Here is a 144,179-nt window from a genome sequence, read left to right as displayed (position 1 = left end):
AACATACAGGTCAATATATCAGAATACTTCTGGCAACATGTCAGCTTGAGCTATTTCAGGTTGCCTCTCCCTTGCTACCATATGCTGCATAAAGCACAAGACAACACTTGAAAACACACAGCTGAGCTCAAAAGAAAAGAAAATCCTCAGATTCCAGAGATAGTACATGAACTGAAAGCCAGAATAAGGAATGGGCGCTTGTCCTATGATTCATGGGGTTTGGACTAGACAAAGGCCCTAAGGCCTGGAGCCTGGAGTTCTAAGGCCCTTTCAAAGACAGGAGGTGGCCCCAGGCTGTCTGGTAGGAGAGCTGTAACTAATTCCTCTGGATTTATCCTTTTAAGGTTGGAGCCTTAAAAAGAGCACTAGTCAGGGAAAAAGGAGGCTGTGAAAACTCTACTAACCTGGCTTGCAGAAGGAGCAACAAAACTTTCTCACCATCCTGGGCTTGCGTGGGAGAAAAGTTCCTGTGAAAGATGGAAGGCCCAGGCCTGACCCATGTGGAAGAGAGAGATGGACTGCTCCCACTGCATCCCTAACCCTTAGTGTGCCACTAGTCCCAGGAAAAAGTTAACATAAAAAATTAGTTCAGAACTTAAGGCCCTGACAGAAGCAAACCCCAAAGTACTCTGTAAAAACGTTTTCACAATGTAAGGCTCACCAACATCCCATAGCAAAAACAACTCCCAATGAAGATGAGTTCCCAATCGAAATTACAAACCACACAGGGAAAGAAAGTATCATAAGAGATAATCAGTAAATACAAAAAACAAAACAAGACAAAACACACAGAAGAATTCACCCTCACAGAAATAGAAGTAATAGAAAAATCTAAAAATAAAACAAACATGTAAAGAGACTATGAAGATTTTTTTAATATTCATAATGCCTGGCTGGCTCAGTAGATAGAGCTTGAGACTCTTGATCTCAGGTTTGTGAGTTGAGTCCCACAATCTTGAAAAAAGAAAAGAAACAATAATATAGAATAGGCTAATACAAAAAAATAATGATGGAAAACAAACCAAATGGAAGTTCTAGAAATGCAAAAAGATAGTTTTAATAAATTATTGATTAAAAATTAAGAGGTTAAACAGCAGAATAAGACATTGAGCAAGCTGGGTTGTATCTCTGGAAAAAATCACTCACACAGTGAGAAAATGACAAGAAGAATATGAGAGCAGCCATGGCTAAGACATATAGAGAAAGAAATGACAAGGTCTAGCACACCTTAGCCAACATATCCAGGAGAATGAAGAGTGGATGGAAAAAGAACAATATTTGAAGACCTAATGGCTGAGAATTGATAAAAATTGAAGAAAACCCTCAATTTTCAGAGAATAAATACCCAGAATCCAGAGAAAATTAACAACACAAACTCACACCTTGGGCACAGGGTGGAAAATCTGAACAGCAAAGCCAAGCAGATAGTATTGTTACTAATACTGTGGTAGTTCTATGAAGAAGGGGTACCCAGTAGTATGGAGTGAGGAGGGATGGGGATACTGATCTTCCCTAGAGGTCAAGGAAAATGTGATGCTTAATTGTACATGTCAACTTGACTAGCCTGTTGTACCCAGTTATCTGGTCAGATGCCAGCCTAGATGTTGCTGTGAAGGTATTTTTTAAGATGTGATTAACATTTACAATCACGGGCAGCCCCGGTGGCTCAGCGGTTTAATGCCACCTGCAGCCTGGGGTGTGATCCTGGAGACCTGGGATAGTGTCCCACATTGGGCTCCCTGCACGGGGCCTGCTTCTGCCTGTGTCTCTGCCCCTCCCCCCCGTCATGAATAAAAAAAAAATCTTTGGAAAAATATTTTTTAAAAAATGGTTTAAAAACAAAACAAAGCATTTACAATCAGACCTGGGTGTCTCAGTGATTGAGCGTCTGCCTTTGGCTCAGGTCATGATCCCGGAGTCCTGCATCGAGCTCCCCATCTCTGCCTGTGTCTCTGCCTCTCTTTATCTCTTATGAATAAATAAATAAAATCTTTAAATACAATCAATGGATTTTTAGGTAAGGCAGGCAATGCTCCATGAGGTGGGTGGGTCTCATCCAGTCAGTTGGAGGCCTAAGAGCAAAAGTTGAGGTCTTAGGGATCCCTGGGTGGCGCAGCGGTTTAACGCCTGCCTTTGGCCCGGGGCGTGATCCTGGAGTCCTGGGATCGAGTCCCACGTCAGGTTCCCTGCATGGAGCCTGCTTCTCCCTCTGCCTGTGTCTCTGCCTCTCTCTCTCTCTCTCTCTCTCTCTCTCTCTCTCTGTGTGTCTCATGAATAAATAAATAAAACCTTTAAAAAAAAAAAAGTTGAGGTCTTAGAAGAAGGGATTCTCCATCAGGACAGCAACACAGTAACCCAACTTGCTGTCCTGTGGATTTGGGACTCAGGATTGTCCATGGACTCTTACCTGAATTTCCACCGTAAAAATCTCTGGTTTGCTAAGTTTGTCGTTTCTCCCCATTTCATATGAACATAAATCCCTAACCATTAATCCCCTAGAGCAATTCTGTGTTCACTAAAGTTTGAGAACCACTAAGTGAGAGTATGGAGGTGCCTATGCAGAAGCCTGGGGCCTTCCAAATAACATTGGCTATGATCATGTTTGCTGCTGGGGGCTCTGAAGGAGACAGTGAAGGACTGAGTTCTAGAGCCAGCCTGCGTCTCCTGGGACACAACACGTCTGTCCTAAAACACATGTGGTGGCACTTGCCACAGTCTCAGGCCCTCAGGGCTCAAGGCCCTTGATTGGTACCAACCTGGCATCTCGACAATTTAGGATTGGGGCTGGCTTTCTGGGAGAATATCTCTTAGGAAAGGGGAACAGGAGCTCCTGGGGTGCAGGCAGAGATCCGAATTCTAATATCTTTAGTTCCTAACAAGGCACCTGTGCTAAAGGGCTGGGTCCATAATGCAAGGGAGTGGGGGGATGGATGGAGGAAGGGAAAGACAGAGGAGTTTCCTCCTCTTCTACCTCTGAGAAGAAGAAATCTTTTTGCACACGGCTGACAAGCAGCCAGAACGTGCCAGAGTTGTTTAAATATTGAAGTGCTTCCATTCTGCTTGGTAATTAGTCACAGTCCTGAGCTTCCCCATCTTAAGTGTCTCCAGTGCTCTGGCTGCCCCTGCCCCTCCCTGGAGATCCTCAGCCTCAAGTAGGGCTTGCCTCAGCCCCTCAAGCTAAAGTTAGTTCTGTTTGGTCACTGCCCTCTGTGCCAGTTGCTGCAGGGGGCTATCATCTAACTCTGGGGTTTCTGTACCCAAAGGGGAATGTGCAAAAGAATCATTTATTTAAAACCACAGGGGCTGACCCATATGATAACAGCCACAGTGAAATCAGGCGACACTTGGCATTCTTGCCTGGATTTTCAGGTCCGGGGAGTGGCTGCACAGGCTTTTGGGGCACCATGCTGCCTGTGTTGTAGTGGAAAACCCTTGACCTTAGAGAGCCTTGGGTCCTGCTCTGGTTCCAAATATCCTAGCTGTGGGACCTTAGATTATTTACCTAACCTCTCTAAACTCCTGAAAAATACCCCTTGCACAAAGTTGCCAGGGGGATGAGGGTATTGAAGACTCGGGAGCTCAGTCCCTTGTCTCAAGGTCCTGTGCTAAATCCAAACCTATAAATATAGCAACAGAGGATCTGCCCCCGCCTGCTGGCTCCTGCTCTTCCCAGAAGTACTCTCAGTCCCTGGTGATGGTTACCAGGATGCTGGCTGTAACCAGGTGCTCCCTTGGCCAAGGAGACACTTCCCTCCTCCTCTGAGGGCCTGTGGATAACAAGCAGGGAAGTGACTGGAGGGGCTGCTGGCCACAGCCTTTTCTCTGCCCTGCGTGGTTCCTGGTGAGTGGGGCTCATTGCTGGGGGGCAGGGGGAGGTGGTCACCCCCCACCAGGATTCACGTGGATTGTCTAGTCTTCCTCCAGCCCATCCCACCTAACACTCACAGACACTACACCTCCGGGCACGCTCAGAAACACAACAGCACATTCAGATATGCACTTGTATATTCATACACACTCACACATACACCTCCACACACCCACACTCACCTACCACACACTCACACACACACACATATTCATACACATGCTCACTCATGCACACATACTCATACATGCTTTCCAATGCACACATACATGCTCATGCACCCTTACAAGAACATGTAAAAAAGGCAGTGCATGAAATAATTTCAGGTGGTTCACACATTTTCAGAAATGTTTAATAGTTAATGATTTATTTTAATAGGTAATAGAGAAAAGTGACAAGCCCATTAAACTAGGGACTTCACAGCAATGATTGTTTGTGACACAGCTAAAGAAGGTAGGGCAAGATTTAAGTGAAAGGGAGTGAGTGGCTTTAATGGAAAATGTTGAGTAAATCATGGCAAAGTTGTGTGAATGATCCCCAAAGGTCCTCGGTTTGGGGAAACACCATAGCAGTGGGAGTGGAGGGCTGGGGGCTATGCACGGGGCTTGTGGGAAGCGTTAACAACTCAAGATACAGAGGAGGCATGCCAGCCATGGAGGGAAATTCGGGGACTCTTCCAGAAAGAAAGGGAAATTTATCAATTTTTTTCTTTTAGGGTTATTATCTTCTGTGCCTCATCTAAAAAGTAATTTGCCTACAAGCTTGTGAAACTGGTCTCTTACATTTTCATCCAGAACTGTTTGAGTTTTGGCTTTTATGTTTGGGTTTGTGCTACATTTTTTTAAAAAAAGATTTTATTTATTTACTCATGAGAGACACACAGAGAGAGAGAGAGGCAGAGACACAGGCAGAGGGAGAAGCAGGCTTCATGCAGGGAGCCTGAAGTGGGACTCGATTCCGGGCCTCTAGGATCATGCCCTGGGCTGAATGCAGCGCTAAACTGCTGAGCCACCTGGGCTGCCCTTGTGCTACATTTTGAACTAACTTTTGTATATGGTATGAGATAGGGGTCAAGGTTCATTTTTTTTCTATATGAGTAACTTGTTCCAACATGCTTTGTTGATACGACTTTCTTTTACCCACGGAATTGCCATGATGCCTTTCTCAAAATCAATGAACTGTATTTTGCTTGGATCTGTTGCCAGGCTCTCCATTCCACTGACGTATTTGTGGAGCTTTGCCAATATCACACTGTCTTGATCATCAGAGTTTTATCATAATTCTTCACATCAGGTAGTGTGGAATTCTATAATTTATTTTTTTTTATTATTTTTATTTTTTTTAACTTTTATTTATTTATGATAGTCACACAGAGAGAGAGAAAGAGAGAGAGAGGCAGAGACATAGGCAGAGGGAGAAGCAGGCTCCATGCACTGGGAGCCCGATGTGGGATTTGATCCCGGGGCTCCAGGATCGCGCCCTGGGCCAAAGGCAGGCGCCAAACCGCTGCGCCACCCAGGGATCCCAATTTTTTTCTTTTTTAAAGGATGATGTTGGCTGTCATTGGTCCTTTGCATTTCTATATAAATTTTAGAATCAGCTTGTCCTGATGGGAATTTGCTTAGGATTGCATTGAATCTATTGCATTGAGTTTGAGGAACACTGACATCTTTACAATACTGACTCTTTCAATCCATGAACAAGGCCTATCTTTCTACTTGTTTTGTTTTTTAGTTTCTCTCAGGAATGTGCTGTCATTTCCAGTATTTGAGTCATATACCATCTTCCATTTAAATTATTCCTGGGTATTGTATGCTATTATATATAATTATATTAATATATGGTACATATAATTATATCTATTTCGATTGTCTGTATTTTTTAAAGTAATCTTTGTGCTCAATATAGGGCTCAAACTCAGGACCCTGAGATCAAAGGTCACATGCTGTACAGATCAAGCCAGGCAGGTGCCCCGGCTTGTACACATTTTTTTATTTATATTTTTATTTATTTATTTATTTGCTTATTTTTTAAGTTTTTATTTATTTATTCATGAGAGACACAGAGAGAGAGGCAGAGACACAGGCAGACAGAGGAGCAGGCTCCCTGCAGGGAGCCCGATGTAGGATTCAATCCAGGGTCTCCAGGATCACGCCCTGGGGCACTAAACCACTGAGCCACACAGGTGCCCCTGTAAGCATTTTTTAAATGACATAAATGGCATTGTGTTGTGGTTCTCCTTCTGTTTCATAGTTTTTACTCTCAGTCCTATATTTCTGATCCACCCATGTTGCTCTGGGCACTTCCAGTTCATTATTTGCAACTAGTGCATTCCACTTCTGATTGATACTCTGCATTTGCTTCTTCAGATGTACTCTCCACCTTCCTCCTTCCTGCTTCATGCCCTGGGTTCCCTTGTCCTCAGAATTCCCAGTGGTTTGGCCAACAAGGGCACAATCAGGAGATGAGAGGGCAGGAAGAGAAATGTCGGGGGTCTTTGTCTCCTGGCTCTCTCCTCACTAGTGTGCTTTGCCTTTAGCTGCATTCTTCTGCCTTCAGGTGGCTCACCCTTAAAGCTATAGTTCTTGTTGATTTAGGTTTTCTCCACTTGTCCCACTTGTCAGATCTGGGGGCTTTATTATACCTGTTGGTTTCCCTGAACCATGCCCACACCTTGTAAACAGTCTTTTCCTGAAACTATCCTCACTCACCCCTTGTGAGCCTGCATCTGGTTCCTACAGGGACCCAATGGATACAATAATCCATGGTGTATGTACATTGACCACATTTTACCTATTCCTTCCATTGAGATGGACTCTCAGATGCCTCTGGTTCGCCACCACCTTTAAAAACTGCTACACTGAATGGTTTCATGTAGCATTCTACAAACTTATGTGCCAGTTTGAGAATCCATTTAGGATACCTGCCCAGGAGCAGGTCCCAGGGAGCCTCGGCCTCATTAGACTAGGCACTGTCTGGTTACACTTCGAATAGCACCTGCTCACCACAAGTCATGGGAGCTCCTGTTTACCTACATTCATACCAAAGCTGGGCATCACTTAGCTCTCCAATATTGCCAGTTTGTTAGGTGTATAAGGAGATCTCATTGTTGTTTTAGTTTGCATTTCTCTGATTACTCATGAGTTTGAACACCTCTTCAGATGGTTTTTAGTTTTTGGATTTCCTCTTTTGAGAACTCCCCATTTAGACTCTTTTATCATTTTCTTTGGGAACTATTTAAAATGTGAAGCACTAGGCAAGCATCAGTGAGCAAGCTTGGCCTTTGGGCAGACTGTTCATAATCTTTATACTAGGCAAATGTTTTCCCCACCTTTCCTCCAACCTTTACTCCCAGTGGACCCCTCCCTCCACTTTGCTGCCTGACCCTGTCCCCTTCTCCTCAGCATTGACCTTATCAGTACATTGCTAGCTGAAAAGTCATTCATCTCAGACACTTGGCATGGGAAACTGGCATATAGACCTCAACTAACAAATTTATTCACTTAAATAAGCTGGATACTAGGCAACCCTCTTGGTTACAGATACATGCCCTTGAAAAGCTCAGAAATAAGTATAACCCAGTGAACTCATACTACGAAGGCAGTCTGGGCTAGATATGGTGGGGACAGAGAGGTCATTGTGAGATAAAATATGTGAAACTACTCTGAATAATAAATAGAATCACTTGCCTTTATTAAGCACTTAGAATGTGCCAGGCACCAAGCCAACTACTTTACATACATTATTTTGTCTAATTCTTATAACAAACCTAGAGTAGTGGTCCTCATAGTGTAGTTTGCTGGCCTCTGGGGATTTCTGAGACCCTTGCAGGGGATCCCTCAAAGTTAGAACTATTTTTTTAAAGATTTATTTTTAAAGAAAGATTTATTCATTCATTCATTCATGAGAGACACACACACAGAGAGACAGAGACACAGGCAGAGGGAGAAGCAGGCTCCATGCAGGGAGCTGATGTGGGATTTGATTCCAGGTCCCCAGGATCACATCCTGGGCTAAAGGCAGGTGTTAAACCACTGAGCCACCCAGGCATCCCTAGAACTATTTTTATAATAATACTAAGATGTTATTTGCTTTCTTCACTGTGTTGACATTTGTACTGATGGTACAAAAGCAATGGTGGGCAGAGATGCTGGTGTGTTAACAGGAATTAAGGCAGTGGCACCAAACTGTACTAATAATGGTCATTGCTTTCTTGGCCACCACACACAGTTGCAGATTCTAGTTTCACTGAAGAATGTCCTTGATAAGGCAACATGAATTATTATCTTACTTAATCTCCCATGAGTACCTGTCTTTTTACTATTCTCCATGACAAAGTGGAAGCACAGAGAAAGCCCTTTGATTGCCTTCCAAAGTACAGTGGCTGTCTCAAGAAAAAGTACTTGTATTTTTGAGTTGTGACCTAAATTAGCCACCTTTTTCATGGAGCATCATTTTTACTTGAAAGAAAGCCTGACAGACCATCATGGTACTCATATTTGGATATTTGGCAGACATTTTCTCAAAAATAAACAAAATGAGCCTGCCACTTCAAAGAAAACAACAGAAGATAGAATTTTGGAAAACTTGTATCTGCCACTGTGAACGTGACAGTTTCCTGATGCTTAACGACTTTTCTGATGAAACTGGTGGTGAGATTAGCCATGTGATTTTTTTTTATGTTGATAACAAATGTGTCAACTTGTAAAGATGTGCATTTTCAATAAAACAATACTTTCCAAATGACAAATGCACAAATTTACAAATGCACAAAGACAGTGCATGGTTGAAAGATCCATATAGGGGGCACCTGAGTGGCTCAGTGGTTGAGTGTCTGCCTTCAGCTCAGGGTGTGATCCTGGAGTCCTGGGATCAAGTCCCGCATCGGGCTCCCCTCAAGGAGCCTGCTTTTCCCTCTGCCTATGTCTCTGCCTCTCTCTCTCTGTGTCTCTCATGAATAAATAAAATCTTAAAAAAAAATCCACATAAAATATAAAATAGACCCACAAATTTCAAAAGGACAGAATATAAAAAGATTTTTGAAAAGTTTCAGGTTTCACATTGCAGTTCATCTTTAAGAAATTTCTATTTGCTGATTTTTGGTATAATGTCAAAGGAGAATATCCACAATAATTTGAAAAGTCCACTAAAATACTCCCGCCTTTTCCAAATGAGTATCTGAGTGAGGTTGAATTGATTATCTTCATGTATACTTCAACTAAAAGTACATATCTCAGCAGATTTGATTTAGAATAAATAATGAGAATTTAGCTATCTTCTTTTAAAAAGATTTGCAGGGACACCTGGGTGGCTCAGCGGTTTAGCACCTGCCTTCGGCCCAGGGCGTGATCCTGGAGTCCTGGGATTGAGTCCCACGTCAGGCTCCCTGCATAGAGCCTGCTTCTCCCTCTGCCTATGTCTCTGCCTCTCTCTCTCGGTGTCTCTCATGAATAAATGAATAAAATCTTTTTAAAAAATTTGCAAAAAAAAAGCTCTGTTGCTGCTGAAAAAAAAAAAAAATTTGCAAAAATGTAAATCCTTCTTTTCATAAATATTTTTTGTTTTAGAAAGTACATATAATTTTTAAAATTAAAAATAACATGCAGTAGGTTGGCTATTGTTACTTTTAAAGGAATACATTAATACATTTTAATTTCTCAGTTTAAATTTTTTTTAAGATTTTATTCATTTGAGAAAGAGAAAGTACAAACAGGGAGAGGGACAGAGGGAAAAACAGGCTCCCCGCTGAGCAGGGAGCCACACATGGTACTTGATCCCAGGACCCTGAGATCATGACCTGAGCCGAAGGCAGGTACTTAACTGATTGAACCACCCAGGTGCCCTTCAGTTTTAATTTTAATATAATATATATATCTATATATACATATATATATATAAACAAAAATATAGCTATAAATAATAGAGTAAATTTTCAGATAAAAATTCGGCTATAATAAATAGATAAAAATTAGATAGATAAAAATTGCATAGATAAAAGTTCTTTGTGGGTCCTGAAGCCAAAACACCTGAGAACTGCTGCCTTAGAGGTAGTTATTAACCAAAATTTATGGATGAAAGGACTGAGGTTTAGAGGTCATGCAGCTCATGGGAAGTGATGCCAGAATCCAAGTTTCCTGACCCACCATACAGGGCTGCCTTGCAATATGTCAGCAAACAAGAGAAACGCCTCCCACAGCAGAGAAAGATACAGAAAGAGACTCTGTGGGTCCCAAAGAGACAGCAAGCACATCTGAGTTGGGCTGAGGGGTCTGCATAAGGAACTAAGGAAAGCCTCTCGGAACAGATGACACTGAGGCTGGGATTTGAAAGACAGGTAGGGTTTGATAATTCAAAAATTATGAGAGTTGGGATACCTGCGTGGTTCAATGGTTGAGTGTTGCTTTTGACTCAGGGCATGATCCCGGAGTCCTGGGATAGTGTTCCGCATCAGGCTCCCTGCATGCAGCCTGCTTCTCCCTCTGCCTATGTCTCTGCCTGTGTCTCTCATGAATAAATAAATAAAATCTTTAAGAAAAAATCATGAGAGACTCCGTGAATCAGTTTGTCTTATCTCAACAAAGTCTAGACTTGGGATCAATGAGGACAATCTGATGGACTCTGGGTATTTAAAGGTGTGACCTGCTCTAGCCAGGCTGAGTTTAAGAGTCATGACAGGGGGATCCCTGGGTGGCTCAGCGGTTTAGCTCCTGCCTTCGGTTCAGGGAGTGATCCTGGAGTCCCTGGATTGAGTCCCACATCGGGCTTCCTGTATGGAGACGTCTTCTCCCTAGGCCTGTGTCTCTGCCTCTCTCTCTTTCTGTGTCTCTCACGAATAAATAAATAAAAATCTTAAAAAAAAAAAAAAAAAAGAGTCATGACCCAGGCTTACATGCACTGGCTCTTTCCACTTGGATAGTCTCCACCACTCCTTGATGAAGCACTTCTGCATATATTATCTCATTTGATCTCTATAAAAGCTTTGGGAGAGGCTGTCATAGTTCTCATTTCATGGAAGAGGAAATTGAGGTTCCAAAAGGTTAAGTAAGAAAGTGATTATTGGAGACTGATGACTTAGGAGACAGGGGTGGGAGGAAAATCATGGTTACTATATATCCTTCTATGCCTTTTGAGTTTTTTGCTCTGCATAGACTAACGATTCACCAAAAATGGCTTTTGTAAATGACATCACATAACTTTTCCAAGGTCACAGAACTAAGAAATGGTGGAACCAGGATTCCAGTTCCAAACATTGGGTTTCAGAATCACATTTTAGCCATAATGCTTTCTGCCCTCTTAGAATATGCTATTTTCCAGCTTTAAAAACTATGAAATGTGGACACAAATGGAAAACATTTTTATCTTTATTAATAATAGCACAGGAGAGCAGACTCTGTGAGAAGCTGAGACTTGGGCCTGGCAGGAGCTGCTTTTGTCTAATCAATAATGGGAAGTCAGGCCAGTTAAAAGGAGGGGACACCATCCTTGCACATCAGGGAAGGACAGCTCCTCATCAGCCTGGTCTTGATCAAGCAAAGAAAGAGAGCAGGTGAGAGACAACTGACCCCTGAAACCTATGGCAGGAGTTGGGGTTCACCAACTCACTAGCTGGTTCCTAAATCCAGATTTCCTTCTGTCTTATTAACCTTCTGGACTTTATTTTTATTTTATATTTATTTATTTATTTATTTATTTATTTATTTATTTATTGAGAGAAAGAGCAAGCTCACATGTGGGGGTGGTGGGAGTGGGGTAGACAGAGAGAACCTTTTTTTTTTTTAAAGATTTATTTATTTGAGAGAAAGAGAGAGTGAGAGGGAGAGAGAGAAAGTCTGAGCACGGGAAGGGGCAGAAGGAGAGGGAAAGGGGAAGCAGACTCTGCTGAATCTGGGGAGCTGGATCCCACGACCCTGAGATCATGACTTGAACTGAAACCAAGAATTAGGTCACCCAGGTGCCCCTATTTTGTTTAAGATTTATTTAAGTAGGGGATCCCTGGGTGGCTCAGTGGTTTAGCCTGCCTTCGGCCCAGGGCATGATCCTGGAGTCCCGGGATCAAGTCCTGCCTACATTGGGCTCCTTGCATGGAGCCTGCTTCTCCCTCTGCTTCTCTTTCTCTCTCTGTTTCTCATGAATGAATAAATAAAATCTTTTAAAAAAAGATTTATTTAAGTAATCTCTACAGCCAGCATGGGGTTCATACACCCCCCAGATCAAGAGTCTCATGCTCCACCGACTGAGCCAGTAAGATGCCCCTGTATCTGACTTTTATTTTATTTTTTAAAAAACATTTTATTTATTTATTCATGAGAGACACAGAGACAGAGGCAGAGACAGAGGCAGAGGGAGAAGCAGGCTCCATGCAAGGAGCCTGATGTGGGACTTGATCCCGGATTCCAGGATCAGGACCTGAGCCAAAGGCAGACACTCAACTCTGAGCCATCCAGGCGTCCCTTATTTTATTTTTTAAAAGATTTTTTATTTTTAAGTAATCTCTACACCCAGCATGGGGTTCAAACTCATAACGCCAAGATCAAGAGTGGCATGCTCCACTGAATGAGCCAACCACATGCTCCTGGACCTGTTTTAACTTGTGACAGAGTGAATGGGTTTCTGCTCCTGGAAATCAACCCAGTCCTGACTGAGTCCCTGTATTAGGCACCTGCTGGGCCATTCACTTTGCTCTCACACTTGATACGCTTCTCTGGCTGGGATTATTGTCACAGTCTTCCAATTTCAGACCTTGCCACTTTGTTTATTCTCTGCGCAGCAGCGCACACAGGGGATTCTGCTAAAATGTCACCAGATCACGTCATTCCTTTGCACAAAATGCTCTAGTGGCTCCATCTCACTCCAAGCAAAAGCCAAAACCCTTCCTACAGACTGAAAGACCCTGAACAATCCAGGTTTGATGCCTGTGACTTCATCTCCCACCACTCCTCCTTCACCCAACAACAGCCACATTGACCTCCTTCCTCCTTGAACACGGGCTATGCTCCTGTCTCAGGGTCTTTACACTTGCTGTTCTCTCCTGTTGGAACCCTCTTACTCCAGAGACCTGTGTAACTCACTCCTTCACCTCCTTAATCTTTACTAAAGTATCATCTTCTGGGCAGCCCGGGTGGCTCAGCGGTTTAGCGCCACCTTCGGTTGAGGTCATGATTCTGGAGACCCGGGATTGAGTCCCATATCGGTCTTCCTGCCTGAAGCCTGCTTCTCCCTCTGCCTCTGTCTCTGCCTCTTTCTGTGTGTCTCGAATAAATGAATAAATAAAATCTTAAAAAAAAAAAAAGTAAAGTATCATCTTCTCAGTGAAGCCTTCTAGAGCTACCCTGTTTGAAAACTGAACCTCTCAACTTTTGAAATCTTCTTACTTGCTTTATGTTTTTAACATAGCACAGAGTATTATGGAACATACCATATATTTTATGTTTATCCTAAGTCTTTCTTTATTATCATATAAGCTCTATGAAGATGGAGATTTTTGTCTATTTTTTTCAATATACCTTAGTTATCTAGAGCAGTGACTGCTAAATGGTGTGTGCTCAATAAATGTACATTGACTTAATGCATTATCTAATTTAATCTTCACAACAAGGAGAGGAGGGGTCCTGTCACCTCTCATAACCCATGATTAAGTGGCTATGTACTTGTTGAATAAGTCCAAAGACATTGGATCAGAAAATTTTCCCTATTGATCTCTTCAGGAAGAGGTGAAACTATGTCTCAAATGAAAATATGTCACCTGGACAGGTCATAACCAACATATCATCAGTGAATCTTGGCAAAGATTCACCAAACTGTAATTCGGGGCACCTGAGTTGCTCAGTGGTTGAGTGTCTGCCTTCAGCTTAAGTCATGATCCTGGGGTCCTGGGATAGTGTACTGCATCAGGCTCCCTGCAGGGAGCCTGCTTCTCCCTCTGTCTATGTCTCTGTCTCTCTCAGAGACTCTATGTCTCTGAGTCTCTTGTGAATAAATAAATACAATCCTAAAAAAAAAAAAAAAACCCTGTAATTCAACTTATTGGATTTTTTTTCTTTTTTGGTACTACCATATGGATAAGCTAAGAGCTATGGGAATTTCCAAAATGAAGCAAAAACATAGCTATTGAAGCAATAGCAGAGATAGTATTGAATCATAAAAATATTCAATCAGAAAGAAGGGGGATCCCTGGGTGGCGCAGTGGTTTGGCGCCTGCCTTTGGCCCAGGGCGCGATCCTGGAGACCCGGGATCGAATCCCACATCGGGCTCCCGGTGTATGGAGCCTGCTTCTCCCTCTGCCTGTGTCTTTGCCTCTCTCTCTCTCTCTCTCTCTCTCTCTGTGTGTGACTATCATAAATAAATAAAAATTAAAAAAAAAAAAAGAAAGAAAGAAGGTAGGAGAGATGTTTGGGTGGCTCAGTGGTTAAGCTCTGCCTTCAGCTCAGGGTGTGATCCTGGAGTCCTGGGATCAAGCCCAATATCAGGCTCCCTGTATGGAGTCTGCTTCTCTCTCTGCCTGTGTGTGTGTGTGTGTGTGTGTGTCCCATGAATAAATAAGTAAAATCTTAAAAAAAAGAAAAAAGAAAAGAAAAGAAAAGAAAAGAAAAGAAAAGAAAAGAAAAGAAAAGAAAAGAAAAGAAAGAAGGCAGGAAAATGAGCACCGAAAAGTAGAAAACAGGGGTGCCTGGCTGGCTTAGTCAATAGAACATGCAAATCTTGATCTCAGGGTTGTGATTTTGAGCCTCACGTTGGGTGTAGAGATTACTTAAAATCTTAAAAAAAGAAAAAATAAAAAGAAAGACAGGGGGCATCTGGGTGGCTCAGCAGGTTAAGCATCCAACTCTTGATCTCATCTCAGGTCTTGATCACAGGGTCTTGAATTCAAGCCCTGTGCTGGGGTCCAAGCTGGGTGTTGAGCCTACTTAAAAAAAAGAAAGAAAGAAAAAAAAAAAGAAAACACATAGCAAGATGATACATTTAACCTCAAATGTATTGATATTTATTTATTTTAAGATTTTATTTATTTATTCATGAGAGACACATAGAGAGAGGCAGAGACATAGAAAGAGGGAGAAGCAGGCTTCCCCTCAATGTGGGACTTGATCCTGGACCCTGGGATCACACCCTGAGCTGAAGGCAGATGCTTAACCACTGAGCCACCCAGGCGTCCCTGTATTGATATTTACATTAAGTATAAGCAGTCTAAATATTCCATTTAAAAGGCAGAGATTGTCATTTTATTGAAAAAGAGGAAGAAATTCATGTTAGTTTTTTTTAGTAATCTCTATCCCAGTGTGGGCTCCAACTTACATCCCTGAGATCAAAAGTTGCATGCTTTTCCAACTGAGCCAGCCAAGCACCCCTAGATGTCCACTTTAAATATAAAGATATAGATACATTAAAAGTGAAACAATGGGAAAAGACACACCATACAAACACTAATCAAAAGAAAGCTAGATTGTGAAGATGGTTTCATGGGTGTATACATATATCAAAATTTATTTTTTTAATTTTAATTTAATTTTTTTAAAGATTTTATTTATTTATTCATGAGAGACACACACAGAGGCAGAGACACATAGGCAGAGGGGGAAGCAGGCTCCACGCAGGGAGCCTGATGCGGGACTCCATCCCAGGGCCCAAGGATCACGCCCTGAGCTGAAGGTGGCGCTAAACCGCTGAGTCACCCGGGCTGCCCTATATCAAAATTTATAACCAAATTGTATATTTTAAATATACAATATATTATATGTCAATTATACCTCAACAAAGCTGCTAAATTAAGATAAAACTTTGGGCACCTGGGTGGTTCAGTTAAGCATCCAACTCTTAAAATAAACTCAGGTCATGATCTCAGCATTGTGAGATTGACCCCACATCTGGCTCTGTGCTGGGCATGGAGCATACTTAAGATTCTTTCTCACTACCTCTGTCTCTCCCCTCTCCCTCTCTAAAACTAATTAATTAATTAATTAATTAATTAAAATGAAACTTTAAAAAGAATGAACACTGAAGCATTTATTCATTATTTATTTACTTTTATTTTTAAAAAATATTATATTTATTTATCCATGAGAGAGAGAGAGGCAGAGACACAGGCAGAGGGAGAAGCAGGCTCCATGCAGGGAGCCTGATGTGGGACTCGATTCTGGCTCTCCAGGATCAAGCCCTGGGCTGAAGGCAGGCGCTAAACCACTGAACCACCCAGGCTGCCCTGAAGCATTTTTTTTTTTTTTTAAAGACAAAGAATAACAAATATTACCAAGATAAAGAGGGACATTTCAAAATGATAAAGAATCAATTCATGAAGAAGATATAAGAATCCTAAATGTGGGATCCCTGGGTGGCGCAGCGGTTTGGCGCCTGCCTTTGGCCCAGGGCGCGATCCTGGAGACCCGGGATCGAATCCCACATCGGGCTCCTGGTGCATGGAGCCTGCTTCTCCCTCTGCCTGTGTCTCTGCCTCTCTCTCTCTCTGTGACTATCATTAAAAAAAAAAAAAAAGAATCCTAAATGTATATATACCTAATAATAGAGCTTTAGAACATATCAAAACATAAAATGGAGAAATTAGAAGATCCATATAGTTAGAGATTTCATTATTTTCTCAGTAACTAATAGAATAAACAAAAAATAAGAATATAGAATAACTTGATCTAATTGATATTTATAATACGTCACTTAAGAACAGCATTATAGAAGTTCCTTTATAGTACCTATGAAACAGTCAACAAAACAGACCATATTCTGGACCATAATACAGTCAAATAAATGTAAAATGATTGAAGTCAGTCAGAGTACATTCTCTAACCACAAGATATTTTTTTTAAGACTTTATTTATTTATTCATGAGAGACACAGAGAGAGAGAGGGGCAGAGACACAGGTAGAAGGAGAAGCAGGTTCCATGCAGGGAGCCTGACGTGAGACTGGATCCCAGGTCTTCAGGATCAGGCCCTGGGCTGAAGGTGGTGCTAAACCGCTGAGCCACCAGGGCTGTCCTCCATAAGGGATTTCAACTAAAGACCAATAAGAAAGATTTCTGGGAAGTTTTTCAAATACATGGAAATTTATTTTATTTTTTATTTTTATTTTTTTAAATACTTGGAAATTTAAAGAACACTTCTAAATAAGCCCACAGGTAAAAAACAAAAAAACAAAAAACAAAACACAAACCATAAAAAATCCAAGGGATATTAGGAAATATTGTGAATTGAATGAAAATATATCAAAATTTGTGGTATATAGCTAATGCAATGCTTAAAATAGAGCTCATAGTGGAAAGCCTGGCTGACTCAGTAAGTAGAACATGTGACTCTTGATCTCAGAGTCATGAGTCCCAGACCCATGTTGGGTGTAGAGTTTACTTTAAAAAAAAAGGGGGGGGGGATCCCTGGGTGGCTCAGCGGTTTAGTGCCTGCCTTTGACCCAGGGAGTGATCCTGGGGTCCCAGGATCGAGCCCCACATCGGGCTCCCTGCATAGAGCCTGCTTCTCCCTCTGCCTGTGTCTCTGCCTCTCTCTCTCAGTCTGTGTCTCTCATGAATAAATAAATAAAATCTTAAAAAAAAAAAAAAGATTTGGATATGTCAACTATATCTCAATAAAACTGGGGGAAAAAGATTACAAAAATTCATAGCATCAAACACTTATATTTAAAAATTAAACGATCTTAAATGAATGAACTAAGTTTGTACCCTAAGAAACTAGAAAAAGAAGGGCAAATTAAATTAGTCCATGTAAAAAGGACACAATAATAATGTGGAAATTAATGAAACAGAAAATGAAACAAAAATTAATGAAACAAATAGAGAAAATTTATGAAATCAAAAGCTGAGTCTTTGAAAAGATGAATAAAATTCATAAACATCTAGATAGCCTAATCAAGAAAAAAGAAAGGAGACATAAATTATTTCTATAGCAAATGAAATTAAAGACATCAATGCAGATCCTGAACATTAAAAAGAGAATAAGCAAATATTACAAACAACTTTATGTCAATAGGTTTGTCAAGTCACATGCATTGTACAAACTCCTTGAAAGACACAAAATACCAAAGCTTATTTAGAAACAATAGAGAGGGCAGCCCAGGTGGTTGGTTTAGCACCAACCTTCAGCCCAGGGTGTGGTCCTAGAGTTCTGGGATTGAGTCCCATGTCAGGCTTCCTGCATGGAGCCTGCTTCTCCCTCTGCCTGTGTCTCTGCCTCTCTCTCTCTCTCTGTGTTGCTCATGAATAAATAAATAAAATCTTAAAAAGAAAAAAAAAAAAGAATCTATGGAACTCAACACCAAAAGTCAAATAATCCAATCTAAAAATAGGCAGAAGACATGAACAGGCATTTATCCAAAGAAGACATACAAATTGCCAACAGACATATGAAAAGATGCTCTATATCAGTCACCATTAGGGAGATGCAAGTAAAAAAACACAATGAGATATTACCTTACATCAATCAGAACGGCTAAAATAAAAAAAGAAACAACAAGTGCTGGCAAGGATGTGAAGAAAAAGAAACCCTAGTACACTGTTGTTGGAAATGCAAACTGGTGCTGCCACTGTGGAAAACAATATGGAGGTTCCTTTAAAAATTAAAAATAGAATTACCATATAATCCAGTAATTCCAGTATTGGGTATTTACCCAAAGAATGTGATAACACTAATTCAAAAAGATATATGCACCCTCAAGTTTATTGCAGCATTATTTACAATAGCCAAATTATGCAAGCAACCCAAATGTTCACTGATAGACAAATGGATACAGAAGATGTGGTATATATATATATATATTATATATATATAGAATTCAGCCTAAAAAAACGAAATCTTATCACTTGCAACAGCATAGATTGAGTTAGAGAGTATAATACTAAGCAAAATAAGTCAGAGAAAGACAAATACCATATGATTTCACTCATGTGTGGGATTTATGAAATGAAACAACCAAACAGAAAAAAAAAAAAAAGAGACAAACAAAAAAAACATATTCTTACCTATATAGAACAAACTGATGGTCACTAATGGGGACACGGGTGGGGGGATAGGCAAAATAGGTGAAGATTAAGAGTACAATTATCTTGATGAGCACCAAGGAATATATAGAATTGTTGAATCACTATATTGTACACCTGAAACTAATATAACACTGTATGTTAACTACACTGGATTTATTTTTTATTTTTTATTTTTTAAAGATTTTATTTATTTATTTATTTATTTATTTATTTATTTATTTATTTATGAGAGACACAGAGAGAGGCAGAGACACAGGCAGAGGGAGAAGCAGGCTCCATGCAGGGAGCCCGATGTGGAACTCGATCCCAGGTCTCCAGGATCACACCCTGGGCTGAAGGCAGCACTAAACTGCTGAGCCACCTGGGCTGCACCCTGGATTTATTTTTTAAAAGATTTTATTTATTTATTTATGAGAGACACAGAAAGAGAGGCAGAGACATAGGCAGAGGGAGATGCAGGCTCCTTGGGGAGCAATGCAAGACTTAATCCCGGGACTCTGGGATCACACCCTGAGCCAAAGGCAGATGCGCAACCACTGAGCTACCCAGGCATCCCATAAAGATTTCATTTATTGTTTGATAGAGAGTGAGCAAGCACAAGGAGGGGGAGATGGAAAGGCAGATGCCCCACTAAGCAGGGAGGCGAATGTGGGGCTCAATCCCAGGACCCTGGGATAATGACCTGATCGGAAGGCAGAGGCTTAGTTGGCTGAGGCAGCCCAGGTGCCCCAGCTACACTGAATTTAAAAGAAAATAATCAGTCAATCAATCAATCAATCAATCAGGGTAGCCTGGGTGGTTCAGTGGTTTACCACAGCCCCCAGCCCAGGGTCTGGTCCCAGAGACCCGGGATCGAGTTCCATGTCAGGCTCCCTACATGGAGCCTGCTTCTCCCTCTGCCTATGTCTCTGCATCTCTCTCTCTCTCTTTCTCTCTCTCTGTGTCTCTCATGAATAAATAAAAATTTAAAAAAATCAATTAATCAATCCTTCCTGCTGAAGTGCAAGACATATTAAAAACCATAAAACACTGCTGAAGAAAATTAAACAAGACTTAAATAAAATGGAAAGATATTTCATGTTCATTGGTTGAAAGAGTTAATATTGTTAAGCCAGCAATACTTCTCAAATTGATCTACAGCTTCAGTACAACCCCAGTCAAAACTCTATTGGCCTTTTTTACAGAAATGAACAAGCTCATTCTAAAATTCATATGGAAATGCAAGGAACCCAGAATAACCAAAATGATTTTGAAATGGAAAAACAGGGGGCTCCTGGGTGGCTCAGTCTGTTGAGTATTGACTCTTGGTTTCAGCTCAGGTCATGATTCCCCAGTAGGGAGACCAAGGCCCACATTAAGTTCTCCACTAATTGGGGTATCTGCTTCCCCTCTGCCCTCCCCTCTGCTTGCCCTCTCTCTTTCTCTTCTCTCAAATAAATAAATAAATCTTAAAAAAAAAGAAAAAAGAAAAAATCAAAGTTGGACGACAAATACTTCATGATTCCAGAACTCACTACAAAACTAACAATTAGGGATCCCTGGGTGGCTCAGAGGTTTAGCATCTGCCTTCAGCCCAAGGCATGGTCCTGGAGTCCGAGGTTCAAGTCCCACATCGGGTTTCCTGCATGGAGCCTGCTTCTCCCTCTGCCTGTGTCTCTGCCTCTCTCTCTCTCTCTCTCTCTGGGTCTCTCATAAATAAATAAATAAATAAATAAATAAATAAATAAATAAATAATTTTTTAAAAAACTAACAATTAAAGCAATGTGGTATTGACAAAGGATAGACAGGTCTATCAATGGAATAGAACTGACAGTCCAGAAATAAACTATATGATCAGTTGATTTTTTAAAAAATTTTATTTATTTATTTATTTATTTATTTATTTATTTATTTATTTATTTATGAGAGAGAGAGAGAGAGAGAATGAGGCAGAGACACAGGCAGAGGGAGAAGCAGGCTCCATGCAGAGAGCCTGACGCGGGACTTGATCCTGGGTTTCCAGGATCATGCCCTGGGCTGAAGGCGACACTAAATCGCTGAGCCACCCGGGCTGCCCAGATTAGCTGATTTTCGATAAGGTTGTCAAAACCATTCAATGAGGTAGAAATAGTCTTTACAACAAATGGTGCTGGGACAACTGGATATCCACATGCAAAATAATAAAGTTGAATTTCTATGTCACACTATATTAAAAAGTTAACTCAAACTAGATCAAAGATTTAAATGTAATAGGTAAAATTATAAAACTCTTGGATATAAATGTGACCTTAGATTACGTAGCAGTTTCTTTTTTTAAAGTTTATTAAGAAAGATTTATTTATTTATTGTGTGAGAGACAGAGCAAGTGGGAGGAGGCACAGAAGGAGAGGGAGAGAGAGACTCCCAAGCAGACTCCTCACTGAGTAGGGAACCCAACATGGATCTTGATCCTATGCCCCTGAAATCATGACCTGAGCTGACAAGAGCCAGAGGCTCAACTGATTGAGCCACCCAAGCACTCCCACGTAGTGGTTTCTTAATTATGATACTAAAAACACAAGCAACCAAGGGGGAAAAAATAAATTAGATTATTATGCATCAAAAGATACTATCAAAATAGTGAAATTAGAACCCACAGAATAGGATAAAGCATTTACAAGTCATGTATCTAGGAAAGGCCTACTATCTAGAATATAGAAAAAACACAACTCAACAATAAAAAGACAAACAGTCCAATTTAAATTTAAAAATGGGCAAAGATTTGAATAGATATTTCTCTTTAAAAAGATATAAACAAAAAAAAAAGATATAAACATGGTTAATGTCAAAATCATTAAAGAAATGATAAGATATCACATCAATGAAAAATCACAATGAGATATCACTTCACACACACTCCTATGACTATAATAAGAAATGGGAAATAACAAGATGCCTCCTATATTTCTATTGGGAGTATAAAAGGGTGCAGCCATTTTGAAAAGCAGTCTGGCAGTTCCTCAAGAAGTTAAACAGAGTTACCATATGAACTGCCAATTCTACTCCTAGGTATATCTAACCCAAGAGAATTGAAAAGACATGTTCACATGAAACTGGTTATGAATGTTCATAGTGGCATTATTTGTAATAACCAAAAAATGGAAACAACCCGAGCATCCATCAACTGATGAATGGATAAACAAAATGTGGTATATCCATACAATAGAATATCATCCACCAATAAAAATGAATGAACTACTAATACATGATACACATGGATAGACCTTGAAAATATTATGCTAAGTGAAAAAAAAACCAGACACAAAAGGCCACAGATCATGTTATTTCATTTCTATAAAATATCAAGAATAAGCTAATACATACAAACTGAAAGTAGAAGTGGTTATACAGAGGATTGGGGGAAGAGGGAATTGGGAAGCATGTGGTTTCTTTTTAGGATAATAAAAATGTTCTGGAATTAGTGGTGATGGTTGCACAATGTTGTGAATGTAGTAAAAACCACTGAATTATAAGCTTTAAAATGGTTAAAATGGTGAATTTTATGTTACATGGAATTTATCTCAATATAAAAATTGTTTTAAAGTAAATTGATTAAAAAAAACCTTCCCACAAAGAAAACTCCAGGTTCAGGTGGCTTTGGAGGTAAATCCTAATATTTGAGGAAGAAAGAAGTTCAATTCTACACAAACTTCTTCAGGCAATGGGAGAAAAATGTCCACTTTCCAGTTCATATTTTAAGGCCAGTACTAACCTGATATCCAAATCAAACAAAAGATTTATTTATTTTTTTTAAATTTTTATTTATTTATGATAGTCACAGAGAGAGAGACAGAGAGAGGCAGAGACATAGGCAGAGGGAGAAGCAGGCTCCATGCACCGGGAGCCCAATATGGGATTCGATCCCGGGTCTCCAGGATCGTGCCCTGGGCCAAAGGCAGGCGCCAAACTGCTGTGCCACCCAGGGATCCCAAACAAAAGATTTAATTAGAAGATTACAAGAAAAGAAATGAATCCCTAATAAACATAGACCCTTAACAAAATTTACCAAATCAAATCTAACAATAGATAGAAAGGGAAATGAGGCATGTCCAAATCACGTTTATCCCAGGAATAAAATGTTTGTTTACCATTAGAAAATTAATCAGTGTAATTCCCCATACTAGCACAATTAAAAAAGAAACTACGTGATCACGTGATCATCTCATTAGAGTCATAAAAAATTTGACAAAATTCAAAAGCCATTCAGTAAAAAAGAAATAGAAGGGAATTCTCTTAACTTGATAAAAACATCCTTTCTTTTCTTTCCCTTTTCTTTTTTCTTTTCAGGTGGGCATGGAGGCCAACACAGCGCTTGAATTTAGCATCCTGAGATGAAGACCTGAGCTTAGATCAAGAGTCAGATGCTCAACAAATTGAGCTACCCAACTGCCCTAATAAAGACATCTTTTAAAACTCTTTAGCTAGGGGTGCCTGGGTGGTTCAGTTGGTTAAGTGTTTGACTCTTGGTTTTGGCTCAAGTCATGAATCTCATGGTCATGATTTCATGGTTATGAGATTGAGACCCACTACCTCCAATATAATGTGAAAAAAAAGTGGTGAAGCAAACATGTTTGCCATTTACCCAATCTTTGGAGAAGAGCATTCAGTCTTTCACCATTAAGTATTATGTTAGCTGAAGATTTTTATTTTTTTTTCTTTTCTTTTTGTTTTTAAAAAGATGTATTTGAGAGAGAGTGCAAGTGTGAGTGAGGGAAGGGGCAGAAGCAGAAAAACCTTCAAGTAGACACCCTGCTGGGGGTGTAGCCTGACACAAGGCTCAACTCAGGGCTAGATCCTAGGACCCATGAGATCACAACCTGAGCTGAAACCAAGAGTTGGATGCTCAATTGACTGAGCCATCCAGGTGCCCCTTACTGTGAAATTTTTAAGAACACCCAATAAAATGGACAGATATACCATGTTTATGGATTGCTAGACACAATATTATTAAGATATCAACTCTCCTCAGGACACCTGGGTGGCTCAGTGGCTAAGCATCTGCCTTTGGCTCAGGTTGTAATCCTGGGGTCCTAGGATCAAGTACCGCATCAAGCTCCCATAGGAAGTGTGCTTCTCCCTCTGCCTATGTCTCTGCCTCTCTCTGTGTCTCTCATGAATAAATAAATAAAGTCTTTAAAATATATATATCAATTCTCCTCAAATTAAGCTATTTGTTCAAAGCAATCCCAATAAAAATTTCAGTTGGTTTTGTTTGTTTGGAGAAATTGACAAGGTGACTCTAAAATGTACATGGAAATAGAAAGTATGTAGAATATTCAAAACAGTTTTATGGAAGAAGAACAAATTTAGAGGAGTTGTCACTTGTTACTTCCCTCGGGTGGCAACAACACCAGAACTCTAGCTGGGGACCCAGGAGCCTCCCTGATGTCTACTGGAACACAGCTTGAGTCACAACATGGTACTTTATATATTCGTTAACTTATTTGTCATCTTTCTGTGTCACGATTTCTAGGGAGACAGGGATCCTCAAAGCAAGCAAGTGACCCCAGTTTTCATATTATGAGCAATCTCGCAAGCCTCCTTTCTTCCCCTTAACCCTGTGAGTACCCTGGGATTCCTGAGGAGGAAGTCAAAGTGGAGGGCCAGATGCTGAGGCACACAGGTGGTTCAGGCTCTGGGAAAATACTTGAGCAGGGAGTGATTCAGAAGTCTCATCCCACACAGTGAAACTGGAGACTAGGTTGCATATTCTTTTTTCATGTAGCTCTCAGGACTGCAGTATAGGGTAGGCTATTGTCATTTCCCAGATGAGGAAGACCCAGCTCAGAGTTTAGGTAACTTCTCCAAGGTCCCATAGCTAATAGATTGCAAAGCTGCTTCTCTCCTGCACCCAGTGTCTTTCCATGTTCATGCACACCTTCCAGGACACTTGGCAGGCTGAGCTTTAGAATGTGGTTTGTGGCAGTCAGGTTTCTTCAGGACATTGGGGTGGGATGGTCAAGGTGAACTCTGATAGGTGTTCCTGTTAGACACCAGGAATCCTTGGATAGGAGAGGGGCCTGGGTTAGAGCCTGCTACACATGTAGGCAGCCACCTTGCCCTAGAAACACTGCTACTCTGAGGATCACATAAGAGCTGGCCAAAGGCAACAGACACAAGAGCAAATCCATGCAAATGGAGGGAGGATCTTGTGACAAAGGGAATCATTGGCCAAAGACCTAGCTTGGAGCACCTCTGAACTCATAGGGGGATGGCACACCTAGTAAGTCATCAAATATAAAGCACTTGGTGTTGCGGCTGACTCATAGTAGGTGCTCAATCTTTGGTTGCTGTTATTATAATAACGACTTAATTTCCTTATGCAAAAATTGAATTGGAAGCTGAATTTCCTTCTGAGCTGAGACCCAGAGAGCTCTTCAGGGCGAGGGCTATGGAAACCAGATAAAATTTGTCCCTAATGGGGGTTCTGTGGAAGCTCAGCAAATAGTTCTATCAAATTAGCAGGCCCAATGGACACAAAGGAACAGATTTCTTCCTGAGCCTGGGCCCTGCTATCCCTCGTCCCTTGGAAATCAGATTATCAGGAGGGCAGGGCCAATGAGGAATTGAACTAACATAATTATGAGCCCTGGCTTGTCCACCTCAGCCTGGGAATAGGGCAGGGAGGAGGGGATGCAGAGGGGAGACAGAGCCTCTCTCAGAAAGCTGCAAATCCAAGAAAGTAGATAGGATCAGCCTGTTCCTGCTGCAGAGCCCCATCTCCACCATCCCATCTTGGGATTAGTTGTCTCATCACCACGCTGTTCCCATGTATGTCAACAACAGAGGCTTCTGTCCTCTCTTGGAGAGCAGTGTGGTCATTCCTTTTACAACTTTGATACCATCTAGTCTTGGCTTGAATCTCTCTACTGATGGGGTTTTTGTTACCCATTAAGGCCTTCTACTCCACTATTGATTCAAAAGCAGCCAACTCTAGGCAAGACCATTGATATCTGGTCTTATATTTGTCACAAACCAGACACACAAATTTTGGTCCCAATTTTCCCATCTACAAATGAAATATGTGGTTTTGTGGTAGGCATTGTGTTCATGTTCTCAATGTCCTTCCAGCCTCTCCCATTGTGAAGCAAGTTGTGATGTTCTAGGTGAACTCTGACTTATCAAAATACATCAGCCCAGCACCATGCCTTAGGAGTTATTATGGCCATTGTGGTCCAAAGAGAGAAACTGAGACTTACAGAAGTGGCATTTTAAAGTCACACAACTGGGGCACCTGGGTGGCTCAGTCAGTTAAGGGTCTGACTTCAGCTCGGGTTGTGATCCTGGAACCTGGTATTGAGCCCTGCATTGGGAGTCTGTTTCTCCCTCTGCCCTTCCCCCACCTAATGCTCTGTCCTTCACTTTTCTCTCTCAAATAAATAAATAAAAATAAATAAAGTCACACAACTGGGGTATCTGGCTGGCTCAGTCAGTGAAGAGTGCAACTCTTGATCTCAGGGTTGTAGGTTCAAGCCCAACATTGGGTGTAAAGATTACTTAAAAAAAAAAAAATTCTGGGCAGCCCTGGTGGCCCAGAGGTTTAGCACTGCCTTCAGCCCGGGGTGTGATCCTGGAGACCCGGGATCGAGTCCCATATCAGGCTCCCTGCATGCAGCCTGCTTCTCCCTCAGCCTGTGTCTCTGCCTCTCTCTCTCTGTGAGTTTGTCATGAATAAATAAATAAAATCTTAAAAAAAAAAAAAAAAAAGTCACACAACTATTGCTGGCAAAGCCAGGAAGGAAAAACCTGTCTTCTTAGAATCACACTGTTGACTAATGACAAACTATGTTGGTTAACTGACGTGAAGGCCCTGAATATGTCCCTTCTAACTTCCTTTAAAAAAAAAAAAAAAGATTTATTTATTTATCTATTCATGAGAGACACACAAAGAGAAGCAGAGACTTAGGCACAGGAAGAAGCAGACCTCCCCCCATAGGGAGCCTGACATGGGACTTGATCCCAGGATCATGCCTGAGCCAAAGGCAGATGCTCAATAGCTGAGCCACCCAGGCATCTCCCTTCTAACTTCCATTGTGAGAAAACCCTCCATTTCAGTCTGGCTGTGAGCCGCTTTAGGCAGAGGAGGAAGGCAGTGAAGCCAGTCAGTCCTGCCCTGGAATCAGCTTCAAATCAGATGTAGGGAGCCCTTGGCCAGTGTTGGGTTTTCAGGCCAGAAGGTCAGAGGCATGTGTGCAGCACTTTAGGGCAGTGGCCCTTGGGCAGGGTTAACATAGGTGAACCTCACCCAATTCCAGTATGAAACCAGAAGCACAAAGGGGAAGGACCTAAGGACAACCATGTGAGCATATTTTCCCTTCTGTTCTTTCTTCTTTCTTTCTTTCTTTCTTTCTTTCTTTCTTTCTTTCTTTCTTTCTTTCTTTCTTCTTTCTTTCTTTCTTCTCTTTCTTTCTTTCTTCTTTCTTTTTCTTTCTTTCCTTCTTTCTTCTTTCTTCTCTTTTTTTAAAGATTTTATTTATTTGAGAGAGAGAGAGAGAGAGAGCTGGGGGAAGGGAAGAAGGAAAGGGACTCCCAAGCAGACTCTGAGCTAAGTGCAGGGTCTAACAGGGAGCTCCATCTCACGACCCTGAGATCATGACCTGTGCTGAAATCAAGAGTCAGGGGCTTCACGGACTGAGCCCTCCAGGTACTCCATTTTTCTTTTTAAATATCTTTATTGAGGGGTGCCTGGCAGGCTCAGTAGGTGGAGTGTGTAGCTCTTGATCTCCAGGTTAGGTTCAAGCCTGATGTTGGGTGTAGAGATTACTTAAAAATAAAATCTTAGGGCAGCCTAGGTGGCTCGGTGGTTTAGCGCCACCTTCAGTCCAAGGCATGATCCTGGAGACCCAGGATCGAGTCCCACGTTGGGCTCCCTGCGTGGAGCCTGTTTCTCTCTCTGCCTCTCTTTCTCTCTGTCTCTCATGAGTAAATAAATAAAATCTTAAAAAAATAAAATAAAATCTTAAAAAAAACCCTTGAGAAAAAACAAAAACCCTTGAGATAAAATTTGCATACCATGAAACTCACCCATTTAAAGTGTACAATGACTTTTAGTATATTTACTGAGTTGTACTGTCACTACAATCTAAGTTTAGAACATTTTGATCACCCCTAGCCCTAGGTAACCTTAACTCACCTTCTTTAGATTTGTCTATCCTAGATATTTCACATTAATGGAATCATACAATATGTGGGGTCTTTGGTGACAGGCTTCTTTCACTTAGCATGATGTTTTAAAAAATCATCCATGTTGTACGTAGCACGCATTTGTACATCATTCCTGTTTATGGCCAAATAGTACTGAATTTTATAGATATACCACAGTTTATTCATCCATTCACCAGTTGGTGGACATTTGGGTTGTTTTCACTTTCTGGGTATTAGGCATAATTCTGCTATGAACACTCATCTACACATTTTTTAAAAATTTTTATTTATTTATGATAGTCACACAGAGAGAAAGAGAGGCAGAGACACAGGCAGAGGGAGAAGCAGGCTCCATGCACCGGGAGCCCGACGTGGGACTCGATCCCGGGTCTCCAGGATCGCGCCCTGGGCCAAAGGCAGGCGCCAAACCGCTGTGCCACCCAGGGATCCCCTTTCCAGTGTATTTAATGTGTATCTTTTGTTTTATGTGTTGATGATAAGTGTGTGTTCCTCTTGTGTGCATGCATTTTTAATTTGCACGGTATACTGTTACAGTTCTTATTCTGTTTCACTTTCTTCCCTCAGAGCTGTGTTTTTAGGATCTATGTTGCCATGAGTAGTACAACCTGATCCATTACTGCCAACTACTGTGTGACCCTCAGGCATGGCTGCTACCACATTTTGCATACCTACTCTCACAGGGACAAGTACTTCCCTGGCACCACACATGAACTCACAATGGACACCCTGATACAGGTGCCCTTCAAGACCTTGGTGAGAATGTCTAGGACATATGTCCAGGAATGGACTGCCAGACATAGAATACACGCATACTTACTTTGAGTAGTGCCAGCAGGGAACAAGATCGGGGACAGAAGGAGGAGACGGAATTACTTTCATCCATTTTTCCAAAGAGAAATAAGAGCCAAGACATACATTTGCCAACCAGCCTTGCAAAACCTCAGGACACCATGTCTACTGAAGGATAGAGATAGACCTTCATTTCTCATATCTTTTTCTTTCATGTCTCAAAGTTTCTAACTCCACTTAAATGTTCTGGTCTCATAAAGCAGGGTTGTTCTTTATCCTCGTGGGTTAAAATTCTGTCAGAAAACTACTGTTCTAAAGACTTTTCTTGTGGTACAAAGATCTTTGACCCTATAAAGACATTTTCTCATTTTGTAACTGGGGAGAAGGTGCTGGCAGGGAATCAGGTCCTGAAACCCTGGCCAGCACTCAAGAGCTCCAAGGAACGGGAAGAAAAGGGAGGATCCAGGTGATCCACTGGGAATTTTCAGCTCTGATTTCAGTGACTTCCTAAAGAAAGAGATTAAAATCCTTATGGGCAAGGATGCCTGGGTGGCTCAGGGGTTGAGTGCCTCCCTTCGGCCCAGGGCGTGATCCTGGAGTCCTGGGATTGAGTCCCATATCGGGCCCCTTGCATGGAGCCTGCTTCTCCTTCTGCCTATGTCTCTGCCTCTCTCTGTGTCTCTCATGAATAAATAAAATCTTAAAAAAAAAAAAAAATCCCCATGGACATGGAACCTGAGAAATTCCTTCCATGGGGGAAATTCCTACATTTTGGGACAAGCAATCATTCCGGCAAAGTTCAGGGTTAACAGATCACTGACAGTCTACTGAAGAGGAGTGGTTTCTTGGCAAAGTACTCACTCTGAGCTTACCTTACATGCCTGCACCCAAGGGTGCCTCTTTTTACACAGCAGATGGGCGTCATCAAAAGCCTTTTGCAACGAATCCATTTGTATGTAATGTGAATCCCTTTGTCCTCATTTTGGTTTCCTAAGTTTGGATTTCTCCTGATTGGCTTTTCTGAAAGTGAAGGCCATACTCCTGCTGGACAGTCCCAGCAAGCCCCTAGGAGGGCCTGGTAGGCAGTTGGGAAGGGATGTAGTGGCTTTGAGTGCCACTGCTTCCTTGGCTTGCTGCTGCTTCTTTCCCCTCGTGAGCTATTGCCTTTCAAACTCTACCTCTGTGGGGCGGCTTTTGTGGCTGGCTCTACTCGGAAGTATTTCAGACAAAAAGAGAACCCAGCATTTCCCAACACTGAGCTTTATCTTCAGTGTTGAGTTCTCATAAATGCCGAGAGGGAATAGATAGAAGGAGGTGACACCTTTGGAGAAGTCACCAGGACTCCCTACTTCTACTTGTCTTCAACGTCGTGCTTAACACCAGCGTCATGGACATGGGGTCAATGGTCAGCAGGTCACTGGACTTGAAAGAAGACATGATTATGATGACAAGTAGCTGCTGCCCTTATCCAAAGCCTCCTGCACGCTGGACAAGAGCTTTACGTGTACTTTCACGAGTCCACACGATAGCATTGCAAGGCAGTCCTTAGCTCAACTTTGTTAAGTGACCTGGTCCATGTCACAAAGCAGAGTTTACTGAAGTCTTTCTGTCTTTACTTTCTACTTCCCTGGGCTACCTTGGACCCCCACTTTCTACCCCACCCGGGCCGTCATCTCTTCCTGACTCACTACTTCTGCTATTCTAAAGTGACTGGGCTCTGACTCAGAGCATGAGAGAAGGAGGTTTCTTGGCACCAGGAAGGGACATAGGGCTCAGGAGACAGTTTACAGATGGAATAAAGCTTGTTAGTTCCCTTTCTGCTGGAACTGAGGGGGAGCAACGGCTAGAGAGAAATACCCAGAAGTGGGCAGGGAGGGGCAAAAAAGGGTCTGGTCACAAAAAAGCAGGACTGATACAGAAGCCCTCTGACCCCGCTGCCCCTGCCAAAGCAGGCTCCACTGTGTGCCCTGGAGGGAGGCGGACTGAACAGCAGAAGCAGCCTAGGAAACTGGGCAGCGGAGCCTTTCCTAGGCTTTGAAATCACACCGGGGACCAATAGGAAGAAAGTCACTGTGACTGTGAGGCTCAGCAGGTGTCACAGATTTGTGCTGGGCTCAAGTTTTCCCTCCCGTTCCCCCTTCCACCCCACCCACTAGGGCAATGACATGGGCTCCCAAGCCTGGCTGGCCATGGGGCTGGCTGCCCTATCAGGAAAGGGGAAAGGAAGAAAGACCGGGTAGAGGAATGTGCAAAGCTTCGAGGAGAGAGCCCACAGTGCACTGGGCATGATGGCAGGGAGAGAATAAAGCAGAAGGGAGGGGCTCAGGTGGCTTCCTTTCTGGACCAGGAGCTCCAGCTGATGGAGCCTGCAGGAATGTGGTGTATAGGTGAGAGGTAGTGCCTCCCACAATTCAGGGAGGTATTATTCATGTAGACCACACTGGAGGGCAGCCCTCAGGGATAGGCACACCACAGGCATAGGCAGAAGCATAGGAGGGGTCTTGCCCTCGAGTGCTTAGTGATCATCTTAAGAGGCTTCCCATCATTCCAGATCCTGGGCACCCTGGAGCTTGAGTACCGTCCAGGAATTGAAGAGGTCATCACTTATTGTGAAGTCAGGTGTCTCCAGCAAAGGCCTGGACTGAGAAAGATCCCCTCCCCCCACTTTATTTTTTTTTTAAAGAATTTACTTTTAAGTAATCTCTACACTCAACATAGGGCTTGAACCCACAACCCTGAGATCAAGAGTCACATGCTCTACCAATTGAGCCAGGCTGGCGTTCCCAGAGATCCCTTTCCTAACTGCCAAGGCCTTGTCCCTGGCCCACAGGCAACTAAGTCTGATGTCACAGAGTCTTTGATCTATCAGTAATCACAAGAGCCAATCTCAATTAAAAACAAAATCTAAATGATCTTGCTGGACACAAGCAAGCTGACCATCTTGAATGAAGACAGAGTTTGGTCTCTTGGGCCTGCTACCCCAACTGCTCCAGTGTATCTCATAAATACGACTTTTTCTGAAGGACACCCCAGAGGCACATTCACCTTGGTCTTCAGCCTTTTGAGGCTCCCATTTGTCCTCCGGGCTCCCCCTTGCCCCTGTCCAGGGTACCAATATCAGTATCAGACCAGCTAACCCTCGTCTTCCCTCCCTTCCCAGAGGAATCCAAGGATTTACCGCCCTCCACCCCCCCTCTGCCCCCCGCCCAAGTTCTTCATTTGAAACATTAACATGAGGAATGAAGAGGCAAAAGCAGTGTAGGTGTTTAGCAGGCAGGAGGTCCAAACCCCATTCCTCAGGGCTATCTCTAGCATACCTGCTGGTCTTAGGGGGAAGGAAGGTTGCTGCCTGGACCCTGAACCAGGGCAGGAGGGAGAAGTGAGTGGGTCTGCTGTAGCTGCCGACTAGACTCAATGGGCCTCACAAGCAATACCCTAGTTCAACAGGAGCCATGCTCCTTGGGACATCTCCATGGGTCTCTCCATAGAAGCACAAACTGGGGGAGCTGTAGGATTTGTACACGGCCTAAGCAGGAGTGCATGCTTGCCTTTATGCCATCCCTTGCCCCGCAGTCAGACAGACTTGGAATGAAGCAGAGTCTCCACCAGCCTTCCCCAGGAAGGCTAAGCTTGGGAGCTCCTGTTCAGGAAGTTCCAATCTGCTGTTGAGGAACTAAATGCAGAAATTTCCTTTGGCCAGGAAAGTTTAAAACAGGAATAAAGATAAAGGGATCTGAGCTGTAAGCTGCTTCTCCCAGTTCATTTCGGAAAAGGATCTCACCAGGATCTGACAGCTAATAAGAGCACGGTGATTTGAACCTGTCTTCCTGGGCCTGAAGCTGGACAGACACTATTTAGAATGTGTTCCATCCTCTTTTGGTCCTGGAGTGCTTAAAACTTGAAGGGGTCTGCTTCTATTCTTAAGTCCCTGCATACCTCAGACCTTACCACCTCAGCTCCCACCCTCTGGTTCCTTTTATATTTCCCTCCAGTTACCCAGCAAGTTATTACTTCTCTGTCAAAGTCTTCCAAGGGATTTACTGACATTTCCAGGGGTTGAAACATGAGGGTGGCCATTCAGCAATCTGTAGCTCAGGTGGGGGTGGGGTGGGGGGTGGGGAGGAGTCAAGGATGCTGAATGGTGCCGGGACAGGTGACGTTACTCTGAATCTAAGGGACCTTGTGTTGATTTTCTGGGGGTGAGGGTGGTCTGGGTTAGGCCGACCTGGTTTTTCCTTTGGACAAGGCTTTCCTCTTCTCACTGTGCCTTCTTGCCAGCCATTTTCAATCCCTGCTGGTGCTGCAGAGTATATTATAATCAGAGTTTGGAGTCACGCTGGGTGAGGGTGAGGAGATCAAGGTAGCTCCTCCACCCAACTAAAAACCACATTAAGAGCAGCAAGATGTCAGGGGAGTCCTAACCTCAGATGCCAGGCCAAGCCATTTTCTCTCTCACATGAGGGGACTGAAATAGATGATGCAGCTAACCACCCTCCTACCTCCTTCAGGACAAGGTCAAAAGTGCTAATTTAGACCTGAACACTTCCAGGCCCTCCCAGTCTCCCCGACCCTTGCTCTGGCTTCTCTTCTGGCAAATGTGTTCATTTTGAAAAGCTTTTTCCCCCAAGTATAATTCCACTGCCTCTTTCCACCAGCAATTCAAAACCCTCCTGTCTCATGTTTCTCTGCTTGTCCTTTCCAAGTGCCACGAGTGTGCTTAGATCCCTATTCCAGATCTGTCCTGGGGCTTTAGTGGGGTGGGGCCCAACTCTGACCCCTTTACCCCTTGGCCTCATCAGACCACTGTGGGCTTTGTTATGGCTTAGCTTCTCCTTGAATCAGATGTTACAGAATATTACACACACACACACACACACACACACCCCAATCCTGCATGGAAAACTCTGGTCAAAACTTTTCCTTGGCACAAACACTGAGCATTTCCATGGCTTGCCACTTTCCTGATTCTCCAGGGCTGATCCAATACCAGATTGGGGAATTTTAGCTCTGAAGGCCTGAGACAAGTTTGCTGTCCCAGCTCCTGAGGTCTGGGTCATTTCCAGCACCACCATACTAAGATTACAGTTTAGTGAAATCTGCCACTCCTTCCTATCTCCTGCAGACTTACTGTCGTAAGCAAGGAGATGAGGCCCCAGTCAGCCAGGCCTGTCCCCCACTTCTGCTTTTTTTTAAAAGCTCCCAGCTTACAGGCATAGCCCTTAGATAGCTGACTTCCCAAATTGGAGGTATGTCCAAGCCCCCTAGACTCCACCTTAGGCAGGTCTATTTTAATGTGGATAATGTATTCTTTTCTTAGTTTCAGATTAATAAACAGTAAATTCTTTCTCTGAGAAACTTACTTTCTATACTCCTTGGCAGACCCCATTTAAGAAAGCCTCTACATGGTGTACACATTGTTAGCAATAAGCAATGAGAGCAAAAAAGAGAAGATGTGTTAATTTTAGCAAACATTTTAGTGCTTTCTATAAATCTGGCACTGTTCTGAGCTATATTTATATATGCTCATTGAATCCTCTATCAATGTGCTCAGACAGCACTCTCCCCATTTTACAGATGAGGAGCTTGTTGAGCAGTTGTACAGCTGCCAAAGATCTTGGTTCACCGACTGTTTCTGGTAGACACTATAGGGATGTCTCAGGAATGAGAACTCCACAGGATGGGACCTAGAGAGCCCATGGAATTGAAGGAATCCAGTTTCAGAGTTGAGAGGGACCTTCATTTCACAGTTCCCAAGAGTTTGAATGACTTGCCCAAGGTTCATGCAGCTACTCTATTGAAGAACTAGTATAGAATCCACTACTTTTGCTAGTTCAATGCCATTTCCAGGCAATGCACAGGTCTCTCTTTGGAGGAAAGGAAAATAAGTTAGCCTTAAGGATTTAAGATAGGGTCCTGGAGAAACTAGAAATGTTAGCAAACATTGACATGAAAAGAAAGTAAGGGATGGCAGTAGGGGTGGGTCCTGAATATCATCACTAACCAGTCTAGGACTAGTCAAGATGTTTGTTATCCTTTGAAAGCCTATGCAATCTCCAAAAGCCACACACTCATCTGTTTTTTGTGCATGCTTAAGTGTGCTGGTGTTCAGATCATTACACTATTTCAAGGAATTTATGCATTCTTGCAGAGAAAATTTCTCTCAAACCAATCCTGCATGTTCTGACCTCCATTTACACTCTTATTTCTTAAGATTTTTAAGTAATCGCTACACCCAACATGGGGCTCAAACTGACAACTCTGAGATCAAGAGCTGCATTCTACCAACTGAGAAAGCCAGGTGCCCCTTGACTTCCATTACAAATTTAGGATTTTACTTGGGGATTTTGGAGAATCTTGGTGACCAAGTGTTTTAGAGGCCAGTCCATGGCATGTTCAGTGCTAGTTCTGTGGATCTGGAAAGCTGCTGAACTCACCTAGAGTTTCATTTCTTCCATCACAGTCTTCTCTCCTAATGTCTTCCCTAGAACCGCTAAAACATCTCTTGAGCCTGAAGATCCTGGGTTGGCATCCAGTTATCTCAGGGGTTTATTGCCTTTCTCCAGCCTTGCTGGGGGGTACTAACAAGACCAGATGAGGGAGACTTGTAAGCTAGCATTCTGTACTTCAACTGGAATATTCCATTAGCTCATGGCTTTGGGTTCCAGAAAGGAGCTCATTTCCCAACTTCAGTAATTTGAAATACTAGCTATCTCATTTCCTTACATGTGACAGTCTTGTCAACAAGCACTGCGGGACCCTTCTGCACAGCTCAAGTAAACTCTGTCGAGTGGAATGGAGTAACTCCTCCTGCTTGTCCCTGGCCATGTTAGTGCTGGCTCCAGGGAAGTCTCCCTTTGCCTCTGAGCCTCTGTTCTGAGATCCATCTTATCACCTTCACCTTAACAATGAAATGCAATTAGTGTGCAAATGGCTCAGATTTCTTTTCATTTTCTTCTGTTGCATGTGAAAAAATTCAAAATTACTTCCAAGCCACTTGAATTCATGTGCTTTCATTCCAGTATGAGCGCTCAAAGCACAAATGAGCACTTCGCCTGAAATATGCCATCTGAGAGAACCGAACACATCATCCAAAGCCTCTGTGGTAGGCAAGTCTGGACTCACCGAACCTTACTTCACCTTAATGCTTCAACTCTGGCCCATTGCCTTGCTTAGGTCATAAGGGGTAGATGGCCTTCCTTTAGAAGTGTCTATTTTCCTCATGAGAGTCTTGGTTGGCAAGAATTTTTCAGTTAATTGAAAGAGGCAGCTTTACAGGCAGGATAGAGAAGGTCTTTTTTCCTTTCCTTTTATTTTTTTTTTAGGAAAGCTTTTGCAAAGCATGCTTGGAACAGGGCAAAAAAAGCAACTGGATATTTGGAACCATCAAAAACTGTCTTTGGGGGCTATTTGTAATGTTGCTTCACTGTATCGCTCCCTCAGTTCCAACTAATAAAAGGGTCAATTCTAGGGTCTCACTGTGCTGAGTTCACATAAGCCTGGTAAAGGAGACCAGGTAGATACCTTCTCCAACCCTCAGTTTTGTTGTCTATGTGTGACCTTTGTTTCAAACCTAGAAGAGCCAGTGACTACTGGCATGGATATGGAATACCAGTTTGTCTTCAGAGTGGTTTTGAATCAAGTTTCAACTAGGCAAGAATTAAAACAGGAAAGAAATTAAAGATAGGGGGGAGGTGTCTAAGCAACCAAGTCTTCCCTGGAAGAGAAGAGGAAGCCATGAGAAGTTAGTAATAGGTTTATTTGCATATACACAAGAGAAGAGCTAGTGTTGCTGGGAGTAACAAGAGGAGGGGCTTGTGAGGAGATAAGGCTTCAGCAGAGGAAGGCACCTTGACAAACAAGGGACTCCTGGCTTAGTAAATCAAGCACAGTTGCAACCTTCTTTTGCCCCAAGCCAACTACTTATTTAACTCATTTACTGCTGTCCTAGAGACACAGGAGTCACTTACAAAACCAGGCAGAAAATAAAGTGGAGAGAAACAGTTGTACCTATCTGGACCAGCCACTTTAAAATTTATGTACAGGATGCAGGAAAAAAAAAAACCACAAACAAACCATAAGAGGCACTTTCAAATAGTTCTTAATGTAATCAGTGCCATCTGTCCTGCTAGTAAAAATACCATCACAGAAGAATTGGGGGATCAAACGTGCCTCCAAAGTTGGGGCCTCAATTCACAAGGATTTTGGCAAAGGGACTCTAGAAGTGGTTCTTGCTGCTAGGTTTGCAGGTCCATGATCACAAGACAGGAGATTTCTGGAAATGAGAAAGGAGTGGCTAACACAGACAAACAGTTCTCAGCCTGCTCCAGTGAGTATTTTATGGGCTTATCTCCTGGGAAGTTGAACATGGGGTGCTGGGGAGAGTCTCTTGTTGCTAAAAAATGATCTTTCTTGAACACTAAAATTGAACCAGAATGAACTTTGACTTCTCTTTGGAGTACCCAAATGGGATTAAGGCTTTTAACATGAAAAGACCGAGTTCTGCATTTGGAAACAGTAATCAAGTGGCCAGCTCCCAAGGGAACTTAACTTCTTTTTCTCTAGGAAAAGTGGATTGTCCTTAGAGAAATCAGAAAAGGGTAGCTACTGATTAGATTAAATAAAGCCAAACAAAGAGATGAGGTAGGCTGACTAGGAGGGGGAAGAGAAACAGACACTGAGTGATTATATCTGTTTTTTTGTATATAAATGATTAAAAAAGTCCAATTTAATAAATTTTGGAAAAGCAAATGTAAAATGACTTGGGCTTATAAAACCAGAATTTACAATTATCTGTGAATAGCCAGAGACAAATCATAGAGCCATTGTGATTACAAATCCAAACTCATTCTAATAGTTACAGAATCACTCTCCCACTCCCCCCTGTGAGATTACAGTTGTTAAATCGTAAGCATCCCCACTGCTACTCACACTCCTTCATCTCTTAAGACAGTGTTTTCACACCCAAGTCACATCAACATACCAGCCACGTCTTTCCTTCCACAAAGCTTAGCCAGATGATGTCTCCTTTTGGCTTAGATCAACAACCTTCCTTTTATAAATAATCCCTCTTCCTCCAGTGCCTAAATTCATCCAAGTCTTCATCCTCCACATGGTCCCAGGCCCAGTAGGACAGGTCCTTCCCTAAAAGGAAGGCTGAATTGGAGAGGCCACACCATTCACAAATTCGGTTCTCTCTATGCCAATGCTAGCTGCACACCAAGTGGTCTAGCACCTTTGCACACAAGAAAGTTAGTGTGTGCTTCTCTTCTCTCTCTCTCTCTCCCTCTCTTCCTTGTTTCTTGTATTTTGCCTTTTCATGACATCTATGATGATGGGATATCTGGTCACCTCTAGGTCTTCCTGTCTTGTGTAACCCTTCATTCATAACCAAGCGACTCTAATGACCACTGTGATGCTGAAAATCTCTTGGTCTTCCCCCGCTCAGGGAAATAGAGTCTCTTCTAGGAGCCAGAAGTCTTAAACCAGAGACTCCTCTCGGCCTCTTGACACCCCAACTCAACAGGAATCTGTTACTTCAAGATGGCCACCACTCTGCAAAATCTAGTCAGGACACCACAGCCTCTGCTAATTGCAAGTCTGAGGAATGATGCCAGTTCCTTCAATTTTGACCCATAATTTTGGGTTGAATTAAATGAATATAGTACCACATTCTGCTCTTCACTACACTTTTTCATTAACATACCTAGAACATCCACTTAAATAGTTTTGAGCACAAAGCTCTTGAGGGCCATCTTTTCCCCCTCCTTTCATCACATGGGGGCAAAGAGGTGCCCACTGGCCTTTAGAGGGCCTCTCAGGAACTAGCACCTAACTGGTGAAAGGGTGCCCCACAACCAGTCATATTTTATGGCCTCCATAGGCCTCCATGCTGCAGCACAGCTCCATTTGCCATGGGCAAAATTTGTCAGGAACCGGTGTTCTCTGGAATCTGATCTTAGGTGCTAACCTCTTATTGGCATTAAAAACACTTCACTTTTAGTATGTCCACGTTAAATGCTCAATTAAGAAGTACTACTGAGAGAAAACATGGAAGATTTCTTTAAGAAAGAAACCATGCTTTCCCTCCCAGCACAGCCGATGGGCTGAAGGCCTGTTTCATTCTCCCCTTCATTCTTTCAGCACAGCACAGCCGGATTCAGCAGGCACTCACCGTTAACACCTACAGCATGTAAACAAGGTGAGATGGCAAAAGATACCGATCCATAGATCCCTTCTCATGGAGAACAGAAAGAAAAGCCTCGGAGACAATGAGCTCACACGTGCCGGTGAACACACACAAGAACAAGTCAAACGTCTCAACAAGGATTTACTTTAACAAAACGCACAGGTACGCGATGCTCAAGTCTTACTAGAAAGGAGTCACTTGGATCTTTTTTTCCCTTTCCTTACACAGCACAAGCCAACGGCCAGCTAAACATTCAGACCCATTACTGAACAGAAGGGAGCAGCATCAGACACAAAATTTCAGGCCCTGGTTTTATGTGCCTTTAATACTTTTTTTTTCCTTTCCTCTGTGTTCACTAAACAGGATTAAAAAATTTTTTTGTAAAGCTACTTTTCATAGCTTTTTGTTTTCCCTTTGTATTTATCATGTTTTTAATTTCTTCTCTGAGGAGGAATTCTCTGAATCTGTATCTTCCAATTCGACTCGGTGCCTTTTGAGGCCACTATGGCCATGAACAGCCCTGCTGCTGTCTGTGTCTGGGGTGTCAGTGGGGTCCTCTCTTGTTCCAGCATTGGGGGTCTCACAGGCCATTTCAGACCCACAACAATCTTTGTGTAGGAGTGTCCCTGTCAGGGACAAGTTATCATGGTCAGTGTCCGAATGTCCTGGAGAAGAGCAGGCTACTGCCTCCAGCTCTCCAAAGTTCTGCCCATTGTTGTGGGGATGAGGGGGGCGGGGGTGTAAGCGTCCATTGTTGTGGTTGGCACAGATGGTTTCGAGGCTCCTCTCCTCACTGTCATCAGACTGGGTCCTGGGACAACTGCCAGACCCACTGCTCAGAGTGGAGCCAGATGCCTTGGGGACAGGAGGAGAGGGCGGCTCCTCGGCCCGGCTGCTTAGGGCCTTGCTCAGGGCCTTCCCATTGAGCTTCTTGGTTTCAAAAGAGTGTTCTACAGAGCCACCATTGTTAGTGTCCTGTGAGGGGTCCTCTGGTGCCTCTGCCCAAGGGTGGCTGCTGTGCTCCTGGCCTGGGCCATTGCTGGGATTTCTAGCAGAAGTCCCTTCTTTAAAAGCATCCTTGTTGCGACCTTCAAGGGGCAGGTCCTGGTTCCTCTGGGCTATAGTCATGCTGAGACAGGCTTCCTTACTAGAAGAAGGGGCTGGGTTGTCCTTGTGGCTGGTTCCCGCTCTCCCTTCATCTGCCTCCCCAGACACGAGGGAGCTCTCTCCATCTTTGTTATTTGAGTAGGAGATATAGGAATAGCGGAGCCACTTGTAAGCCTTATAAATCTTTCGCTCCACTGACTCTATGTCGGAAGTTGGAGATGCCCGGTTGGGCTGAATCTCCAGTGTGGAAGTGCTGCGCTCAGGGGAGGAGGGAGAGGAAGAGGAGAGGTCATCCACTTTGATCTGGGGGTAATCATAATTGTCTTCTCCAATGTAGGTATTGGCGGGCTTGCTTGGGGGGGTGGGCCTCTCTTCTCGGGGGGTCTTCTGCCGCCGCCGCATGGTATTCCGCTGCCGTGTGGCTGCTCGACGCTCATTCAGCTCCTCCTCATCTTCAGAGCTGCTGGAGCTGCTGGAACTGCTGGACTCATCTTCAGGGCTGGGAGATCGTGGTCGGGGGAAAAGATCTGTGTCCAGTTCAACCTCACAGGCGTTCTCTTCGGAATCGGACTCGTTGGAAAGGGCCAGGAGGCGTTTGTCCTGGTAGCGCCGCAGGGCAGATAGGCGCTGCTGGCGAGAGGCTGCATCCTCACACGTGGGCGGTGGTGGTGGTGATGCCACTGTGTTGGCCGTGGTGACCCGTAGGGGCCCCAGGTGGAAGGCGCTGTCGGCATTCTCATCCACTGTGGGTGGAGGGGAGCGGGGCAGCGAGGCCGAAGACTCTGAGTCAGTATAGCCCGAGCGCTCGCTGACCCCCGCGTGCAGCTGGAGGATCGTGCTCTCACTGAGATCGCTGTCTGAGTCAGAGCTCCAGCCCTCGATCTCACGACGTACCAGGGAGTCAAAGAAGGCCATCATCCTGGGGTCTTCCTGCACAGACTGGTTGGCGTAGTCATGTGACAGGCCACTCCCACTGTTCAGCACGAGGCTGATGTACTCTTCGTGGGTATAGAGGCAGCGGGAATCATCCTCAATCCGACCGTCTAGGTCTCCTGTACATCCTGGCTGCTTGTATGGACTCCAGATCTGCACAGAAGGCAAAAACAAAACCAAGGAGGCCTGATTGGAAAGTACTCTAAAGCTAGTGGTGATAAAGAACACTAAGGCAGAGCTTCTCCAGATCCTTCCTGTCATTTAGCCAGGACTTGCTAACCAGCTTTAAAAATACATTCTTTACGAAACTGGATTATGTGGGTCACATAAGCAAACAGAGGCTTCTAGAGTCAGCTGTTGGAAAAAGCATTGTCTAGGACTTAGCATTAGCTTAGTGTCAAGAAATCAAAGTTTTATCTCTTGCCCCAGGATAGTCACATATTATCTCCCCTATGAGCCCTCACCCCTTTAGTGTTCTCTGTTAGTAGCTTGGAAATTACAATAACCCCCTTCATAATTGTGAAGAATAGGGGATGACTTGAAGATTGGCCAATGTGTTCAAAACTCTCAAAAGACTGAAGCTGTGCACAGAGAGGTACCACTTTTCGAAAGTGAAAACAGACCCAGCAGTCAGTCTTCTGTGGTAGTTAATATTTTAGCCTATAACTCCACTTCTCCCCAACTGCAACATTTCTATTTTTAACTAATGGGAATTGCTTACTGGAGCTTGATAAGAATAGCCAACTGCCTACACTGCAGTTCCTCTTGGACATGCAGGCATCAGTTACCCAGGAAACTGGGTTCTCTTAACCAGGTTGCTGCTGGCCTGCTCCCCAACTCTCCTGTTAGCTGCAGAAATAGGCAAGACACACACCCCCAAGACCGTGGCCCCATCCCTTAACATTCCTTCACTCTATCATCAGACACATGGGCCGATAGCCAAAGGAACTTGGCAGAGCTGGGACTCAAACTCAGGTCTACGTGACTGCAAAGGCCCAACTTTGCAAGTGGAATAAGTTATGCAAAATTCAAGTTCAAGGTAATTAAGCTGTCACTGCAGTTGAGAACAATTAGCTTCACCTGACTACCAGACTGGTCCACAGAGCAGCACACAGAAGCTCAGTTACATCAGCCGGTAGCCATGGCAACTCAGATGAAATTCCAGGCGATTTTCTTGCCTGACAGGCTGGTGTCTATCTTTAGATGGCACCCAACCCAGAAAACAGGGCTCCTCATTCTCTATCCTCTATCAAGACAATGGCTTTGCTTCCCCAAAGCTATCCAAGGACACATTCACCTCCCTGTGAGCACCTTCATGAGGCCCCTTCCCTCCTATGCTCTACTTGCAACTTCTGGAAGGTAGCACCTTTTTGGAGGAGCTCTAGTTCAAAAGGGGCTGGAAAAACCTAGGTTAGCTCTCTTAATCAATTCCCAACTCAGATTCCTTTCTCCTGTGACTCTGTTCCCTACCCACAACTCCTCAGGTGTTCTTCTCTCTCCATCCTCACTACATGACTGGGGGGAGCGGGGGGATTTAGGCAGTGGTTCTCCCACTTGGAGGTGCGCAGGAGTCACCTGAAGAGTCCTAACAGTGCTGACTCCTGAGCCCCACACTTTGAGGTTCAGATTCACTAAGTCACCAGCAGGTACCAGGGCTCTGCGGTTTTCACAAGGGGGAAGAACAACTTTTTAAGAATATAGTTAGAAAATAAAGAGAAAAAAAAAAAAAAAAAGAAAATAAAGAGCAGAAAATAAAGGATTTGTCTGAAGAGATTCTCAAGTTCTTTGTGAGACCCTATGTTTGGGAAGCATTTTATTTTATTTACTTTTTATTTTTATTATCTTTTAAAGATTTTATTTATTTATTCATGAGAGACACAGAAAGAGAGAGAGAGAGGCAGAGACACAGGCAGAGGGAGAAGCAGACTCCATGCAGAGAACCCGATGCGGGACTCGATCCCGGGACTCTAGGATCACGCCCTGGGCCAAAGGCAGGCACTAAACCGCTGAGCCACCCAGGGATCCCCTGGGAAGCATTTTAGACATGGCCTTAAACAACAGGATCAAGGTACAAATGACTGTCAATTCAAACAAATGTCCAAGTGGATAAAAGTCTGGTGGCTTAGAAAGGAAATTGAGGGGTCCCTCAGGACTTTTTGGGGTCTTATTCTATATTCTGGGCCAGATCTCTTACTTTCCCAGTTTAAAAATGGTAAAACGTTACCAACCATGTTGTCTAATATAAAGATAAATCTCTACATACTTTACAGAAACACAGATTTTGTTAATAGAAGTAAAGAATATTAATGGTGGGATGCTGGTCCAACTATCCAACAAACCAGTTTCTAGGTTCTAATCTACCATCCAGACCCTTATGTCTTCCCTTCAGGAATGAAAATCATTAACATGGAAAGCCAGCTTTCATTTGGGCTCTGGAATGTATTAAGCGGAGGTAGACTTTCATTCCTGAAGTGTGGAGTAATGGAAAAAATGCTGGATCAGGAGGCAGTGGACTTGAGTATGGGTTCCCACTCAGCTCAGGTTGACCTTGGATAAAGCTCAGCTCCCCAACCTAACAGTGGATTAGATGGGTCTCATCCAATCCTAAGGTTCAGAGCAAAACAAAACCATCATCCCAGACAGCTGGTTTTCAGTCCTCAAGGGATTTGTGGCCCAGAGCTGCTAGGGCAGGCAGAACAGGTAGGAACCCCAGCCCCACTGCCACACGTGGCCCTTGGCAAATGACTTCATTCTCAAATGCGTCTTCTCATCTGTAGAAATGAGATGGATGAAAGGACATAATCTCTACCATAGCACAAAAAAGATGGGGTGCTTTCTCCTTCACTTGGCAACTGAATACCTCTACCAGGAAGTTTTAGACCCATCCTCAGAGACTTCTGAACATCAGAAGTACTGGCCGTCCCTATTATCTTAGTCCTCATCCCTAAAATACCAGTTTTGAAATATTTGTCAAATGTTTATTTCTTTACACTGAAAGCCAACAACTCAGAAATGAAGCAACAAAAACACAACTTCCCATTGCTAACATGTTAAATGCGGCTACACAAGCCTCCTCTTGGCGCAAGGTTCATGAGAAAAGGAGGAGGGACAAACAGATTTCTCTCCAAACCCAGTGAAAAGTTTAGCTCAAGAGGTTGTTGAGGAGAGACGTCTGGGCAGCTTAGTGGTTGGGTGTCACATTTGGCTCAGGGCATGATCCTGGAGTCCCAGGATGGAGTCCCACATGGGGCTCCCTGCAGGGAGCCTGCTTCTCCCTCTGCCTATGTCTCTGCCTCTCTGTGTGTCCCTCATGAATAAATAAATAAAATCTTAAAAAAAAAAAAAAGAGGCTTCTGAGAAAAAAGGTGCAGTTCAATTCTTATTCAAGCACTGTTGAAATGGAAAAAATTAAATATCAAGTGTTCTGATCTATACAGGTAACCATGACATGCTTGAATATAGCAGCTCTAAGCCCTCTCCTTTTTGTGCTATTGTACTAACTTAAGACATGTGACCGTACACTGAGAAAATCTACGCTGATAGGGACCTAACTTGCTATTTAAGGGTTCTCCGCCCTCTCTAATCTGGCTTCCGAGACCTTCTGGGCCAACCTCCTGCCCACGTTCCTGCCTTGTATCTTAGTCCTCCCTTCTTGTGCTCTTCCCTTTGGCCAAACACGATCATTTTCTTAACAGGTCTTATGCCTCACTGCTTCTGAGCATTTATTCATAAGTATGATGCCTGGAACACAGTGGATGATCAATAAATATTTATTGATTGTCTCTACTTAGAATGTTTCTCATATTTTACACCTCCCTTTAGCAGTCTTTATTTTTCAAAATCTAGTTGAAATATTACCTGCCTGAGATTATTCCAGATGGGAAAAATCTTTCCCTCCCCTAGAGCATTCCATTTCTATCTCTTGTGTAGCTATTGCATTTTTTGTTATCTTTATTTCTTGTCTCTCTTACTGGGGATGACCTGCATTACTTTTTTTTGCCTTTATGTTCCCCATAGGGCCTAGCACAAAAGGCACACACAGGTACATCATAAATACCACAAATATCATGAATAAATGAATATTGGTCTTTGAGAAAAAAGGTCTGCATTAGCCCTATCTTGCCTCTATTTATTTGTTTGTTTATTTATTTTTAAATATTTTATTTACTTATCACACACACACACACACACACACACACAGGCAGAGACAGAGGCAGAGGCAGAGGGAGAAGCAGGCTCCATACAGAGAGTCCGATGTGGGAGTCGATTTCAGGACCCTGGGATCACGCCCTGAGCCAAAGGCAGATGCTCAGCCACTGTGCCACCCAGGTGTCCCACCTCTCCGTATTTAACTATAAAACAAATCCCCTCTTTTGCTAAGTATGGACATTCAGGGGGCTAGAGAGCTGTTATGGGTGAGAAGAGGGTGGCCCCAACATCCAGGATTCTTTTCCTCTGGGCTAGAACGGCAGCAATAAAGGACAAGGGAGAAGGTGGAACAAAGTGGAGAGGAAAAAAAGGTCTCAGGCTGAGTGAAAACATTATGCTCTTTGAACCACTGATCCTCAGAAATTGCAAGCAGGAAAGTGACTTATTAAAATAGTCAGAAATTGTCAGGCACAGGTAATTCACAAGGCACTTCTGGATGGCAAGTCACTGTTAACATCCTCACTTGACAGATGGGGAATAGACTTAAAGAACCGTTCAAGGGTACCAGCTATACTGACCTAAGGTTTTTTTTCTTTAAAAAAAACTTTTTTTAAATTGGAGTTCAATTTGCCAACATTTAGCATAACACCCAGTGCTCATCCCGCTGACCTAAGGTTTCAAACGGCTGAATGTGCCTCCTGGTGGGTCCGGGTTCAGACCCCACTGGAACCTGGAAGCAGTGAGCTCCATATTTCAGTCTGGATAATCTCCCAGAGAAAATATTTTCTTCTCTTACTCCTCTGAGAACTTGGTTAGTTTCCAAACTATGACCTTAAGGGTAAGGACTCCAGTTGACTAAACAATAATTGGGGAGACTAAGTACAGAAGCATCCCAGAGTGCACAGCCGAGCAGGAATCTCTCTTCTAAAGGAGATGGCCAAGCAGAGCTCTCTGAGAAAGAGAATGACGTCAAGAGGCCTAGAGGACATCCTACCGTGCCAACCCATTACTCATAGGCCAAAGGAGAAGAGAAGGCAATTCAAGGGACAGGGCCAATTTCTCAATTGCCCACTGACGGATGTTAGAGATGACCACCTTCAGTAGAGGCTTCTGGCTGCCTGCTGCCTTCCCACCAGCATGGGGAGTGTGATAGGCCACTGGGAACAACAAAGAACAAGGCTCTATCCTAACTTTACCACTAATTAGCTGTGTAATTAACCCCAGACGCATAGTTTATAATTGAAATCTCATATCATCTTACAAAAAGAAAAAGTCAGTAAAAATGACCTAGAAGTCCTGCTCCAGCTCTGTGGGAAAATGTGTGCAATCATGAAAGTTAGCCCTGATCCACAGAACCAACAAAACTTATATAAAGGCATCTGGAATGAGAACAAATAAATATTGACCCATCCTCCAACATTACATTTCTGATAGCTTCCCTTGCCTCAGATACAACTTGGTTTAATTCTAGATGGTGAAGAAGGAGGAGGAGATGAAGGAGGAGGAGGAGGGGAAGAGGAAGAAGAGGAAGCAGCAGCAGCAGTAGCAGCAGCAGCAGCAGAAGAAGAAAATAGAAAACCACCAAATCATCACAAACCAATTTTTTACTTTTTTCCTGATACCTCCCCCATCAGGTTTTCAATGTCATTGTTTTTTGGGGGGGGGGGGGGGGGAAGAGGACTTTTAACTTTTAGGGGAGATTATCATCTATCCTTACTTAAAAATCAAGTTATCACAGAGTTCCAAAGGATTCATCATTTACCCCAAACCTACCAAATACCCAAACCTTTTTGCAGATGTGGAAAAGGGTTACTAGCAACTAGAATGTGAGTGGCAGGCAGTGGGCCATCCTCCTGTGGACACAGGCCAGGCTGTGTCTCTTCATTGTAGGCTCTAAATACATTCCTTAGCCAGGTTAAGTTCATTCAGTTGATGTACAATTAATGCAAGCGTTTAGCCTCAATCACAACCACATGCAGTGTTTTTTGATATGTTCTGAGACAATTTAGCTATGATTCTGGCAGTCACTTAGTTATGTCTGTGCCACATTAGCACAGCAATTAATGCAAAGTACACACCAAGTAACTGAATAGATGGTGGCTTTCAGATGAAGTTTGGAAAACAGAACTCAGACTCAATATCAAAGGCTTCTGGAAATGTAGTGGCATACAAGTGGTGTCTAGTTTCAAAGCCTAGTGACTATTTTAAAAAGTGGTCTTGAAAGGAGGATTTTAAACCACGCTTTTTAATATCAATTTTTTAATATTTTGTGTTATGTCAAAATAATTGAGAAATTTTTTAAGTAATCTCAATGCCCAATGTGGGGATCAAACTCAGGACCTCAAGATCAAGAGTCTTGCTCTACTGACTGAACCATCCAGGTGCCCCATAATGATTGAGAATTTTGATAGACCTTTAGTATGTTTAGGTATGAGGTCCTATAAATATTGTTCTAGTTTCTTCCAATTATGAATTGTTAACAATTTGTCTAAAGGACATAAGGGGAAGGTACCTCACCTTGATAATCTTTTCTACACCAGAAGAGCAGATCATGTAGGTGTGAGGGTTAAATCGGACCTGGTTAACAATAGACCGATGCCCTTTCAGCACCATGAAGGCTCCGTTGACCACCCTACCAATGCCACCTGGGAAGACAGAAGGAAACAAAAATCAAATGATGAAATGAATAAAAGTAAATAGGTTCCAATAATGGCAAACAGCTCTGAACTGGAGCCAAGATTTTTTATTAACTATGCCACCAGCAGAATGCTTGCTTAATCTTACAGATAAAGTTGCTATGGAAAGAGGGAAGATGAAATATTCTCTCAGCATATGTGCTCTTACCAGGAGCCTTTATTTAGCCTTTAAGCATTGCCCACGCCCACCCACTGCAATTCCATTGTCAATGAAGCCACAGCCACTTAAAACATTTCTCAAGTTTTTGATCCCCAAGATAGAACCCAAGTGTTACCTTAGAAAAGGCCAGTCATGAGCAAAATGAGACTGAACTACTTGGGAACAGTTAGGCATCTGAGCCAGGGACATGCAGAACCAAAAGCATATAATTACTTAAATGCATAAAAAATCTCTGATCCATTTGCCCTTGATTTCTATGATGAAGGTAGCAAAAAACAAAAAACAAAAAAACAAAAAAACAAAAAACCCAAACATACCAAAGCCACTGGGAAAATAATGAAGAAAAATCCTTTTGTTACCCTGATAGCAGAGAGAGCTAGGGATAAAGAAAGGAGATTTGGACCACTTTCTAATAGGGAGAGCTCAAGAACTGAGAATCTGAATTAGAGTAAGGTGCTTAAAGATACCATGTATGAATAACAAGAGGCCGCTAAAAGAAAGCTGTATTTCTTTTTCTTTAAAGACTATTTATTTGGGGATCCCTGGGTGGCGCAGTGGTTTGGCGCCTGCCTTTGGCCCAGGGCGCGATCCTGGAGACCCGGGATCGAATCCCACATCAGGCTCCCGGTGCATGGAGCCTGCTTCTCCCTCTGCCTGTGTCTCTGCCTCTCTCTCTTTCTCTCTGTATGACTATCATAAATAAAAAAAAAAAAAAAAAAAAAAAAAAGACTATTTATTTATTTATTCATGAGAGACACAGAGAGAGGCAGAGACACAGGCAGAGAGAGAAGCAGGCTCCATGCGGGGAGCCTGATGTGGGACTCGATCCTGGGACTCCAGGATCATGCCCTGGGCTGAAGGCAGGCAGGTGCTCAACTGCTGGGCCACCCAGGTATCCCAGGAAGCTATATTTTAAGGACCATTGTGTAGGCTTTCTTCTTCAGTGACTGAGAAAAGCATCAGATGCCTGGAACCTACGATATGATGAAGAGGTCATCATTTATAAACTTGGAATAACCTCAAAGGTTCAACTTCCCTGGTAAGGGCATCACACAGAATATATGCACCCATGTTCTGAACAAGGTCACTTCTGAGCAACCATCTATAGCTCAGTACACATAGGCCAACCTGTGTGCCCAGCCAACTGGTAAAATATGATGCATTCAGACATAAATAAGCGTTCATTTATCTAAGCAGTGAATATCATCTATCAGGAACATGGCAACACTAGGGCACAAAGTATCAGTAGGCAGTTACTGCTCCCTGCACCCTATTGCCAACTCCACTTTGTTCAAACATTCATTCCAGACATTTCTCATTTCATTTTTTTTTAAAGAAACGGACTCTTTTTAAAAAATATTTTATTTATTCATGAGAGACAGTGAGAGAGAGAGGGAGAGGCAGAGACACAGGCAGAGAGAAGCAGGCACCATGCAGGGAGCCCAACGTGGGACTCAATCCTGGGTCTCCAGGATCACGCCCTGGGCCGAAGGCAGCGTTAAACCGCTGAGCCACCAAATGTCGGGCTGCCGGACATCTCTCATTTCAGTGTCTACAGGACAATGACCAGCACAGTATCCCTTCTCTAGAAATAATCTGGTTCTAGAGAAGGTGTCTTGTGCTTTTGGCCTCCTCACACAACTCCCCTTTTGGACTCAGAATATATCCCTCTTTATTGCCATGTACATGCACATCTCTGCTATGACAGCAAGAGCTTTCAGACTGAATCATATATGGATTTGCCCACTTAGCCAGTACTAAGTACTTACTCTACTTTTGTCACTTGGTCAGTGACAAAAATATTCTTTGCCTAATCTTTCCACCATATTTGACATTTTTCATTTATTTGATAGAGAGAGGGAGAGAGAAAGGAAGAGAAGAGGGAGAGAGACAAGCAGACTCCAGGCTGAGCTCAGAACCTGATGGGGGGGCTCAATCTCACGACCCTGACATCATGATCTGAGCCAAAATCAAGAATCAGCAGGAAGCATAACCAACTGAGCCACTCAGGCACCCCTGACATTATTAGTATTTGAATTATCCAGGATGAATAATACACTTAGAACTATCCATGTCTCAACTCAACATCATCAAGTTTGCTAATAAACCATAAAGGAGAATGACTAGGCCATAGAATTGATGTGTTCTCATGGATCAGGAAATGTTAGAGACTCCTAGGTAGCTCAGTTAAGTGTCTGAATAATGACTTTGCTCGAGTCATGATCTCAGGATCCTGAGATTTAGTCCTGCATTGGTCTCCACACTGGGCATGGAGACTGCTTAAGAGTCTCTCTCTCCCTCTCTCCCTGCACCACCCCCTACCTCCACTTGTGCTCTCTAATAATAAAAAAAAATCTTTAAAAAATCAAAGAAAAAAAAGGAAAGGTTAAGCACCAAAGTAGGCTGCCATGATGGGAAACCCTAGGTAGCCTGAGTACACTGGGTTCCTAGAGTGGAATGGGAGGAGAAAATAAAGCAGAAAATTAAGGAAATGAGATTCATGGGAATCTAAAAAGTAGCATTCCCATTCATGGGTCTCTTCTGAATTCTACATTTCCAACATCCTATTCCTACCTATATCTGTGCTGGAGTAGTCACTAGCAAAGAAACTTTGGGTTAAACCTAGTACCAACCTCTTACTTAATCCTACTGCATCCAAGAAAAGTTAATTTAAGTGACTCAGAGAATTTGAGTGACTTCTTCACAATCATACAGCTAGTAAATGGTAGAGTCAAGATTTGAACCAGTCTGTTTGGCTATCATGCCCAATATCCTTTCCATTGGAACAGTGGCCTTTATGAGATGAAAGGATTTCAATAGGGATGGAGTTTGAAATGCATAAAATATTTTGAAATCTTTCTGGCAGTTAATGAGTTGGTTTTCTTTTTAAGCCCTCAACTCAAAAATGGGAACAGGGGAGACTCTATCCAACGGTGTCCTGAGCACAAGATATAGTATCACCACAGGACATGTCATCACATTGCCAACACTAAATAGTTCATGAGAGTAAAACTGGCTCTCTTGCAACCTAGAACTGGGGGTGCAATGCCTGAACTAAAGTAACTGTTCAGAGTAAGCACTTTTTGACTGGACAGTGTTTCAGGAGAGGCAATTCTAGAATAAGTACTACCAAAGGAGGACAGATAGAGGGGCTCATGTCTTAGAGAATCAACTATTCACAGAACTAAAGTTTATCAATCAAACTGACTTGTCAAAGGTTATCTGGAATACAATTACAGTAACTTTTGGACCTGAAGAAGGATTGAAGGGTATTAACATCTCTAAAATCAGACCACGGGAAAACGTTCTATTCTTCTTCCAGGCAGTATGACCTCATCTGGTTTCTCATCATGGCAGCAATTTACTTTATCTATTCATTCATTCAAATCATTTCAATAACCTAGTAGTGATTCAAAATATGGAAAGGAGATTCAAACTTGTTCCCTTAAGAGGGATGCTACCATGATTGCTTCACATAAGCATCATCAAAGGCAATAATGAAACCAGATTCCAAAGAGTAAGGGTGTTAAGAAGGCTTCAAGGCACACAGGTTGAAGAACTTGGTTTTAGAAAGTCTCTGAGAGGTAGCAGAAGAGACATAGAATTTAAGGGACCCTCAGAGAACAGGGTGAGGTTGCTGGGTCTTGAGCACCAAAGTGTTTTTTGATGGTGATTGGGTGTCAAGAGTACATGTCATCTGGGGAGAACCGGGTAGGATGAGCCAAATAGGTCTGTTGTCCTACAGGGTCAAGCTTCTTCAGCATATAGACCTGGTCTCCCTGTTCACTGAGATAATATAGAGAAACACGACCATACCAAAGCCAGAAGCTCCAATTTTGTCTGCACATGGCAGCAGTTTTAATACAGGTCTTTTCTCCTCCTTCCCACTCAAACTGATACCCAGGAAATCCACAGAGCCAAGAGACTTATGGTGAAAACATGTCCAGGGAGAACTGAGGCTGCCATTTGTTTAAGGCATCCCAGGCTGTGTACACAGAATCACAACAGTGAATGGGCTCAGGGAAGTTCTCTGTAGTTTCTCTCTTGGTTTCCGAGTTTTAAATGACTAAATACAGTTGCTATTGTTAGTTTAGATACAATTTTTAGAGAATAGATTTTTATCAGTCCTGGAGATTTGTGTAAATCGGACTTCTTCAATCTTAAATGGCTAAAGTCAAGATGCCAGTATCAGTAAAAACTTAGGGTCTCCCCTCTCCATTACCTAGCCAAACTGTGCCTGTCAACAGAAGGATCAAGCTGGCAGGAGTCAGGCAAGGAACACTTTTTCTAAAAACTACATAAGCTACAAAATCTCCCTTCAGGATCATCTCTAAGGCTGTGGTTAGGGGCCTGATGAGGATCAACCTCAATTCATGGTTACCAAGCTGAGTCAAGCCTAATCACTACTAATGGATACCAATGACTAAAATAGCACATACCCGGAAAGAACCACCTTACTTGTTTTTGAGCTGTCATTTGTTTATCCACGTCTGTACAAACCAATGCTCATTTCTCTGAGCCATCTGCTCTGGCTGGCCCACCAGACATGTTGGCAACACTTTGTGGAGTTTTTTTTTTTTTTTTTTTTTTTTTTTGTAAGTCAAGTCCAAAATTCCTGTATCCCCATCTTTACTTTGGTGCAGATGGGATGCTAAGGAGGTGAGGAAGGCTATAAATCCCCTCACCTGTTCTATCGCAAGACCTTAAAAAAGGACTGGGCCATCTCATAAGATTCCAGTGTCAGTGACTGATTCACTACCATCGGGGGATTCTCTACAGTAGATAGGGGGCTAAGTGTAGAGTCCTCATTTCCCTCCCCTTTCTTTCCTATGCTCCTCTTTCCACAATATTCATCCACAATATTCAGCCTTAGGATTCAGAATCCCTAAGGGGACCAATGGCTAGGACACCACTCCCACTTCTTGCCAACTTCAGCTACTTCTGTTCCTTGTCAATTTTATTTACTTCAACAAAATCCTCTAAGAATGACTATGCTTTCACCTCAAAAATTAAAAGCAACCTTGTCAAGATTTCTTGATGTTTTAGTCTAAGCACAACTTATCATATTGGGAGGAGGTCCGCAATGGCACTTGGGACTATAGAAGAGGACATTTATGTGTTTCATAAGAAAATAAATCCCAGATCAACCTGGATAAAATGCCAGTATGAATTTTCCAGAGTTTTTGGATTTTTCCCCCCTTTCCATTAATTAATGAGTAGGACAAACACCTTTGTGAGAACGGGACAGGGAAATGGTGGGTGACACTGAGATTAGGGAGGATGAAGTATGAACATGGTAGTGAGGGACCAGCAATAGGTCCCAGATGACTGGAAAAGGCTGATGGAAGACAGATTAAAATGGCAGGAGATAAATTTGCATTTCCAAGCAATAGATATCAGCCTTCACGAAGAGGATAAAGATCCTTAATCTTCCAAGATTTATGCTAACATATCCAAGAAAGTAATAACAAAATTGGGCATATAAGAAGAAGTTAGCAAATGATTGTTAAATTGAAATTAGTGGAGAACATTCCTACACCCATTGTGGGGCTCTTGACCCTAGGATCAAGAGTTGCATGCTCTTCCAACTGAGCCAGCCAGATGCCCCTGGAGAACACTGTTAAGAGTGGTGTGTGTGTGTGTGTGTGTGTGTGTGTATATATAAACCCTCAACACTCAGGTAAAAATGATAGATTATCGTAAAGGAAATGATTTTAGCATTTCCTCTAGCATTCCTTTTTCATTTAGCATTTATCTGGTAGGCTCTAGGTTGGAATATCAAACTCATGCGGAATGTATTAATAGGGCAAGATGATGAACAAATACATAAAGGTGGAGAGAAATTGAAAAAGCAGGTGACAGTGGTTACTCAACTGATACAATGGAAATCAAATCTCTATAATTATGTAGTCCTTCTCTAAGCAGTAAGACTTGGGCTTCTGATACTCACCAAAGAATTAAATGGTTTAATTCAGTCCTCATCCTATTTATCTGACCTATCAGCAAGATCCAACATAGTTGCCGCCTCTTTCTTCACTGCCTTCCTAGGATCACCCTCTCTTGGTTATCCTGCTACCTCACTGGTCACTCATTTTTGCATTCCTTTTTGGCTGCTCTCTCTGACTTAACACTAGAATGCCTGAGGGAACTGAGGAATGCCTTAGTCTTTGCTTTCCTTCTCTTGATTAGCTATACTTACTTGGTGATCTCATCCAGTCTTGTGGCTTTAAATCCTACCTATATGTGACCGAAACTCAAATTTTTATCTCCAATCCAGAACTTTCTCTTGAACTCCAGAATTGCATACCTTTATATCCAAACTGTTTGTTCAACATCTATCTCTACCTGTTATTTCTTTTTTAAAAGATTTTATTTATTCATTCATGAGAGACACAGAGAGAGAGAGGCAGAGACACAGGCAGAGGGAGAAGCAGGCTCCACACAGGGAGCTCAACGTGGGACTTGATCTGAGACTCCAGGATCATGCCCTGAGCCAAAGGCAGGCACTGAACCACTGAGCCACCCAGGCGTCCCTCTACCTGTATGTTTAAGAGACATCTCAAACTCTATCTGCTCCCTCCCTTTCCCCCAGTCAAATCTATTAGGAAGGGCAGCCCGGGTGGCTCCAGAGGTTTAGCACTGCCTTCAGCCCAGGGCCTGATCCTGGAGACCTGAGATCGAGTCCCAGATTGGGCTCCCTGCATGGAGCCTGCTTCTCCCTCTGCCTGTGTCTCTGCCTCTCTCTCTCTCTCTTTCTCTCTCTGTGTGGTGAATAGATAAATAAAATCTTTAAAAAAAATCTATTAGGAGATCATGATCAGGATTTACCTTCAAAATACATCTAGACTGAAAAAAAATACATCTAGACTGAAACCTCTACCTTCGTTTGACCCACCGTCACCACTTGTCTGTACTATGGGAGACTCCTATTAGTTAGTTCTCCTCATTCCTATCTTTGGCACCCTACTTCCACCATCTATCTTCCACTCCGCAGCCAGTGTGATGCTGTTAAAATAAGTTAGATCATGTCACTCCTCTGCTCAGAAGTCCCTAATGGCTCCCTCATTTTACCCACAGTTAACAGCCTACAGGGACAACCCTGTGTTCCACTTACCCCTACTATTCCCCCCTTCCTTACTCTGCTTCAACACATTGATTTCCCTGTTTCTCAAACACACTAGGCACACTTTCACTTAAGAACTTTGTACTGGTTCTACCTAAAATTTTCTTCCCCCAGATTTTTGCATCGTTAACTCCCTTACCACTGAGCTTTTGCTCAAATGTGATCTCAAAGAGATCCATACTGAATGATCTAAAAACTTGCATTTCTCTGACCCCCCAATACCATTTCCTATCCTCCTTATTCCACTCTTATTTTTTTTTCCTATAGTGCTTCTAACCTTTTACATATAATTATTTGTGTCTGTTGTTTATTATATGCTTCTCTTAATAGAATGTAAGCTCAATGATGGCAGGGGTCTTTGTTCCTTTGCTATATGTCCCAAGGCTCTAGAATAGTGCCTAGCATGGAGTAAGTTTTCAATAAATGTTTGATAAATGAAAAGATGTGAGAGTATCTAACTATAAAATATAAGCAGACTGGACAAAACCCAATTTCCTTCAGTGAGCTCCATCATCCAATGTGTGGATCATTCAAGTGTTTCTCCATCTTCCTTCTATCAAAATTGGATGTCTCTTTTATAGCATTTTTACTATAATAAGAGCAGAGAAATAAAGGGGCTAAAATCCTACCTACGCTTCACGGTCCTCTGAAATGCTAATTCCATGAAAACTTCACTGATCCCCAAAATCTGTTTAAGCCTTCCTTAATTATCTTTTTTCTATGGGCTCTGGAATAAACTTTTAAATTTAGCATGTGCGCACACACACACATCCTTTTCTCATCTTTCTTAGACTAGAAGTTCTTAGAGAGCAAGAAAATATTGATTCTTTCAGTCACCCATAGGACTTTGTATGTCTTTTGTTAGGATACTAAGTGAACAAATTGAAGTAAATTCCCCCATCATTTTCTCTGGACAAGGCTTGAAAGTGAAGGCGAAAGCTATTATCTACCAAAATGAGATCTGGCAGGTACCTGTTGAAGCAATTAATCTATTTCATTCCTAAAACCACTGGTAGAATTAAGGGGTTACTGCTCTGAGGGACAAGGGACTACTTATTTTCCTTACTATATCTCAAAGAGTTGTCCAAATAAACTCAGTAATTCACTGGACCAAACATTCCCTGGGTCTCTAAGTTTCAAACCGTAAGAATTAAATTAGAGTACTGATAATACAGAGAGCAGTGGCTGCCTCTTGGGGATCACATAACCACCTAAGAGTTAAAAAAAAAAAAAAAAAAAGTCAGATGGGGATAGCCAATGCTGTCAGTAAAGCTCAAAGAACTCCAAAGACAGCAATGCTTAATTGCACAAAAAAGTCAATTAAATCAGTTCTTCTTTCATCATCTGTACTTCACATGTGTTTGCAACCAACTACTTGTGACCAATTAAAAATAGCTGTCCTTCCAGTTACACAGGAGGACAATGTAGATGCCCAGGCCCAATCCACTGAGAGTGAAGGCATGTCTAGAAAAAGGAGGAGAGATGGAACATGCGTACACATAAGGCCTGTGAAAATGCATTTATAGTTGTTTCCAGCCTACTCCATTGGCCTGCTGGCAGTAGGGGTGGCTACAGTGACTAGGCAGTGAAACTGCATGTTTTTCCCCTCTATTCAGGGAAAAATCTGTCACAAAACTTTCCCCCTTCTAACTACTGATGAGTCAAGAGCAGCCTTCATGCAAGAACAATTCAACCAGCCATTCATGAGGACACCAGAGGAAGACAATGTCTTGGATTCTAAGGAGTTTTTCAGAGAAAAGTTAAAAGGAAGAAAGCTTTCTTCACAAAGAATAACAATTATTGTAGAGAAGCTACTGAATACCCTCAACAACATCCCTAAGAAGGTAGATATTATTAGTATGGTTCTATTGTTTATATTGCTAATGTTCTTGTTTTACAGATGAAGAAATAAGTTTGGCAAGATTAAACAATTTTTCCAAAGCCAAAACTAGAAGACAAATGGATCAGGAGTTTAATGCAGGCCTACCAACTCTATTACATTATGCTTCTTTCCATAAATAGTAAGGTCTTAGCATAGAGGCATATCTCAAGGGAAGCAACTTTATCTGTGAAAACCCTAAGCCCTTTCCAACAAGAATAGAGGAAGGGAAGAGAAGGCAATATGAAGATTTTCCAGAGACATCCATCTCTACCAAACGCTGCCAAATACATTACTACCATACCTAAGTTCTTAGGGAACAAATGATTGGGAAATTATGGATCTGTGGATGCTGATCTTACTATACATAGCACTAATGTCTTACATTTGAAAACACGGTTTTCAGAAAGCTCCCACAACTGTTAAATCATTTCGTGATATGGGGCGTTGGGAGGGGAAGGATTTTTACAGAAGAAACTAAAGCTCAGACAATTGCTGTTATGTAACCTGCCTAGAATCACTCAATCAGCTAGTTAGTGGCAGAACTGGACTTGAATCCAGGTATGACTTTATGCCTAATGCTCTTTCGAATATACCACTGGCTCTATACATAACTGCTGGTATGTTTATTTTATCTTCAGAAGCACTACATTAAGACAGATGCTCTTCCTACATACTTCAGAGGTATAAAACGTTCTGATGGGCTTTTTCTTTGCCACAGCAAAATTCTCAGTTCAGTTTCTTTAATTTTGAGAGGTTTTCAGAAAATGATTATTTGGCATCAATTACAAAACTGAGCCTAATCTTGCTAGGTAGCAAATTTTATGGTAGGTAGTAGGTTTCACCTCTCAAAATGATTTCCTCAGCCTACTATGAAGCACTATGCAAATTACTTAGCCGATTTGTTAAGTCCATACTGTTTACAAAATAAATACATTTCATCTCTTTGGAGTTTGGAACTGGAGTTCCCCAGTGATTTTTGGGTCTTTCTGAAAAGGAGTGGAGACAAAAATGATGCCCTTGCTTTTGGCTCACACTTAGGACTGGTCTCCATCTAGTTCTCTCAGCATTTGATATGCACTGTAAAGCACACAGCAGGCATGCAATAAATGCTGATGGCTTGTCATATCATTAAGGCATATAACAGCAAGGCAGCTTCCCCATATTAGCCTGCCTTAGTGGGATCCCTGGGTGGCGCAGCGGTTTGGTGCCTGCCTTTGGCCCAGGGCGCGATCCTGGAGACCGGGGATCGAATCCCACGTCGGGCTCCCGGTGCATGGAGCCTGCTTCTCCCTCTGCCTATGTCTCTGCCTCTCTCTCTCTCTGTGTGTGACTATCATAAATAAATTTAAAAAAATTAAAAAAAATTAGCCTGCCTTAGTATCTTCTGTTCAACTGGCATGCATCGAAAGAGTGAACTCAAACCTTACTCCATATTTTGTTTAAATAAGAGAGGAATATGTTAGAGTTGGAATTTCCCCTAAAACTTTTCATCATCTAAGCATTCAGAGCTAGAACCCAAGGGTCACCTCTAGTCCTCACGTTTGGCTTGCTAAATATTGCTGAATATTTTTAAAATTATGAATTATTTGCCAATATTTAAATATATAAAGGTAGGGATCTCTGGGTGGCTCAGTGGTTTAGCGTCTGCCTTCGGCCTGAGGCGTGATTCTGGAGTCCCACATTGGACTCCCTGCATGGAGCCTGCTTCTCCCTCTCCCTGTGCCTCTCTCTACCTCTCTTTCTGTGTCTCTCATGAATAAATAAATAAAATCTTATATATAGAGAGGGAGAGAGAGAGAGAGAGAGAGAGAGAGGTGTTACATATAAAAATGAGAAGTGCTAAGTATCCTCGAAGACAGGTTTAAGGGTAGGGCCCTAACCAGGAGGAATTGAAAGCCTGTATAAAGAGTAGTAATGCCATTATACTTCTCTGAACACATATGGCCCATTCCCCATATAGGCAGAAACCTAGGGGTTGCCAGCTGAAGTTGACCTAAAGAGGTTTTGGACTGGAGACACCAGGTGCAGTGGAGAATGGGACTAAACAAAAACTTGTGTACAAATCTGTGAGATTCACAGCTCTATTCCCCTATTTGGCTTTTAGAATCATGGCTCAACTGCCAGGCAAATAGCCTACAGACACTATATCAAAGAGTCCCATTCTGGAAAGGTAGCTGATCTCAAGAGGAGAAAGTCAATAGAGAATGTCCAAAATTGAAAATTCAAAAATATCATGAGTTTCAGGAAGAGAAAGGAATTGTTATATTTTTAAAAACTAAATTTTGCAATATGAATTTGATTTAAAAATTATGTACCTGTTTTATTTTGATAACAAGGAATACTTAATTATTTATTTTTTTTTAAGATTTTATTCATTTATTCATGGACACAGAGAGAAAGAGGCAGAGACACAGGCAGAGGGAGAAGCAGGCTCCATGCAGGGAGCCCGATGTGGGACTCGATCCTGGGACCCCAGGATCACACCCCAGGCTGTAGGCGGCGCCAAACCGCTGCGCCACCGGGGCTGCCCAGGAATACTTAATTATAAAAATAGTGAAGGTTATGAAAAAAGAATAAAAGGAACAAAGAAAAAGGAAACATATATGAACAAGGGAAAAGAAAAGAATGTGAGTGGGTTTTCAGAAAAGTGGCAGGAAAAAAAAAAAGAAAAGTGGCAGGAAGGTTGAATTCCCCAAACAAGCCAAGGTTTATGAAAAATAATCCAAAAAGGTGCTTAGTTACCTGCAGAACAAGATGATGATCAAGGGGACAGACTTACTGTGATAGAGTGATGATGCAATGTTGAAGGGTAATACAGAGAAAACAAACCCTTCAATTACCAGTTAGTGAATCCAACAAGAAAGATAATCACAAGGTCCTGTTCTTGTCTTGTGTACAAAGAAACCCAAGCATCAAGTAAAGAATGGGGATCCAGGACCAACCACAGCCCATGTGAAAACCATGGGGCTCCTAGCCAACTTTTAAGTATGAGCAGATCATGGGTTCTGTAGCCTCCAGAAACAGGTTATATGATCCCGAGTGTATTTCCTGAAACACTTTGTAGCATACTTAATATCAGGGAGCCAAGATTTTCTCTGGTCTAGCCAGACTGTACTATATGTTGAGCTTATTCAGTTAATCCTTAAACAAGGGTAGAACAAACCTGGAGGAGAGAAATCAGTACAGAAAAGAAACTAACATCATTTTGTTTAGGAACTGCTAAATTGACGTGGGGGTGGTGCTATCTCTAGAGAAAAAATCTAAAAGGAGACATGAGAACTACCTTCAAATGAGCAAAAGGCTATGAAGAGGAAGAGGGGCCATTCTCAGTAAGCCAGCACTTAACTACTGGGAAACACAGTAAGACTTATGGAAGAACTTTCTAATCACTGGAGTTACCCTGGAGCAACAAGCACTTTATCGTGGTGGACATCCTGGCAGAGGTTTAAGTTATTCCTTAATAAAAGTGTACTTTAGTATATGTAAGTTATAACTCAAGAAAAAAATTATTGTGGGGGTGGGTATGTGAACAGAGAATTCTACAGAACAGTGATCTGGCCAACTACCCATGTAGTATCCCTGGGATGAATGCCAGGATGTCATGTTTTCCTCTTTATTGAGTTGAGAAAATTGTATTCCTATTGTGACGTATTCTTTGACCCATAGTTAGTTATTAGTTTTTCTTCTTCATTGAGAAATTTTATTTTATTTTATTTTTGAGAAATTTTAAAAAGATACAGAACTCAGCACAAAAAGTGGAGCTTAAAAATGTTTTATAAGGTGAACACCCTTGTAACTGACATCCAGGTCAAAAAATGGAATTTTTTTCTGGCCATTTTCATGCCCCCTGTGCCTCATTCCAATTTTCCTCCCTCTAAATCAACTATTATATTGATCTCTATATTAATCACCTCTCTGTGTTTTTAATAATCTTATTCATCCAAGTATGCATTCCTAAATAGTTTTGCCTGGTTTTTGTTTTAATAGGTCTTTTGCATCCTAAACAATAGGTTTCCTCTTGTCCATCCTTTCCTTTTCTCATTAGAATATATTTACTGGAGAAAATGGGCTATCTGACAGTCTGGATTTTGTGGACTATATGCTCACATGTAGTACAATATGCTCCTCTGTCCTCAGTGCTTCCTGAAAACTGAAAGCTAGAGCCTGAGGTTTTATTCAGAGTTGTTTTATTTGGCAAGCTTATTAGTAGTATTGTGTTCTTTTCATCAGGAGGTACATAATGTCTAATTGCCTTTTTAAGATGTTGGCACCTGTCACTGCTCAGTATTTAGATGCATTAATTCATTGAGGGCTGCTGAATGATTGCATTAAAATTCTATTAATTTCTTTTTAAAAAGTGTCTTTGTTAAATCTAGGTTTTTGGTAGATATCTCCCCCCGATATAGAATTCTAGGTTGGCAGGTTTTAATTCTCTAAGCACTTTAGAGATATCATTCTATTATATTCTGGTTTCCATAATTTGGCCATCACTCTTATTGTTGCTCATTTATAGGTAATTTGTATGTTTTCTCAGGCTGCTTTTGGGCTTTTTCTTATTATCTTTTGTTTCTAATCATTTGGCTTATGATGTGTCTAAGTGTATTGTATTTATCCTGTTTGTGGTTACTGAGTTTCTTGAATCTGAGAATTAGTCTAGTTCATTTGTTTTAGAAAATTCTTTAGCTGTTATCTCTTCATATATTGCTTTTGCTTCATTTTCTCATCCTTCTGGGACTTCAATTTCATATACACTAGATCATGTGTTAAACTTGACTCACACCATTCTGCTCTTTCCATTCTTTGTTTTTATTGTTCTTTGATATCTTTTATTGACCTGCCTTCTACACACCAAGCTGTTGGCTGTAGGTTAAACCCATCCAGTAAATTCTTAGTTTTAGATACAGTTTTCAGGTTTACTTATTTATTAAAAGATTTTATTTAATTTTTCATGAGAGACATAGAGAGAGGCAGAGATATAGGCAGAGGGAGAAGCAGGCTCCCCAAGGGGAGCCCGATGTGGGACTCGATCCCAGGACCCTAGGATCACTCCCTGAGCCAAAGGCAGAGGTTCAATTGCTGATCCACCCAGGCGTCCCTAGTTTTCAGTTTTAGAATGTCTACATGATTGTTTTCTTTTTTTTTTTTCAATATTTAATTTATTTATTCATGAGAGACACAGAGAGAGAGAGACAGAGGGAAAAGCAGGCTCCATTTTAGGGAGCCTGACGTGGGACTCGATCCCAGGTCTCCAGGATCAGGCCCTGGGCTGAAGGCAGCGCTAAACTGCTGAGCCACCAGGGCTGCCCCATGATTGTTTTCTAAATAGATTCCAATTCCCCACTGAAATTCTCTACATTTTTTTTCTATTTTCTTTATTATATTTATAATATTTAAAGTCCTTATCTGTTAACTTCAATATATGGATAATATTGTGGGTTGGCTTCTATTGATTATCTTTTTCCCTCTTGATTACTGGCCACAGTTTCATGCTTCATTATATTTTACCATATGCTAGACATGGAGTATAAAAGAACCATAGAGAGACTGCTATGGACTGAATTGTCTCCCTCAAGTACATATATTGAAGCCCTAATTCCCAATGTGACTATATTTGGAGATAGGGCCTTTAAAGAAGTAATTAAGTTTAAATGAAGTTATAAGGGTAGAACTCTAATCCACTAAGACTGGTATTGTCCTCAGAAGGGACACCAATGATGTGTGTGCACAGAGAAAAGGCCATGTGAGAACACAGTGAGAAGGTGGTCATTTGCAGGCCAAGGATAAAGGCCTTAGGAGAAATCAAACTTGCCAGCACTTTGCTCTTGTCTGTTTAGCCTCCAGAATGTGAGAAAATACATTTCTGTTGTTTAAGTGACCCATTTTGTGGGATTTTGCTATCGCAGCCCTAGCAGACTAACTAACACAGAGACTAATGCTGATTTCCTCCATATGGCATTTACCCATTGTACTCTTGAGAAAATAAGGTAAGGGGTTGATCATCCGCAATCTAATCATGAGGAACTAGGTCAGCACTGGGTTGCTTCGCTAGTAGGAATACATCTACCTCTGGTTTTAGATGTCTCAAAGGTAAGACCTGAGGGTGGCTTGTGGCATGTGCCTTTCTCTAACTGGGGTTTGGGTCCTAAGCACAAGGAAATGACAGGATAGTTCACTTGGTCTTTCTGGTTCAGCACCACCCTTAAGTGTAAGCCTCCTGAGTTTTTTTTTTTTTTTTTTAATTATTCTCTATGTCCAATGTGGGGCTCGAACTCACAACCCCAAGATCAAGAGTTGCGTACTTTACAGACTGAGCCGGCCAGGTGCCCTGTCTCTTAGGCTTTTAATGAAGAGTCTGGCAAGTCTCTGTTGTCCTCTGCTTTGAATGTTCCATCTTTTGGAGATTTTAAGCTCCACTCTATCCTCCTTTCCCTGGGCACGTTCAAAATTTGGCAAAAGATCTGTGGAGCAGGCCTCTCTCATTAAGGGGATTTTGTCTCCAAAACACTGTTTTTAGGTGGGCCTTGCATTCTGCCCCTCCAGCCCAGCACCATAGCTCCCAGGACAACGCCAGCACTCAGCAAATGTCGTACCAGGAAGATGGACCATGTCATTGGGGGTATATCTATATTCTTTTTTTTTTCTTTAAGATTTTATTTATTTATTCATGAGAGAGACAGAGAGAGAAAGAGGCAGAGACATAGGCAGAGGGAGGAGCAGGCTCCATGCTGACATGGGACTTGATCCTGGGTCTCTAGGATCATGCCCTAGGCTGAAGGTGGCACTAAACCACTGAGCCACCCGGGCTGCCCGGCTGCCCGTATATCTAGATTCTAATGTCATATCAACTCACACGGCCACTGCAAATTCTGATTTCTTCTGACCCCAGCAGCCTGCCTGTGGCAGCCCTATCTACAGCCTGTGCAGACGCCCCTAGGAAAAACGACAGTCAGCACCTTCCACTGGGCTAGGAAGGCTCTCCCTCAGAACTTGAGCTCTTTTAGCACACTTTGTTGTCGCAGCTCTCTGACACCTTTATGGCTTTTGTGATGTCATTTTTGTAGTTATTGTGGCAGGAGCCACCCACCGCATCCTCTGTGGGATCTGAATTCCTTTTCTAACAGAAATTTTACATTGTTATTTTTTCCTCCTTGAAATAATATTTCCATATTACCTACCCCCTCCCTGGTTTCAGCTTAATATATTTTTGCACCTTGGAGGTTTTTACATCTCACAGCAATGCACCATGTGCTAGGGTTCAAATGGTTAGAAATCTATGGAGTACTTTTGGTTTTCTGGGTTTTTTATTTTTTTTAAAGTGAAAGAAGGGTAAAGGGGAACTGGGAAAGGAGAATGGGTACTTCCTTAGGAATACTGATTTTATAAAAGAATATATACAGAATTTGAGAATCTAGAACTTGATTCCTTTAAAGCAGCTTGCCTAAAAAACCTTTGGAAAGTCAAGGTATCCATTTCCCACTTTTAATATTGGAATCCTAAATCAGCTACCAGGTTCCTGCCAACCCAAAGACTGTACAGATAATCATCTATACTTGAAAAGTCAGCCCAATGTGGCCCAAACCTTAAATCAGTACAAAAATGAGCTAGGAAAAAAAGAAAAATGAGCTAGGAGAGGTAAAAAGTCTATAATACTATTGCTAATTTTTCCTTATTCTCTCTTTTTACAAACATGAAAAAGATTCCAGAGAATAGCCCCAGGGAAAGAGGGCTATCCACTTACTTTTTTTTTTTCTTTCTTTTAAAAGTTTTATTTATTTATTCATGAGAGACACACAGAGAGAGGCAGAGACACAGGTAGACAGAGAAGCAGGTGCCCTGCAGGGAGCCTGATGCAGGACTCAATCCCAGGACCCTGGGACCATGACCTGAGCCAAAGGCAGAGGCTCAATCACTGAGCCACCCAGGCACCCTGGGGTTATCCATTTTCTATTTTAAAAGTCACATTGACTTAATAATTAAAGCTTTTTAAGATCAGGTAAAAGAGATCATTAAGCCCAAAGATTATTTCTCAGATAATAAATCTAGAAGATTGGGGGAGTGGGAAAGCTAATACATAACTACCTCTCAGGGATGCCTGGGTGGCTCAGTGGTTGAGCATCTGCCTTTGGCTTAAGGCATAAACCTGGAGTCCAGGGATCAAATCCCACGTCGGCTTCCTGCATGGAGCCTGCTTTTCCCTCTGCCTGTGTCTCTGCCTCTCTCTCTCTTTCTGTGTCCCTCATGAATAAATAAATATAATCTTAAAAAAAAAAAAAAAGAACTACCTCTCATGCTAGAATACCACTTTTGTTCAGATAGACTGCTGCTGTCCCATCTGGTTGTGCTTCAGAGGTAAGCTGATTCACTTAATGCTTTCCAAATTCCAGAAGAGAAAAAAAGGCCTTTTGCAAACTGCTTAGTAACCAGACCACAGTAATAGGATAGTTATGTCAAAAGTGGGCTTCAACAGTTTTGAATATTGTTTGGGAACAATATTGTTAATTCAGTAACAAGCGAGCGAACAATTTCCCTAAACTCTGAGCACTGGGCAAATTTTATGTAATACACTTGGCATAGTCCTCTATTACTTTCCTAATGGACATTTTCCAGTTTGATGCCATGTATCACCTGGAGCAGATGGCTATATTGAGCTGTCCTGAGAATAAAAAATAGACATTTTTCTACCAGTAGGAAGCAACCAGTGTAAGATTCAACTGAGCACGTGAGGACACTATTATCAAGAATGAAGAATGAGGGCAGCCCGGATGGCTCAGCGGTTTAGCGCTGCCTTCGGCCCAGGGCATGATCCTGGAGACCCTGGACCAAGTCCCAGGTCAGACTCCCTGCATGGAGTCTGCTCTCCCTCTGCCTCTCTCTCTCTCTCTCTCTGTCTCTTCATGAATAAATAAAATCTTAAAAAAAAAAAAAAAGAATGATCCATGCTGTTTGAAAGCTCAGATGGCCTAGATCCAAATTTATGTAAAATTGCAGACAGTTTTCAGAATATATCTAGAAAAAATGCAGAAATATTTCTTCTAAATTTCTCTGATATCTGGGGTCAGCTAAAACCCAGGGAGTGAACCTGTCCATCAACAAAGTTTCCTTTTAGTTAACATCATCAGGGAGGCCAAAGGAAAGGAAGAGACCTAACAACTCTTTGTAGAGTAATAAACAAGAATGTGCAAATGGATAAGAAAGGAAAACCAAGATAAAAATATTCTAGGTATGAAATTGGAGAGAGGAAATGGACATAATAAAGATCTATGAAGTCTAAGAAAAGTTCTTAGGAGAAAAAATCTGAGCATCACAATGTCAATAAGGGTCTGTATGAAGGTTAATAGTGAAATCTGGCTTCTAATTTTTGTTTAAATTTCCCTTGGCCACTTTTCTGATAAACTTACTGTATTAAAAGAAATATCCTCTATTGCTACAGATCAGTCCTTTCAGGGCACAGCATGCCAAAGGTCAATAGAGCCAACATTAGCTGTAAGTTCATAGTAGGGATATACTCACCTGCTTCTGGATCTGCAGGAATTCTCCACATGTACAGGTTAAAGTCATCAGAGCCTGAAAGGATATACTGTTGGGATAAAAAAAAAACACACACACACACATTATTTATGTCTTGATTTATATATAAAGTATCTACATCTATCTACCTATCCATCTAGAGAAAGATTTTTTTTTTAAAAGATTTTGTTTCTTTATTCATGAGAGACACAGAGAGGCAGAGACATAGGCAGAGGGAGAAGCAGGCTCCCTGCAGTGAGCCTGATACAGGACTTGATCCCAGGATCCCAGGATCCAACCTGAGCCAAATGCAGATGCTCAACCAACTGAATCACCCAGGCGTCCCAGATTTTTTAAAAATAAATGAGACAAATGGGCATATATATATATTCATAAGGTACCACAAAGCAAATACCTTTTTAAAAGTATTTGCCAATTAAAAGGCTCATTGGTGGGCAGCCCTGGTGGCTCAGCGGTTTAGCACCGCCTTCAGTCCAGGGTGTGATCCTGGAGACCTGGGATGGAGTCCCACATCAGGCTCCCTGCATGGAGCCTGCTTCTCCCTCTGCCTGTGTCTCTGCCTCTTTCTCTCTCTGTGTCTCTCATGAATAAATAAATAAAATCTTAAAAATATTTTTTTAATAAAAAGCTTGTTGGCTAAACTTCAGCAACAAAAACCCAAAGAACCTAATTAAAAAATGTTAGGTAAAGGACTTGAACAGATATTTCTCCAAAGAAAATATATAAATGCTTAATAAGCACATGTAGAGATGCCCAGCATCACTAATTATTAGGTAAATGAAAATCAAAATCACAATGAAATACCACTTCACAGTCACTGGGATGGCTAATACCAAAAAACCCCCAACCATCCAACCAAACAAAAAAAAACCCCAGATAATAAGTATTGGCAAGGATGTGGTGAAATTGAATCCCTGTGCATTGCTGGTGGGAATTTATAATGGTGCAACCACTAGGAACACATTATGGAGGCTCCTCAAAAAGTTAAACACAGAAATACCATATGATCCAGCAATTCCACCCCTAGGTATATGACAAAGAACTGAAAGCAGGAACTTGAGCTATCTATAAACTGATGTTCATAGAAGAATACTTAGAATAGCCAAAACGTGGAAATAACCCAAATGTCCATCAGTGGATGAACAGATAAATAAAAATGTAGTATGTACATACAATGGACTATTATTCAGCCTCAAAAAGGAAATTTGATACATACTACAATATGGATGAATCTTGAATACATTATGCTAAGTGAAATAAGCTAGATACAAAAAGACAAATATCATATGGTACAATTTATATGAGATGCCTAGTCAAATTCATAGAGACAGAAAGTAGAATGGTGGTTGCCAAGAATTAGGGAGAGGAAGGATTGGGAGCTGCTATTTAATGGGTATGGAGTTTCGGTTTGGGAGGATGAAAAAGTTCTGAAATTGGATGGTGGTGTTGGCCATACAACAATTTAAATGTAGTTAATGCCACAGAACAACACACTTAAAAATTATTATAATGTGAAGTTTTGTTATGTGTGTGTATATATGTGTATATATATTTAAGATTTTTATTACTGAAGCATAGTTGACATACAATGCTATATTAGTTTCAGGTGTACAACATAATGATTTAACAATTCTACAGATTACTCAGTGCTCACCGTAAGTGTAGTTACCATCTGTCACCATATACCATGACATTATTTTTGACTATATTCCCTATGCTATACTTTGCATCTCTCTGTGACTTATTTATAACCAGAAGTTTGTGCCTTTTAATCCCCCTCACCAGGCAGCCCTGGTGGCTCAGCAGTTTAGCGCCTGCCTTTGGCCCAGGAAGTAATCCTGGAGTCCTGGGATGGAGTCCCACATCAGGCTCCCTGCATGGCGTCTGCTCCTCCCTCTGCCTGTGTCTCTGCCTCTACTTTCCCAGTCTCTCAAGAAAAAGTAAATAAAATCTTTAAAAAAAAAAATCCCCCTCACTTATTTCACCCATCTCCTCAGTCCCCTTCCCTCTGGCAACCACCAGTTTGTTCTCTGTATTTATGAGTTCGTATCTGATTTTGGTTTTGGTTTTTAGATTACACATATAAGTGAAACCTTATGATATTTGTCTTTCTCTATCTGACTTATTTCACTTAACCTAATACCCTGTAGGTTCACGCACATTGCTGCAAATGGCAAGATCTCATTCACTTGTATGGCTGAGCAATATTCCATCTTATATATATATTACATACACCACATATATGCCACATCTTCTTAACCCATTCACCTATTGATGCACACCTGGGTTACTTCTATAGCTTGGCTACTGTAAATAATGCTGCAAAAAACACAGGGGTGCATATATCTTTTCAAATTAGTATTTTCATTTTCTTTGGGCAAATACCCAGTAGTGGAATTACTGGATCATATGGCAATTCTATTTTTAATTTTTTGAGGAGCCTCCATACAGTCTCCACAGTGATTGCTATGTTATGTATATTTTATTACAATTTTTCAAAAAAACATCTAATGCAGAACAAAAAATTAGGAGCTTCCCAGAGGTCTTTTTTTAGCAAGTATAAGCATCCTTGCTGTCAACTGACATCTTTGCACAAGAAACCATCACCTACCTAGCCATGAGTTAGTGCCAAGAGCATAAGCAATCCCCTTTTATGTGGCAGCTTCGAACTACTTGATCTCAGATTTGACACTGAGCCAAACTGATTCTAATTAGGACTTATAAAAGCATCGTCTAACATTGTCAAACAGCAACAAGTCAGTAACCCTGACAGCTCATTTATTTGCAAAGATTAACAAAAGTGTACTTTAAGTTGAAGTCAGCACTACTTCCTGCCTTTTGGTGTCATCTTATTTCCCTAGAAAAAGAAAGGCCTACAGTTTTCTTTTCCCTTTTAAAAATTTTTATTTAAGAGAGGCGAGGGGACGAGGGAAAGAGAGAGAATCTTAAGTAGACTGCACACACATGTGGCTGGATCTCACAACCCTGAGATCATGGCCTAAGCCAAAATCAAGAGTCAGATGCTTAACTGACTGAGCCACCCAGGCACATCAGGGCCTACAATTTTCTAGAGAAAATAAGTAATTTTCTCTAGAAATTTTTTTTCTTTTCTTTTCTTTTTTTTTTTTAAAGGACTATCCTTTCCTTTTTTTTTTTTAATTTTTATTTATTTATGATAGTCACACACAGAGAGAGAGAGAGAGAGAGGCAGAGACACAGGCAGAGGGAGAAGCAGGCTCCATGCACCGAGAGCCCAACGTGGGATTCGATCCCGGGTCTCCAGGATCGCGCCCTGGGCCAAAGGCAGGTGCCAAACCGCTGCGCCACCCAGGGATCCCAATTTTTTTTCTTAAAAATGAATTTTCTCTAGAAATTTTTTTTCTTAAAAATGACACTGTGAACAATTCCAAAAACTGTTAAGTTCAACATACACACAACTTCATACCTAATGTAAATACTTTACAATAATTAGAAATCAATTCACCAGTCTTCAAAATACTTGTAGGAACATGAGAAAGGAGCAAAGAAAGGTATGTTTAAAAGATAAAGAAAATGCTATCCACAGAGTTAGGTGATTTAGCCCAGGGCACAGTGAGAAAAGAAATGGGTCCAATTTCCTCATCTGGTTGCTCTGCTCACTGTTATTGTCTGAATGCTTGTGTTCCCCACCAAATATACATGTTGAAATTCTAATGTTCAGTAATGGTATCAGGAGGTGGGGCCTTTGGAGGGTGATTAGGTCCATGAACAGAATTAGTGCTTTTTTTTTTTTAAAGATTTAATTTATTTATTCATGAGAGAGAGAGAGAGGCAGGCAGAGACACAGGCAGAGGGAGAGGCAGGCTCCATGCAGGGAGCCCGACGTGGGACTCAATCCCGGGTCTCCAGGATCACACCCTGGGCTAAAGGCAGGCGCTAAACCCCTGAGCCACCCGAGTGTCCCAGAATTAGTGCTCTTAAAGAAAGACCCAGCAGAGGTCCCAGATGCCTTCCACTATGTGAGGACACAGAGAGAAGTCTGCAGTCTGCAACCTGGAAGAGGGTCTTCACCAGAACCCAACCATGCTGGTACCCTCAATTTGGACTTCCAGCTTCCAGAACTGTGAGAAAGAAATTATTATATTTATAAGACACCAATCCATGCTATTTTGTTCTAGCAGCCATAATAGACTAAGACATTCTCTGAAGCTCACTTAATTCTAAGATACCATGCTTACTCTCTGAAGGAAGGGTGGAAATCAGATCAGAGCTAAAAGTATTTAAGCTGCTGGCTCATGGTTACCTGACAAATCACTACATAAATACCCTCAAGATAAGGAAACCCAAAGACAAATCCTACAGGACTTCAATTTAAAAATTTCCTTAACAACATCAAAAAAACAACTTGATTTTAGGGACGCCTGGGTGGCTCAGTGGTTGAGTGTCTGCCTTTGGCTCAGGGCATAATCCTGGGGTCCTGGGAAAATCCCACATCAGGATCTCCACAGGGACGCTGCTTCTCCCTCTGCCTATGTCTCTGCCTCTCGGCCTCTCATGAATAAATAAATTTTTAAAAACAAAAAAACCCATTTGATTTTAAAAATGGGCAAAGGACTTGAATAGACATTTCTCCAACGAAAAAAATATACAATGGTCATATACAAATGGCCAATAAACATATGAAAAGATGCTCAACATCACTAATCATTAGGGAAATGCGTATCAGAACCGCAATAAGATACTATCTCATGCTCATTAGGGTGGCTCATCCCTAAAACACCAGTAAGTAGTTCCTCAAAAAATTAATAAAGGTACCACATTATTCAGCAATTCCACTTCTAGGTAAATATTCAAAAGAACTGAAAAGAGGATCTGTATGAGATATGTGTACATCTATGTTCATAGCAGCATTATCACACTAGCCAAGAGGTGGAAGCAACACCAGTATACATAAACAGATGAATGGATTTTAAAAATGTGGTGTATACATGTAATGGAACATCATTCAGCCTTAGAAGGAAGGAAAATTCTGACCTGTGCTACAACATGGATGAATCTTGAACATTAAGTGAAATAAGCCAAGCACAAAAAGACAAATACTCTATGATTCCACTTATATGGTACCTAGAGTAGCCACATTCACAAAGACATAAAGTCGAATAGTAGTTGCCAAGGACTGAGGGGAAGAAGGAATGGGGAGCTGCTGTTTAATGGGTGTGGAGTTTCAGTCTGGGAAAATGAAAAACTTCTGGTGAAGGATGGTGGAGATGGTTTACACTATGTTGTGAATATACTTACTACAACTAAAGTATACACTTTTAAAGCTTCCTTGCTGCCCTGACTTTAGGATTCAGCTAGTAACTCCCTGTAGTTTATGACACTTTCCTCATTTTATGTTAGGAAGCTGGAATTTAGGAGCCCAAGGGCTTTCCTCTCAAACCTGTTTACAAAACCACCTACTAGTTAGGGGGCAAAATTCATTGATTGCATACTAACTGGGCACTATGTGCCACATACTCTGGGACTTATGAAGACATGTAAGGTAATACCTGGGTTTCCAAGGAACTTAAGGTAGAAAATATACATGTAGGTACACAACTACCATGCCAGGAAGTAGAAATCACTAGGTGCCATTATGACAAATAAGATGCCTGGTGATTTAAAAAAAGGCAAAGCAGAATAGATTTGCACATTGAGCTGACCTTGGGTAAAGACATGAAAAAGTGGGCACCTGGGTGGCTCAGTGGTTGAGCATCTGCCTTTGGCTCAGGGCATAGTCCCAGGGTCCTGGGATCAAGTCCCACATCAGGTTTCCCATGGAAAGCCTGCTTCTCCCTCTATGTCTCTGCCTCTCTGTGTCTCTCATGAATAAATAAATACAATCTTAAAAAGAAAAAAAAAAGATGAAGATGATGTGAAAAAGGTGAAAGGAAGGGGCAGAGAGAAAGCAATGGGTGTCGTTTCAGCAGAAAACAGGAAGCATGGCATAGCTCAGTCCTTGAGACCCCGCTCATATCCCTGGAGTATGTAAGAAGCCTTACTGCTTCATATATGCTACCTGATTTCCAACTGCCAGTATCTAAATCAAGGCCTAGGAGACCGCAGGCTGCTCTGATGAACAAACACTTCTTGGAAGCACCACCAACCAATGACTGATGGAAGTGAGTGTGTCGATATTCTAGCTTCCTTGTTCCCAGGTGGATAACTCTTGATGTGTGTGTTGAATATTCTCTCCTCTCAGGATCAAACTCCAGTTGCCCACAGTTGTTGCTGGCTCACTAGATCACCCTTCCTTTCCCTATCTTATTTCCTCACTCTTCTAGTATTTCTTGCACTTCTAAATTAACTGTGTGCATCTGAAACTTGAACCCAAAATAAGACACATGGGGAGACAAAACATAGGAGAACTATCCACTGATTATTTGTATATATGATACGTACCTTATTTATTATACTCAGCATCTCATTTCATGCTCTATGTTTAAATGAGGCTTAAGACTTTGTACAGAAGTCCTGCTACCCTGGCCCCCACCCAATACCTTTCTCAAACTAAAACAAAAAATAAGTATTAAAAAAAAAGTGGGGGAAAAAAAGTGAAACAAGGCTAGGTTTATCAGAGGTTTACTATTTTATAGTAAGGATCAGTGCTTTCCATTTGCTCAGCTATTCAGCAGAGAAAGTCATGAAAAGGTAAAAGGGGACTCCCAGACAGAATGCTGACTCAGAAGACTGCCTTAGAAGGAAGTAAACTCCCACAGAGTTAAGGCCTCTGGGATTTAATAGGACAGCTCCTAAAATATGTAGAAAATGCATACAATGTACAGGCTTCCCCTCAGGGATAAGGGCAATTCCTGACCCTCTCTTCCTCTTGGAACCATCACAAGGGAACAGCTTGGGATGCTTTCCAAGGCAGGGGTCTTGACCCACTGCCGTCTAGTCAGACCGTTTAAGTGTTCACACACACTGGAATCACAAAACTGCCCTGGAATTCATTTATGGCATGTCATGGTTGTCTGCTGGGTCCTTTCCAGCATTAAAAGTTGGCTGCCTGGGATACTGCTGACTGTGGGAGACTGAAATAAAAATGAGTTCATCCTTTATTCATTAAACAAATATTTATCCAATGTCTACTATGTGTTGGGCACTGCTCCAAGGAAAGAAATATAGAATTGTTCAAAAAAAGATGCTGTCCCTGCCCTCATGAAGCTTCTTACATTTTACTGGGTGAGGAGAGAAAGAAATTACGCGCACATGTAATGTGAGAAGAGAGTGGGGAGAGGGGAAAAAAAGTTAAGAATACGCACCCCGATGTGGACAGCAGCAATGTCCACAATAGCCAAACTGTGGAAGGAGCCTCGGTGTCCATCAAAAGATGAATGGATAAAGAAGATGTGGTCTATGTATACAATGGAATATTACTTAGCCATTAGAAACGACAAATACCCACCATTTGCTTTGACGGGGATGGAACTGGAGGGTATTATGCTGAATGAAGTAAGTCAGTTGAGAAGGAAAAACATTACATGGTCTCATTCATTTGGGGAATATAAAAAATAGTGAAAGGGAATAAAGGAGAAAGGAGAAAAAATGAATGGGATATATCAGAAAGGGAGACAGAACATGAAAGACTCCTAACCCTGGGAAAACGAACTAGGGGTGGTGGAAGGGGAGGTGGGCGGGGTGTGGGGGTGACTGGGTGACGGGCACTGAGGTGGGCACTTGACGGGATGAGCACTGGGTGTTATTCTATATGTTGGCAAATTGAACAACAATAAAAAATAAATTTATAAAAATTAAAAAAAAAGAATACGTATTTGTGTCTGATGGTAATAAGAGTTATAAAGGAAAATTAAACTTAAGAGGTCAGGACGTACAGAAAGTGCTGGGGGTTGGTTATTTCTGTTTTATATAGACTGGTCACAGAAGGTCTCTCTGATAACATGGCATTTTTGAGAAGAACTTAAATGAGAGAACAAGTTGTATGAGTATCTGGAAGAAGAGTCCTCCAGGAGAGGGGACAGAGTTCTGGGCTAATTTAAAATACACAGTAGCCAAAAGAGCTCTTTTGCCTTTTTTTTTTTTTTTTATAAGCTTTGCAAAAATACAGATTATTTCAGGCAGGCTGAATGCACAGTATGTTTAACATCATTAGAGCTGTTGAAAATGCTCCCTTCTTCTAAGGCTGTGTTGGAAGGGCCAATCTTCTCCCAGGCCCTGCTAATAGATAGTGTTCAAGAGGGCAATTTGGGGCACTGCTAGTCTTGATTGGCCTTCTCACAGATATTTAAATATTTGCTGTGGGATACAAGGAAAAATGAGCAAGAAAACAAAGAACAAGTAGTGTCAACACCAATCACTACCAAAAGAAACCCAAAGTGCATAATTATATTCAAATTTAGAAACACTATAATTATTTGAATTAACCAGAAAATTGAACTTCACCTCAAGTGGTGAATTGAAGGTACAGGGTTTTCTCCCTCTTTTCCTTTTCATCTTGATAGCTAATTTCAAATAGTCTCTGCATATTCTTATCCAGAGAATCTGGTGTTGAATCTGAGCTGACCTGGAGTAAAGGCTTCTGGCCTAGATAACAGAATGGTTCAGCAACAGATAACCCTTTAAAAATAGGTAAACCATAGAAACATAATAGAAAAAATGATTGCACCAAATTCTCACACTTAATATTTATGCTCCCTTTTGTGATAGAAGACTTCACAAGCAAAGTTCACATTTTTTTTTAAGATTTTATCTGAGAGAGAGGGAGAGAGAGAGTACAAGGAGGGGGAGGGGCAGGTTCCCTGCTGAGCTGGGAGTCTGATGTGGGGTTTGATCCCAGGACCCTGGGATCTTGGGATCATGATCTGAGTCGAAGGCAGATGCTTAACCAACTGAGCCACACAGGCTCCATTTAAAACACTACCATGAAAAAACTTTAAGATTGTTCAATTTTTAAAAAGCAAAAACTAAAGAGGTGATATTAAGTTTATGGCCAAGTGAGGACATGAATATAAAGAATTACTTTCTCTCTTAGTTCTTTTCTTTGACTTTATTCTAAACAGTGAGGGGGTAAATGACAAATTAAAAACTCACTTCATATGAATCTTTTACTTTATATCCTAACTGAGATGAATAGGGCAGGGCTCCAAAGAAGGAGAAAAAATATTTTAGATAGTCTATTACCTAGGCAATTAAAGGTCCATTTCCCAAAATACTCTAGATTGCAGGGGGGAGGTGGGAGATCCACATGCTATTTCAGCTCAGAGAGGGGGAGATAAAGTTAATTTTAATTTGGTTTCGTAAGACGGGTGACACCAATATAAAAATGAGCGTTAAGTTGTACGGGTTCATATCATCCATAATCCTTCCCAGCTGCCCACAAAGGTTAAAGGTTGCCTACATTCTGACCTATCTCACTGTTCATTCATTCTGTAGTCCAAAAGGACAGCCTGTTTACTGATCTTGAGGCAGCCTAGTTCTAAACAGAGCTAACCTGAGGCCAGTGCATTTTACCTAATCCTTTTATCTAATCCACTATCTCTATGGAATATTAACTTGGTCAAACAGAGGGACACAATAACTGTTCTTCTCAACAGATTTCAAGAAGAAACCACCATCAACATGAAAGAAAGATTACTGCATTAGCACTCTGTCACTGTCTCATTTGCCCACATATCCTTGTCAATCCATTAACCATTATAGAAAACAGCCATTTACCTAACACTTCCACTCTCTAGTAGGCTGCTGCAATGTCCAGTGTCCCCTCCAGAAACTCCTGATGCTTTCATCTCTTAGCATTCTCAAATTACACAAGCTTCGAGAAAGATCTTTTTCTATTTGCAAAGGCATTTTGTTAACTGAATACCCAAAGAAGCCCATGCGCCTAAATACAGAGACCGCCTTTAGAGAGTCACCAAGTCACAGGAAATTTTAAATAACCTAAAGGTTCAGAGAGGGATCTAAGCATGGCCTGACCTGTCACAGCAAACTTCTTACTAAATAGAAGCTTCTTCAAAAAAAAAAAAAAAAAAAAAAAAAAAATCGAGGAGGGGGATCCCTGGTAGTCAACAGTTTAGCATCTCCCTTTGGCCCAGGGCGTGATCCTGGAGACCAGGGATCAAGTCCCATATCAGGCTTCCTGCATGGAGCCTGCTTCTCCCTCTGCCCCCACCCCCTGTCTCTCATGAATAAATAAATAAAATCTTTTAAAAAATCGAAGAAAAACAAAAGAAAACCCAAATCTATTAGTTATCTTCTAGCAAAGCAACTATTTTTTTTCACCCTAATGCTTTTATTTAAACATGTTACAGATAACCCTATTAACAGTATTCTAAGGCCTCACTGGGTTTAGAAACATAAACAAAAACTGTTCCCTCCCTCCCAGCGAAAATCCACATAAAAACAAGAAAAGGTTCTACATGGCAGGACGGATAGGCCATAACCTGATGTGCTCCAAGAATAACCCATTAATGTCTTAACAGGTCTTTTGGTAACAGAAATCTCTTTCAGCTTCGTATCTCTCTAAGTGTATGTATATGTATGTGTAAGTGTGTGCTTGTGTGTTTGCACAGCATGTAATATTCCCAAACATCTGTTGATAAAGAAAGGAACATATCAATCAGTTACCTCTCACTGAATAGTGATCAACTCACAGTTCTCTCCAAAGCTCCTCCCATAGTAATTGATTAATTATTCTCCAGTAAATGGCATGCCTGTCTAATTAACTGTATTGGATAGAAAAACCAGATGGTTCTCTCTAGCCTAGATTAGTAACAGTAGAGAAACTGCTATTTAAATCAAACACAACTCTTACTTCTCCTTGACCTTTTGCCAGAAAGGGAAAAAAAAGTGAACAAATTTTGTGATGTGCTGCTTTCTAGAAGACTATTTCCAGAAACAGGTTTGCAATTAGTATATAATATTTGTATCATTTATACCCAGTACCTGCCACAAATGCCATCCAAAGCAATCCAGGCAATTTTGCTTTGGAAATGGCCAAAGCCACAGGCTTATTTTATTTGTGGTAGGAGAAGTAGAATTCCATTGGCTCCCCAAAAAATAATACAAATATGCATACCCATAAGACTACCACTATTTTTTGCATGTAAAGTTACATGACTCTTGCTTCTTTGGACCACTTGCCATTTCAGCTCCATTAGGCTCCTGGAATTCTTTGGTTTATTAAAATAACTAACTCTTATGGGTTCTAAGTAGGATAAATTCTATTAATAAAGAAATGTTCCATAAAGAGAGCCAATAATAGTCAAATAATCAGTAGGGAAGAAATGTAAAAATGCTCTAAATCTCCAACAGCTGCTTGTAACAAAGTAGTTTGCCTTACTTAAAGATGGATTTTTATTTGGCAAAACTCTTTTGGAAAACTAAGCAAGATGACAGGCAATCAACTCAATAGCCTTCAGCACTGATCTCTCCTCTGTGGCCCTCAGCTGTTATATTTGGGGCCTGAGCAGTGTAGAGATAGCATCACTTATTTCAGTCCACATTTATCACTCATTTCAGCCTGCATATGAGTATTTATACTCTTCATTCAAGCAGGGGTCTCCAAATATTCACAGGAAGAAACATTACTTTCCTTTTTCTCCAAAGTTTGAAAATACTTGAAAAAGAGGCAAAGGTACTGAAAGTAAAATCTCTAAGGAGGATAGGGCAGGTAGAGCAGGCAATATTATACTATGTTCTCTTCATGAATATCTACCAGCAATTTCCAAGTACAGCCCAGCCTCCAAGGCAGGAACTATACATTAAAGGAGAACTGTCATATGTTGTGTCACCAGATCACATCAATTCCTTTTGTTCCTAAGAAGAAATCAGCTCACCTGTGTTCCTTCTCAGCTAAACATTTATAAACTAGATCATATGTAGCAGACCTGCTATACTCCAAAACCTTTTTAGGCTTTGCAAGCTCTAAAACTGCATCAGTAAATGGACTAAAAGATCTAATCCATGGGTTAAAATCTTAGTCCAGGATTGCTAACACCCAAAACCTCTAGGTTTCAGGAATTCCCTAAACTCTTTAATTTCATATACAAAATGAGGTGCGTATGTACATTTTCCTGAAATAAGTGTTCATAGCTTTTAGATTTTCAAAGAGGCTCGGGATTTAAAAAGGGTTATACACATGGCTGATTTAATAAGTTATTTTCTTTTTTCCCCAAGATTAAATGATAATTTTAAAAAAGCGCACCACACAGTATAGAAATCAACATTCTCTCCCATAATTCTGTGCATCTGGGACTATAGAAATGTCACTGTCCCTGCCCCACATCTTCAAATTAACATTCTCAGGTCACAACAATAAGTCTTCCCAAAAGGGACCTTCCAGAAAAACAAGCTATTTCCTCAGCTCATATTTCCCTCTTTTTGTAGCATGCACCAGCAATCTATCCAAGAAGTATACATTGGGGAGTAAGGAGGGGATCCACCAGCACGCCCACAGTTGTTGACAGCCATAATATTAGAGACAAGCACAAAGGGATAATAGGTCAATATACTGGCAAAAAATCCTGTGACAGCTTGGGAATAACTCATTTCATTCATGGTAGAAACCCCACTGTCCAGTGCATACGTATTGACGAGGTAGGCCAGTGAGTTACAGAGCCACAAAGAAATGATCTCACCTAGGGGACAAGGAATAAGACCTGCAAAAAATCCTAGGATGCCCTCTTCACGATAGATGGTTACTATGGAGTCATAAAGTCCACAATACTTGGATTCTCTGCCAATGAATTGTACCATAGATCTCAGTGTGATCACTGCAGAAGAGAGAAAAGATTTTTAAAACTACGTTGAGATATATTTTGATAGTCCGTAGAAGGAATGTGTGATGAGGGTAGCAGCAGAACTGGCCATCATTTTTCAAGTTGTCTCCTTGATAACTTGGTCGAAGGAAGCTGTGACTTCTTTCTGTACATTTCCAGAGCCTAAATCCTCAAACTTGTCACATTCCTGGTAATGCTATAAAACTTTACCATGGACCACAGTTCCAAGGACACCTGAACACAGTCTTGGGAGTTAAGCCTGTGAAAAACCCATGCTTCCCATCGATGCTTGCAATGTGCTGAGCATAACAAAACGACCAGGAAGCTGACATACTTGCCACCCAAAAATATATATATATTTTTTTAAGATTTTAGAGAGACACACACAGAGAGAAAGGTAGAGACACAGGCAGAGGGAGAAGCAGGCTCCATCCAGGAAGCCCGACGTGGGACTTGATCCCAGGTCTCCAGGATCATGCCCTGAGCCAAAGGCAGACGCTCAACCACTGAGCCACCCAGGTGTCCCACACCCAAAAAATATTTCGTCCTATTGCTGGAGGAAGAGGCTCATATCCCACCTGGATGAGCACCTTCACAAACATGAGCGGCTGGGATAGGATGCTGAGGCCGGAGCCCAGGAGCACCTGACTGGCTGCGTCCGCCATGATGGCGGATGGACAGACAGACCGAGCCACCAAGCGACCACGGACGGACAGACAGACCGAGCCACCAAGTGACCGAGCCGCTCCCAGATCACGTGCCAGGGCCGTCGGCTTCACTGGCCCTACCGCAGCACCTGCACTCGCACGCAGCGGTGGGCACCTCCCCGCCCAGGCCCTGCCCACCACCCCTAATAAGTTATTTTCATACTAACTTCTCTCTATAAAGTAAGTCTTCTAAATAATTCACCTAAGTAACATATACAACAAGGAATTTCTTTTCCTCCTTAACCCATGGAAGATGCTACTAAAACTTGCTCTGTAGAACCCAGGTGGCAGCATGTCTATGAGGAAGAGAAGAGAGTGTGATCACAGGCAAGAGACTGAGTCTCATTCTCCTTCTGTGACTGATGATATCTGCTGTTTCAAACACTCTAGGCCTCAGCTTCTCATGGGAGTGAAGTCTGTCACTGGGAGGATTCAACATGAAATGAAAGTGCTTCAGAAGCTAAAAGGCTAAAAATATACAAGATACAAAAGAAAGATGAAGAGAAGAAAATATTGCCTCAAGTCACAAAGCAAGTCAAAGGATAGACCCCAAGTGTGTACCTTTATTTCAGATAAAGAAGAACATATGGCATGCCACACCCCCAGTGAGCTTAATCAAGGCTGCACGGAGTTATAAAAAGAGCAAAGTTAGAACTTTATAGGGTGCTTCACTGGCCCAGAGCACACTTTACTGGTGAATGCCTGCACCTCTGCTATACCCATATAATGTCAACACAGAAAGTTGAGTGATGATGTAATGTCTGAGGCCAGGCCACATATTCAAGGCCATTTTGTTGGACTCACAGGTTACAAGTCAGCTCTTCTCTCCAGGGGATGAGTTAGGATGATTTCGTTCTCATGATTTTGGGGACCTTGCCATCTATCAAGTTTAAAAGAAAGACCTGTGTAAGTGATCCCAGTGCTCAGACCCTCCAATGCTCAGCTCTTTTGAGAAAACTTTTTCATACTTTCCCTTTCCTTCCGCATCCCATTTTCAGCAAAAGACAGGAATTATAAGGCCAAGCCTTAGGTAAGACCAAAGCAAAAGGAGATTTAAAAATTACCACACTGTCCATTTCCAGGCCACATATACCTGTTAGCCTGAAAGACTTACTTCCTAGAAGCCTGAGCTCTGCTGGACTTTCACAATCTAGGGCAAGAACCATATAAGGAATTGTGAAAGAAAGGGAACAAAAGCTGAGTGCTGCCTTACAAGTGTGTGCCAGAAGAGCTAGCAGGTGGAAAATTGGCCTTCTTTTTTAACCCTGTTAAGAGATTGGCTCACTGAGTATGCAGAGGGGAGTCGGAAACTGGAGAGACAGAATGTACCCAGTCAGCCTTCAGGGAGACAAGGAAAAACAAAAAATCCAAGTATGATGGTGATAGCAATGAGGAGACCCCTTGGGTTCAGGCGGCCTCCAGAGGAAAGAGGGCTATTTTATTTATTTATTTTTTTAAAGATTTTATTTATTTATTCACGAGAGACACAGAGAAAGAGAGAGGCAGAGACACAGACACAGGGAAAAGCAGGCTCCATGCAGGGAGCCCAATGTGGGACTTGATCCCAGTACTCCAGGATCACACCCGGGCCGAAGACAGATGCTCAACCACTGAGCCACCCGGGCGTCCCAAGAGTGCTATCTTACTGCAAGATTCCTCAGCATACTTTAAGACTATAAGGTGGGCTGGTTTAAAAAAAAAAAATTAGCTATATTTGGGCTAATTGTTTCTGTTGATGCTCAGCCAATCTGATGTCACTTAAGCCACTTTATCTGATGACAGAAATTATTAAACTTGAATAATAAAAAGATTATACTAGAAATAAACAAACTGTATTTTTGGCCAAAAGTAGGGAAGAGAGATTGTATATAGGGCTTTATTTATTTTTAAGATTTTGTTTACTTATTAGAGAGAGAACACAAGCTGGGGGGGAGACAGAGGGAGAGAGAGAAGCAGACTCCCCACTGGACATAGAGCCAGACTGGATGTGGGGCTGGATCCCAGGACCCTGAAATCATGACCTGAGTCAAAGGCAGATGCTTAACCGACTGAGCCACCCAGGGACCCCATATATAGGACTTTAAATGAAAATCCTGGGGCCTCTGGCTGGCTCATTCAGAAGGATGTGTGACTCTTGATCTCAGAGTTAGGAGTTTGAACCCCACGTTGGGTATAGGGATAAATAAATTTTAAAAAATTAAATTTATTATTATTAAATTTATTTTTAAAAATAAAATTTAAAATAATTTATTATTAAATTTATTTTAAATAAATTTTAAAAATTTTTAAATAAATTCTTAAAAAAGAACTTAAAAAAAACTCAAAGAGGTTATTATCTGGCGGTCATATGTCTACCATAGCATCTGACATACAGCAGATGCTCAGTAAATATCTATTTTCTTAATTTAAAAGATAGGGGGAGGAGGAGGCATGACATAAGGGTTCAGTAGGAGACAGGAAAAAGGAACTTGTCTCCACTCACCTATGAATTAGTGACAGGCCAAGAAACTAAACATGAGAGAAAAATATTATGCGGAAGCCAGTCTCTACTGCTTCTCAGTTGTCTCTACTGACAACTCAAAAATCTGGGTTCTAGTCTTGGCTCAGCTACAAACATGTATATGTCTTATGACCCCAGTGTCTCTGAGCCTCAGTTTTCTTTCTTGTCTATAAAAGGAGGGTTATACAAAATGATCTCCAATAGCTCCATGATTAGAATTCATCTACAATGAAAAAAAAAAAAAAAAGAATTCATCTTTTTTCATCAATGACAGCGGTGAGCACAGGGGAGACACAAAGTAGGCTCAGCCTATTTCACACACTATATTCCCAGAGTCCAATTTTCTGAAATGTCAATTTCATTTTGAGGCTGAAGAAGTACCTGGTGAACCTAGGCTAGTCTAAAAGGAAGTATATGCTCTCTGGCACAGTTTCTGGGTCCATTTGTGTAGAAAGACTAATCTCACTGTAATTAAAAGCCAGAAGACTGTCTTAGTGTCTTTCTTGACCATGTTCATTCCTATTATGGAAATTCTCACATTCCTCTCTGGGATGGTTACCCAGCCTATGACTAAATGAAGAGTTCCAGAGCACAGAGCCTCCAGCTGCGGCCGTACTCTAAGTATACAAGAACAAGTGCAAATATAAAGACCAATATAAGGAAAGAGTAGGCTTTGGAATTTGAAAGCTGCAAAAAAGATCCTGTCTGGACTAGTCAAAGAATATACACATCAGTCCTGCAGATCATACTGTAACAGTGGCAGCTGCTGCTTTAGCTCTGAGTGTGGAAAGTCAGAGCCTATAAATCATTCTGAGAGACATGTTCCAGCAATGAGACTGTAAGTTTGGCCTCCTGTGCAGCACTTAGACAGTATAAACTCAGTAGATTAGTCTCATTGAAAATCTATTACTTAATTCATCCTTATAAAGCCCCTAGAAGTTGAGCAGGAAAAAATGGCACTTATCGATTCTGATTTATAGTTAGAGAAGCCTTAGGCCCAAAAAGCTAAAAACCACACATTGACCAAAGTATTCAAGATCTGCTTCAACAAATATTTATCGTACTCTCACTGTATGCCAGGTATTGGAGACAAGACAATGATGAATTAGCCATATTTCATTTCTTAGTCCTCAAGGAATGAACAAATAGCCTAACGTAAATCTCTGCACTTCCTGTTCCCTAGGTTATATACTTTTGATAATCTATATGGGGACTATGAACAGACTTGAAAGATTCCACCTTTGAAATGGATCCAAAGTTAGATTCAATAACTTTGCATTCTCTGTCACAGGAAACTACATAAAAAAACAAAAACAAAAAAACTATCTAGTTTATAAGAGAAGTTATAGTATCCATGGACTTCTCCCATAGGATAAAAATCACACATAAGAGGCGTCTGAATGGTTCAGTTGGAAGAGTATACCACTCTTGACGTTGGAGTCATAAGTTTGAGCCCCGTGTAGAGATTAGTTAGGATGTAGAGATTACTTACATAATTTTTTTGTAAAAACACACAATAAATTAGTCAAGTCTGAATAGAAAAATTCAAAAGCCAGCCAATGTTTTTACCATTATATATAACCTTAAAGGCAAAAATAACTACCTGATTGTACAACAGGACAACCTTCTCTGGTTCTGCCTATGGCAATACCTGTCCTAGTGTATCCGGGCAAAATGGGTTATTGTAATCTAGGACAGAGGTTCTCAATCAGGGGAAATTTCCCCCCAGAGGACACTTGACAATGTCTGGAGACATTTGTGGTGGTCTAGGGGATGACTGGGGGAAGACATTATTGGCATCTAGGGGGACAGGCCAGGGATGCTACTAACTATCCTATAATGCACGAGAAAGCCCCACAAAACATATAATTATTCAACCAAAATGTCGATAGTGCAGACGTTAAGAAACCATGGTCTGGGTGTTCTATACATTGGCTAGAGGCCTATACTCTGGGTCTTTTAAGGGCTCCATGCAGACAGGTTTTGGCTGCTAATACAGCAACTGAAAGAAAATTAACATCTATTTTCCTTTACATCTTTCACATTTCTCTCAGCCCCCATAATTCTGGTAATAAAGCCTAATAAACCATTACATTTAGAGCCTGCTTTTTATTGGTTATTGAAATAAGAATCACATGCATTAAGAGACTGACAGAAGATAGAAAATCCATGTAAAAGCAAGGAAGAAAGGCAAGAAGGAAGAAAGGAAGGGAGAAAGGGAGGGAGAGGCTTGGTTGTCATTTCCACAGCTAAATGAAACTAAATCAACCAATCTAAAGAGTAGACAATGATCTGTTCTGTTGTGAATCTGATCATATCTAGAAACTGCTTCTTCCCACCCAAGAAAACAAACAGCCTATAAAAATTAAGTCATTCAAGCATTATGGCTTCTTTAAGGAGACATCACTTATATAACTGAGGCCACCTAGTGGTTTCCATTGTGGATCACAACTAAGTGGGCCTTAGGATTCTGCCTTCAACGTAAATTCTGATTTAGATATATATTCTCTATTTACAAAAGGGACATCCCTAGTCTAGACAACTTAAAAGATATTTTCAGTTTCTTTAACATTTAACTCAGTGCAACAAGTGTTTATTATGCTCCTATTGCATATATTAGTCTAAGCTCTGATATTGGGGAGCATATAACAATTCCAGTTGAGGAAGAAAAATCTTAGCTTCTGCCTTCAAAGAGCAGGGTCTTCACAAGTTGTCCAAGAACTGTTTTTTTAACGTCCCTCACCCACAAAAAAACTCTAAAGAGGTGAGTACAGCATGTGAGAATTACATCACAGATGATGATGAGCCCAAAGAGGACACTAAGCATCAGCAAGAGACTAAGTTCTCTCTTTCCAATCTAGATGTGAAATAGCATAAGATTTGTTCTGTTTGAAGAGAAAAAAAATCTATTTTTTTATTTGTTCAATGCTTTCTATGTTTGTCTTTACTCAGTTTGATTATTGAGACCAGTCTAACTCACTCACACCTCACTCATTGAGGTCCACTCACTGACACCCACTTCAGAACTTCTATGGCCAAGACAGACAGGTGCAAGAATGCCAAGCATGTTTTTATACTGCCAGCTCTAAGTCAACATCAATATCTCAATTCCCAGTGAGACTGTGAAGACTGGAAACATAGCTGGGTTCTCCCTCCCAGTTGTGATGCTGGCAATAAAAAGAAAAAGAGTCCGCATCTGGCTTCCTCTCAAACAAAGCTGCTCAACCCATCTAATCCAAGAGAAAGATGCCATCCCAAGGGGCCATTCAGGATATATATCTCTTGGATGATACTTAGGGTGTTTCATTCATCATTGTGTTTTACTGATACACACAAAAAGTCTCTATTCTTTTGGCAGGCTGATTTTCCATAGACTCCCTCCTTTCTTTTGAAATGACACATTCTTAGAACCTTAAAGTCTATTCACAAACCTGGAAAAGTGAGGTTACTCAGAACTATACTGTGGCCAACCTTGGTTCATGGTATGTGCCTCATATTAACCAATGGCCAATAAAGTGCTAATAAAGAAACTCACTATTATGCTAGAGTGTCTAGAGACACTGTGTGCCTCAATTGTTTCTACCTGACACAATGCTAAAGAGAAATACAGAACCACATAGAAAGAGCAATCTGAAGAAAGCATGAATGTGGGATGCAGGAGACAGAGGGCACCTACCTGGTCACGATCCCCTGCAAAGCAGCAACTTTTCATGGTGCAAGAGTTGAAGTAACCCTGATTGTCAAACTGGAACACGGGCAGGCGGGAGTGGATGTCATAGAGCACAGGGGGCAGGCGACGCCTCAGGGCCAGGAGCTGGGTGCCGTTGCTGTTGAATCGCACGCTCATAGCACTCTGGAGGGATAGATTGCCACCATAGCGCAGAAGAGAACTGGAAGGCAGGAAGCATAGGGATTGGGCATGAGGCAGGCAGGACAAGTCTACAAAATGACATTTACTTCTTCCCAAAATGTGTCCAGAATCTCCTGTCAGGCTTGTACATCTGAATTTCAGCAGAGAGGTCCTAATACTATACTGTTTATTCTGGATATTTTTAAAAACAATAATCATTTTATTACTGGGGCACCTGGATGGCTCATTCGGTTAAGTGTCTGACTCCAGCTCAGGTCATGAACTTGGGGTCCTGGGATCGAGCCCTGCATCAGGGTTCCTGCTCAGTGGGGAGTCTACCTGTCTCTCTGCCCCCCCCCCCACCCCTTCCTCATGCTTTCTCTTTCTCTCAAAATATTTTTAAAAAATCATTTTAGGGGATCCCTGGGTGGCTCAGCAGTTTGGTGCCTGCCCTCAGCCCAGGGAGGGATCCTGGGGTCGAGGATCGAGTCCCATGTCGGGCTCCCTGTGTGGGGCCTGCTTCTCCTTTGTCTGTGTCTCTGCCTCTCTCTCTGTGTGTGTGTGTGTCTCTCATGAGTAAATAAATAAAATCTTTTAAAAATAAAAAATAAAAAAATAAAAAAATCATTTTATTACTTAAGCATTTATTTTTGAATTTTTAATCTGTTCACAGGAACTTTTTATATTCTATATAACTAGATGGTAAATATTTAAAAATTCCAATTTAAATGCAGAGCAAGTAGTATAACAATTAGAAAAGCAAGATGAAAAAAAATAAAAAATAAATAAATAAATAAAGAAAAGAAAAGCAAGATGACTTGTTTTCTTATATAATTCCCAACAAACATATGTATTTGGTTAATATATTTGGTTACTATATTTATCTAGCTTCACTAGGGAGAGTGATATGCCCTGGTTCACCTACCATTCTTCTGTAGTCTCATAATATTCCTAACCCCCCCCCCCACACACACACACACACACACAAAACTCACACGGTATGGTTCCAAATAATTTCTTTTGAGGACTCAGAAGATACTTTCAAGTTTATAGTGAACCAGGATGGCCATGAACATTAACAATTATACAGTACTAAGTAAAAAAGGCCATGTATCTGTGTGTGTATTTTATCTTTCAGTATCCTTGATTGGCTAGACTTTATTTTATTATTATGAAGGAATGAACAACTTACTGACCATATCATAACCAACTTCTTTTGTATTCTGGGTTCAATTCTTGCGAGTACTGAATTGCTGACAGTGAAGTGAGGTTAAGTATATATTGAGGGTGGTATAGAAATTCGTGTGACATGAAGACTACGAACTCATTTTGCCTCACACAGACATTGTTGTCCTGGAAAGAAAATAATCCTAGAAGTTTTAGGTAAAAACAATTTAGAAATTCTAGGGAATCACAGAGCTGGAAAGGGCCTTGAGAGACCTAAATTAGAGCCTGGCAGATTTAACTGAACATTTTTAAGGAAGAAGTTTTAATAGCATTTTACCAAGTGAAAACTTAAAGAGCTGTATGCTACCAGAAGAGATTTAATATTGAATGAAGACAACACATTTTCTTTTTCTTTTTTTGGCATGACAGTGATGGGCAAGATGAAGGAGACAGGAAAGGAGATATCCCATGGGAAAAGGAGCCCCTGGAACCACGTGCAAAGGCAGCTGCCAACCTGGCCTAGTCATAAACACTAGCGCGGGTCAGTCCTATGTCTCCCAGAGCAGTCTTCTCACCAGAGGGAGGCATGCTCTGATACTGCAGCTCTGTGCAGAAACAGGGTTTGGGGCAAAACAGGCTTTAATCCTTTTGGATTAGAATGAACAAAAATAGAAGACTTAGGAAACAGACCCTAGTACTCCAAACATCAAGGAGAAGGCTGGTACCTCTATATGCCCCAAGTAATAATCTCCACAGAGGAATGTTCTTATAATGGTCCTAAACAGAGGCTAGCTACACTCACTCACATACAGAGAATGAATGACAGGGCTGTTACAGTCCAGGCATTTCCTTTACAGGGTGCCCTAGCTGCTGCAGGCATGTGGTGTTATCTAAACAATGAGTTCAAAAACAATGAGAGGCTTTCAATCCAAGATCAGCATGGAGTGTACAAATAAACCACCATCTGCAGGACTGAAGAGGAGTTGGGGGTGGAAACAAGACTCAACAAAAAGAAACTTGGCCAGCCCCACCCACAATAGCAGCACGGGTTTGCATCAGTTCAGGCCTCCCTGACAGGAAAGCTGGGGCCTCTGGAAAACGCCCTTTCCATGGGTTATACCCAGAATTTCCTCTGCTGATTCTAGTCAGACCTGTAGAAGTCTGCCCAAGACAGGCATCACGCCCATCCCACCCCCATCCAAGCTTCTTGACCTATCTTTGCAATCCAGCTACTCTACAGAGGCCTGTTTGTGGGCCCCAGGAGAATCACTAACTTCTCTTGCCTGTGCTTCTGGGTAGGGAACTCCTCTCTCACACATAGGGTAGGTATGTAGGACTTGCTCCTAGAGCTAAAGAGCAGCAACTGCTAAAACTGAATACTTCATGTTTGGGCACAAAATTAAATTCCCTCCAAAGGGCAGGATGATACCTGAAATCTAGAAAGTGAGTTGTGTTAGCTATAATTTCTCAGCAGGGGTTCTATAGCTGGCTCCTTCTGATGAGAATGGTAAGAACGATAAGAAGAAAAAGCTTAGAAACAGTTTGCCCTCAGAGTCAAGATATAAAGATAATGTCAAAGATGCTGTAGTTTATGGTTCCAAGTATAATGTACATGAGAAATCATCTAAACTTTTACAAATGTGGATTCTCTGGACCCACCCCCAAACATTCTAATTCAATCTGGGAAGTGGGCCTGGGAATCTGAATCTAACAACTCACAATTCTGATGCATGTGACTTTCAAACCACCTTGAGAAACATGGTTCCGTTTTGGAATTCTGGGGGAGATGAAGCAGGAAGAGAAGAGGGAGTGGGGGCCAGGGGGAAAAGAAGGTGGAGAAAAGGCAGATTCCCAGAGGTTTAACAAAAAGCCAATCACACAATATGGCACTTTTTACAGCCCCATGTCTTTCTGCACGAAAGACTCTAATTCCTTTTAAAAATCAGAGTTCTTCTCTACCAACAATCAATGCCTGAAATGCCTTTTTCCTGTCATCAACACATTCTCCAAAGGAGAAGTTTCTCACTTCCTCTTGGAGAACTAAGGATAGACCGCCTCAATCTTGATTTGCTTTCTGAACTCTGATCTTGATAATGGAGATGCCACTATCCCCACTCTTCAGAGAAATGGCCACCACTACGTACCTAAACAAGATGAGCAGTATCTTGAAAAGACAAGCAGTAAGTTAAAATGAGTTCAACTCAAAATATCCCCATTTAGAAAAATAAAAGCAATAAATCTATTCCCAACCTATCTCTAGCCAATGATTTGTCATAAAATGCAACAAGACTGGGGTAGGAGGTAATCCAAGGGTCAGCATGCAAAAGATCCAGGACAAAAAGCAAGAGAACCACAGAACAACAAGAAAATATTTCTCATTAGTGTGGTCTCCTGGATTTTTCTTTTTTTGCTCCCTCTCATTCCCAGTATTCAAATGGACTTCTTTATTGTTCTGGCAGAGTAAAAAGAACATTTTTTAAGGTACTTGGCCAAGGGCCTTGGAATAGAAGAGAAATAGGCTAAGGTTGTTTCCAAGGAAAGTAACTGGGAGTATCATGTTCAATATAAAACAGGGCATTGATAAAGTTTCCAAGATTAGACACCATGAACCTGGACTTCCATTAATTCAGGACTAAGTAATTCACCTGATGGTACCAACAACATGATTTACCAAGGCCCACCAGCATGAATTTCCTTATGGTTTCTAAGTGAAAGCTTCAATAACACCTGTGAAATGCACTGTTATTCCAAATCACAGACATCAGATGGTATTGCACAACCAGAGTGGCAAAAATCAAGGTCCTTGATGGGGGGGGGGGGGGGGATAGATACCTCCCCCTCCCTTCTGGTTTCTGCTTTAGGAAGGGATGACCTATAAGGAATAAAGCACATTTTGTACTAGCACAACCCATAAAATATGACAAATCCAAGAGGACACTGGAATTAGATAGAAAGCAAACAAGTTCAGGGAGTCGTCACAGCCCACACCAATCCTATTAAAGTCTGTTCAGGGTCCCAATAACCCTTAACCATTTCTTTTATGTGATTTGGCAGGAGAACCTGGGCTTTCTCGTTTGTTTTTTTCTAACACAATCCTCAATTCCAAGACTGAGACTTCTCTAGAGGAAGCCAGAACTGTTAGACAACTAATATGAGAAGATACATTGTGATCTCTGTCTAAAACAAACTCACTTTCCTCAGAACATGATTCACTGCCAAACGTCTCTGGCTTGAAATATATAGATTCAATGTACCTGCTAAAATTTCCTTCCCTTCTTGAACCTCCAGAAATTTAAGTTTGACTGAAGTTGGCAGAAGGGTTTGATACATTTCTGATAGGGAGATTTTTAGATAGGGGCATCTGGCTGGCTCAGTCAGTAGAGCATGCAACCCTTGATCTCATGGTTGTGGATTCTAGTCTCAAGCTGGGTGTAGAGATTACTTTAAAAAAATCTTTTTAGGGGTACCTGCATGGCTCAGTGGTTCAGAGTCTGCCTTTGGCTTAGGTCGTGATCCTGGGGTCCTGGGACTGAGTCCCGCATCAGGCTCTCCCCATAGGGAGCCTGCTTCTCCCTCTGCCTATGTCTCTGCCTCTCTCTGTGTGTGTCTCTCATGAATAAATAAATAAAATCCTACTAAAACAAATCTTTTTAAAAAGAAGAGAGATCTTTAGATGATCAAATGGCATATCCAATCCCTACATGAAGCAAATGTGGATGGCAGGCATTGCTGTGTTTTTAATCATCATCTTCCAGAATAGGATCCACAAAGATAAAGTGATCTGGAACCTAAATTTTTGTGTTTGACCCAGAGATCTCAAAAGCCTTGCAGAACTGAACAAGATCTCAAAATAAATTAAGAGGTACTGCCATAACAGATTTGTTCTAGGACACACATGAATTTCCCATAGAACTAAGGACTCAACATTTAGTCATCTCAGTTTGTCAGATGGCCTGGCTTACCAGGTACCCCTTCACCCCAAACTGCAGAAAATAGAGAGGAGTTTTCTGAGCAGCAATTTAATATTCACCTTACAACTAACTACTCCTGGTCCTACCTTCTGACAGATATTACATTAGCATCAGCCCTGACCTTACAGTATATAAAACTGGAAAGGGAGAGTTTAATGAACGGTGCTTGGTAAGAGGGAGAAAAAAAAAACGAGAGAAGAGGGAGGTTGGGATGACAGTTGCTAAAACAACAGTAACTGCTGCAAGAGGGGTTGGGAATATATCCAGGTAAACAGGCAGTCCCTGATGGCAGGAGAGGAAACTGGGGTGGGTGCACTGGCTATTAGGGTGGAAGGCCACGAAGCTGAAGGAATGTGAAAGAGGAAAGAGGTAAAGTTTGGAAAAAATCCTAAGCAGAAAAGGGTCTGAAAACAAAAATCAGAATTTGTCACTGTCTATGAAGAACTCCTATGCAAACAGTTGAAAACAAGAGACAGAGGAATGCAAAGGAAAAGGAGAGAAGGCCAAACTGCTGACTGATGAGACACAACTACAGGAAGCCAGTCTGTTTCTCTAGGAGCAGCTCACTGAGAATTTATCCAAACACCAAAGTCCCCTCTAGTCGGCAGTAACAGAAGTGTCTTAGAATAATGGCTTTGAAACTTTGATAGCAACCCTTGGTAAAGTACATTTTATACTGCATCCTCGTACACCCACGTTTTTTTTTTTTTTTCAGCATAAATTCATTAAACAGTACTTACCACCTACCATAATGCTACGCCCTGATTTTGTATTCTATATTTTTTTATTTAATAAACACTTGTGACCATCTAAGTTGATTTCATGGCCCACAGAATTATTGAAAGAGCTTTCTACCTTGGCTTCCTTGCTTCTACTCTTAGCCTATGCTTCATTTATCCTGAATAACACAGTCAGAGGGATGCTGAACCAAGAGTCAGAAACATCATTCCTTTGCTAAAGATCTTTCAGTGGCTCCCCATTTACACCAGAGTAAAAACCAAATTCTTTATGAGACCAATGAAACCCTAGACAACCACCTCCCGATCCCTGTATCTTTGACTACCTCCTAGCACTCTTCTTACCTTACTCTACTTTAACCATATGATGCCTCCTTACTGATCCTAGAACAAGTCAAGCATGGTTCTGCTTAAGGGTCTTTACATTTGCAGATCCTGCTGTCCAGAATGTTCTCCAGATAGGTCCATAGTTCATTCACTTACCTCTTTATTCAAATACCCTCCTCAATCAGGCCCTTTCTGATATCCTGTATAAAAGTTCAATTCCCCAATACTCTGTCTCCCTTGCATGCTTTATTTTTCCAGGTACATGAATTGCCATCCTACATACCATATATTTTTATGTATTTATTTTGTTTCTTATTTGTCCTTTCCCACTAGACTACTAACTTTTATATCCTTTCCCTATATATCCCAGCCAGGCATGTAATAGTCACTCAATAAATAGCCATTGAATGAATGATCTAATGGATCATGAAGCAGCAGTTTCAAAAACCCTGACTTTAAACATTAAAAAGAAAAATGGGCTCTGCCAAAGTTCACATGGGTCCTGACGTTTGTCTACACGTGAAACCCAATCTGAGAGACAAGAAGCAAAGCAGCATAAAACTGGAGAAATATTAAGAGGCTTGGAGATCATCTGAGTCCAAGTCCTCTTGAACAGGCAAAGAACCAGCCCCATTTGCCAATGACCACTCAGGCAATCCCCCATCTTTGTGTGACACTACCACACATCCTTAAAATAAGTTAAATACGTCTACCTGCTAATAAGTGGCCAACAAGAAGGAAGAGATTAGCAGGTAGGCAGGTGTCTTAATTATATCTTGTATTTTTTATTTTTATTTATTTATTTTTTAAAATTTATTTATGATAGTCACACACAGAGAGAGAGACAGAGAGAGGCAGAGACATAGGCAGAGGGAGAAGCAGGCTCCATGCACCGGGAGCCCGACGTGGGATTCGATCCCGGGTCTCCAGGATCGCGCCCTGGGCCAAAGGCAGGTGCCAAACAGCTGTGCCACCCAGGGATCCCTATATCTTGTATTTTTTAAAGTGAGTTTTTAATACATGCAAAACAAAAATTCAAAAGGAAAATTAATAATTACATTTGGAGAAATGAAGTTAAAAAAAAAAGAAAATTCATCTGTTAGATACCAGAAAGGGGTAAATTCTACAGATTTTGAACCTATGTCCTATCCAGTGATATTTATGAATGGATAAACACTCAGATTGATGGATGTATAAAGACCAACAAGAAGATATATAAATGAGACTATAGGATTTAGGTAATTTTTACTTTTTGTGCCTTTCTGTTTTATTTTTCCAAGTTTTTCTACAATGAACATGATTTTTTTTCCTGTAATCAGAAGAAAAATATGTTATTTTAAAAATACCATCTCATATACAGATACTTTTTAACTAGGGGACACAGAAAATAGCTTTGAAAAAAATATGAGAGTAGGGAATTTAAAGACCCTCTTAATGAAAACTTCAAATAATATGCTGCCCCATAGGATTCTGGTATAGATGTTAAATCTGAAATTAAATCATTACTTTAAATTCATATAATGATAGTCAAACAACTATCTGAAAACAGTGTCTCTTACCATCTTTCTCAATGAGAGCAAATAATATCCCTCCTTTGGTAGGTTTTCAAGTACTAAACAGGCCTATGTTGGTTAGTATTGAACACAGTCATCAAGTTAGGTCTAAAACTAACTCAGTTTGATTTCTTTCTGCAGATCCACCACCCTACTTCCAAAGCACCCATAAATAAATGGCAAGGTCATATTAATGGAATAAAAAATAGATTTAAGGGATCCCTGGGTGGCGCAGCGGTTTGGCGCCTGCCTTTGGCCCAGGGCACAATCCTGGAGACCCCGGATCGAATCCCACGTCGGGCTCCCTGTGCATGGAGCCTGCTTCTCCCTCTGCCTGTGTCTCTGCCTCTCTCTCTCTCTCTCTCTCTGTATGACTATCATAAATAAATAAAAATTTAAAAAAAAAAGATTTAAAATATAAAGTATTTTATGCAGAACCCAGAAACATTGGCAATGTTTTTGGAAAGTCTTCCATACATAGGTAAATTCATGAGTAAAAGAAGCCAAAATGATTAGAGTATACCGAGAAATCCCTATCTAAAATATGTGACTCACAACAGATAAAATAGAAGTGGTCATCTGTTATCACAACGTAAAAAGTTTAAACTATGAGGAATTCACTGAAGGAATAACATCACAATAGATACTCTTGAAGGAGCAAGAAGTTCATTAAATTTAGTTTACAAAATGTTTGTGCGTACACTGTATCATCTAATCTTTTTTTTTTTATTTTTTTATTTATTTAATTTATTCATGAGAAACACACACAGAGAGAGAGAGAGAGAGAGAGAGGCAGAGACACAGGCAGAGAGAGAAGCAGACTCCATGCAAGGAGCCTGATGTGGGCCTCGATCCCAGGTCTCCAGGATCAGGCCCAGGGCTGCAGGCGGCGCTAAACCGCTGCACCACCGGGGCTGCCCTGTATCATCTAATCTTTACAATAATTCCCCTATAAGGTAGACAGTGGGGATGATATTATTCTCATTTCATACTAGAGGGAACCAAAGTCCTGAGCAGTTACATGATTTGGTCCTGAGCACACAATAGATAAGCACCAGATATAGGACCAGCAAGTTTTTTCTGCTTCTTGGCTCAACAAGGTTTCACAGAAGGGTCCCTGGGTGGTGGAAATGGTTAAGCATCCGGCTCTTGGTTTCGGCTCAGATCATGATCTCAGGGCAGTGAGATTAAGCCCTGTGTGGGGCTCCGTGCTCAGTGCAGTCTGCTTGAATATGTCTCTCCCTCTCCCTCTGCCTTCCCCCAACCCGATAAAAAAATAAATCTTAAAAATTAAAAATAAATAAAACAAATTACAAAAAAAAAAACAAAAAAAACAAAAAGAAAACAAGATTTCACAGGACACATGGTGGAAATGGGTTATTCCACTCAGCAAAGAGAGTAGTATCAGATGACAATGCATCAGGGCCAGAAGGATTCATCTAAGTTGTTCACTTCACACCCTTCTTGTAGTTTAATTAACTCATTTACTCATGCATGCATTTACTGAATAAACATTTATTGAATACCTGCTAACTATTATAGATACTGCACTAGGCCCATGGATTTAAAAATGAAATAAGATGAAGGAGACACCCTCGAGAACCAATTAGTGACAAGGAAACCAAGAGTTTCCTTCTATAGCATGAATAGTGTTGGAATAAGGGGAACATGTGTACTGAGAGACATAGGAAGAACATCTACCCTCTACCTGGGAGACAGGGGTGGGAGTGGTCACAAAAGATTTCCTAGAAGAAAAACTCAAGCTGACTCAACAGAAAGAGAGTTGACTCAAATTTTCAAGTGGCAAAAGACATGAGATAAATTCAGGTATGTTAATATATGGGTAAATTCCCAACACATACTGATGAGTAAAAGGTCAAGTTGTAAAATAATTGTACAGTGGTACATCATTTTGTGTGGAAAACATACATATGTACAGAGACAACACCGTATGTTTCCTGTGGGTACATATATAAGCACATAAAAGCAAAAAAACAAAAAGTTCTGGAAGCATATGCTATGAACTCCTATTCATTACCCCCCAAGAGAGGGGGGGCAGGGGACCTGGACTGGAAGAGGTAGTCAGAAGGGACTTCAGCTTTAATTAAAGTTTTAAAAGGAGAATGTTATTAACACAGAATTCATGTTTTTTTAACTTTTAATTGTGAAGTAATTACACATTCAGAGGAAGTTGCAAATAAATATACAAGAAGGTCCTTTATACCCTTTATCCAGCCTCTCCCAGTGTTACCATCTCACATAACTATAATATACTATTTGAAACCAGGAAATTTACAGTGGTACAATCTACAGAGCTTATTTTGATTTTTGTCAGTTATACATGCTCTCATATGTGTGGTATGTGTGTTTGTAGCTCTATGTAATTATATCACATCTACAGCTTCATGTAACCACCACAATTAAGATACTTATGTGTACCATCATCACAAGACTCCCTCATGCTACCCTGGTATAGCCACATTCATCCCTACTCTATCCCCATTGCTAACACCTGGCAACCACTAATCTGTTCTCCATCTCTTCACATATATTAGTTTGTGAATATCATATATATGGAAGTATGCAGTATACACCCTTTGAGATTGACTTCACACAACATATGGTAAGTTCGTTGTTAATTTTTAAAGGAACTACCAAACTATGTTCCAGAGTGGCTGTACTATTATACATTCCCACTGGTAATGTAGGAGTGATCCAGTTTCTCCACATCTTCATCAGCACTACTTGTATTTCAAAAAGCTAAACTAAGAAGTTGGTCATTATATTTTAAAACAAAAGGAAAGATAAAACTATATAATTTTAGCTTCCTTATGGATATACCTAACACCATCTATGAAATATTTTTGTAACAACAACAAAAAACCCAAAAACCAAAACTACCCACCCACAAAACTGTTCCAAGTCCCTAAATCTAAAACCAATGTATAGGAAAAACTGGGGTCAGAAGGAATATGCTAAATGACAGTATAAAAATGCAATCACTATATTAAAAATGTGAGAAATTCCACAAGATAATCTATTTATTAAAGAAATAATTATTATTATTTCTTTAATAAATAGATTATTATTGTTATTATTATTATTATTTCTTTAATAAATAGATGGCAAGGAAAAAAGGGGAGAGGCAGGAATACTTGTAGATTAAAAGAGACTCAGCAGCCCTATTAACTAACTGCTTTGTATGAACCCTATATAAATCCTGATTCATTAAAAACCAATTGTAGCATTCATAAGACAATTAAGGAAATTTTCTTTTTTAAGATTTTAAGTAATATCCACACTCAATGTGGGGCTCAAACCCATAACCCCGAGATCGAGAGTTACACTCTCTACCAACTAAGCCAGCCAGGTGCCTCGACAATTAAGGAAATTTAAACACTAATCAAATATATGCAATGATATTAAGAAGTTATTAAGTATGATAATGTTGGGGTTATACTTTTTTTAAAGATTTCATTTATCCATTCATGAGGGACACAGAGAGAAAGAGAGAGGCAGAGACAGAGGCAGAGGGAGAAGCAGGCTCCACGCAGGGAGCCCGATGTGGGACTCGATCCCGGGACTCCAGGAACACGCCCTGGGCCAAAGGCAGACGCCAAACCACTGAGCCACCCAGGGATTCCCTGGGGTTATACTTTTTAAAAGAATTATCTTTTTATGGAAAGTACTCTGGCAGTTCCTCAAAAAGTTTAACATAGGATTACCATATGATCCAGCAATTCTACTCCTAGGTATATACTTGAAAAAACGGAAAACAGGTACTCAAACGCATATTCACGAATGTTAATAGTAGTGGTATTCATAATACCAAAGAGTGTAAACAATTCAAATGCACATCAATGGATGAATAAACAAAATGTTGCATATCCATACAATAGAGTATTATCCAGCCATAAAAAGGAATGAAGTAATGATACATGCTACAATGTAGATGAATCTCAAAAACATAAGTAAAAGAAGCCAGACCAAAGGTCACATAATGTATGAAATATCTGGAACAGATAAATCCATAGAGAGAAAAAGCAGATCAATTGTTAACCAGAAGCTAGCAAGAAAAAAGTACTTTGGGGAGTCATGGCATAAAGTGTGTGAGTTTTATTTTAGGATGATGAAAATGTTTTGGAACAGATAGAGGTGGTAGTTGTAAATCATTATGAATGTGGGGTGGCCCCGGTGGCTCAGCGGTTTAGCGCCACCTTCGGTCCAGGGCATGATCCTGGAGACCGAGGATCAAGTCCCACGTCAGGCTCCCCGCATGGAGTCTGCTTCTCCCTCTGCCTGTGTCTCTGCCTCTCTCTCTCTCTGTGTCTCTCATGAATAAATAAATAAAATCTTTTAAAAAAAAATCATTATGAATGTGCTAGATGATAAATTTTTCACTTTAAAATAGTTAATTTATGTTATGTGAATTTTACCTCAATTTAAAAAAATTATCTTTCAGTGATATATATTAAAATATTTAAAGAGAAATGATATGTTACATGGAAATCGATTCAAAATAATTAGGGAGGGAAGTCACAGATGAGGAATAAATGAAACAAGATTGTCCATGGATTAATTACTGAAGCTGGGTGATAGGTATGTTAGAATTTATTTTACTATTGTACTTTTATTTACACCTAAAATTTTTTTTACCATAAAAAGTTTTTAAAAAGAGAAAAATCAAGATTTGATTTTAAAATAAAAAATCCACTTGATTTATTAGGGATTTGACAGTAACTCTGAATAACAATACTTGAGGAGTATTAAAGGAAGGATATGGATTGGTACATGCTTCTAGAACTTTCATCCATTCATGAGACATTCCCCAGATATTCTGGTCTCAAGTCTCTTGTTATAAAAGCCACATTTGTTGTGCTTTGTGCAAAGGAATGGACATGGGGAAGCTCTGACCTAAAGTCCAAAGACCCTAGTCAGAATGAATACAGTACTCAACACAGACCTTTTAATAACCATAGCTCCCATCTTGCAGGTTACGCAAAGTTGCTGAATTACCTGGAATATCTGTTTCAAATGGCAGATTCACAGGTCCTGCCTCAGGTCTCAACAATTCAATCTCTGGATCTGTCCTTCAGGAAGGAGTATTTTAACAAGATTTCCAGGTGATTCTGATGCCCTCTAATGCTTGAGAACCACTAGGTTAGGACAGCGGGGGCCTTAATGTCTTCCAATGGACAAACCTGATTCTAGAGCTCCACCACGTGGCCTAAAAACTAGACAGCAGCTTCAGGAGAATCCCTGGCTTCCCCAGGTAACCCTAACTGACAGGCAGTCAAAACCCAGCAAGAACTCTTACAACCTTCCCTAAGGATTTATCCCATAAAGACATGTTTTGATCCATGCCATTACACTCAAGCAATTAACAGGCCCAGAAAACATTACAGAAAGCTTGCTTTGAAAATACAGACTATTTGGAGGTAAGTATAAAACTGCATTCATTCAATATTTACTGAAGGTACATAATATTCTAAGTACTATGCTAGGCTCAAGAGATCAGGGATAAAACAAGGTCCTGTCCTTAAAAATCCATAGGAAAACATGACAAGTAATAGCACAGATTCAGACAAACACTTCTTTTCTGAGAAGCAAATCCTGGGCACTGGGAAGGAAATAAAATAATCTAATACTGATCTAGTTGGAGATAAACACTCATATTAAAAGATCATTAATGATGGCAAAAGCAGCAAATGAACCAAGCAATATGCATGCCACAGACCATAAGTACTTTACAGAGACTCTGACTAGAGAGATCTCTTCCTGTAGAAGAGAAGGCTTCATTCATTCAGCATATATTCTGTGTCCAAACTGTGCTAGGTGTTGGGGACACACTGAGTAAGGAAGTTTTAAGACTATGGGAGCAAGGATGCTTTTCCTGATGGGCTATCAATTTGACTGTGGACCCTGAAAGGTAACTAAAACTTGAATTGACAAAGAAAAGCAAAAAAAAAAAAAAAAAAGAGAGAGAGAGAGAGAGAAATTCTCCTCTTTGTGTGCTGGTATACAGAAGAGAGTACAAGGGGAGAGAGAAGGAGCAGACTGTTTGCTGAAGGAGTTTTTATTTTATCCAGTAAAGTAGGTCATACATTCATTCCAAAAAACATTTTCTTAGAGCATCCCACATATAGGTTCTAGGGATAGGGCCATGCACAAAGATGATAAGAATCCACTAAAGCTCCCACGTAGGGGAAGAGCAAGAGTGATATTTAAGGATATGCGCTATATGGCAGAAGCCAGAGGCCAAGTTAAGAAGCCGGTGTAGTCCCTTTCAGAAATAGTCTTGTGGGCCTGATAAGGAGCCGGAGCTTTGAGAACTGAAAATAATGGCCAGGCACTAACACAGAGCAAGGCTGGTTATGGCAGAGGGTCAGAGAGAAAGAAGAGAAAAATGGGACTCTGGGATTTTGGCCAGGATGATTGTGGGAGTGATGGTGACATTGATAAAAACAAACAAAAAAGCAATACAATTCTAGGAAGAAAGCAAGTGTTCATTACAGATTTCAGCATATGGAATGCTTGCTTGTATGTGTGTGTAAAGATGACTGAGTGGGGGAAGAAAGAAAGGAGAGCCTAACCAGAAGCCATGTCCCCCAATTATAGCTAATCATTCTGACAACTAAACTCCAATGATCTCCAGCTTTTCTCTTGCAGTTTTTTCTACAACACCATCCAAACTGCTGGGTCTTCCTGACTCTCCTCTCTTCCTTTTTTGTCTGTTCAAATCATTCCCTAAAGCGCTGGTGATATTACTACAACCACTGGAATCACAGGGAAGGCAAATACCTATGTGAATATAATAGGGACCTTAGCCTTTTAGAATGTACTTTAAATACATTAAATATACTTTAAATACAGTAAAATGCATTAATTCTAAGTAATCTAAGTATATAGCTCAATAATTCCTTTACTAAAGTATATACCCATGAAACTACTACCCAGATATGAAACCCTGGAAGCTTCCCTCATGCCTCCCTAAGTCATCAATAAATACCCTTCCCAGAGGTCACTACTACTCTGACTTCTATGGCCTGCCTGTTCTTGAACACCATACACTTTTATATCTGTCTGGCTGCTTTCATTAAACATTATGGCTGTGAGATCCACCCATGTCAAAATGTGTATCAATAGTTCTTTCTTTTTAGTCTATGTGATATTCCATTATATGGCTATTCTGCAGTTTATTTATCCATTCTCCTTCAATGGATATTTGGGTTGTTTCTAGCCTTTGGCTATTATGAATAAAGCATCTGTGAATATTACTGTACACATCTTTGATGGAAGTCTGCACTAATTTCTCTTAGATATACCTAAGGGTGAGATTACTGGGTCATGGAGTCACATGCTGAGTTTTAACAGATGTTGACAGAGTTTTCACAAGTGGTTGTACCAATTTACTCTAACCTAAAATGTATGAGAGTTTCAGTTGCTCCATACCCTTGTCAACACTTGGTACTATTAGTCTCTTTAATTTTAACCATTCAGGATATACAGTGATACCTTATTGTGGTTTTAATTTGCACCGCCCTCAGGAGTAATGAAGCTGAATATTTTTCAAATGTTTATTGGCTATTTGGTATATCTTCTTTTGTGAAGCACCTATCCAACATGTCTGCTCATTTCAAAAATTGAGTTTTCTCTTACTTACTGATTTATAGTTCTATTACATTCTAGATAGGAATTCTTGTTCAATACATGTATTATGAGTAATTTTTTCCCAGATCACGGCTTATCTTTTGGCTCATCTTTTCACTTAAACAGTGTCTCTGATAAACAAAAGTTCTTAATTTATCATCATTTTTCTTTCATGTAGAGTGCTTTTTGGGTTGTGTTTAAGAAATCTTTGTCTAGGGAGGATGCCTGGGTGGCTCAGTGGTTGAGTGTTTGTCTTTGGCTCAGGTAGTGATCCCAGGGTCCTGGGACTGAGTTCTGCATCAGGCTTTCCCCACAGGGAGCCTGCTTCTCCCTCTACCTATGTCTCTGCCTCTCTCTCTGTGGCTCTCATGAATAAATAAATAAAAATTTTTTTTTTTAAAGAAATTTTTGTCTACCCTAATGGCCTTGCATTCTGGTCTAGACAGCCCCATTCTTTAAAGTTTCAACAAACATTAGAGCATAAGTACCTTTTCCAGCCTCTGAAATTGTACCCTGAGCTCTACTTTCCCATGATAGTATAAGCAACCCTCAAAATGCAACGTGGCAGTGTCTGGTTTGCTCAGAAGGCAAAGAGTTATGCTTAATTTGGCCTCTACAGAAGCAGGATTGATAGAGGCCCCACAAAACAGACATTTAACTTTGAGGCCCTCAAAGCCAGGTCAGGTCTTAAGAGCAATTTCTTTTCAATAGTAGGAATTTGCACTCATTGCCCATTTTCAGATGTGTCATTTACACACCACGTGAAAGCACCATGTTATAAGGTTAAGTCTTTACAGGAATTCCTGGCTTGCCCTAGTTTTATTATTGAGTGGGAAAGAATCACTCTCTTTATTATCCTTGTCAAAGCAAGACATTATTACCTGTCACAGAGCTAAGAGTTTCTGACAGGAAGTGACAGAAATTAAAGATATGAGAAGGGAGAGAGGTGGTGAGTGAGCAGTCAGGTGAAACGGAATGAAAAGGATGAGACAAGCAGAGTAGTATCAGGGGAATCTTTAGTTCTCCTGAACTCTCTTGAAGTTAGAGGATCACAGATCTGAAACTTGTTCAGAGGCCACTGCACCAGTCCAAGTAAGACATAACTGGGATGTTGGCAGTGACCAAGGACAGGGTAGTTGTAAAAAGACATCTCCAGAAGTAATCCAAATGAAAGGAATAACACCTAGTCCAAACATGCAATGTATATTTGTGTATGTGAAGTTTTCTCCCCTACCCATTCACCCTATGGCCCACTCATTATTACTACACTCCCTAAAGCAGACCTTTCCAACTCCAATGTCTATAGGGCCAGGCAAGTAATGTAAATGAAGGAAGCACCCCTGGATAAGACATCAAGGAGTGGTAGAACACATCTACAAGGTTTGAAGAGGAACTCATGACAGCTTTGGCGGACTGTTGCCACAGGAGAATAAATACCCAATGATACCGGATCTTTTCGCTTTTTCAAGAGGCATTAGAAATTATGATTTTTCTGTGTAACGTCCCAAACACCATTAATGATGTAGGCCAAACAAAATATCTCTGTGGGTGGAATTTGACCTATGGGCAGCTAATTTACAACCTCTGTTCTAAAGCTTTGCAGCAAACTAAATAGCATGTGCAGGTCTTCAGGATTAAAAGAGCAAGGAACTTGGAAAACCAGCACGTAGACAGGGGCTGAGACAGTGCAAAGGGTTTAACTTTCAGAGGCAGAAATGTCTAAAGGCCTCGGACTTTAGAATAGGACATATCTGTATTGGAAAAACTGGGGAGGAATTCTGAGAGTTCTACTGTAAGGAAGCATAGATGAAAGAAGACTAGAATGTATAGGGGCCTTGTTTGCTTTAAAAGAGGGGGTGGATATGATACCCTCATATACACAAGCTATTTCAACTCTCTGTGCCTTGATTTTCTTATCATTAAAATAGCAATAAGAGAACCTACTTCATAGGGCTGTCATAAGGACTAAATTAGGAATTATTTATGTAATTGTCATAATCCCTTGCAAGTAATGCTTGATAAATATTAGCTATTATTTATTATGAGCCACTGAGAGATGAAGTAACTTACTCAAGATCACATGGTTATTAAGGTATACTATCTGGATGTGAAACCAGTATAATGGCTTTAGATTCTACACTCTAAACCGCCAAGCTCTTCTGCCTCCCCTTAGCTTGCTGGGATAGTTTCTTCATCTGTGTAATGAGGAAGTCAGATCAGATGTAACTAAAGTTCCCTTTAGAGATGACATTTTATTCAACCAGCCAGCCCTCTAATTAACTTATTTCAGGACAAGAGGGGGACACACATGACCTTGCTCACATTCCTACAGACTACCAACCTAAAGGAGAGAGATACAGCTTAGGCTTGGGGTAGACCTGAGAAACCATTTCAACGTGGAACAATCTATAGGTTAAGCCAGGAAGAAAAAAAGTGTTCACTGTGAGGCCCCTTTATTACTCTATGAAGATTATATTTGTTTCTAGGAGGCCAGTAGGCTTCCTGAGTAGGCCCAGAATTCACTCACATGCCCAAGCTATTATAGGCTGAAAACTGCTTATAAGCCCGCTAAGTTCCACAGTAGGGTCTAAATCTGGAATCGTTAGAATGCTGAGCAACTTCAACCTTTTCTTCTTGGGAGTCAAAGGTCTGTATGAGAACCTAGTAAAACTGTCCCAATCCCTAGAAAAAAATTGACATGTGTGCTCAGTTGAATATACAAGTACATATAATTTTGCCTGCAATTTTAAGGGGTTCACGAATTCCCTAAAATCTTTCTGTAGACATTAAATATCCCTTGGAATAGATCTACCTTGCTTCAGGGCTGTCCTCCCAGGGGATTCAGAACTGCCTCAAGATCTAGGCTGAGGTTTCTAGACAGCTGTGTTCAGGAAACAAATCATCTACTACAACTCAGCATAATCAATCCTTCATAGAAAAGACAAAGGGCCCTCTCTTCCTCTCCCACAGCAATTTGTACTGAGAGAAATCAAACAGATAAGATCTGTAATTTAATCCCAAAATACCAGCAGATGAAGACTGGGACCCCAAGATTATTTCATGCACCTTGTCTGCCTCACTCCCACAGAACCACACAGAACCTTAGAAGAGTTCAAAGAAATGGGTAAAAACATCCTAGACCATCCTTTTATTCTAAGAAAGGAATCAGTCAAGATTACCAATTAGCCTTATTAGAGGACTTTTCTCCCAGATGGGCTTTGAAAACTACAAGTTACCAAAGAAACCATATAACCTCACCCATAATGAAAGAAGTAATCAAAACAAGAAGATAATATTCCCCCCCATAAGGGAGTGTAAGTGTTGGCAAGGGTCTGGACAAATGTGTAGCCTCATGCACAATTGGTAGGCTTGTACATTAGTGCAGCCTTTGGCGGTAACAGGACAATGTGACAATTTTTATCAAGTTGATAAAAGTATACGCCTTTTGATGCAGCAATTTCCTACAGATATGTTTGCAAAGATAGGCCAAAATAGATGTGCAACTGGGCTCAGTGTAGCACTGTTTATAATGGCCCAAACAGGAAATAAGAAGTCCTGGCTGTTGGACACATCATATAAATGGAATACCATATAGCCATTAAAGAATGTGCTAGGGGAGGCGCCAGGCTGGCTCAGTCAGTAGGGCACATGACTCTTGATCTCGGTGTTGTGAGTTCGAGGCCCATGGTGGGTGGCTGGATTACTTAAAAATGAGATCTTGGGATCCCTGGGTGGCGCAGCGGTTTGGCGCCTGCCTTTGGCCCGGGGCGCGATCCTGGAGACCCGGGATCGAATCCCACGTCGGGCTCCCGGTGCATGGAGCCTGCTTCTCCCTCCGCCTGTGTCTCTGCCTCTCTCTCTCTCTCTCTGTGACTATCATAAATAAATAAAAAATTAAAAAAAAAATAAAAATAAAAATGAGATCTTAAAAAAAAGAAAAAAGAATGTGCTGTCTCTGTAAGTGCTGATAGGAATAAAGTTCCAATGCATATTATTAATTGAAAAAAGAAGTTGAAAATAGTGGGTTATTAATACATGGTTCCTTTAGCCCAAAGTTTGTTTGTTTATGAGAGACATAGAGAGAGAGGCAGAGACACAGGCAAAGGGAGAAGCAGGCTCCATGCAGGGAGAGGGAGAAACAGGCTCCATTCAGGAAGCCTGACAAGGGACTCGATTGCAGATCTCCAGGATCACACCCCGGGCTGAAGATGGCGCTAAACCGCTAAGCCACCAGGGCTGCCCTAGCCCAAAGTTTTTAAAGTATAGATATACAGGCTAGTATGTGCATTAAATTATGTTCTGGAAAGATACATAAGTATTCATTATAGTCACTTTTGGAGAGAATGACTAGAAACCAAAAAGGAGAACCATACTGATGTACAAATATGTAGAAAATGTACCTAACAGAGATAATCTGGAGATGAAATTTTTTTTCCTTTTTTTTTTTTGGGGGGTTTGCTTTATTATATTTCTCTGGATATAAACCTTAAATCTAAAAAAATGTTACCTTAAAAATGAAACAATCTCACTTAGATTTAAAAAAAAAAGAAAGAAAGAAAAAAAAAAAAAAGAAAGAAAAGAAGTCATGTTTAGTGATGAGACAAGTAGAAAAGGGAGGAAAGCCCAAATACAACACAGAGTAGGCAACTGCTAGGGGGAAATTAGGAGAATTAAAACATTCAACCTCTCCTCTACTCTCAAGACAGTGCTCATGCCATGCACTACTGAAGCTTTCCACTGGGGATGAATAGTTTAGGGCCCCACTCCAGTCGCTAGCTATTCATTACAATAGTAGGTATGGGAGGTAGAAGGTTCGGAGAAGGCTGGCATAGTTAGTCCAATTCCTGTCCTTTGTAATATGGATGAGGCCAAGCAGTTGTTCTTAAAAGACTCTCAAGCAGCAGAGAATGTTAGAGCTGAACACAGGGAGATACAGGCAGTGAATGAACCTCTCTAAGTGCACAGTGTGAAGGCACAATAAGGGTCTTGCCACTGTATGCATTTCAGTAGGGAGGAAAGGCAAGAGCTGGGGAAATCTCTGCTGCCCTGCGGAGCCTCAGGGAGCCCTGCTCAACACCAGGAGCACCCCTCTGGCCTATACCGATCTGCTGCAATAGTTCTAGATCCCTCTGACTGCCCCATGGAGAAAATTTGCTAGAACTAAAAATCACCAAGGGAGATGATCCTCTGTATTTAATTGTCCCTTTCATCTGAGGCCCGTGAAATAAATCATAACCTCACTACCTTTCCATGATATTCTTCTGCAATATTGCTTTACAAAGTAGGAAGTTACCCCCATGCAGAATTTTCAGAAGATGCATGTAAGTCTTTTATAAAGCAAGGCTAGCTTCAAGTACAGGTGCCATAAAAAGTCGTTCCTCCACCACAGAATACAAAGAACATAAAAGAGTCTCCTACTCGCCCCTATGCACACATTTCCCTTAACAATGCCTGAAATTCTCCCATTAGTCATGTGTAGCATCAGTTGAAGATTGTCCTAAGTGTACTCTTTTAATCACGTAAACAGAAGGGAAAATAAATTAGGTGCTTAACACTATATGTGATGGCTCTTATCCTTTATTGTCTTAGCCACTGTTCCCTTTGAAAAACTGAAAAAAGCAAATAAACTCCCTTTGCAGAAAAATATACTTAGATGGATACATAATATAATTTCCACACAATTTGGGGATTCACAGTTCTCCTGAAGCCTGTGTAGTAAAACCCCTTGTGCCTGGAGTTAAGAATCCCTGGTTCAATTGCCACAAGTTTGATAAATTCTCCACATCTATCACCCCTGCAAGAGCTCCCAGGCATCTGGAGAACCCTGGGCCTAAAGAGAGAAGGCACTACTGAAGGGAAGCTATCCTCTATTTGCCTAGAATTGATGTATGGCTCCCTCGGCAAGGAGTATGCATTTCTCACACTGTCTATCCCTTGGGGCCAGGGCTCCCTGGCTTCACAGGCACCAGTGTATGTTAGGAGATGGCCAACTGAGATCAATGACCAAAGAGGCTCTCAAAACCCTTGCCGGCTGATCACATTACCTGAGAGTTGAGGCAGGGGAAAGTTTTAACACCATATGAATAAAGGGGGCTCACCTCTGAGGTTTTCGAATATCCCAGAGTCCCACTCCTTCCTTTGAATTGGCTGTGGCCAATAACCTGGGCTCCACAGGGTTAAACATGACACTGTGAAAGGCTGACGGATAGTTTGCCAGGCAGAAGGGCTCTGTGAATAGAGAAATGACAATCAGCCCCATAGCTCTTGTTGGGTGCCTCTGGGCCAGAGGCAGGCAAAGCAGGAATGTGACCCTGTAGTAACTGTTGTAGTTGCTGGAGCCCCAAAGCACTCCGTCACCCCAGGGGTCACCCCTGCCCACAAGGACTAGCACACACATCTCTGCAAACATGAACTCTAACACATATAAGCAAACTCGAAGCTATGATATTCAGCAACGCGGAGCATTCTACTCTAGATCCTGTGACAAACGGAAACGGTCACGGTAACTGGGAAGGTAGGCTGTTTTACAATAAGATTGAATTCCACGTGAGCTGAAAAAATTTATGACCAATTACTGGTAGAATTATTGTACCTTAATCCAAATGTATTAGTTTTAGAAATTAAAAGTTTTAAAACTACACAAAGATTTAATGAAGACAAAGCAAAACAATGAGAAAACTGAAGGCAAGGAAAAACAATAGCACAGTCTTCGCTTCTCTCTAAATTGTTCCCTAAACTGAAGAGAAAATAGTCTCAGTCTAGAATTTTATGATTTCATTCCCAGTATTGGAATATTACAAAAAAAAAAAAAAAAAAAAAGGCACCTAACAAACTCTTGCATCCAGCCAGCTCCCAATCAACTTCACTTAGAAACCCTGCAGCCCTCTGCCTATATTCATGGGCCCCAGGTGAGGAAGGAATCTCTCTGCCACCCAGAAGAACATATTCCTCTGGAGACTGTTTAGAAGCAATAGACAGAAAGCACTCCCCACTCTAGGATTTCCACATGGGACACTGCACAGGCCTCTGGGCAGTCCAGACAGAGGAGAATCTCCCTGACCCAACACATGGTTACTCAACCACAGCTGCTCCTTGCAGCTACCTTATCTGGTTGCCTCTAAGAACAAGCTTCTCGTATAGCCTGAATCTCCATAATGAGACACAGCCCAGCATGTTAAAATGCTCTGAATATAGAATAATACAGAGGATCTAGATCCTGTTAGACAAGACAAGCAGGAAAGTAACTCTGTGTACACAGGTATGATCATGACAAAGATGTACTAAAGGTGGGGGCAGCGGTGACACTGAGGGTAATGCTGGAAGAAAGAGTCTTTGAAGACAGGCAGATGTATAGAGTGAACTCTCTATTCAGGAAACGAGCTGAAAAGATGCATTTCCTCAAAAACTTCAGAGAAATTCAACGAAACAATTCTTCATTTTCTACTTCAGAAGCTCCAAAAGCACATCTAGAGAAGGAACTCACCTGGACAATTGCCCTAAACAGAGGGCATTTGCCATCATTTTCAGTTTCTATATACATGTCTGAAAAGAGGACGCAAGTGCAGAATAGCCCCATTCTCTATAAATAACCAAGAATCTGTGCATGTCAGAATCACACAGAGCTAGCCTCTGGTAGCTACCTCTACAATGAAATGCTCATCTTCTATTCTTTGGGGCCACTAAACACCAAAGTATTGTGGTGTTTATGACAGGTACAGGGTTTGTGGAGGCTCACAAGTGGCTAGAGAAGGCCTAAGAAAGGCACCTCCCTTCTGGTTTAGGCATAGGATGGGACATCTAGTGACACATATCTGTGTCCCACCATGAGAGTTGCTTCTCCCTTTCTCTCTCTCCCACTCAGGTTACTCAGGACATAAACTCCCTCTGAAATGAACTTGGCATCAAACTCTTCAATACAATCCAACAGCCTTTAGACCCTACCTCCATGGGGAGACTCCCGGATATCCCAGATGAGAACCCGGCCATCATCCGAGGAGCTGGCAAAAATGTTGTCATTCACTGGGCTCACTGACAAGCCATATACCGCATCTTCATGAGCAAACACATCCAAGGTCTCGCTGCTAAGAGATAGAGAGCAGAGAGAGGCAAACAGGCACACACATGCACACAAAGTCCCAGCCCTAGAGTTCCTCATGTAGGATTCTCCCTCATTTCCAGTAGAAAGTCAATCCAGCGAAACCCAAAGAATACTGTATTTCCTTAAAAAGTAGATATTCAACTTTCAGGTAAAAAATAAAAGTTCTATTAGAAAAACTTTTTATAGATTTCATGGTGAGTTTGTTTTTTGCACTAAAATAAACATAGTTGAAAGTGACTCAATAGGTGAGCTTAGTTTTTCACTTCCTGCAGAATGCATCTGCTTCTATACAGATATGGGGGTGGTGCTTGATTTCCAAAAACAAGGGAGCACTTTAAAGCAGCCAGCTATTAGCAGGAGTAGCAGAGAGTCGATCTGGCAGTCTGGCATGTGAGCAACAGTGTGGCCCTAAGGCCAGGCAGCCTAAGTTCAGATCCTAGCACCACCTGACCTTAAATTACCTAACATCCCTACACCTTAGCTTCTTCATCCACAATGAGACCAGAATAGTATCACTTCATGAAATCATTGTGAGGGTGAAACTAATGAATACATGCAGAGCACTTAGAATAGTACCTGGCACGTAAAGATTAGCTATTACTATGTTGTTTCCTTCTCTTCCAACCTCTCCCTTTAAATTTTCACTAAAAAGTATAAGCTCATTCCAACTTTACAAATCCTTTTTTTTAATCAAAATTTTATTTCAAAATTATTACAGAAATCTGTTTCAGAAAAGGACAGCTGGCTTCATGTTATTTCCTTCAAAAAACAACAACTATTTTGGTCTAAAGAGATATTTGCCTCTCTTCATATGAAAACCAGAGTCAATCACCTTTACATACCAATAATCTATTTACCTTTCAACATCGTGGAGGATAACTTGTTCATCATTTCCTGTAAAGGAGAAAAGCAGACATTTGGTAATTCCTACAAAATGCTCCCTGTCTATATTATAATATGAAATTTTAAAGTTTTCAGGAAGCATATGAACAAAGTCAATGTTAATATAAATTAGGAATATTAGTTAGAAAATAAGTTTTATAAAAATAATTTCAGAAGGGTATAAAGAATTTTTGAAAGCCCAGTAGCAACTAGGTATAAGTTTCCCAAATGAATTATTCAATGGATTATATACACATATATATGTAAAAACTACAACGAAAAACCTGTGGCCATTAAGAAAAAGAATAAAAAGGATAAATGACCATGGGCAAATTAAATTCATCCAACTTAGCTTTTTTTCCGTAAGCAAAACCCTCAACTGTGAGACTCAGAATACAGATAATCTATGCCCCAGTGTTTAATCTATAAATAGGAATAAGAATTGTACCTACTTCATAGGGTTATTGTGAGGATAAGAGTACATTTGTAAAACCATTCAGAATGGGGCTGAGTGCTTAGTAAGCCCCCAATAAATGTCTGTTCATATTCATATTGTTATCATCTCATAGCATTAAAATCCTATGACTGTGTGATTATAAATGATGGGAAAGATTTTATCCACAATTTTTTTCTCTTGCATTTTTCTTTATTCCTTCAAGGAATCTAAAAATACTATATTCACAATATGTGTAGTCCTGCCTTCAAAGTGTTTATATAACCAAACATAAAAACCTGAATATGGAAAGACAGAAGTAAAAAAATTCCCACTCTACACTGAAAAGTACACCAAGAGTCACTTAAATAGAAAGTAATAGTAGCAGTAGAGATGTGGCCCAGGTCATCTTAAGTCCCTGGCTATAAACTCTATTGTGGTGCATACCAAGTAAATTAAACCCATACTAACGCTTTCTACGTAACAGGCAAAGCCAAGGTGCTAGGATACAAGAAAAGTAGGATTCTGTCCAGTCCTTGAGAAACTCCCAGTCCAGCTACACAAACAACTAATAATGATGAAATGGGTTATCTTGTTGTAGTGATGTTCTCTATAATGGGGACACAGATAAAGAAGTAATTTGTTTCCTTCAGGAGCAGGCTGAAAGTACATGGCAGAAGAGAAGAATGTTTTTATGGGGAAGGAGGCATTTGAACAGAAACTCCAACAACTCAAAGCTCTTATCAACAGAAGACTTAGGAGAATTGTTGGGGACTGGACAATTAATCATGACTCATGAAGGAATAATAAGAGCAAACGATACAAGAGCACCTAAGACGGAAAGTGGTTTAGTGGGCCAGATAGAGAACAAGATGCAGGGGAGGGAGATGAGGCTAGAGAGGTAGACTGAAGTTTAGACTTTGTCCTGTGGACACTGTAGGGTCAAAGGTTCACAGGGTTAAACTTTCTTTTTAAAAGAAAACTTGTGATGAATTAGGAGGGTTAGAGACTGGTTGCAGAAATCACAAAAGCCACTGTAAAAGTCCAGATCAAAGGTAAGTACCTTAACCAAGGCAGTACGTATAGAAAGAGAGCAGAAACTAAAGGATGAATATGAGAGGCTTTCAAGTCTGTTGGTGAGTGGCAAGATATGTAACTTAAAGAAAAGAAGGTTTGAAGATGACTTTAAGATTTCTATTAGGCTGTACCATACGGAACTGTCATTTTTATAGATTTAAAAATGCTTTTGTATTAGCAGTTTCTTAAAGTTAAGGCTTATAGCTAAAATTATTATATGAATGTTGATAATAACTGAGAAAAGGAATCCAGGGAACAAGAGGAAATATTTGTGCAGGATAGGAGGACTAATAATTTTGGTTTTAGATCTGCTGCACTTATATTGCTTTTAGAACACACAGGTAGATATTCCATGGGAAAATCTGCAGTGTAGCAGATAGGTCAGGGCTAGAAATGTGGTCAGAAAGGAGTATAGTTGATGGAACACATCACTAAGAGGCCGGCTTGAGCACAAACCATCCCAATTATACCCTAATACAATGTTTTTCAAACAGGAGCCATCCACAGATTATGACATCAACATGAATCACAACCTTTAAGATCTTTAAAAATGAAATAGAATTTTTAAAAAATCAGAATGTCCCACACAGTACAGTTAAGTACTATTTTAAATATGTATGTGTGTTTCTGTATGCCAGATTGCAATGTAAAAAGTTTTCTAGGGCAGCCCAGGTGGCTCAATGGTTTAGCGCTGTCTTCAGTCCAGGGTGTGATCCTGGAGACCTGGGATTGAGTCCCACGTCAGGCTCCCTGCATGGAGCCTGCTTCTCCCTCTGCCTGTGTCTCTGCCTCTCTCTCTCTCTGTAACTGTCTAAACTGCTATAATGCAGAGAAGACAAGCTATGGGAAACCGGTAATTCTACAGCTTGGTGAAATAAAGGAAGAAAAACAAGGAGTTACTTTATCACTCCTTTATCTAAAATCTCAGCTACAGTGAACCAACCAAGGTGGAAATCGCCCTTCTTCTCACCTCCAGAGAATACTTTGGTGTTCCCACTGTTGAAAGCCAGGCAAAAAATGTTGGAATGGTGCTCTCCTTTCAGCTGTATGGGCTTGACTCTAGAGTGGATAGCTTGCTCCATGTGCCATAGCAGAACCCGACGGTCATCTCCTCCTTGAGAGGGGAATAAGAATAGAGGGTTAATATGGCTGACACTTCAAGACTGACTCTCAGTTTTGCCAGCTTTGAATCCCATCCTTCCCAAAACTGCATTTCCTTAACTCTGTAAGATGCTGATGAAGCACATAAACCCAGGACTCCACCCCACTTCATCAGCAGAGATATGGTCTCTAGGCCACACACTTTTCCTCAGGAAAATGAACAGACATATAGAAATGGAATGGGATAAACACTGATATTGAAACCCTCAAAGCCACCCTATTCCTGACTTTCCAGAGACTTGGTTGTTTAAACATTTCACTTGCTACCTAAAATCCTTCTATAATGCCCCCTCCTCACCATTTTTTGTCTAACAGAAGCTGAGTTGGTTTCTAATGCTTGCAACCAAAGAACTTAGTTGTGATACTTCTAGCATACCAGTTTTCAAAGCACTCTCCTTGATGTGATCTCACTAACAGGATGGCATACAAATAACAACTAAGAAGCTGCCTGTCATAGCACAATCTAGAAGAGCCTAGCTCTCAATGAAGCCCAGTCCAGCTCTTTCCTCTGCATAACTCACAAGAGTCTTAATTAAATGATCAGTAGTGTACTGCATGAGCCAGCTCCTAAAGAATGAGACTATGTATGTTCTAAGTATCTTTTTGTATTTGCAGATGCATTAAAAATGTCTGGAAGGATAAATAACTTCTAAGTGCTAACAGTGATTTAACAGTGGTTACTATTTTCAGGGAATAGGATTAAAAGAGAGGGAAGAACAGATAGGAGGTTTTTTACCTTCATTTGATATATTTGGCACTGACTTTTTATAACAAGCCTATATTATTCTCCTAAGAAAATTTTAAGTTACAAGGGGGCAAACTCAAGCAGCAAACCACAGCAATCTCTATACCTCTTCCCCCCTCCTCCATTTTGTACAACAGCCACAAATTATATCCATAAAAGGACATAGCATGCAGCTATGAAATCAGTAAATCTATAAGAACTAATTTGGAAAGATGTCCAAAGGTCTTTGTTAAGGGAAAATGTAGGGTGTAAAACAGTTTGTGTACCAAAATACATTTTGTATAAAACAAATTTAAAAAAAGCTCCATGACTGAGGGAACCTTGTCAATTTTGTACACTGTGGAGTACCCAGCACCTAAATGAGTGCCCCTAAAGAGTAGATTTTGAACTCATATGCTCATACTTGCATATCTATGCTTATATTTGCCTGTCTATATGGCTATAAAAGAAATGGTTTATAGTGGTTTATAGTTTATAGCCTCCAGGCTAGAGTTGGGAAACTTTAGTGTGGCAAAATACATATAACATGAAAATTTACCAATTCTAACCATTTTTAAGTATTTTGAACTCATATGCTCATACTTGCATATCTATGCTTATATTTGCCTGTCTATATGGCTATAAAAGAAATGGTTTATAGTGGTTTATAGTTTATAGCCTCCAGGCTAGAGTTGGGAAACTTTAGTGTGGCAAAATACATATAACATGAAAATTTACCAATTCTAACCATTTTTAAGTATACAATTCTGTGGCATTCACTATATTTGCACTGTTGTGCACCGATTGCCACTGCCATCCCCAGAATCTTTACATCATTCCAAACTGAAACTCTGTACCCAAAAAACAATAACTTCGCCCATCCCCAGTAACCACCACTCTACTTTCTGCCTCTATGAATATAACTGTTCTAGGTAATTCATGTAAGTAGAACCATACAATCAACAGTTGTCTTTTTTCTTCTGCCTTATTCATTTTGCATAGTATCTTAAGTTCATCCATATTGTAGCAAGTATCAGAATTCCATTCTCTTTTAAGGCTAAACAATATTCCTTTATACATTCACACCATATTTTGTTTATCCATTCATCCACTGACGGACATCTGGGTTGTTTCCACTTTTTAGCTATTGTGAATAATGTTGCTAACAATATTGGGTGTACAGATATCTGCTCTCAAGTCCCTGCTTTTAATTTGTTTGAGTTTATACTATTGGGAAACTTTTATATTTTAACATTTACTTTATACCTTCATGTAGTACTTGACTTTTTGCCATAAACATATTACCTTTTATAATAATTTAAAAAAAAAATCAATAGAAGATACAGTGGCCAAGTCAAATTTATTTTCCCTCCCCTAGAAAGAAGTTACCTTTGCTCCTTCAGTTTCTTCTTTCTTTCATTGTTGGTCAAAATCAAATTCTGCGTCCTCCTCCAAAGTGTTTCATTGTCTACCAAACTGATCCCTTACGTGTGGCCCAGTCTCCTTTGTTTGTGATTTCCCTATTTCAATTGCATTCTCTGGCCTGGGATGGTTATCTAAATTCTACATTTTGGGGCACCTGACTGGTTCAGTCAGTGGAACATGTGACTCTTGATTTCAGGGTTGTAAGTTTGAGCCCACGTTGAGTGTAGAAATTATTTAAAAATAAAATCTTAAAAAAAAAAAAATTTATGTCTCTTTTAAGTTAGAGTCATAAAAATAAAGGCTTGGGTTTTTATTGTTTTATTTTAATGAATAGTGACACATAGGAATTTTTTTACCCTGTGTATCTATTACTACAGAATTATTTCTTTGACCCATGTCTCATCAAAAGTGTAAAATTAAAAAATAAAGAGGCCCAACATTTCTTCTACTTATCCATGTTTCTAATCTAATCTAATCTTCCTGAGCTTGAGTTTCATTAAATATAAAATGGGGATCATAACAGCTCTACCCTCAGGGTTTTACAGATTATAAAACCAAGCACAAGATGATTAAGTAATTTACCATGGTCACAGAGTAAGTAAAGTGGTTGAGCTAAGATTTAAAAACAAAAAGTTAAGACTCTATAGCCCCCATTCTTAACCACTACTCTAGGTTGCCTGCCTTAAAAAACCAAAAATAAACCATAAATGACAATGTAGTTCATCTAATGGACAATTGAAAGGATTCACCACCTCGGTAACATACCTCAAAAATGTGTCGGTTAGAATAAAACAAGGGAGCATAGGAATAAAAATAGAAGCTGACTGAACTGGAATAAACTGACAGACCAGGAACAGGGAGGGAGCAGGAAAAGATGGCCTGATTCAAGCAATATACAAAACTGACAATGGTTTAGTATCCAAAATATACAAAGAATTCCTACAAATCGGGCAGCCCAGGTGGCTCAACAGTTTAGCGCCACCTTCTGCCCAGGGCCTGATTCTGGAGTCCCGGGATCGAGTAACTGCTTCTCCCTCTGCCTGTGTCTGGCCTCTCTGTGTGTGTCTCTCATGAATAAATAAATAAAATCTTAAAAAAAAAAAAAAAAGAATTACTACAAATCAATTTTAAAACCATTAAGAAAATAAATAAATAAATAAATAAATAAAACCATTCAGAAAAGAGGCAAATATGATAATTCACAGAAGAGGAAATCCAAATAGCCAAAAAATATTACAGGCTCTCAATCTCTATAGTAATCAGGGGCATTTAAATACATTCTTTAAAAGTGGCACAAGGAAATGTACAAGAATGAATGTTCTTGTAGAATGAAGAAGTGAAGAATGTTCACTGCATCGCTGTTTATCATAGCAAAAAGCAAACCTGTAGACAACATAAATATTCATAAATATAGTACTTAATAAGTTCTACTGGAATACAAATACAAATTAAATCTAAACCAAATAGAATACCATACAGTATTAAAGTGAACGAGAGATATGTGTACCAACATGAATAAATCTTAACCCAATGGTAAGTAATAGTTTCAGAAGGATGTGTAAAAGATAACATTATGTATATATTTTTAAATATACAAAATAATACCATATATTGTTTGTAGATAAACACATCTAGTAATACAGGACTTCACTTATATCTGAAAAGTTTTGTTTCTTAAAAAAAAAATACAAGCAAATTTAACAAATTGTCAACATTTTGTCAAATCCAAATTACTTTTTTTTCTTTTTTAATTTCAAAATAATTAACATACAGTATTATATTAGTTTTAGGTGTGTAATATAGTGATTCAACAATTCCATACATACTCAGTGCTCATCTCTCTACTTTTATGTTTATGATATTAAGGAAGTATTGTTATGTCCCTCTTATTTTAAATAAGCCCCACGCCCAACTTGGGGCCTGAATTCATGACCCTGAAATCAAGAGTCACAGGCTTTACTGGCTGAGTCAGCCAGGCGCCCCAGTATTGTTACATCTCTTAAGTATAATAATGGCATTGTGGTGCTATTAAAAGAGAAAAAAAGGCTTATCAATTAATTAGAGATGCAGACTGAAATAGGTGAAATAGTATGTCTGGAATTTCCTTTAAAATATTCTAGAAAAAAAAAGGTAGGCAGTTATAGGTGATTACTAAAATGTTGGTAATTATTATAGATGAGTATACTATACATTTGTGAATGCTTGAACATTTCCATAAAACAAAACATTTTGGATTTTTAAAAGGTTCATGATAGAGGGGCGCTTGGCTGGCTCAGACAGAAAAGCATGTGACTCTTGATCTGGGGGGTTGTGAGTTTAAGCCCCACATTAGGTACACTGGATGTAGAGATTAATTAAGCAAAAAAAAAATTTTTTTTAAAGTTCATGATAAAAAAAAAAATGAAAATAAGACTCCCCAGGATGGGCTGGAATACTCATGGCAAAGAAAGAGAACAGATGCCTCTTTATTGATTCACTCAGATCTATGGCAGGCAGCACAACCTCTCTTGAATTGGACCAGCTTTAAAAAAAAAAAGTTTAATAAAAAGGAAAATAATATCTACACCTATACACTTAAAAACACAACCATTCTTACCTAAGGGTCTTCCCCCATCATCTAGACAGCATTATCTTTTAGTGTTCATTCTAGATATTCATAGGATGATTTAGTTTTGCCAAATAAAAGCTTAGTAATATAAAATGCATGGTTATTTGTAGAACGCCTTGGGATCATTTAAAATGATGTGTCCTCAGCATCTAACACAATGATGACAGCCCATGTCCATAGGAGATTGGAATTACTGAGGTAGAAATTATGGCCATGGCAGGGCCTCCTTCTTCTACTTTGCCTTAGAGGTTAGTGTCAGAAGATGCACCGTGCACCCCCTCCTACACACACGTTTCCTTAGGCAAGGTATTGAGTTCTGTGCAAAGATAACACCTTTCAACCATGTGTTGGCAAAAACCACAGTGGGTGCAAACTAGGGCATCACCCGAAATTGCTGGGCTGCTTTTAAGCCAGTAGAGAGAGCATAACAGCTATGGCCAAATCTCTGACCCCACAAAGCAAAGGTGGGCTGGTGAAACCAGGATAAATCAGTTCAGAACCCGAAAAAAACTTGATAGTTCTCTCTCTGTGAATCATCTAGTCAAATTCAAAAAAGCAGAGATGCATTATATGCTTCCATGCAGAGAGGCTGTCAGACCTGCAAATAATACAAGTGAAGAGTTTGATCCTTTAAGCTAACTCTGTGAGCCTGGCAGTTGGGTGCTTCCAGGGGGCTGGCCCCAGTCTCTCTAGGGCTTCTCCGGAGGAGCACAGGGACCTCGAAGGAAGGCAAGGCCTTTGTGCGTGGCACCATGATGAGGCAAGTGACAATCAGAGAACAGGGCTTCTAAGTCTGGTTTCCTCATGATTAACTGCTTAGCTCCAACTCATCTGAGAATCCCAAAGGAACATAGCTACTCTGATGCTGATCATTTTGGGTTGATTTAATTCTGCACTAAACTCACCGACTCATCCCAAAATGTACTATAATCACACTGTGGCAGCAGTTTTGTAGTTACAAAAAAATCTTGATATTTAAAGAGTACTCTTTCAGGGTGCCTAGGTAGCTTAGTCGTTTAAGCATCTGACTCTATCTTGGGTCAGGTCTTGATCTCAGGGTCATGAGTTCAAGCCCTGTGTTGGGCTCCACACCGGGTGTGGGGCCTACTTATAAATAAGTAAATAAGTAAGTAAAGAGTACTCTTTCTCAAAGGGTACTGAGCTATAAGCAGAAACTATAAAAGTCCTCATACCATACTATAACAAAAGTAATTTAAAATCCCTCTTATTTTATACCCCCAGAAAAGCTGAGGTTCAGAAGACAAAGAATTTGTTTTGGGCCCTCTGCCTGTATCTCTGCCTCTCTCTCTCTGTGTGTGTGTGACTATCATAAATAAATAAAATTAAAAAAAAAAAATAATAAAAAAAAAGGGATCCCTGGGTGGCGCAGCGGTTTGGCGCCTGCCTTTGGCCCAGGGCGCGATCCTGGAGACCCGGGATCGAATCCCACGTCAGGCTCCCGGTGCATGGAGCCTGCTTCTCCCTCTGCCTGTATCTCTGCCTCTCTCTCTCTGTGTGTGTGTGACTATCATAAATAAATAAAATTAAAAAAAAAAATAAAAAAAAAAAAAAAAAAAGAATTTGTTTTGGGCTTCCTCAGAAAGTCAGCCAAGCAGAGGATGAGACTGAGAGAGCATTCCGAAACTCAGGATCAAATACTCCTGTAGCACATTATTTGAAGAGCAAGAGACTAAACCATTTAAAAGTCCATCAGTGGAAGTCTGGTTAAAATGACTGTTCAGTGAAATAAACCAAACACAAAAGGACAAATACTGTATGAATCTATTTATATGAGACAACTAGAGTAGTCAAATTCATAGTGACATAAAAGTAGATGGTGGTTGCCAGGGGTTTGTGGGGGAAGAGGGCAATGGGAAGTTGCTGTTTCATGAGAACAGTTCTTGCAAGATGAAAAAGTCAGGGGGAATGAAGAATAATCCTCACCTCTCTGAAAAAGTCCTGGAAATGGATGGTGATGATGGTTACATAACAATGTGAATGTACTTTATGCAACTGAACTATACAACTAAAAATGGTAAATTTTGTGTTATGTATATTTTACCACAATAAAAATGCAAAAAAAAGTTTATTGTTCATGTATGTACTATGTGTTATGATACCAAAAAAAAGGGAGGGGCATGAGGCAGTTCTGTCTCACTGACATAGAATAATCACTAAGACAAAAAAGTGGGGGGGAAAAAAGGTTTTAGTTGCTGCATTAACTATTCAAAACTCTATTTTCTTTTTAAAAATGGCAGAATGATTTAGATCCAGGATTTTGGGTCTCAGCAAAAGTGGTACAATAGAAGGGCACAGGAAACACAAGCACAAGAATAAAAGTGCCTGGATGCACCATTCATGTGTCCTTGGACAAGTTATTCTACTTCTCTAACTTCAGATTTATGACTGTAAAATGAAGAAAATGCCAACTATCTCACAGGATTGTTGTGTGTATTGATATAATATATATACGTAAAAACACTTACCCAGTGTGTCATGTATTAGTTATACAAATCCCTTAAAAAGCCCTAGTTTCTTGTACTATCATTCATAAATTTGTCCTAATCTTTCCAAGTCTTGTTTTAGGTAGCATAAGAATTTAAATAGCATGACACATTTTTTTTTAAGATTTATTTTAAGGGGCGCCTGGGTGGCTCAGTTGGTTAAACATCTGCCTTTGGCTCAGGTCATGATCCCAGGGTCCTAGAATCGAGCCCCACACTGGGTTCCCTGCTCTGCAGAGTGACTGCTTCTCCCCTCTCCCTCTTCCTCTCTCTCTATCCCTTCCCCTACTCTGCCCCCACCCTCTGTGTGCGTGCCACATACCACACACACACACACACACACTCTCTCTCTCTCTCAAATAAAATCTTTAAAAATAAAAAAAAGATTTTATTTTTAAGTAATCTCTATACCCAATGTGGGTCTCAAAATCACAACCCCAAGATCAAGAGTCACATGTTCTCCTGACTAAGCCAGCTGGCACCCTGATACATTTTAATTAAAAAAAAAAAAAATGCAAATTCACAAATTTGTACATGAAAAGGCAGATACAAACTTGGCTAATAGAGGTCACCCCTTGGGAATAACAATTTTAGTTAATACTTTTATATTGCTGCAGGTTTTTTTTTTTTTTAACTTACAAAGACTAAAGAAAAATTATTCAGCCTGGCTTTCTTTTCAGCCTATTTACTCCTTTCCAGTATATATACTTGCTACTTCGTAAAGCCAAACTTATTGTGTGGACCATACCTCTCATGAGTTCTAACAGGCAGCATCAAGATACAGAGGCAGAGGGATCCCTGGGTGGCGCAGCGGTTTGGCGCCTGCCTTTGGCCCAGGGCGCGATCCTGGAGACCCAGGATCGAATCCCACATCGGGCTCCCGGTGCATGTAGCCTGCTTCTCCCTCCGCCTGTGTCTCTGCCTCTCTCTCTCTCTCTCTGTGACTATCATAAATAAATAAAAAATTAAAAAAAAAAAAAAAAGATACAGAGGCAGAGGGGCAGCCCAGTGGCTCAGCGGTTTAGTGCCCCCTTCAGCACAGGGCCTAATCCTGGAGACACCCAAGATCGAGTCCCACATCTGGCTCCCTGCATGGAGCCTGCTTCACCCTCTGCCTTTGTCTCTCTCTCTCTCTCTCTCTCTCTCTCTCTCTCTCTCTGTCTCTTGTGAATAAATAAATAAGATCTTTAAAAAAATAAAAATAAAAAAAGATACAGAGGCAGAGATGTGTGCCACACAGCCCAGCCACTTCAATGAATGGGAAATAAAGCCTGTTTTGCTATTTTTCCGAAGATGAAAATAATTAGCATTTGTACAGATATTTATTCACATACATCTTTGCTTGTAAGGTAAGGATTATATAACTTTTTCCAGATGAGGATCAGAAAGACATAATAACTTGCTAATAATCCAAGGAGTTAGGTATAGAGCCTAAAACCAAGCTGTATCCCTCCTACCAAAGCACAGAGGCCAGAACACTACTTAGAATTTTAAGTGAGTCTGTCCTACCACATGCACAGGAAAGAAAAGCATTTTTTTAATTTTTTAATTTATTTATGATAGGCACACAGTGAGAGAGAGAGAGGCAGAGACACAGGCAGAGAGAGAAGCACGCTCCATGCACCGGGAGCCCGACGTGGGATTCGATCCCAGATCTCCAGGATCGCGCCCTGGGCCAAAGGCAGGCGCTAAACTGCTGTGCCACCCAGGGATCCCGAGAAAAGCATTTTTCATTTTGTTTCCATTTCTTTTCCTAGAGATGCCTACCTAGCATTTTGCTGGCTTTTTTTTTTCTTAAGCCATTTCTAAGTGTAAAGTTTTATGGAATGAAATACATTCATTATTTTCACATTGTTCTGCAACCATTACCACCACCCATTTCCAGAACTTTTTCATCTTCCCAAACTGAAATTTGTTACCCACTAAATAATAATTCTCCATACCTGCCTCCTCCCTGCCCTTGGCACCACAATTCTAACTCTAGAGACCCTATTTCTGTCTCTAGGAGTTCAACTACTCTATGTATCTTATATAAATGGACTCATACAAAATTTGTCCTTTTGGGGAATCCCTGGGTGGCTCAGTGGTTTGGCGCCTGCCTTTGGCCCAGGGTGCCATCCTGGAGTCCCGGGATCGAGTCCCACGTCGGGCTCCCAGCATGGAGCCTGCTTCTCCCTCTTCCTGTGTCTCTGCCTCTCTCTCTCTCTCTCTCTCTCTATCTATCTATGTCTATCATAAATAAATAAATCTTTAAAAAGATTTAAAAAAAACAAAATTTGTCCTTTTATGATTAGCTTATTTCATCATAATGTCTTCAAGTTTCATCCATATTGTGGCATGTGTTAGGAATTCTTTTTTAAGGCTGAATAATACTCTATTTTATGTATATGTCACCTTTTGTTTATCCATTCATCTGTTGATGGCACTTAGCTTGCTCCTACCCTTTGGCTATAGTGAGTAATGCTATTAAGAATATGAGTGTACAAATATCTGCTCAATTCCCTGCTTTCAGTTCTTTGGGGGTTTATACCCAGAAATAAGATTCCTGGATCATATGGTAATTCTGTGCTTATTCTTCTGAGGAACTGCCAAATTGTTTTCCACAGAGGCTGTGCCATTTTACATTCCCACTAACCCTGCACAAGATGTCCAATTTCTCCACATCCTCACTAACATCTGTTATTTTCTATTTTGTCTTATCTTGTTTTGTTTTTAAGTAATACCTATTCTAATGGTTTGAAATGTTTGCTGGCCTTTTTGACCTTCAAATAACAGACTAAAATGACTCTCAAGTCCTTACTGAATATCTAGAAACATATCATACAGTCTGTTATTTTTCATTTATTTTTTTATTTTATATTTATCTACTCTGAAAGTCAGTAGTCAGGGGCACCTGGGTGGGCTCAGGCAGTTAAGCATTCAGCTCTTGATTTCAGTTCAGGTCCTGATCTCGGCTCAGGTCCTGATCTCAGGGGTTGTGAGCCTGAGCCTTAGTTGGGCTCTGCTGGGTGTGGAGCCTGCTTGAGAGTCTCTCTCTTTCTCTCTCTCCCTCAGCCCCTCCCTTCCCATGGTCTTACACTAAAACAAAACAAAGCAAAACAAACAAAAAAAACAATGAAAGTTCTGGTCACTCACTCCACCCAAAGAGAGTTGCCAACAGTTTATCCTTATTGGTTTGGTGTTTTACTACCAGAAGGAAATGATGTCATATATAAATTTAAGACATTTATATGCATACTCTCCTGAAATACTTACAAAAACATTAAGGGCACTAATCACCATTTATCCAAGCCTGCCATTTCTGTAATTAGGCCTATTTTAGAGGTAGATGTAGTGTGAGGTAGCACAGCATTCAAAACCACAGGCTTAGAATACAAGTGCATAGGTTCAACTCTCAATGTTGCTACCACTTACTAGCTGGGTGTCTTCGGGCAGGTTACTTAACCTCTCCCAACTGTATCTTCTCATTTGCAAAATTGAGAAAATAACTCTACCTGTTTTATAGTGTTATGTTAGGATTAATGAAAGATCTGTGTGGAGGGCTTGGCCCATTGCCTGATACATACAGTATGAGCTACAAAAATGTTAGCCAATGATCTATTGTTTGAGCTCCAACAATAGCTAATTTAGCTAAATTTACTCTGGGCCAGGGGCTATCCTAAAGGTTTTACATTTAGTGACTCCTCTAATCCTTTTAATAATTGTATGAAGTAGGTATTGTTGCTATCCTTATTATCTAGATAAAACTACAGAAAAGCTCAATATCCTGAAGGTAGACAGCAATCAAGAGTGGGCGCTGGGATCTGATTCAGGTAATCTGGCTCCAGACTGTGTTCCTTACCATGATACAATTCAGCCTCTCAAATAAAACAGAGGCCAGGAGGCAAAGCAAATGAGTGAAACCTCCCAGAGTAAAGGGCAGACTGGAAAATATACAACCTTTTTTAAAGAACAGGCCACTACTCAGCTCTAGCCAGGTATTGCCATAGAGGAATGCAGGCTCAAGGTTGCATCATCTTTGAATTTTTCAAGAAAAGCCAGCAACCTAAGGGAAAGGCTTTAAAAAAAAAAAAAAAGATTTTCTTTATTTTAGAAAGAGTGTGCCTGTGTGTACACAGGGGCGGGGAGGAGCAGAGGGTGAAGGAGAATCTCAAGCAAACTCCCCTTACTTGGGCCTTGATCTCATGACCCAAGCCTCAACCAGGAGCCTTAACCAACAGCCCATCCAGGCATGCTACAGACTAATGGATTTTAACGTAACAGATTATTAAAAGTTCTCTGATATGGTTTCAGATTCTACATTGCAACTAATCTTTAAGAAACTTCCACTTGTTGAATTTTAATACAATCTCAAAGAATATGCAGTTATCTGATAAGGCATTAAAATACCCTCCCCTTTTCTTTTTTTAAAGATCTTATTTATTTATTCACAAGAGACAGAGAGAGAGAAAGAAAGAGAGAGAGAGAGAGAGAGGCAGAGGGAGAAGCAGGCTCCATGCAGGGAGCCCGACATGGGATTCGATCCCAGGCTTCCAGGATCACACCCTGGGCTGAAGGCGCGGATAAACCGCTGAGCCACCGGGGCTGCCCTACTCTCCCCTTTTCTAATTAAATACCTGTATAAGGCTGAATTTTCTTCATATATGTCACCTAAACCATTATTTCACAACAGATTAAATGTAAATGCCTTCAGTATGTCTTTTGTGACATTACAGAGTTGGAAAGAGGTAATAATGTTACTCCACTATTTTTTTATTTTGGAAAATAATTATTTCTCATTAAAATACTATTATGTTAATATAAGGCTTATTATTCTATTTTTTAAAGCTATGTCTTTTTTTTTTTAAGATTTTATTTATTTATTCATGAGAGACACACACAGAGAGAGGCAGAGACACAGGCAAAGAGAGAACCAAGCTCCATGCAGGGAGCCTGATGTGGGACTGGATCCTGAGACTCCAGGATCACGCCCTGAGCCAAAGGCAGGTGCTCAACTGCCAAGTCACCCAGGTGTCCCTTATTATTCTATTCTTAAATGTTTTTTTTAAATTTATCAGTTTTAAATTCTAATACAATAAAAACTGATAAAAATGACCTACATAAACTGGAGTTCTTTGAGGTTTTTTTTTTTTTTAAGATTTTTATTTATTTAGTCATGAGAGACACAGAAAGAGAGGCAGAGACATAGTTGGAGGGAGAAGTAGACTCCATGCAGGGAGCCCAATGCAGGACTCTATCCCAAGACCCCAGGATCACGACCTGAGCCAAAGGCAGATGCCCAACCACTGAGCCACCCAGGTTCCCCAAGTTCTTTGAGGTCTTAAATGACTTTTAAGAATATAAAGAGGTCCTGAGACCAAAGAGTCTAAGAATTTTTTATTTAGACAGTGGTTCTCAACCAGGGTGATCTCCTGCCTGGACCATTTAGCAATGTCTGGAGACATTTCTGGTCATCACAATGGGGAAGGTGCTAGGCATATACTGGATAGAGGCCATGGATGCTACTAAACATGCTACAATGCACAGGACAGCCCCCATAACAAAGAATGACCCAGGCCCAAATATCAATACTGTTGAGGCTGAGAAATTCTGCTTTTGAGGAATATTCAATGACATACCAAAATAATGTTAACATTAAGTAAGAAAAAAGTTAAAAAGCAGCAGAGATGATGTAATTCCAATTAAAAAAAATTTTTTTTAAAGATTTATTTGAGAGAGAGAATGCAAGAGCACAAGCAGGAGGAGGGGTCAAGGGACAGAGAGATTGGAGGTGGGTGGGGATCTCAAGCAGACTCCCTGATGAGCAGGCCCAAGACTCCATCCCAAAACCCTGAGATTATGACCTGAGCTGAAATCAAGAGTTAGACACTTAACCAATGAGCCACCCAGGCTCCCCCACCCCCCAATTTTATTTTTAAAATATGTACATATGCATACAAAAAAGTCTAAAATATGTCCCATGTGTCAAACATGGGTCATCCTGAGTAGGTGGTATATTTCCTTTCTTTAAATATCCTTTTATTTTCTGAATTAATACATGATATTAAAAAAATTATGAATAAGTGAGAAGCCTGTCTTCTAAGTGCCCTATTCTATTGACTTGCATGATTCAACAGGAAATTCTCAATAGTAAAGTATGGAATTAGTGAAATGTCAAAGAACAAAAGCTCCTCAAATAGAGCTAGGAGAACACTAAAAAAGATTCTTGGATCTCAACATAGTAAGGATTTACAAGGAAGCTATTAAGATAGTACAATGCGTTATATAAGGTATATATACCTTATATACCAGATTATGTCCACAGATTATGTCCAGTCTCAATTCTTCTACTATACAGAACTAACCTGGACACTATGCTCTCCTGATTCTATCACAGACACCCTCTTCATTTATTTATTCTGAGTGCTTTCTGATATTTTGTTTTTTTAAAATGGAACACTGCCTGCCTGACTTTTGCAAAATTCCTTGCATAAACAACATTAACAACATAATAAAGCTCTCTTTTCTCTTCTTGAGCAATTCTAAAAGGTTGAACCAATGCAGGCCAGATGCTTTTTAGTCCTTTTAGGAAGGCACACGATACCCACCCACAAGCAGGTATAAACAGAAACGTCAACCCTGAGACTCAAGGGCTGCTTAAAGCAAGTTGCCAAACATGTAAATTTCAGTTGTTTCTTGCCAATATATGGAAGGCAAAAACACATGCCTCGGACATCTATGGCAGCTAATATCTGCACTAAACCATCAAGCATAGTTAAAACACCTAAAAAAAGAAAAAAGAAAAGAAACAACAATCCTCAGAGGCTCCAATTAGTCACTTGGCCTTAAGTAGTAACACAAAAGATAAAATTGAAATTTAGATACAAGACTTAAATGGAAATTCAGAATGAGAGAAGTTGTATAACAAGATTTTGACAGGCATCTAGATTTGCAGAAACTTCTTCCTCCTGAATAATGTTCTTGGAAAGAAACAGACTTTCCAAAGCAAGGGAAGTATAGGCAGGCTAAGAATTAAAACTGGAGACTCAGCCAGAGAGACAGTCTGCATCTAACCTGGAAAATCTCTACTGACTCATCTCTAAAATATTGGGCACTGTCAACTTAATCAAAACAACCATGTCTAGGGACAATAAAACTACAGATAGAATGTAGTGGCAGAGGGGCATCTGGTAACTTAGTAGGTTAAGTGTCCGACTCTTGATTTCCGCTCAGGTCATGATCTCAGGATCCTGGGATCAAGCCCTGTGTTGGGCTCTACACTGAGCAGGGAGTCTGCTTGAGGATTCTCTCTCCCTCACCCTCGGTCCTTCCCCCTGCTTGCCCACACTCTCTCCTTCTAAAATAATAATAACAATAATAAAGAATTAGTGGCAGAGGAAGCCAACAAAAGAGTTGAACACTTTACCTGAGTAAAGTCCTTCAGAAACACTGAAGCTCGTGACTTCCCCTACTGAGAGACCAGATCAGAAGACCCTGATTCAGATTTTAATCCTGACTATACTACTTACTAATCGTAAACTACTGGGCAAATCACTACTTCTTTGCTTGTCTGTGTTCTTATATGTAAAATTAAAGGCTTCAATTAGATGACCATTAGTCTTTTCCAGCAATAAAATTCTATGATTCCACAGAGACAGAATGTTAGCAGTATAAGATCACAGTGACAATGGTGAAATCAGGACTCTAACCCAGATCTCTTAAATTTCTTTACTGATGTCATTTCACAACATCAAAGACGTTCTAGAGCCAACTGGCCATATACCTGAAAAACTGCAACTCCTGAAAACCCTTCCCAGGGCCAATCTATATATTTGAAGGGCCAACTTTTCCTTCAAATATATTCTGGTACTGGACAGATAGATACTCCATAAAACTAAGCCTGTAATATGGTTTTAATATCAATATCACACCCACTTTTGGGGAAAAAAAAAAAAAACATGCCTCAGGAAAAAAATCCCAACTCAGTAGGGAATCATTTGTCAAAACAGATTTCCTTAAAATCAACTGCAAATAATAACCCACAGGAAGACTTTTTAAAAGGGAGGGAGGAAGAATATACAAGTGAACAGTAGATGGGTAACTATAAGAGGAGGTATATACAAAGAAAGAGGTAACTTACTGGGCTCTGGACATAGCATTTTCTTAATGATTATAGCTTCCTCTCCTCTTTTCTAATAAGAAGAGTGAGGGGGACAAATGACTAACCAATCATTCTGCCTCTCAGGCTCAATCCAGTACCTTAAAAGTGGCAGCTGAAAGACCTGACAGGAGAACGGAGGCTTAATGGCTTTCTCAGAGTAGGGGGCCAAATAACTTATCAAACTAGGACTTTTAAGAATGAAAGGAGTCGGGATCCCTGGGTGGCGCAGCGGTTTGGCGCCTGCCTTTGGCCCAGGGCGCGATCCTGGAGACCCGGGATCGAATCCCACATCGGGCTCCCGGTGCATGGAGCCTGCTTCTCCCTCTGCCTGTGTCTCTGCCTCTCTCTCTCTCTGTGACTATCATAAATAAATAAAAAATTAAAAAATAAATTAAAAATAAATAAATAAATAAAAAATAAAAAAATAAAAAAAAAAAGAATGAAAGGAGTAAAAAAAAAAAAAGAATGAAAGGAGTGCTAATAATTGTACTAGGACAATGGGGGAATTGGGATGGCCCCCAAAAAAACAGGATATATGGTCACCTTGTTATAAAGGACCCCAGCAGGCAGCAAGGTAGGCAGGGAACCTACAGAGTTACCTTGTCAACCATGTAAGATAATTTTACCTTGCTTTATCAAGGGGTATAAGCCCAGCAGAGGCAAAAACGGAAGATGGGAATCAGTCTTTCTACCAACATCTCTACCAAAATCTGTTATAAGCCTGTCAATTTCCTCAGATCCCATTTTCTCATTGATTCCTACTTGCCCCAGCCTTGCAGAATATAACTTCCATTTTCAAATTGGCCCTAATAAGAAAATAATACTCAGAGCACATGGACTTGATCTCCAATGCATATCAACTCTGCATCCTGAGAGGTATGTGATAGAATCTTGGGTATTAACACTGCAAAGTGCAATGACTGAGTAAGGTAGCAAGGAAAAGTGTGACCGTGAAGGCATGGAAGAGCAGATAACAAAAGTGACAAACTGCTGTTGTCAAGTCTTTCCCTGATTCCCTGTCTTAGGATAACTGATGTGAAGAGCAAGTGGAATCTAACCCTCCTTGTTAACCCAATCTGTGAATAATCTTGGAAATGGAATACCTTCTTTTTCACACAGAAGCAGAATAAAGTTGCTGGTGAAAGAAGTAAATTTTATTTGCAAGAATGCTATAGTTCAAGCTCATTAAGGATTAAACAGGCTTATCACCTGTCTAGGAGTCATACCTTCCTTTATGATATTTTATCTGTGGAAAAGTACTTCCAAATGACTTACCAGTGCTCTCTGGGCAAATAATCCCATGTTATATTGTTTAAACCTTCTTCCAAAAAACACTATCATTATCCATCTATGTCCTTATGAGGAGGCATCTATTTCTTTTGGCTGAAATCAGCAAATGTACTCAATCAGCATACTTTCAGCAGGTATCAAACTCAAATTACAGGCTCAATAAATACATGTATGTTGTTTGCACTTTTGGTTGGGCTAATAGAGAAGAGGAACCAAATTGGCAACCAGAATACACCCTATACCCACTCCTAATTATATCTTACTAAAGCAGGTGAGTTTAACCCAGTGTGAAGTTATATGGTTTATGTAAGCAAGTGTGGAACACGCAAAATTTAAGGAAGAAGGAGACTTTAAATGACTGCCAAGACCAAAATCCAGGTGAAGTGATTTCTAGCACCAAAAAAAATCTGCTGGAGAAGTGAGTATGGTAGCTGTGACCAGAACTGTGTTTATTGGCTCAAAGCCTACTGATCCATCCCCACAGCTATAACCTCCTCCCTTCATTTACAAAGGGGGAAAAAAGCAGTTAGTAAAGTATCAAGAGTGATAGCACCAAGAGAAGAAAATGTAGGGGAAGATCCTACAGAACAGTCTAAAAATTTCAGAGCAGTTAGCAGCGTATCTCTCTGCTGTTCCAGCAGACTGAGGCTGCAAATCCAGCTCCACCGCAAACTACAAAAGCCTTCACCGTCACTTAACTTCTCTAAGTTTTATGTAAAATAAGGATAATAACACTAACCCTACCTTAGAAAAGGTTCTTTTAAGTATTAAATGTGGTCACATATATAAATGGGCCTAACATATGAAATACCCCAAATAATACTTGATAAATGAATGACATGCTAAAAAATTAGCTATTTTTATTGTTAAACATTTATCTTTGTGAACAGCAATGTCTCAGTTGAATGTCGGGTGAGGCATTCTTAATATGGTGGGCACTGGGGAGCACTGTGGATTTTTGAGGGATCAGCAGATGTGAGACCATGAGAGTTAATAAGTTTTAGGAAGCTTATGTTGGGGGATCCCTGGGTGGCTCAGCGGTTTAGTGCCTGCCTTCAGCCCAGGGTGTGATCCTGGAGTCCAGGGATCAAGTCCCTCATCGGGCATGGAGCCTGCTTCTCCCTCTGCCTGTGTTTCTGCCTCTCTCTCTCTCTCTGTCTCTCATAAATAAATAAATAAAATCTTAAAAAAAAAAAAAAAAAGGAAGTTTATATAGGCAGTAGTAGCTAATAAGTATTAAAGCTGAACAGAACTAAAATTTGGGAAGCAGCTAACAAAGTCCAAGATAAAAGACCAATGTAATAAAAATCTTTTTTCATCCCTCAAATTATATTTCACTTCATTTTAACCAGAAACAATGAATTCCAAAATCTACTCTTCCACTAATGCCCTACCAGTTCTCTGCATTACAGAACCCTCAGCAGTCATTGATCAATGTCCTTTCTTGATTCTTTAGCACTTAGTTATGACGATTAATACAAAACCTTCAAACACCGGTCTTTCTAGACTATAGGTAACACTGGCTATTTTCCAAGTGGCAAATAAGACATATGAAGTGCTTATTAGCAGAGAGCCTGGCACACATTATAAGCTAAATGCATGTTAAAAAAAAAATCCTGTAATTATTAAGATTCAAGAGGCACACATAGTATGTTACCATTAAATATTTTTAGTGAATAAATAAACATAAGATACCTGTGTGGAACAAGTTAACTTCATTTACAGCAAAACTTATCATCTAAGAGGAGCAACCAGAGTTGCATATGTGCTCAGAAACTGCTAATTTTTCAGCTTTCAATTTTTAGAAGAGATCCAGAAAAAGTGAATTAGCCTATAAGAAAAAAAAAAAGAAAGAGGGGATCCCTGGGTGGCTCAGCTGTTTAGCGCCTGCCTTTGGCCCAGGGCGCGATCCTGGAATCCCCGGATGGAGTCACGCGTCGGGCTCAGGGCATGGAGCCTGCCTCTTCCCTCTGCCTGTGACTCTGCCCCTCTCTCTCTCTCTCTCTCTCTCTCTCTCTCTCTCTCTCTGTCTATCATAAATAAATTAAAAAATCTTGAAAGAAAAGAAAGAAAGAAAGAAAGAAAGAAAGAAGACAGAAAGAAGAGAAAAGAAAGAAAGAAAGAAAGAAAGAAAGAAAGAAAGAAAGAAAGAAAGAAAGAAGGAAGAAAGAAAGAAAGAAAGAAAGAAAGAAAGAAAGAAAGAAAGAAAGAAAGAAAGAAAGAAAGAGAGGGAGGGAGGGAGGGAGGGAGGGATCCCTGGGTGGCACAGCGGTTCAGCGCCTGCCTTTGGCCCGGAGCGCGATCCTGGAGACCCGGGATCGAATCCCACGTCGGGCTCCCGGTGCATGGAGCCTGCTTCTCCCTCTGCCTGTGTCTCTGCCTCTCTCTCTCTCTCTCATTAAAAAAAAAAAAAAAAAGAAAGAAAGAAAAAATATAAAAAGGCAACTTAGAAACAGCATGTGCCTGGGAGCAACTGACCCTACTTGGCCAGCTGACTGCCAAAGACTAACAAGGCAGCTCTGGGCAAGTCATCTTTTGGCTTGCTCCACTCCCTTTTCCATAAAATGAAGATCTTTCCTTCTCTCTAAATCAATGAGGAAGAAAGAAAGATACAAAAAAGACTACCTAGTGCAATATTTCCCAAGCTTTAGTCAATCTTGATCAACTTTTCATTTTTATCATATCCATGTAACACATTCACCATTATTTTTCTTTAAATGGACTTTTAAAAATTTTAATCTCACCTTAAGCAATAAATTCATTAAAAATACTTTACACGTGCTAGTTAACTTTTCCATATATAAAAATAAATGTACTATTAAAATTTAAATAGTTATTTACATATCCACAGGCAAATAGTAACCTAACACTTATAACTTAAAATCAAAATTTTATGCCACCTGTGTGGCTCAGAGGTTGAGCATCTGCCTTCGGCTCAGGTCATGATCCTGGCTCAGGTTGTGATCCCGGGATCCCACATAGGGCTCCCTGCAGGGAGCCTGCTTCTCCCTCTGCCTATGTCTCTGCCTCTCCCATGAATAAATAAATAAAATCTTTAAAAATAAATAAATAAAATCAAAATTTTAAAGAAAACAGAGAATCAAGTAAAAAAGAAATTCAATTTCACATTCACAAAGTCATCTAAGGTTAATCCTAACTGATAAATATTCAGTTCTTTTTTTTTTTTTTTTTTTTTAGATTTTCTTTATTTACTCATGAGAGACAGAGAAAGACAGAGACATAGGTAGAGGGAGAAGCAGGCTCCCTATGGGGAGCCCAATGAGGAACTCGATCCCAGGACCCCAGGATCACAACCTGAGCCAAAAAAGCAGATGCTCAACCATTGAACCACCCAGGTGCCCCAATATTCAGTTCTTTAATTTTAAGAGACAATACTTATAATGTAGGGGACCAAAAATTGAAAACAGAATAAATTCTTTCTTAACCTACGTAATCTTCATTTGAATTAGGACCTAGTTCCTTTAAATTTAAAAGGCTTTAATTCTACCCTTGAGTATCTAAATTCAGACTAAAACAATAAAAAGCAATTGCTTCTTTCTTGAAACCATAAAAAAGAAAAAAATTAAAATTAAGTGCTGTTTATTAACAATGGAAGTGCTCTTCGCCTGGCTCAGTGCATGAGAAGATAAATGCATCTACTTCTTAACTCATAATTCAGAAGGCAGCATCCATCTGTGTTTCAAGTCTTACTGGTCAATGAAGTTTCCCTGATCTAAATGATTCTAACTGTATTTTACAACCAAATCTATCAATAATCAGTGAATGAGTACACACTTGTGGTCCCCAGGATACATGAATGAGGGCTACTGCTCCTCTTAGGAACTCTCTGTAATTAAAAATACATTGGCATAAGTTAAGTCAGTGATGATCCTTTGAACAATACAGAACACCAATACAACTTTTTGCTGTGCTAATAATGTTTAATAAGACTGGTGGTCATCAGTTCAACCTCACTAGTTTATTTTAAAGTAAAAGCAACAAGCCTGGACATAATTCTAAATTTGCCGATCTTTGATAGGTATCAATTAGCTGACTGAAGAACAAGTGGGAAAAATAATATGCATCTATAAATATCCATGTTACCTTATCCTTTTATGACACGATCTCTGTAATTTATCACAGCAATGTCCTCCAAGGGCATCCCTATGAGCCTTCTTTCTTTCCCACTAAAACTCATAAGCAAGAAGATTATTTGCTAAAGTAGAACTGCAAACCAGAAAAAAATCAAGTATCTGCAAGCCAGAGAAAAATCAAGTATCTATTAAAGTATCATTAAGCAGAGGGGGAAAATTTTTAAAAGGACCATGCACTGTTACAAATGATAAGTAAATGTTCCTAAAATACAAGCTTGAGAGCATGGTTTATACCAGATTCATCATTTCTGTTCTAATCGCTTCTGCTTTATAAACTATGCACTCAGAAACTATTTGTTGAACCAATTAAAAATTCAATACCTTCACAGCAATGGATTATCAGTAAATAGAAAAGCCCAGAAGAAAATCCAACAATTGACTCCCTAATCATCTTATTGAAATGTATGTACTATGAAAGCTTTTTCAAGTCAGAAATCTGCCCTACCACTGGCCATATTTTTCCTGATAAACTAACCACTGGACCAACAAATCCATTCTACATAAACACATGGGAAGTTCTAGTAAGTTAGACTTTATTCCACTGGCTAAAGCCAAACACTCTACTGTAGATAGATTAATTTATTTACAAATCAATTGATTCCATAAAATTGATAGAACTGGTGAATGGGAAACAGGAAATGATCACTAATTAATAGGTTCAAATTGAGCATATGGTTACTATCACAGCCAGAATTTGATGCTTAAAAATATACTTTGATGACAATACTGGGGTTAAGCTTATTTACAAAGCCAACTTTAACAGTCATCTCATTAAGATCTTTCTCAATTTTTCACATTGCACTGTGCTATGTGCAAATAAGTGTTAGATACTGAACATGTCAATCTCCTAAAACCTTTGGTGAAGTTCAAGCTAAATAACAATACTAAGGGTTGCAGCAGTGGCATGGCAAACAGAGCAAAATCACAAGGTAGGCCCTGATGCTATGAACTTTACAAGTGTTATTTCATGCAGTCCTCATCACAACCCTGTGGGGTATTACTGCCCTTATATAGCTGAGAGTGAGTGACTTAGCAGAGGTAACCCAGTTAGCAAGTAGTTGAGTTGATACTCATCCCCAGGCAGCCTGACTCAAGAATTCATGCTATTAATTTCTATCTAACTTATGATAATAAAGTCAGAGACCCATATGAAATAGAAATCAGACTACATGGTTATCTCAGTTATAAATAGTATGACCAAGTAAGTATAGTTAAATGCTTCTCCCCATTCACAACTCCTATTAGCTAACACTCCAAAACAGTAGTTACTGATGCTACTTGAAAAGCTTCTAAAGGTGCTTTTCCTACATTTAGTCATAAGCATCAAGAAAGAGATCATAATCTCTCACTGAAACTCAAAACTTCATACTAATGGGCTATTAATCTGCTAGCTCTACAAGTTCTAATATCAATTAGTCTTAAATATCAATTCAGGGAAAATAATATTATTAGATGCATTAGATGCAACTAGAATATCCCTCAAATAACATGTTCTAGCATAAATTCCTTGATGTTGGTAGGATCTCTTATGAGTAGCACTTTAACATATATTGTGCCTTCTCATTCCACATGAAAAAGTCACAAAACTATCCTGTCTGCCCTATTTGCATAGGTCTGTTACCAAAACTGTAAGAACAAGTGTCAGCTAATAATATCACAAGTTAAAAGCACAAAAGGGAAAGAAAACAAGCTCAGCACTTTCTCTGGGAGATTTGGCACTCAGTTCAGCATACAACCTAAACTACCTAATGTAGTTCTCATAAGAGCCCTTCAGGTAAGTGCTGGTACATCTGGAAACAGACTCAGAGGCTTAGCAACTTGACTAAAAGGTCACACATTAAACACAGCAGTGATTTCAACCATTTGTATTCCATACCACACAGCCTTATAGGATATCACAGTAATGCCCTTTTCTGATCAACAATAAAGAAAAATGCTTTTTAAGTTAAAATATTTTTATGTTCTAAATATGAGAAAACCATCCTCCCACTTGTTGCTATCTCAGTCTCACTGCCCATTAGAACACCTTTTCTCCTTCCTGATTTTCTCTGGTTTACTCTTAATATCTGCTGGCCTCATTGAGCCCTGGGAAAGGGGCTAGCTGTTAGAACAAAACAGCAATGATGTATTCTTAGCAAATCGCATTTTATAAGGCCACAGGAACCACCCAAATATCTCTGCCCTAGGTCTAATTTAATTTTATCAAATAGTTATGTGTCAGTTACAAGAAATGTGAGCCTGCCCAAACAATTAGGAAATGAAAACAGTGAACAAACCATGAATACACTATCATTTTAATCACCACTTTTTTTTTCCTTTTTTTTTTTTTAAAGAATTTATTCATTTATTCATGAGAGACACAGAGAGAGAAGGAGAGGGGCAGAGACACAGGCAGAGGAAGAAGCAGGCTCCATGCAGGGAGCCTAATGTGGGACTCAATCCCAGGACTCCAGGATCACACTCTAGGCAGAAAGGCAGATGCCAAACCGCTGAGCCACCCAGGGATCTCCCAAACACCACTTCTAAAGTCTTTAACCAATCTAGACAAGATATAAGAACAACAACAAAATGATAAAAGTAATCTTGTTACCATCCCAGAGTCTGGCCTCCCACCACATTATTGTGAAATATTAGGGATGGATAGCATTAGGCTCAAAACATTAAGAGCCTCTCCCCTCAGGTGTTAACTGCTAAAGAAAATGATAGATAAGAAAAAATGTAAACCTGACACTTTAAATAGTTTTAAATTGGGTAAGATTATTGAAGGACTTCTCAGAACAATATTTAATTAACTTTAACAAGTTAAGGTGTATTTGACTCCCAGAGGGGGCATCCTTATCTGAAGCAAACAGGAGGAACTTTCTGTTAGCATAAGTTGTACTGATAATGGAAGGTGAATAGCTAAAAAGGCTTTTAACCAAAAGTCTATGATCAGGAAATAAATAAGAAAAGCTAAGTGTATCTGAGCTAAACTTGGGGGGGGGGGGGGTTGGTAGCAGGAGCCTGCTACATGGACTAGGAGGAGTAGATAGGAAACAGGAAGGACCGAGGTAGAGGAAGTGGGAGGGGAAGAAGGGGGAGTAAGGAGCAAAGAAGACTGAAACCCAGAAAGTAATGATGGAGATGGGCAACTCAGGCTTAGAAAAATAAGGGAATAGATGCCTAAAATGGGGTTTGCCGGAGCCTGCCCTGTGGAAAGGACTCTCCTTTTCTACAGACTACAATTAAGATAAAGGAAATTAACTGGCCAAGACTAGACAAAATGGGGTTCATTTGAGAGACAGGGGAAGATCCTGCACAAGGATAACTTATTGAGAAGGGAGGACACATTATGGTGTCTTTTAGAAAGTGTTAACTTAAAATGGGTGAATTGTACGGCAGGTGAATGATTATCTTAAATAAATCTTGTTATTTTTTTTTAAAAAAAACTGTTAAGCTGGGCAACGCACCACTGTACTTAACGATTTAATTCCCATGATTAGTTCAGCCTATTAAATGAGTAACCCCCCCAATCCCCTCACCCAGGAGGGAGAGTTTACTTGTGTCTGGGGACATCTCTGTTGGAAACAGATCCGTCGGAAAGGAGACTAGAATATAAAGAATACAGAAAGGGGGGGGGACCGTGAGCTCTTTAAAGAGATCTTCCCCCATTTTTCCCTTTGGAATTTTCGGCAGTGTCGGGGAAAGAGGCTTTTGTTTGGGGGTGGTATGCCTTGAAGTAGAATATCAGGTTTCTTCAGGGGGGATGATCTCCGGCCAAAATCTACCTAAGTCAAAGAGAAAATGATCTAGGGTAGAAAAGGGCAAGCCGGGTCTGGAGAAACCCCAGGAGGCTGATTCGTGAAACGATCACACGCGTCTCCTCTCCGCTACCCCTCAACCGGACTGCTCGCCCGTGCCACTTCGACTGCTAACTCGCGAGGAACACCGAGGCTGTGCCGTGATCCCAGAAGTTTCTGGCCAGCCGCCCACTGACGTAAATTAGGAAACCATTCGGGGGCTGGCCGGGGTGAAGCGGAGCGCCACGTTCAGCGCGGGGCTCCCGCTTCCCTCCCTCTCAATGCAGGAAAAGGGACCCGCGCAGGGTGGGAGGCGAGCGGGAACGCCAGATCGGCCGGCGGCGCCCTCCTCCCCTCCGCCCGCCTTCGCCGAGCCGCCCCCAGCGGACCGCATCCCTGCCGGGGGCCCCGAGACCCCCGGGGGGGGAGGAAGAGGGCGGCGGCAGCGAGCGCCCCCACCCGCGGCAGGCGCACCTCCCCCGGGGCAGCTGTCGCCGCCGCCCGCCCGCCCGGCCCGGGCCTCCCCGGGAGCAATAGGCTATCGATTCAGCGGCCTGTCGCTAGGAGCCCCGGGAGAGCGAGGCCTACACCGCCCGGCCGGAGCCCCGGCCTCGATTTCGCCACTTTCCCCACACCAGAGGGGGAGCCCGGGGGCAGCCGAGCCCAGCTGGGCGGGAGGAAGGAGGCGCGGAGCCCACCTGCCACGGCAGCGGCCGGCCAAGGGGGCGCAGCCAACAAGTCCCCCGAGGGTCGCCCACCCCCCGCCTCCCAAGTTGCGCATTCAAGTTCAGGCCGGTGCCCCTTTGCCTCCTGAGCCCTCGGCGCTGCCCACAGCGTGAGGAAAACACGACGCGGAAGAGGCCACCACAGCGAAGGGAGATGGAGCAGGGCCCCTCAGGGCGCCGAGGGGGCGGCCCGCAGCGGCTCCGCTCCTCGCCCACCTCAGCCAGGCCGCCGACCCCGCGGCGACCCGCCCTGTCACCGCCCGGCCCCGGCCCCAAGGCCCCCTCCTCCCGGACGCCGGCGCCAGGGACTCGGGCGCGCCTCGGCCGCGGCCTCCTCCTCCTCCTCCTCCCCGCTCCAAGCCCCAAAATGCCCCCCGCACCTTTTAAAGTACACGGAGGAAGAGTTTCCCATCAAACTTTGTCGGGCGGTAATCTCGCCCCCACCCCCCTCCCCGACCCACACTTCCAGGGCCGTCATCCCGGAGGGATCACTCTGCACTTGGGATAAAGCGAACTGAGGACCTGTCAACCATTTTAGGTTTTTTTTTTTCTTAACAGAAGACATCCTCTCCCCCAACCCCTCCCTCCCCCTGCAAGGGCTTGAATTTGACACCGAACCTTCCCACCGCGGAAGGGGGGGACTGAGGAGGGACGGGGTGGGGACGGAGGGCAGCAGGAGGGTGGCGAGGGGGAGAGCGAGAGGGGAGGCTGGAAGGGGACCCGGAGGCGCGGCGCGGCGCGGCGCGGGGGAAGGGGGTTGATTTACCTGAGACCAGCCACTGGCCTCCATTGTTGGAGAATTCAATGGCATTGACACAGCCGAAGTGGCCGAGGAGGTCCTTCTTGTAGAGGTTTCTGCAGCCCCGCAGGCGTCTCCTCTGAAAGTCCTGAGTGAGCAGGGGGTCCCCATGCAAGCCCCGCTGGGACAAGAAGCCCACCACTGACCTCATGCTGCCCCCCAGGCCAGCTCTCCTCTTCATGCTGGAACCGCCGCCGCCGCCGCTCGCGCCGCCGCCCCTCCCTCGGCCTCACGCGCGGCCGCCGCTCCCCCCCCGGCCCTCCCCCCGCGCTGCGATCCGGATGGTTCTTTAACCAGCCATGGCAGACGGAGCGAGGTGTGCAGACGCTCGGTGGCGTTCGCGGCTTCCTGAGGGTCCGCTCCCTCCCTTCCCCCCGCCAGGCTCCTCCCTCTCCTTCTCCGCCTCCTCCAGCAGCTGATCCTCAGCTGCGGCCGCGCTTCCGCGACGCGCGGCCCTTCCGCCGGCCGCCGGTGCCGGGCGAACGCGGGCGGCGGCTGCCCCTCCCCCGCCGCGGGCTGCTGCCGGCCGGAAGACCGCGGGCGGCTGGCCTGGAGACCGCGGGCGGCGGCGCGGCTTCCCCGCCCCGCGCTCGGGGAAGTTGAGGGCGCGTAACCACCGGAGCGGCGGCGGGCTGCGGGCTCGCCCTCCTCCCGCGGCCGCCGGCGCCCTCCGCGCCTCCCGCGGGCCCGCCGCCGGGACGAGGCCGCTCCCCGCTCCTGCTCTATGTCTTTTTTTTAAATTAATTATTTTATTTATTTATTTATTTATTTATTTATTTATTTACCGGTGGGGAGGATGCAGCCCGGGGTGGCGGGGGGTGGAGGGACAGGCTCTGGTCGCCCTCCCCCAGTTCGTCTCATCCCGGGGCCGCCCGAGCCCCGTCCAAGGGAAGGGAGCCGGGACTTAGGACGGGCCCCGGGGTAAGGCCGCCGGGAGGGTTGGTGAGTGCACCCGTCCCCCCCGCCCCCCCCCGTTCAGGTCTCCCTTCCTGCAGCCATCCAGTCAAAGGGCTAAAACTGTTCGGTCTGGTAGGTAATAAGCGTGGTGTATGGGGAAGGCGCGGGGGTGCGGGTGGGGCGTGGGGGTCTTAATAAGTAGGGAGACTTTTTCCCAAACTGAGCTGAGAAAGCTCAGCAACAAAGTACCTCTGGCCCACAGGTCCAGGTACGTTCGCCAAGGCGCGAGAAGCTGTATCCGAAAATAGCAATATCCGTTATTTAATTGGGTGCAGTGAGCTGCTCTTCAAGGCCTTGAGTGTGCAGCTCTGAGGCTGTACAGCTGTTACCCAGCAGCTGCGCTCCAGGCCAGAAGTAGCTGGGGAGCCTCCGTGTTGACCCCAGTGACAGGACTGGGTGTTAAGTGCTTTGGAACTCTACCAGATACAGTAAAAGTCCCCCCCCCCGCCCCCACCCCCCCGTCACTGTGTTGGATTTTTTTTTTTTTTCCTCCCAAGAAACTACCTTCTGTCGTTGAAATAAACCGTGGCTTATAAGTTAAAATAGGCAGGTGTCAGTTTCGCCTTTTCAATTTAGCGGGAATTCCATCCTGTTTGTATCAAAGGTAGCACACGGGGGCGATTGAGTATATACACGCGTGAAAGGCGGGCTGAACGTGGCAGAGGGCGGTCATCAAGCAAAATCACCCACTTCTACTTTTCGCAATAAGGTTATTTATACCAATAACATATGCAAGTAAGTGTTTAAAAGTCAACACCAGGACAAATGCTGCTGAACTTAGGTATTCAAATTTCAGAAGTTATGGTTTTGATAGAATGTTATTTTCCTAAACAGGACAATTTGTAGTGCTGTCTTTTATTTTTCTTTTTAAGATTTTATTTATTTTTTTTTAATTTTTATTTATTTATGATAGTCACAGAGAGAGAGAGAGGCAGAGACACAGGCAGAGGGAGAAGCAGGCTCCATGCACCGGGAGCCCGACGTGGGATTCGATCCCGGGTCTCCAGGATCACGCCCTGGGCCAAAGGCAGGGGCCAAACCGCTGCGCCACCCAGGGATCCCAAGATTTTATTTATTCATGAGAGACAGAGAGCGAGAGAGAGAGAGAGAGAGAGAGAGAGAGAGAGAGAGAGGCAGAGACACAGGCAGAGGGAGAAGCAGGCTCCATGCAGGGAGCCCGACCTGGGACTCATCCTGGGTCTCCAGGATCACCCCCTGAGCTGAAGGCGGTGCTAAGCTAAGCGGCTGAGCCACCCAGGCTGCCCAACCCCCCCCCCCCCCGCTGAGCCACGGGGGGCGGGGGGGGGGGGGGGGGGGCGGGAGGCTACCCCTGAAGTGCTGTCTTTTAGAAAAAGTTTTGTTTTCAGGATGCTTTGTTAAGTGTGTATTCATTGTAATAGCCCCATAAAGATCAGTAGAGTGTTTCAGCTTGATAAATAATTTTTTTAGCACCCGGTGTCTTTTTTTTTTTTTTTTTTTAAGATTTCATTTATTTATTCTTGAGAGAGGGAGACAAGAGTGGGAGGGCAGAGGAAGAGAGCATCTCAAGTAGACTCCATGCTGATTGTGGAGCCCACCAGAGGGCTGAATCCCAGCACCCTGGAATTGTGACTTGAGCTGAAGCCAAGAGTCCCTCGTTTAACCAGCTGTGCTACCCAGGCACCCCCAACATCTTTGTTCGTAGCAATATCATAGTGTGTAATTAAACATGTATTTTTGTGATTTTATCAGAGTATCCCCGACTCTGCTAGAAGCTGGAAGCAGGGACCATGTCTTTCTGCTTCCAGGAATATATCCAGAGCCAGTACATGCTGGCCCTCAATGGCCACTTGAATATTGGTTGAAGATTTGAATGAGCTTAGAGCATGGGGAGAAATTTGGAAGGGAAGGTAATGACTTCATTTATGGAAGGATTGACTGAGATATCTGTGCTTCATTCCAGTGGAGTTGATTTCAAGGACAGTTTCCCATCTCACTGTTCCTTTGCTTGACGTACTCGATCCACATATTCAAAAACGGGAGTCATCTGGCCCCTTCAATTAGCGAGACATCATTTATACCTACCTTATTTGCTTGGGATGGGAGAGATGGACCCAGTAATGATGTGGCCTTTACTGTGGCAATATATGACACACTCTTGAGCTCTCCCCTCTTTAAGCATATACCTCTTCTCGACAGCTTTAAATATGACTTGCTTTTCCCCAATCCCTGGAATAACTGTCCCATTTACCGCAGCCTAAAAATAAATCAGGATCTGATCACAAGCCAGCCCAATTCTAGGACTTTGCTAGAAACTTCCTTAACTGTTCAGTAACCAACCAGAACAAAAATAAAAATCACTCAGTCCATTTATCTCCTACTGCTAGTCAGTACAGCTTTTTGTAAGGCAACTGCAAAAAATTTCTCTCTCCCTTGCTTGTCCCATAATTGGGGTTGCCAGATAAAATGCATGATGCCCAGTTCAATATGAATTCCAGATAAACAGTAATTTTTAGTATATGTATTTTCTGCACAATATTCAGGATATACTTGTATTAAAGTAACCACTCATTGTTTTTCTGAAATTCAAATCGAATTAGAGCAACCTGTATCTTTGCTAAATCTGGCAACCCTACCTATAATAGAATCCAACTTCAAAAGATCAAGATATTTATTTGCTTTTATTAAGAATTTAACATAGTCTCGTGTCATTTATTGCAAACTAATACTATCATGCATAACTATATAACATTTAATCAACTTCAATGATCATATGAGCTTGGCCTTTCCGATATAGGCACTTACAGAGCAAACTCCAGTGTACTTAGCTTAAAAATAGCAAATGAAATTGGACTTGGGGGATGCCTGGGTGGCTCGGTGGTTTAGCATCTGCCTTCAGCTCAGGGAGTGATCCCAGGATCCGGGATCGAGTCCCACATTGGGCTCTCTGCAAGGAGCCTGCTTCTCCCTCTGCCTATGTCTCTCTGCCTGTCTCTCTCTGTTTCTCATGAATAAATAAATAAATCTTAAAAAAAAAAAAAAGAAACTGGACTCGAATAATCTATCCACTGCATAGAATGCAAGGAGGAAAAAGAGTGAAAAATTTATATTTTTTTTCTCACGTAGGCCCAGAAACTACATATTGATTGACACCATTTAGAATTTCGTTCTGGAAAAACATTATTTTGAAAATTCATTCCGGAAAACCAAGATATGGAAATTACTTTACATGGGAACCCTTACTCCTTGCTCCACCATGGGTTGAATACTGATCAAGCATATAGTTCCCAGAAATTCATTTGTTTTTTGGCTTCTATTTTGTTTGGCCCTAATACCACTGAAAGAAAAGTAAAATATCTTTAAAAACAGACTCCATACTAAGGATATGCTCAAACATTAGAAATAATTTGTTAAAAAAAAAAACAGCTAAGAAAATACAATGCCCCTTCTCACATATTTACTAAATTTTAGCTTATTATAAGAGCTACACATGGACACTAACATCCTCAAAAACGTTTCACTTAAAAACATTTTTGGGACGCTTGGGTGGCAAAGCAGTTGAGTGTCTGCCTTTGGCTCAGGGCATGATCCTGGGGTCCTGGGATTGTGTCCCACATCGGGCCTGCT

At 41.2% G+C, this 144,179-nt stretch overlaps 3 protein-coding genes across 4 annotated transcripts; all 3 read right to left on the bottom strand.

Moving 5' to 3' along the window:
- Positions 1 to 39,146: 39,146 nt before the first annotated feature.
- On the bottom strand, positions 39,147 to 140,092 carry DCAF5 (DDB1 and CUL4 associated factor 5). 2 transcript variants are annotated; one of them, XM_041758120.1, is made up of 9 exons: positions 139,584 to 140,092; positions 113,278 to 113,421; positions 110,773 to 110,809; positions 109,759 to 109,898; positions 107,916 to 108,045; positions 86,239 to 86,452; positions 66,583 to 66,649; positions 47,729 to 47,856; positions 39,147 to 41,215 (listed from the first exon to the last, which is right to left on the bottom strand). In XM_041758120.1, exons 1-9 carry the CDS (start codon positions 139,795 to 139,797, stop codon positions 39,446 to 39,448), a joined length of 2,844 nt encoding a protein of 947 aa, XP_041614054.1. In that variant the 5' UTR covers positions 139,798 to 140,092; the 3' UTR covers positions 39,147 to 39,445. The 2 variants fall into 2 exon arrangements, with proteins under 2 accessions (XP_041614054.1, XP_041614055.1); XM_041758121.1 differs by having other exon boundaries at positions 139,763 to 140,092.
- On the bottom strand, positions 50,425 to 53,578 carry LOC121492878 (H/ACA ribonucleoprotein complex subunit 3-like). Its single transcript, XM_041758123.1, is given in 2 exon segments — positions 50,425 to 51,720; positions 51,722 to 53,578. Coding segments are annotated over 2 exon segments (231 nt in total). The 5' UTR covers positions 51,916 to 53,578; the 3' UTR covers positions 50,425 to 51,683.
- LOC121492877 (mitochondrial carrier homolog 2-like) lies at positions 77,311 to 79,677 on the bottom strand. Its single transcript, XM_041758122.1, has one exon. It carries the CDS (start codon positions 79,330 to 79,332, stop codon positions 78,937 to 78,939), a length of 396 nt encoding a protein of 131 aa, XP_041614056.1. The 5' UTR covers positions 79,333 to 79,677; the 3' UTR covers positions 77,311 to 78,936.
- Positions 140,093 to 144,179: the final 4,087 nt, after the last annotated feature.

Source organism: Vulpes lagopus, chromosome 6 (genome assembly GCF_018345385.1).
Source record: "Vulpes lagopus strain Blue_001 chromosome 6, ASM1834538v1, whole genome shotgun sequence".
In the NCBI taxonomy this organism is placed as follows: Eukaryota; Metazoa; Chordata; class Mammalia; order Carnivora; family Canidae; genus Vulpes; species Vulpes lagopus.
This window is presented reverse-complemented; position numbering and strand designations above follow the sequence as displayed.

Excerpts from the sequence above, each read along its gene's own strand:
- LOC121492877 (XM_041758122.1), bottom strand. The coding sequence starts at position 79,332 with ATGGTACAATTCATTGGCAGAGAATCCAAGTATTGTGGACTTTATGAC.
- DCAF5 (XM_041758120.1), bottom strand. The coding sequence starts at position 139,797 with ATGAAGAGGAGAGCTGGCCTGGGGGGCAGCATGAGGTCAGTGGTGGGC. Across the intron at positions 110,810-113,277 it reads CACCAAAGTATTCTCTGGAG|GAAATGATGAACAAGTTATC; the intron begins GTGAGAAGAAGG and ends TCTCCTTTACAG. Across the intron at positions 41,216-47,728 it reads GTGTAGAAAAGATTATCAAG|ATCTGGAGTCCATACAAGCA; the intron begins GTGAGGTACCTT and ends CCTTCTGTGCAG.